Source organism: Schistocerca americana, chromosome 5, assembly GCF_021461395.2.
Source record: "Schistocerca americana isolate TAMUIC-IGC-003095 chromosome 5, iqSchAmer2.1, whole genome shotgun sequence".
Lineage (NCBI taxonomy): Eukaryota > Metazoa > Arthropoda > Insecta > Orthoptera > Acrididae > Schistocerca > Schistocerca americana.
In genome coordinates, this window is record NC_060123.1 from 229602348 (window position 1) to 229746526 (window position 144179).

Here is a 144179-nt window from a genome sequence, read left to right on the forward strand (position 1 = left end):
CTTAGGAGAAACCCCCAGTATAGCAGATACAACTGTCTCCTACTTCTACTACATGTACTCTACAGCTACAGTCTACAAGCCATCTTACGCTTACCAATGTTTCATTGCAGTCTGATTACGTCATATGAACAGATATCTAAAAAAAAGTCCATTGTGCAAATAAACATTTGAAAAGTAACACTTCAAATTCGAAAAAAAGAGAAAGATTTGTGAGAAATATTGTTTGACTTCTAGGAGCTTACAAGCTCTGGAAACTTTAAAGGCAGATATAGAGCAAAATAACGAAAAAAATCGAAGTTTTTTTATTTCTTAATTTATTAGATTGATACTTTAAGAATGACATTTAAAAGTTTCACAATCTAAATATGCCTACAAATAAGTTCTAAGAAATTTCGTTTGGCCGTCTGCGCCTGCCATGCCCCCTTTCTCCGTGCTGTGATCCACATCTAGCCATTTTTCGTGTTAATATTGTGGGGAGCATGCTCAAAAGCGAATGGGAGGCAGCCTCCTCAGTTGGGAGAAAGAAATACAGGGCAAGAAATTAGAAGATCTAAAGACACTGGGACGTGCTAACTGTTTGTGGACAAAGAAACTCACACGTTACAAACATATTATGGTAAAGCCATCAGGGACAATGCACATAGTGAGAAAACAATGCAGCAAACAGTGTGGCCAATATTCTTTCTCGAACTTTGCACAGATGAGAATCCTTATTACTTCCTCTGTGATGTATCGTGGTACAAATATATTGAGGCAGAATCCATAAACATTGTTTCCCCCTTACTGTTTTAAATGTTATGAAACCAACTTTCAGATACCTAGCGAACCACAAACTGCTGAAGAAATATGTAAGTGGGAAAAAGCAAAATACGAATGAGAGCTAAAATGATGTTATATGGATGCTTTGTCCAAAAACAGTATTTGTGTTGTCAAATGTTGAGAAGATAGCTGCATCTGATGCCTATCGACTGTTTAATAAAGGAAATGTAGGTAGGATTAAATCCCTGCGGAGATTAGGCTTCCAGCCAGGTGCATTCACGCTGGGGATAATTAGAAGCATCTAAGCAGAAAGACTTGACAAAGCACAGGCAGCACAGGAAAATATGCAAAAGATCGCTAGGCAAAGCAGGCGGACGAAGAGAGTACTCCAGGAAGATATTAAATAGAATGAAGGTCGTGGATAGGGACATAGTACAGGTATGAGAACATGTTAAAAATTGAAATTAAAACTTTATATGAGATTTGCCGTCCAGTGATTTTTCTGGGATGTAATGTACCTTTTCCAGTATCAATAAAAGTTAACATCCAGAAATTTGGCACAATTCTTAAATACAATTTTGTGAATAATCAGATAAAGCACTTTCTCTTTATCTTGTACCTGAGGAAAGTTCTCCATTACTGTATTGTGAAATAGAGCAGGCTCGGTTAACATAAGACTGAAACATTAATCTGAAAATAACTATGAGTGTAAACGAACATCTGTTGCAAACATTTTACCAGCCTTGTATGCAGATGTAAGCTGTAAAGTTTTATCTACAATGCATGATTGTTTTATGAGAGAAGGTACATTATGTGTACAACGGTAATTAAAAATTCAAATCGTTATAAAATTACTGTCCATGTACATTATCGAACGAAACCTACACAGGTTGTCATGCAGAATGTTCTACATAATAACCTAAAGTTTTACCATTTTAATAGAAGTATTTTAGGAGATACCGATTTTTAAATGTCATTACGCATTTTGGCCCACATCTGCCCTCAACTGTAAACCACAGAATGATGCAGAAGCCATCTTTTGCAGCGTATATCACCAGAGTTGGCTGAGCATCTCCGTGACGTTTTTGCGTATACTAAGTGAACCTGTGCCTAAAAGCGCTGCTCTTCTTTGAATTTTCACTATTTCCTCTGTTAATATTATCTGGTACGGATCCCAAAATGACGAGCAGCCTTCAAGTATTGGTCGAACGAGGGTTCTGTAAGCTATCTCCTTTGTAGGTGGACTACAGTTCCTGAAGATTCTTCTAAGTATTCTTAGTCTGGCACAAAACCTACCTGCGAATTAGTTTTATCTGGTCGCTTAAATACTCTGTACGCGTACTCCTACGTATGTGATGGACATCACTGTTTCAATTGGCAAACGTCTAATCACACAATAACGGGTTTTTCTATCATGCACAATATGTTACATTTGTTTATGCTGGGGGTCAGTTGCCAGTCCCTGCACCAATTGTCGATCTTCTGCTGGTCTTCCAGAATTTCACTTCAGTTTTCCAGAATTTTGACTTCTCTGTGTTTAATAGCATTCTCCACGAAAACCCTCCCGGAACTTCGACGTTTCTCATTAGGTCGTCCATAATGGTCTTTCATAATTACCTCTGCGCTTTCAGAAGACGTTTCCGTGAAAACAGCAAGACATACAGAAAAATGATACATATCAGTGGCTGGAACATCTGCGCCTTCCTCTGCTTCAATCGATTGTGCGCACATGCCCTTCCACAAGTATTGATGTTTTACCACATGACAAACGGCGAGCACCTGTAATTTGAGTTAAAATCTTCATGAGATTCTCTATTTACTGATGTCTGTCATTTTTAGTAAGTCTTCTAGCTTTCACGCAGTCGTCTTCTGAAAGCACAGAGGTACTTGCGAATAACCGTATATATATTATGAAAATTAGTGGTCCTATAATACGCACAACACCATAATTTCTACATAACGTTTGTTGAGCGATGGATGGGAAGAAGAGGTCTATTAGCAAGGGCTCCCTGTTCGGCTGACCTTCATCCCTTAATGGTCTGGCTATCAGGGTGTTCGGAAATTCCCGTTACAAACTTCTAGGATTTGTAGAGGGACGTGGGTATGTAATATTTTGAACAGAAACTCATGTCGCGAAAAGTATCGTTTCGGTTCTACGACGGGTTCATTTCAGATGTGTAATGCGTCCACGTCTGCTGCCAGACGCATAAAAGTCTCAGAGTGGCTTGTCCTAGTATGCTATAGCTTCGTCAAGATGATGTGGACTGTGTTAGATGGTCACCTGATGTCACTTAACGACTGCCTTGTTGCGAGACCTATTCAATGCCTTTGCGACTCCGATACTGTAAATACGGCACGCTACACGTTTCCAGAATGCACAGACATGCTCGTCGTGTATGGCGAAGCTCGAGGTAACGGGAGAGCTGCAAGTCGGCTGTATCACGAACGTAGCATGCCACATCACAACCTTTTTGCCCAAGCTACGCAGCGACTCCGAGAGACAGTCACCTTCACAATGAGGATGCAGGACTGTGGTGCTCCACGGCAACACCGCTCTCCCGAATTTGAAGTAGATATACTGCATCGCGTTGAAGAGAACACGTCAGCAAGTACTCCGACAATTGAGCGTGCAATGGCTGTTAGTCACAGTATCGTCTGGGACGTTCTACCTGAGCAACAATTATACCCGTACCACTTACAGGGTACACGCTATGGGTCCAGCCGATTTTCCACTACGCGTCGCTTACTGCACATGGTTTCTGCACCGCTACATCGACACACCCCTTTTTCCACGTCGAGTTCTGTTCACAGATGAATGCGAGTCCACTAGGGACTGTATTCTGAATTCGCGAAACAGCCATGTCTGGGAAGACTAAAACCCTCTTGCCGATTTGGTATTAACTTGTGAGCACGTATTCTCTAAAGTTATGTGATTGGACTATACCACCTTCCACTCAGGCTAATTGGTCCTGCATACTTTATATTCATACAAAACGTATCGGAGCCGTTCTTGGAACTTGTTAAGTACGATGGTGAACCACATCACTTCTCCTATGCGGTTCGGAGACATCTCAACAGACGACATGGCGAAAGATGGATAGGCCGAGGTGGTCCAATCACGTGGCGCCGCGATCGCCGGATTTAACTCCTATGGACTACTTCTTGTGGGGTTGTATGCAAAGTTAAATTTACGAGACTTCTGTAGAGGCAGAAGAATATCTGCTGGCACGATTTCTGGCCACTGGTGTGACGTCATAAGCGAGTGACTGCGTGTGAGATCGCTCTCTAAGTTTTTATATATTTTTAGGTTTCAGATACATATTTTAACGGTTTTTGTGATAATATTTACTATATAAGCGACTTTTACTAGTTTCTTCATTCACCTCTGCCTTTCTTGTGTTGTGACCTGATATTTCTGAGTGTTTCGTATCGGGCAACTTAACCTCTTACCTGTGTTTACATTCCGCGCTGACCAGTTGCAGCTGTAGCGGCGCATCGAAAGCTAAATACTAATTAATTGTTTGTGTATAGTAGTTTATTTAGGAACTTTAGTAGTCTTCAACCGGTGTTCTTGGTGTTTTCTGGTGAAATAATTTCAGAAGAACTTTTTGGGAGCTGTTTTCAGTTTCGTTACTGTGTCATTAGACGTTTGATTTTCTTTCTGTGTTACTCTTTTGTTATATTCTCATTTGTTTTTGATTAATATTGTTAGTAATAGTAGTTACTTCCCTTGTAGAGTAAGTCTGTGATTATTGTAGTCAGTTTTTTAACATCTTCTTATTGTCGTAGCGGAACTTAGATAAAGTAGTTTTCTTGTTACAATAACTGTAAAATTTTACCATGAGTGAGAAGTGTGGGCTTTGCCGTAGGTTCGTGAGTAGTGGATTGCGGTGTGAAACTTGTACGAAGTATTTTCACTGGGGGGAATGCAGTGGGGAAGCCAGTGGGCATTCTGGTGAGATCCTCCCCTGGAACTGCAGGTTATGTAGCAAGAGTAAGCTGATAGAGGAGCAGGAGGGTAACATCTGTGCCCTTCAGGTGCAGTTGAAAAACGCACAGGAGGAGCTAGATAGGATGAGGAGGGAGAAGGGGATTGGGGAATGGGAACTGGCTGTTGGCAAGTGATCTGCTAGGAGAAGGAGATTTTCAGACAGTTTTACTGTTGGTGTTTGCAATAGATATGACCAGCTGTCAGAGTCTAGTGGAGAGGAATCTCTAGTAGCTGTAGATGTAGGAAGTATGCAGCAGACCTCAGCAGTTACGGTGGCTAGGACAGTTGCAAAGTCGAAGAGAAAGAAGAAGGTACTGCTGTTAGGTAGTTGCTTTCCGTTAGAACGTTCAAAACAGGGTACTAGCACAAACAGGCAGCCTGGGTGGCTGACTAGAGGGATAAGAATATCTTTTAGAACAAAGTGGCAATTATATCAAAACGTTAGAAACAGTCAAAATCTAAATGCAGCAGCCCATTGCAAACAGTATTGAAGGTGCTTAAAAATGTTATTAGGAAGGCAAAAAGTATGTGGTATGCAGATGGAATAGCTAAGTCTCAGGATAAAATTAAAACCATATGGTAAGTCGTAAAGGAAGTGGCTGGTCTGCGGAGACAGGTCGAGGATATAGAATCAGTACGTAGTGGGAATGTCTGTGTTACTGATAAGTCGCAATATGTACAGTATTTAATAATCACTTTCTGAATGTAGCAGGTGAACTAAATAGAAACCTAGTCCCAACAGGGAATCATATAGCGCTCTTAGAAAAAAGTGTTCCGAGACTGTTACCTGAAATGCTCCTCCATGATACTGACAAGAGGGAGATTGAGTTAATAATTAAATCACTTAAGACCAAGATCTCTCATGGATATGACGGGGTATCTAGCAGAATACTGAAGTATTGTTCTATGTATGTTAGCCCAGTACTTAGCCATATCTGTAACTTTCCCTTAGGAGTGGTCAGTTTCCTGACCGATTAAAGTACACGGTAGTGAAGCCACTTTATAAAAATGGAGACAGGGATAATGTTGACAATTTAGACCTATTTCTATGCCATCGGTGTTTGCTAAAGTTATCGAGAAGGTTGTATATACAAGGTTACTGGAGCATTTAAATTCACATAATTTGCTGTCGAATGTACAGTTTGGTTTTGGAAATGGTTTAACAACTGAAAATGCTATATTATCTTTTCTCTGTGAGGTTTTGGACGGATTAAATAAAAGGTTGCACACGCTAGGTGTTTTCTTTGATTTAACGAAGGCTTTTGACTGTGTTGACCACAAAATATTACTGCAGAAGTTGGACCATTATGGAATAAGGGGAGTAGCTTACAACTGGTTCGCCCTTTACTTTAAGAACAGAAAGCAGAAGGTAATTCTCCGAAATATTAAGAGTGGTAGTGATGTTCAGTCTCAATGGGGCACTGTTAAGTGGGGCGTTCCCCAAGGGTCGGTGCTGGGGCCACTGCTGTTTCTTATTTATATAAATGATATGCCTTCTAGTATTAAAGGTGATTCAAAAATATTTCTGTTTGCTGATGACACCAGCTTGGTAGTGAACGATCTTGTGTGTAATACTGAAACAGTATCAAGTAATGTAGTTCATGAAATAAGTTCGTGGGTTGTGGAAAATAATTTGATGCTAAATCACAGTAAGACTCAGTTTTTACAGTTTCTAACTCACAATTCAACAAGAACCGATATTTTGATCAGACAGAATGGGCATATTATAAGCGAGACGGAACAGTTCAAGTCCCTTGTCGTTCGGATAGATAGTAAGCTGTCGTGGAAAGCCCATGTTCAGGATCTTGTTCAGAAACTAAATGCTGCTTTATTTACCATTAGAACAGTATCTGAAATAAGTGACAGTTCAACACGAAAAGTAATCTACTTCGCATATTTTCATACGCTTATGTCGTATGGTATTATCTTTTGGGGTAATTCTTCTGATTCAAAAAGTGTATTTTTGGCTCAAAAACGGGCTGTTCGAGCTATATGTGGTGTAAGTTCGAGGACCTCTTGTCGACCCCTATTCAATAGTCTGGGAATTCTGACATTGCCCTCACAGCATATATTTTCTTTAATGTCGTTTGTTGTTAGCAATATTAGCTTATTTGCAAGAGTTAGCAGCTTTCACTCAGTTAATACTAGGCAGAAATCAAATCTGCATGTGGAATGCACTTCCTTGACTCTTGTGCAGAAAGGAGTGCAGTATTCTGCTGCATCCATTTTCAATAAGCAACCACAAGAGCTTAAAAATCTTATCAGTAGCCCAAACTCTTTTAAGTCCAAACTGAAGAGTTTCCTCATGGCTCACTCCTTCTATTCTGTCGAGGAGCTCCTGGAAGAGCTAAAAAAATTAAGCAAGTTCCAGTGTTACATTGTTGATTTTCTTTATTTAAACTTACGACTTGTCGCCTCAATATGTTTCTTATATTTCATTTTATCTGTTTCTACTATCGTGTTATAATTTCAAGTATTGACTCGTTCCATGACCATGGAGACTTCTCCTTAATTGGGTCCCACGGAACAATAAATAAATAAATAAAAAGACACTGAAGAGACAACATGTGGGATGGAGAGAGTGTACCAGAACATGCTTCGTAGGTACAATGTCCGTAACAACGTTGGTGTTCGCCACATCGAGTCGCTGTTGTAATGCATCAGTACTGTTAATTACCTACAGTATGCTGGGTTCTTTTTTGATTTTGAATAACGTAAGCACGTAATGTTTAAGTGTCAATACAAACAAACTTGCTTAAATGATAAATGGATGCTCCGTTAAGTTTCCGTTCGAATTATACTAAGTCACGCTTAACTCGGTTCCTCGAGCGGAAGTGAATGAGTTAAACCTCTGAACTGAAACCGTTGTGGAACGTATACGGTACGTTTCCGGACATGGGCTCCTATTCAATATATGATGTACTGACTCCCCTCTATAAGTCCTAGAAGTTTTTCGTAGTCGGTATCTCATGACTTTTGTGGCCTCAGTGTATGTGTATCTCAGTTGTCTGTATGTTGTGAAAGTGAAGGAATCGTGTAACTCGATGGAACTTGGTGTCAGTCCCGTATTCATTTAGGGGCATGTGGTAAACCGCCTGAAAGCTAAATCTATGGTGGGCGGCACAACAGCCCCCATTGTTAATCTGGCGGGTGGATTCCATCCGGGGCTGGCGCCTATCCCCGTTAAGGGAGCAGCATTTCAACAGGCACGGCTATTCAGGTGGATGCTGATCTATGGAAGTACATCGTACCTAAATAAATAACCAAAAGTGAGTATCACTTGAATGAATTTAAGATGAGGATGCGAGTTTTACACGGGTCTTTAACGGACAAACCCAAGTTTTAAATGTAATTGCTCACATTTAAATACTTGCTGTTTCTATGAAAGTGTGAAACAGTGTTAATGTAAGAATGGAAATAATCTTTCATGTGAGAATCACTAGCTTTTTTTTGTACGTTGTTATCCTACTTGCATATTTTTATGTTAATGTTCTTATAGTTCTATTAAAATTGTAATGTCTAAGTGACAAGTAAATTCAATTATAAAATTTTATGTACATGTATTTTAAATTGTAATGTTTATTGACAAGTCCTATGTCATTTTGCCCGCATCTCGTGGTCGTGCGGTAGCGTTCTCGCTTCCCACGCCCGGGTTCCCGGGTTCGATTCCCGGCGGGGTCAGGGATTTTCTCTGCCTCGTGATGGCTGGGTGTTGTGTGCTGTCCTTAGGTTAGTTAGGTTTAAGTAGTTCCAAGTTCTAGGGGACTGATGACCATAGATGTTAAATCCCATAGTGCTCAGAGCCATTTGAACCATTTTCCTATGTCATTTTGATGATGTACTACTACAAGGGCGCTATAAACTGAATTGAATTGAATTGAATGTCACCCCGCTTTAATCGATGGCTTTGCTTAGCACCGGCAACACCATCTGGTAGCCTACAACTGTGGCAAAACTGACGATTTGCCATAGGAACGTAAACGAATTCTTGTTACATGAATGGTCGTGTCAGGCGCGAGAAACAGTCATGAAAAGGCCGCACCAACTTTCATGGATCTTCTCTGAGTGAATACGCTGTGTTGAGAATGTATCTGACGCAGTGGAGCGAGACGCGCACATGCTGTACGTAGGTATGACTAATATCGCTGAGTTTGGGCGGCGTTTGAGCAGTTGTGGATAAAAATTGCTACCGGACACTTTCGATGGCTCGTGAGTTCATGGTGTGTAGCTGCTACTGTAGAGTCAGTCAAAATTGATTTTAGAACTTTGGAATGATACAGAAATTTATTGAGCTACCTTTCAGAAGTGGTAGATGTGACATTTTGTAGGAAACAAGCTTAAGTTTCACATGAAAGTTTCAAGTGTCATTTTGATCCGATGTGACTACCATTTGTGATGCGGCAAACATCCCACTTGTAATAAATTTCTTCCCATATTCGTTGCAGCAAATCGGGCGTAACTTGTGCAACAGCAGCGTAGATTCGATTTCTCTAGTCGGTTAAATTGTTTGGTAGGGAGGAACACACATACGGTCCTTAGCGAAACCCCAGAGAAAGAAATCCAGCGGTGTTAAGTCTGGAGATGGAGGTGACCTTGCGGTTAGCCCTTCACGGACAATGCACTAACCTGTGCAGCGAGTGCCCGGGAAACCTCGAACTTCCGTGAGGAAATGAGGTGGTGCACCGCCTTGTTGGTAGTAAACGGTTCCATCTCGGTCATGGTTCAAGTGGCTCTGAGCACTATGCGACTTAACTTCATCTCGGTCATCTTCATCGATCTGTGGAATAAAAAAAAATTTCAAGCATATCCAGATACACAATACCAGTGACAGCACGTTTTCAATTTGCTAAGGGCACAAAACACATTAACTCTGGGGCTGTCACGAACGAGTTCCAGGGTTGCATGTGAATTTTCGCAGGCACATATTCTGCAGTTAGAGGTGTTCACCACGCTACTGACATGAAACGTTGACTCATTGCTGTAGATTACTGTGTTCAGGAATTCTCGTCGTCCTCTGTCCGATGCAACTTTTCTTCACAGAAATCCACTCGAGCAACCTTACCTTCCTCACTAGTGTGCTGTGCCAATTTCAAGACTAAAGAAAAATCAACACATGTTCGTAGGATTTATCGACCTGGAAAAAGCGTTCGACAGTGTAAAATTGTGCAAGATGTTCGAAATTCTGAGAAAAATAAGGGTGAGCTATAGGAAAACACGGGTACAATATGTACAAAAGCCAAGAGGGAATAATAAGAGTGGACGACCAAGGACGAAGTGCTCGGATTAAAAAGGGTGTAAGACAGAGTTGTATTCTTTCCCCCCTACTGTTCAAACTGTACATCCAAGAAGCAATGATGGAAATAAAAGAAAGGTTCAGGAGTGAAATTAATATTCAAGGTGAAAGGATAGCAGTGATACGATTCGCTAACGACATTGCTATCCTGAGTGAAAATGAAGAAGAATTACGTGAGCTGCTAAATTAAATGAATCGAAGAAAGACGAAAGCAATGAGAAGTAGCAGAAATGAGAACAACGAGAAACTTAACATCAGGATTCAAGGTCAAGAAGTAGATGAAGTTAAGGAATTCTACTACCTAGGTATCAAAATAACCAACGACGGACGGAGCAAGGAGGAGATCAAAAGCAGACTAGCACTGGCAAAAAGGGCATTCCAGGCCAAGACAAGTCTACTAGTCAATCAGTGCCTTAATTTGAGGAAGAAATTGGTGTTCATAAATGGCAACACAACAGAATGTACGTTTGGAGCACAGCATTGTTCCGTAATGAAACATGGACTGTGGAAAAACCGGAACAGAAGAGAATCGAAGCCTTTGAGATGTTGTGCTACAGACGAATGTTGAAAATTAGGTGGGCAGTATTTTGTGGAATGCCAGTCTCGTGAGGCGCGCGTCGTGCTGATTTTTGTTGACTGCGGGCACAGCTCTCCGTAACCTGTTCGAAATAATCATCAACACGTGGGCGACCTGGCGATTTATCATATCGCAGTGAACAGTCCTTCTCAACAAAGTTATTGTGCCAAGAGTAAACTGTAGGCCTGCTTGCAGTTTCTTTAGTGTATTCGGAGCGAAATTTACGCCGAACAGTTGTTGCACAGTTCGTTTGATGAAAGCAAAACACACAGCAACAGTGAAAGTAGCCATTTTAACTGTGCACTATGCCCTGGCACTGACGATGGCGCAATGGGGTGCTGATGCACTTCGTGAATCAGACTTGAGGTTGTTTGCTAGAAAATGATACATCCACAGATTCTGTAAGTTATCGTAATAAATTGCTATGTCAATCCAAAGTTGTAAAGTCCTTTTTTTCTCATCCTGTATAGAGCAGACATTGCGTGGATCTCTTACATCAAATCTCTACACGAATATTTGAAAAATATCTTGGTAAATAAATAAAAAAACATATACGGCATTTATTGTAAATGGCAGTATACATATAACACGTAAACAATTAGTAGACAAAACTGATGTCGTTGTCAGTTTCACAGCACAAGGTATTGTCATCTGCAGATCGTGTTCACTGGGCAGTATAAATAAACTTGCACAGTCACTGTGTGACGTGCGCAGCTTGTGGTCTCGAGCACACTGTCTGTGGAAGTGATCAGCATGGAGAGTACGAATGGAAGATGCCGGCGTAGTTGACCAGGAAGAAGGTGACCACGGAAGCGACGGCCGACCCCATCTGCTGAGCGGCGCCGCACCAGAACAGGCTGCGACCGCCCTCCGTGCGGAAGATGGACGCTATCGCCAGCTTCATGTACGAAATGGCTCCCGTGAAGATCACCCACGAAATAACCTGGAAGCAAGCAAATACCGGCATTCGGTAGTTCTTCAAATACACTAACGGAAAAGAATCGCAAGGCAAAGAAATAATTAATGTAGAGTAATGAAATTTCGGGAATACATTTCTCTACGTAACATACTAAAATTTTTAACACTACAAGATCACAGGTTAATGTAAGAGCGAGACAAGCCACTGGAAATGTGAAAAACTGGTACATTAATAACCAGTGTAACCACTAGAATGATGAATACAAGCATGCAAACGTGCATGAATTGTGTCGTACAGGGGCCGGATGTCAGTTTGTGTGATGGTCATTCAGGCCTGGTGCACTTGGTCGCCGGCCGCTGTGATCGAGCGGTTCGAGGCGCTTCAGTCCGGAAGCACGCGGCTGCTACTACTTAAATCCAACTAACCTAAGGACATCACACACATCCATGCCCGAGGCAGGATTCGAACCTGACACCGCAGCAGCAGCGCGGTTCCTGACTGAAGCGCCTAGAACCCCTCGGTCACAGCGGCCGGCCTCGACACAATTCCTGAGTCCCTTTCCTTGACTATAACATACCACACATCTGTACAAAAAATGAACTTTTCCCCAAAGTTGGAAGAAAACACGGGTTACATTCGTCTCCAAGAAAGGCAAGAAAGGTGGTGAAAGTAATCCATAACACTGTTGTCCAATATATATATATATATATATATATATATATATATATATATATATATATATATATATATATATATGCACTATGGGACTCTCTCTCTCTCTCTCTCTCTATATATATATATATATATATACTCCTGGAAATGGAAAAAAGAACACATTGACACCGGTGTGTCAGACCCACCATACTTGCTCCGGACACTGCGAGAGGGCTGTACAAGCAATGATCACACGCACGGCACAGCGGACACACCAGGAACCGCGATGTTGGCCGTCGAATGGCGCTAGCTGCGCAGCATTTGTGCACCGCCGCCGTCAGTGTCAGCCAGTTTCCCGTGGCATACGGAGCTCCATCGCAGTCTTTAACACTGGTAGCATGCCGCGACAGCGTGGACGTGAACTGTATGTGCAGTTGACGGACTTTGAGCGAGGGCGTATAGTGGGCATGCGGGAGGCCGGGTGGACGTACCGCCGAATTGCTCAACACGTGGGGCGTGAGGTCTCCACAGTACATCGATGTTGTCGCCAGTGGTCGGCGGAAGGTGCACGTGCCCGTCGACCTGGGACCGGACCGCAGCGACGCACGGATGCACGCCAAGATCGTAGGATCCTACGCAGTGCCGTAGGGGACCGCACCGCCACTTCCCAGCAAATTAGGGACACTGTTGCTCCTGGGGTATCGGCGAGGACCATTCGCAACCGTCTCCATGAAGCTGGGCTACGGCCCCGCACACCGTTAGGCCGTCTTCCGCTCACGCCCCAACATCGTGCAGCCCGCCTCCAGTGGTGTCGCGACAGGCGTGAATGGAGGGACGAATGGAGACGTGTCGTCTTCAGCGATGAGAGTCACTTCTGCCTTGGTGCCAATGATGGTCGTATGCATGTTTGGCGCCGTGCAGGTGAGCGCCACAATGAGGACTGCATACGACCGAGGCACACAGGACCAACACCCGGCATCATGGTGTGGGGAGCGATCTCCTACACTGGCCGTACACCACTGGTGATCGTCGAGGGGACACTGAATAGTGCACGGTACATCCAAACCGTCATCGAACCCATCGTTCTACCATTCCTAGACCGGCAAGGGAACTTGCTGTTCCAACAGGACAATGCACGTCCGCATGTATCCCGTGCCACCCAACGTGCTCTAGAAGGTGTAAGTCAACTACCCTGGCCAGCAAGATCTCCGGATCTGTCCCTCATTGAGCATGTTTGGGACTGGATGAAGCGTCGTCTCACGCTGTCTGCACGTCCAGCACGAACGCTGGTCCAACTGAGGCGCCAGGTGGAAATGGCATGGCAAGCCGTTCCACAGGACTACATCCAGCATCTCTACGATCGTCTTCATGGGAGAATAGCAGCCTGCATTGCTGCGAAAGGTGGATATACACTGTACTAGTGCCGACATTGTGCATGCTCTGTTGCCTGTGTCTATGTGCCTGTGGGTCTGTCAGTGTGATCATGTGATGTATCTGACCCCAGGAATGTGTCAATAAAGTTTCCCCTTCCTGGGACAATGAATTCACGGTGTTCTTATTTCAATTTCCAGGAGTGTATATATATATATATATATATGCTCACCACGAAGGAATTAAACGAATGGGACGGAAATCGGTGGATCTGATACACATGTACAGACAAACAAATTATTACAGTTTGAGAAAAATTGAATAATTTATTCAAGAGAAAAAACTTGACAAATTGAGCAAGTTAATAAGTCGTTGGCCCACCTGTGGCCCTTGTGAAAGCAGTTATTCGACTTGGCGTTGACTGCCAGACCTCTCCTGAGGGATATTGTGCCAGATTCCGTCCAACTGACGCGCTATATCGCAAAAATCCCGATCTCGTAGTAGGGCCCTGCTCATAGTGCTCCGAACGTTCTCAAATGAGGAGAGATCAGATGACGTTGGTGGCCAAGGTAAGGTTTACCAAACACCAAGGAGAGCAGTACAAATTCTCGCCATGTGTGGGTGGGGAATTATCTTGCTGAAATTTAAGTCCAGCATGGCTTGCCATGAAGAGCAACATACAGGCTAAGGGGTCTTGCTACGAGAAGAAAACTCCTAGCTGTCAGACCAAATGTCAGGCAACAGACAGGTTGTTGTCCTACCGCTGTCCAGGGCGTTTCCAAACACGTCATTGGCCTGGAATCTCTTTGAATAGAGTAGAGTTGTCTTCAGTGATGAGTTAAACTTTGAATTGAGCCTCAATAAACATTCGGGTAAATTCTTCATGGTGCGTCGTTTTTTTGTGTTAGTGAGTGTGTGAGACGTCCATCGGTTGTGGAATTATAGGACATATTCTGAGCTCAGACATAATAAGGAATCGCTTATGTGAAACTCAATTAGAGCATTTCCCAGATGACATTCTAAAAGCTATAGTTGAAAGCAGTCAGGTAGCTGCAATATTTATTGAGTTCCAAAACTCATTTGACTGTGTACCACACCTACGCTTATTAATGAAAGTGCAATAATATGGGGCATCTAATTAAATCTATGACTGGGTTGAGGATTTCTTGGTAGGGACGAAGCAGCATGTTATCTTTTTTGCAGAGCCTCCGACAGATGTAGAAGCAAACTCGGTTGTGTTCCATACTAGTGCCTTACAAACCTTGCTGTTTGTTTTCTGTATTAGTGATCTAACAATAGTAGCCTTGCCTTCTTGCAGATGATGCAGTTTTCTGTAACGAAGTTCAGTCTAAAAAGAGAGGACAAATACTGTCAGACCTTGATAAGTCATCAAAGAAGTAAAATGATTGTCAGCTTGCTTTGAATGTTCATAAATGTAAAATTGTGAGATTCAGAAAACCCAAATAGTGAGAAAATACGATGAGTCTACAAAGCAGATTGCCTATAAAACGCGTGCACGAACCCATCACAGAATATTTCTGGAGTGTGTGGGACCCAAAGCAAATATGAATGAATGACTGACAGAGGATATTGACCGCATACAGAGAAGGGCAGCACGAATGGTGACAGATTTGTTTGACCTATGCGAGAACATCACGTAAATGCTGAAAACGCTGAACTGTCAGGCACTTGAAGACAGACGCGCATTCCTGAAAGCCTACTTGCAAACTTTCAGGAAACAGTAATCAGTGAGGGCACTATAATATACCACAACCCTCTGTACTTAGCTCCATGTGGATCATGAAGAGAGGATTACACAACTTACAGCATACACATAGACATTAAAGCAATCATTCTTCCCATTCTTCACATATGAATGGAACGGGAAGACACCTTAATAGTGGTACATTGGGAAGTTCCCTGTAAAATCTATTTACAGAGGTCTGAAGAATGGCAATATAGATGTAGACGCACTGTTGACCACTGACAACTACGTCATTTGGATACGTTATGGAGGGGTATGTCATCAGCATACAACTCTTGCAGACACTGTTAGCTTCCGAAACACGGGAGCTACTACTTCTTATTCAAGCAGAATTCGACAATGATTGCAAAGGGAAATCACTTGTGGCCTGTTTGGAGGAATTATTTTTGTGCTGGCGTAAACTGTCGCCAGCACACCGGCCAGCAAAGATGTAGCGCGAAGGTCGATAGCAGGCGCTGGATCAAGTGCGCATATCACGAGAGAGGCCAGAGGCAGACGCGCAAACAACACGCCGCCAACGCCCTCTCGACAGCAACTATTTAAATCGCAGCTGCTGACCAGAGGGTCTCACTCACTAGCACAGTCACTGACTCACTGACTCATTCTAGTTTGGCGTTTGTCATTCATTCACAGAGCGGATCACAGGCTATGACAGTACACAGTGACCAGATTTGGACTACAGTGAGTAAAGTTTGGAACAGTAAGATTTCCAATAGTGTCTGCAAGAGGACTATTATTACTGAGCTTGTACCACAACATGTGGACTCTGTTCAAGATACGCAGCTTCCTGTTCTTGTAAACAAAGAACTGCATTGGTCCACATGTGTACTTGTGTCGTAGAGAGAGGATACTGGCCACCCATACCAACATCCTCTCCCTTGCTCCATTGGTAGAACACTCTACAATTTTAAAGCTCATATTTAGTGATTTAGATGATCGACAGTTACACTTGGATTCTAACTCAGTTGCTCCCGAATGCGAGTCCAAAATCATGGGTGTTGCAGGATTTCCTTCAGTGGAACTTCCCAAAATATGTCTTGCTAACATAGCGACGTCACTTTTCCCTGGAATTTACGAGAATAACTGCAGTGGCAACGAGAGAGCAGGAAAGATTAGAAGTCCCAACACGGGACGAGGCAGCTAACTTTGGCGTGTACGCGGACGCGAAAGCTAGCCTCAAGAAAGACATCACTTGAGTCACATGCAACGTTCTAGTTCACGTGATTTGTGATTGTAGCGCATTCCAGCGGCAACTGTCGGCTGTATCTGGTTTGCAGACCACAGTTTCTTTATAAAAATGAACGCGCGTAAAATCCCTACGTCAGGCTTTTTTTTTGGTCAGACTTCTGGTTGGTTCGATGCAGCCTGCCACGAGGTCCTCTCTTGCGCCAGCCTCTTCATCTCCGAGGAGCACGTACACCCACATCCCCATAATGCACGTTTCCTCTCTTGCCATATCATAGTCATGTTGCGCTGTCTGTAGGATGCAGCAATAAAAACTTCAGTGTTCATGAACACGTCACAAAAGACCCATGTCCAGTCAGTAAGGATATAACCTTATGAAACTTTACAAAATCTGACAAAAGCATCTGCTGAGAGAGAGTGCACATATTTTTAAATAAAATCGAGTTTTACAAAAAATATTCCTATTAATTTGATAACAAAACCACACAACCTTTTGAAAATGTGGAGGGAACCAGGCTTCAGGCGCCTGTTATGAATTTTAAACATGAAGTGACTGGTTACCCCCCCTGCTGTAATTATGCCTGGAAGATACGCAAAATCGGGAAACAAGTGCTATGTATTCAATTTTTCTTACTAGGCAAAAGTCATTAATGAAGTATCCCAACATTCAGTCCTAGCTCGACCGTTGTTTCACATGATACATTTAAATGGTCTTCCTTTCAATACACAATAAGAATTGGGAAGCCAAGGCGAAATGGCCGCAGGCAATGCATGAAGAAATCTAAAAAGAGCTGGCCATCTGAAAGATAGATTCAAGAGATAGAAAAGTCAAAATAGCATTTGATAAATTAAAAGTAAAGCCGTCAACATAAATAGTGCACGGGGAATTCCGCTGTTAAACATAGTGAAGAGAGCGGATTGGTGGAAATAATACGCTGGAGGCCTCTGCGAGTGAGTTGAACTGTCTCCTGACGTGATAGAAGAAAGTCACACAACCTTTTAGAAAGTGTGAAGGGAACTAGGCGCCTGTAAAATGCGTGCAGTATTACATGTTCCCTAGGAGCGCAGACAGTGGCCAATCGTAGTGGTGGAGACTCCTGTGGGCATGAGACTGTGCGGTAGGGAAGGTATAGTTCTGCAGCTTAAGCCTTCACACATACGCCATCGCGCAGAACATGTAAGCTATAACTAGCAAGTCGGAAAACGAACGTATTAATGGGTTACGCCAATATGACAAATCGTTCAACAAATCAACCGTTTATTATGAGGAACACAATGGTTTGAGGATGGAGCTGAAATTGCAACAGAAGGAACGATTTATTTTCACCTGTCTTGTACACCATTTTTTTCTTTCCGTTGTTGCCATGTTAAAATTAGCTTTTCTTCCATCACACAGCAGCGTTTACCCAATTTCACATCAAAAACATGCTAATGCAGTTGCATAAAAGAGTCTGCTATTAATCAAACAATTGCGGACAAGTAAGGTCAATAGCTTATGAAAAGCACATGTTCAGAATAAAAATAAAAGTGTGAATCCAAACAATGTAAAATCCAGGATAGAATAATGACAATATTATGAAAAGGTTAGATTGCTACTCACTATATAGCAGAGATGTTGAGTCGCAGACATGCAGAACAAAAAGACTGTCAGACAAGTAAGCTTCCAGCCAAAAAGCCCTTATTCCGAGTTAGATAATGCTCTCTCTCTCTCTCTCTCTCTCTCTCACACACACACACAGGCAAATTCAACTCAATCGCACATGAGCACAGTCTCTGGCAGTTGAGGCCAGACTGTGAGCAGTGCATGATGAGAGAAGAAAGCTGGGTGGTGGGCGCATTGAGACTGGAGTGTGAGGGGGACGGATAGCAGAGTAGGGGTGGGAGGAAGTAAAGTGCTGTTTTTGATCATAGAGGGATGAAGTGGAGAGTGGGTAGGGGAGATAGGTGCAGTCGGGAGGTTAGACGCCGGGCAGGGGATGGATCGGGACAGCGGAAGAAGAGAGAAGACAGTAGGTCAGTTAGTGGAATAGAGGGTTGTGTAGTGCTAGGATGGGAATAGGTTAGGAGATAGGTGGGTGTAGCACAATAGCTAACGAAGTCTGATGCAGGCGGATTATAGGAACGTAGAATATACTGCAGGGAGAGTTTCCACCTGCGCAGTTCAGAAATGCAGGTGTTGGTAGGTACGATCCAGATCTCTCACGCTGTGAAGCAGTCACGAAATGAAGAACGTTATATTGAGCAGTGTGCTTAGCAACTGTGTGGTCCAGCTGTTTCTTGGACACAGTTTGTCAGTGGCCATTCATGCGGACAGGCAGCTTATAGTTTGTCATGCTAACGTAGAATGCAGCAGAGTGGTTGCAGCTTAACTTGTAGATTACAAGACTGGTTTAACAGGTAGCCCTGCCTTTGATGGAATAGGTGATGTTTGTGACTGGACTGGGGTAGGTGGTGGGAAGAATTATGGGACACGACTTGCATCTAGATCTATTACTGGGATATGGGCCATAAAGGCAAGGGGTTAAGGAGTTGGGAGCAGGAGTGGAGTAGGGGTGGACGAGGATATTGTGTACGTTCGGTTGGCGGCGGAGGACCATTGTGGGAGGGGTGGGAAGGATAGTGGGTAGGACATTCCTCATTTCAGGGCAGTTGTTGCCTAAACACATTAATACTTCTCGAATGTAGTTCAAGTCAATTCACTGGAACATTACTTGCTAAACTGTGTATCTCATCAGCAAAACAGAAGTTTAATATCAAAAGTCGACTCACATGGTTAACTTTCTTTACGAATCATACTATTACTGAGTACAGCTTTGCCTAATTAGGCTGGCGACCGTTTCTTTTTACGTAATTACAGTTCGCTTTATTACTTATAGAACACTGGTTCGATTGCCGTTTGTTTTGCTGTTGTTCCACGTCATTTCGGTAGAACTGCCGGACATCACCTGAAGATGGCCAGAAGACCCTGCGCCGAAGTATTGTGGCAGGAAGTTGCAGACATCTAGCAGTTCTCCCGAAATGTTGTGGAACAATATGTACATCGTGAAAGTTTTAATCTGTTCTGGTGTTGTTTCCTCTGAATTAAAAGTCTTTCTACAACAGAAAAAAGACCGATAGGTTTCCATTACCCACAGTCACGGTCACAACAGTCCTTTCACAGACATAACATGGTCGGTATGCTGGAAATTTAGTAGTAGCCGGTAGTGTTACACGTTGCGCTGCATGACAGGACATTCGTTGAGTTCTTACACGGTAAGATTTTTTTTTTTTTTTTTTTCCTTTATTGTATTTCAATTCCCCTATCGGGGCGGGCTGGCAGCAGCATATGCGCTGCTCTTCAGCCGAAAGACATAGAACAAAACAATAGAAGACATTTAAAAACAGCAAAGGAGAGAAGAAGGCGAACATAGATATAAAAAGGGAGAACATCATGGAAGGCAATATACAAAAAACGGGGTGACTGTAAAATGGAGATAAAAAACTGTTTAAAAGTAGCACACACAAAAAGCCACACACTGCGACGATTAAAAGAAACACAAGGCACAGTATGACTGGAGCATAAAGGTGTTGACGGCTGGCATAGCACACAGCGTAGCACTGACGGCGAACCTCAAGGCAGCACACAATTAAAATCACACCTCTTGACGCACACGAGAAAAGCACGAAACACAACACTGACGTGGCACACTGATGTTGATCAATACAGAGGATCTGCCAGGTTCAAGGAGATGAGGGAGACCTGAAGAAGGGAGGGAGGGGAAGAGATGGGGGAGGGGAAATGGGGGGCGCTCGGAAGAGGGCCAGGTAGGGAGGGATGTGGGAAGGAGAGAGGCAAGTATGGGGTGCAGGGTCTCAGGGGAGGGGGGGATGGAGGAAAATCCGCTCTGGGAGAAGGAGGAAAGAGGAGAAGGGGGCCCTGGGGAGGGGGGGGGGAACAAGGCCGGGTTATAGTTGGAAGGAAGGGTATATGTCACGGCGAAGTTCGTCATCCGGGAGGGGGAGGCGTTGGAAATTGCCCTGATGAAGGAGATGGAGGGTGTGGAGGTGGAGAGAGGGAGGGATACAGCGATAGAGGCGCGGCAACGGGCGGGGGGTGGAGAGGAAGGAGGAAACCAGAGGGTGGGGGGGATCAACCCTGCGAACAATGTAAAGGATGCGGAGATGTTGGAGGAACAAGAGGAGGTGGGGGAAGGGGATCAGTTCATACAGGAGCCGTGTGGGGGAAGGAAGGCGGATACGGAAGGCAAGGCGGAGCGCATGGCGTTCAAGGATTTGGAGAGCCTTGTAAAAGCGGGTGGGGGCGGAGATCCAGGCGACGCTGGCATAACAGAGGATAGGACGGATGAGGGATTTGTAGGTGTGGAGGATGGTAGAAGGATGCAATCCCCATGTCCGGCCGGACAGGAGTTTCAGCAGGCGGAGGCGGGAATGGGCTTTCTGCTGGATGGTCAGGAGATGAGGGGTCCAGGTGAGGTGTCGGTCAAGGGTGAGGCCAAGGTATTTCAGGGTGGGGGTGAGTTGGATTGGACGACCATAAAGGGTGAGGTAGAAATCTTGGAGGCGAAAGGAGCGAGTGGTACGGCCTATGATGATTGCCTGGGTTTTGGAGGGGTTGAGACGGAGGAGCCACTGGTTACACCAAGTGGTGAACTGGTTAAGGTGGGTTTGGAGGGTACGTTGAGACCTTTGAAGGGTAGGATAGAGAGCCAGGAAGGCGGTGTCATCAGCATATTGGAGAAGGTGAACTGGTGGGGGTGGCTTGGGCATATCAGCTGTATACAAGAGATAAAGGAGAGGGGAGAGGACAGAACCCTGGGGGACGCCAGCCGTGGGATAAAAGATACGGGAGTTGGTGTTGTGGAGGGCGACATAGGAAGGACGGTGCGAGAGGAAGGAAGCGACCAGACGGACAAAATTGATAGGCAGGGCGTAGGTTTGGAGTTTAAAGAGGAGACCGGGATGCCATACACGGTCATAGGCATTTTGGAGGTCAAGGGAAACAAAAATGGCGGAGCGACGGGAGTTGAGCTGGAGGGACAGAAGGTGAACAAGGTTGAGGAGTTGGTCATCAGCAGAGAAGGAGGGTCGGAAGCCACACTGGGTAAGGGGGAGGAGGTGGTGTTGAGCAAGGTGCCGATGGATACGGTGGGAGAGGATGGATTCAAGGACCTTACTGAAGACGGAGGTGAGGCAGATGGGACGATAGGAAGAGGCGGCAGAAGGGGGTTTGTTGGGTTTGAGGAAGAGGAGGACGCGGGAGGTCTTCCACAGGTCAGGGTAGAAGCCAGTAGAGAGGATGACATTATAGAGATGGGCGAGGACAGTTAGGAAGGAATAGGGGCTTTCTCGAAGGTGACGGTAGGTGACACAGTCGTGACCAGGGGCCGTGTTGCGTTTGGACTGGAGGAGAAGTTTAATGTCTTGTGCTGTGATGGGAGTGTTGACGTCCGAGGGGGGCAACTGCCCCAAGTACTGGAGACTAGGAGCAAGTGGAGCGACTGAGGTATCAGCACGTTCCATGACGGTGGGGAAAAGAGAATAATCAAAGTGGGGATCATCGGGGATGGAGAAGACCTCGGAAAGGTGGGAAGCGAAGTGGTTGGCCTTACTGAGGTTGTCTGGAAGGGGGCGATCGTTATGGAGAAGGGGGTAGTGGGGAGCGGAAAGGGAACCAGTAAGACGATGGAAGGCAGACCAGTACTTGGAGGAGTTGATAGGGAGGGTGGCATTGAGTCGTGTGCAGGTCTGGCGCCAGTCCCGGCGTTTCGTTGCTGTAATAAGGTTCCGTACGTGTCGCTGTATTTGCCGGTGGCGTTGGAGTGTATCCCTGTCACGAGTGCGGAGGAAGGAGCGATAGAGGCGGCGGGATTCACGGAGGAGGAGGACAGCCCGCGGAGGGAGAGTGGGACGGTGTGGGTGGATGGTTTTAGTAGGAACATGGGCCTCCACGGCGTCAGTAATTACCGTCTGAAGGAAGGACGAGGCGCGGATGATGTCGTCAGGATGGCGATAGGTAAGAGGGTGGCTTTCGACCTGGGTGGAGATGGAGTCCCGGTAGGCAGCCCAGTTGGCACGGCGATAGTCATGGACGACCTTGGGAGGGGGTGCAGGTTGCGGAGCTGGATGGGGGCGGTTTGCAGACGTTATGGTGAGAAGGACAGGGAGGTGATCGCTACCTGTGGGGTCAAGGACGGCGACAGTGATACGCCCAAGGAGGTTGGCGGAGGCAATGACAACATCGGGGGTGGTGTTACTTTCGGGTCGGGTGTGCTGGGGAATGGGAACAAGGTCACCCTGGATTGTGGAGAGGAACTGATGCCACCGCCGAAGGGCAGCAGGAGTGCGGCTATGGACGTTGAGGTCGGCGGCAATCACATAGGTGGAGAAGGTGTGATCAATGTGTGAGATGAAGTCATAAGGAAGAGGAGCAGTGGAGCGGACATAGATGGTGGCACAGGTAATGGTGAGGGAGGGGAAGAAGACGCTAAGGATAAGGTGTTCAGTGGGGTCATTGAGGAGAGGTTGTGGCCGGACGGGGATATGCTTAAGGTGGCCAATCGCGACTCCACCCTGCGCACGAGGACCAGGAGCATCAGTGCAGTGGAGGATATAGGGGGAGGAGCGGACAGAATGGTGGGGCTGGAGAAAGGTTTCATTCAGGAGGAAGGTGTCGACCTGGTGGTGGGAGAGGGTGTGCATGAGGAGGTATTTGTTGGAGCGGAAGGAGCGAATGTTCTGGAAGAGGATGCGAGACTCGTGCCGCGCCATGACGGGAAGGAGGGGGGGAAGAGAGGGAAGGGAAGAGACTTAAACTAGGGTGTCGAGGCGGGTGAAGGTGAAGTGGGCTTGGTTGTGGGAGTAAGTGGCGAAGGTGTTCAGGTGGAACACAGAGCGAGCAGCAAGGGATATTTGTTGGAAGGTGTGCGGGCGCTGAAAAGGGTGAATGTTTTGGAGTACAACGGTAATGAACCGGATGATGTCCTCGGTCGTGGGGGGTGGACGGAGGGAATTGTTAGGATGGACAGGAGGATCGACGGGACGAACTGGGACTGTAAGTTCAGGGGTGGCTGGAGGGGGTTTAGCTTTACACTTGTGGGAGTATGTGGGATGGGGGCCATTGCAGGTATTACAGGAAGGAGGAGCAGCGAGGTTGGGGCAGTTCTTGAAAAAGTGGGAGGCCTTGCAATGGGGACAGGTGGGGGGGTTTTTGCAGTTGGGAGTCAGGTGGTCATTGTACATCAGGCACCGTTGGCAACGGTAGGATTGGGGAGGGGATTTGGAGGATTCAACAGGGTGGCGACGGTGGTATATCAGGGCACCCTGGGTGAGGAGATGGTCTATGGACGGGGCGGACTCTGAGAATACCCGCATGAGGTAGGTGGGACCAGAGGCATTGTGGATACGGCGAGCAGAGCGGATTTCCAAGTCCGGGTGGGAGTTCAATTCTACCAACACTTCATCCTCTGTGATCACCGGGCTGAGCTTGGTGATCACAGCGGTGTAGGTGGGGGGGCGACGGGGAGGCTGGGGCTGACGAGGAGTGGAAGCGGAAAGGAAGGGTGTCAGAGAGGCGTGGGGGCCAAACATAACTCGTGGGAGTTTTCGCAGGAGGTCTGTGTGAAATGATGGGGATGGGGACTTGATAAGGACTGAGTCCCTGCGGGGAATGAGTTGGGAGATGGGAGCACCAGGTAAGTACTTTCGTATTTCCTTGGTGAGGGTACGAGCGTCGAGGAACTTAGGATCGGGAGTGGACAGGACAAAGGTGTGGAGGGTGGGGGCCAAGGTAGGGGTGGCAGGAGGAGGGGTGGTGTCCATGGTGACGGCAGGGGGAGGGGGAGGGGGAGGTGGCGTTGATTTTTTGTGGGAAGTGGCGGGAGCAGAGTCGGTAAGGACGCGCTTTTGGGGTTTTTGGAGACTGGAGGCTGGGAGGAGGGGAGAGGGACGGGGAGGAGAGGGAGGTGGCGGGTGGCAGATCCCTGTGGCGTAGTGGAGGCACCGGGAGAAGCAGCTGGTTCAGTGGTGGCGATGGTGGCTCGGCGCAACGTGATGCGTGCGGGAGATGCAGAAGACGAAGCGACGGGGTCGGTGAGAGAGGGGAAGCCAACCACCTGAGGGGCGGCAGCAGAGGCGGCAACAGAGGCGTACGTGAGGGCGGGGGTAGTAGTGGGAGCTGTTGAGGGTGTGGAGGTTGGAGGAAGGGTGTAGAGGTGTGGGTATACAGCAGGGGAGGAGATAGGGGGGTGGGTAAGTGGAGGAAGGGAAGGGGAGGTGGAAGGAGGGAGGCCAGAGGCGGCACTCCAGGAAGTGACTGTGGGAGAGGGGGAGGGGGAGGTGTAGATGACGGTGGAGGTGGGAGTACTCATTGCAGACGAACGGCGACGGACAGACGGACGTGCAGCAGGCGGCGTCGGCGTCGGCGTCGGCGATGGGCAGCGGCGAACAGCAGGCGGCGTCGGCGTCGGCGTCGGCGTCGGCGGCGAACAGGCGGACGAACAGCAGGCGGCGGCGGCGGCGGCGGCGGCAGCGGCAGCGGTTACGACGACGGCGATGGACAGCCAGCAGGCGGACGGACGGACGAACGAACGAACGAACGAACAGCGACAGCAGCGGGCAGACAGACAGACACACACACACAATCTTCGAAGACGGAGATTCCACCCTGAGAGTAGCCCAGGCTTTGCAATCTGACGCTTTCGAAGGAGGGGATCCAACCCTCTAGATGCACGGTAAGATACTGACCATAGCACATGTACCAAGCGCCAAACAAATGTATTACAAGCACTGAATATCCAGCGGCACGAACTTGCAGTAATTGAATAAAACAAATAACAGGAAATATTATGGGAGTTTAGAAAGTAAATTCTAATTCATATTCAATATTAAATGGATACAAAAACAGTAGTAGATCAAAGTGAGCAGAACGTGCAGTACAGGGCATACTGAGAAACATCATGGAGCCCGATAGCAGTTACCGAAATGTGTAGACAGGTAGCGCCACAGAACTGCGGTTGGCTTACGTAGCATACCATACGTATGTAAAGACCAGATTCAGATGATGAGTCTGTCGCAAATAAAACAGAAATCAAAGGACGGAACGAATATGGGGAACATAATGATTACGTAAAAGAATCGACTCATATGTTCAGTACTTCGCAAACAGAGAAAGAACCGATGTAGAATCAGAGCACGAGGTTGGAGTAGAGCAGGATAGCGAAAACCATTAAGCATGAACGACCTATTCAAACTTTTATCTACAAAAATTAATGATCAGAGTAAAGCACAAATTAGTAGCATTAAGAGTCAAATTAAAACACAGTTAGTGGTCTTGAGAATCAACTGAAAACACAGGCAAGTGATATTAGTAGCCTCAATAATCGAATGAAAGCACAGGGTGCAAAGATCGATATAAAGATCGAAAAAGTAGACGAGAAATAGGTGTTTTGAGTACTGCAATGAAAGACATTAAACTTGAAATCAATACCATAAATACCAATGTGGCCACTATGCAGGGACAGATCAATGATATCAACGGACGGTTCGATTTAGAAATCATAAAGATCCAAAAAACTGTAGAATATTTAGAAGTAACGAAAGTGAACGAAAAAGTTTTCGGTCTAAAAACCGAAATTGTTGAAGAATGTAGAACACAATGTCACGTTTCAGAGAGACAACGGTTGTTTCTGGGAAAGAAATAAGGAAACAAGTAAATATTTGCAAACAGAAGTGTAGCCAAAACAGTTCACAAATTCAAGGCATGATGTATGACCTCGAAAAGAATATAAGAGACGAGTCCAGTTGCGTAAATGACAGGATACCTCATAACAAACTATTAGAGGGTGAAGAACGCTTTGATCCTGCCAAAAGACCTACTGGCTGCCACCCGATGGATTTTTTGAAAAATTGAGAAAGGATTCTTCCTGAATATTTGACAGATCAGGAAAAGATTAATGTAGTTGTCAGTGCATTAGCAGGTGAAGCTCAACGATGGGGACTAAATTTGAACACTAATCAGGTTACATTTAACAAATTCAAACAAAAGTTTATCGAGGAATACTGGTCAGAACAAAAACAAGATTGTTTATGGTGGGAATTCATATTGACTAGATTATGACAGTAGGCGCAAAAACTGTATGAAAGATTTCCCTGAATCTTGGTACCAAAAACTGATGCCCTTAAGAAACAGACGAGCCGAATCCGAGATTATATGGGAGGTGCGGAAAAAGCCGCCGGAGAATTCGAAGAGACACGTAGGAAGCAATCATCAAACCTTTTCTCCGTTTTTAGAAAAAAGCAGAGGATGAAGACTATTGACGAAGTAATCGTGACCATCACCGTAATAACTACACTAGAACTAATCACAATGACAATGAACAAAATGACGGTGATAGGTGTCTCGTTAATATTGTTCACGGCGATAGGTGTCTCGTTAATATTGTTCAACAAGGTAGGGGCAGAGGTCGAGGTACTTAAGTCTGTCACAGAAGAGGATTTGCCCCGCGACTTTAGCACAACAACCACCATGCGAAGAACCAAGAACCGCATATGTTGTGTGCCAAACTAATGCGGGCAGACTTTCACTGTCGAAACGTAAGAAACAACACTGGCGTCAAACCAGTGAAACTAATACTTGAGACAGCAATTGCACAGGTCGCTGCAACTAAGGCGACAGGTGCGCTCAGGAATAAGTCACTACAGGCAGGTGATGAAACTAGTGCGCGGACAGAAGCCCTGCCAGTGAAGACTACATCAGTACGATCAGCTGTCTGTATGGAAGATACAAAAAAATGTTCAAATGTGTGTGAATTCCTAAGGGACCAAACTGCTGAGGACATCGGTCACTAGACTTACAGACTACTTGAACTACCTTAAACTAACTCATGCTAAGAACTACACACGCACCCATGCCTGAGGGAGGACTCGAATCTCCGGCGGGAGATGCTGTGCAAGTAAATGCGAACATGTTCGTAGGCGAGGAAAAAGGTGCTGACGACAGTTTGAATAACGACAAAAGTTGCGAAAATGAGTTGTCAGGGATTACCAGTTGCTGTGAACAGACGAATGATCTGTACCAAGGGCTAAAGCAGTACGAGTGGGAGGATTTCAATATGAACTGTGCGACCAAAAGGTTAGGTAATAGTGAAAAGACGAAAAAGGATGTCGAGAATAGGACATGGCCTGATAGTAAGAAAAGAAATACGGCCGCAGTGAGGAGGATGGAAGAAAATGAAATCCTCAGCGTCAGAACGAAGCATTCCTTACTAACGAATCGCCAGCGGAACAAACTATTGTCAGTCAGCCAGCAGAAGTAGATAAAGATGATAGTTTACGAATTACTGACGTTCACGAAGGCTACACAAAATACGAAGTAAAGGTAGACGACTCTAGAGCTGCTGTAAATGACTGTTCTGACGAAAAATCTGTAATGAAAGGGAAAGAACTAATAAGAGTAGGAGGAAACTGTGACCCTACATATTTAAGGGCCGACAAAAGGTCGGATGAAGAAATTAACATGTGTCTATGAAAGGCGTTTCTTTTAGAAGAAGGTCTCTAGAAGAGCGTAGAGTTCCAAAGGATTGGAAAAGGGCACAGGTCATTCCCGTTTTCAAGAACGGACGTCGAACAGATGTGCAGAACTCTAACATCGATCAGTTGTACAATTTTGGAACACGTATTATGTTCGAGTATAACGACTTTTCTGGAGACTAGAAATCTACTCTGTAGGAATCAGCATGGGTTTCGAAAAAGACGATCGTGTGAAACCCAGCTCGCGCTATTCGTCCACGAGATTCAGAGGGCCATAGACGCGGGTTCCCAGGTAGATGCCGTGTTTCTTGACTTCCGCAAGGCGTTCGATACAGTTCCCCACAGTCGTTTAATGAACAAAGTAAGAGTATATGTACCATCAGACCAATTGTGTAATTGGATTGAAGAGTTCCTAGATAACAGAACGCAGCATGTCATTCTCAATGGAGAGAAGTCTTCCGAAGTAAGAGTGATTTCAGGTGTGCCGCAGGGGAGTGTCGTAGGACCGTTACTATTCACAATATACATAAATGACCTTGTGGATGACATCGGAAGTTCACTGAGGCTTTTTGCGGATGATGCTGTGGTATATCGAGAGGTTGTAACAATGGAAAATTGTACTGAAATGCAGGAGGATCTGCAGCGAATTGACGCATGGTGCAGGGAATGGCAATTGAATCTCAATGTAGACAAGTGCAATGTGCTGCGAATACATAGATAGATAGATCCCTTACCATTTAGCTACAAAATAGGTCAGCAACTGGAAGCAGTTAATTCCATAAATTATCTGGGAGTACGCATTAGGTGTGATTTAAAATGGAATGATCATATAAAATTGATCGTCGGTAGAGCAGATGCCAGACTGAGATTCATTGGAAGAATCCTAAGGAAATGCAATCCGAAAACAAAGTAAGTAGGTTACAGTACGCTTGTTCGCCCACTGCTTGAATACTGCTCAACAGTGTGGGACCCGTACCAGATAGAAGAGATAGAGAAGATCCAACGGAGAGCAGCGCGCTTCGTTACAGGATCATTTAATAATCGCGAAAGCGTTACGGAGATGATAGATAAACTGCAGTGGAAGACACTGCAGGAGAGACGCTCAGTAGCCCGGTACGGGCTTTTGTTGAAGTTTCGAGAACATACCTTCACCGAAGAGTCAAGCAGTATATTGCTCCCTCCTACGTATATCTCGCGAAGAGAGCATGAGGATAAAATCAGAGAGATTATAGCCCACACAGAAGCATACCGACAATCCTTCTTTCCACGAACAATACGAGACTGGAATAGAAGGGAGAACCGATAGAGGTACTCAAGGTACCCTCCGCCACACACAGTCAGGTGTCTTACGGAGTATGGATGTAGATGTAGATGAACCGAACAGTGACCCAGAATGGTCAGCTACAGAGGTTAGTTCGGATGAAGAGCATATTGAAGTAACGGAAATGGAGAAAGATGTGACGAAATGTTGTTTTGTACTACCAGACGAAGCAACTTCAAAACAAGAACCGGAAGTAAACACAGAACCACGAAAGAAAGAACCTCCAGACTATATGATACTTAACCAACAACTAACTAATTCAAGTCACCAAAGACTTTGAAATCTGAAAATCGAAAACGTCTCCAGTCGTATGTAATTTGTAGGTAAATAACATGTCTTGGAATGATCTTAAGGTAGGTCAAGATTTGTTATAGGAGGAACAAAAGAACTCTGACAGTAAAACAATTAAAGAAACTATCATCCCTGATGAAATTTGCAACATTAGGCAGCAATTCCTCTTAGACAATAGGTCACAAGTCAGTGCCGTACATTAGTCATTTTTGAGTACATTTCAGATAAACATGGATTAATAATGACTAGAGACCGGGTTATGTGCATTTGCATGTTGCATATGCATTTGCATCTTTGGCTTCTTTTCACCGGTTATTGCATATTTTAACTAAAAAATAGTGACGACGCATATTTTCGCTCCATGTTTACAATATTTAAAAAATTTAGACGGTCTCTAGCTCGATCTAGTTTTGATGTCTCCCAGATTGACCGCGACCTACAACTAAGTGCAGTCGCTAACCGAGAGGCCACTGCCTAGCGAAATCATTGCAGAAGAGGAGCGCCCCCGGTTAATCCCCTCCGCTGTCATACCGTACGCGTCGGCAACAGTTAAATTAAACTACGCAAGCTTTTAGTAACACGTCCGTTGTTCCAGTTTAGCTTTCTATTTACTTGTAGACAGTTGAATGTGTTTACAATGTGTATTGTGTAACGTGTTGTGCGCCATGCGGCCCGAAAAAAGAAACGCCGTTTCGTGGATAGCTGACCAAACTGGAACATTTACATTTGATGGAATTGTTTTATATTGTCGAGTTTGCGAGAAAAACGTTTCGTGCAAAAAAAAAAGGTTTCAAATAGACCAGCATATCAAGACAGGTCTTGGAATGCAAAAGAAAAGACCACGACAACAACTTCTGACAACAGCAAATTGCAGTACCAGGGATTTGTTCAAAGTTAGCCAAAAAAGAAGGTTTTACATGGATCTATGTGAAGCATTCATTGCAAGCAATATTTCTCTTCACAAACTTACAAACCCCATTCTCAAAGGCTTTCTACGCAAATATTGCTTAAATCAAAATACACCAGATGAATAAACATTGCGAAAAGATTACATACCGACAATTTACGTAAGTGTTCTGGAAGAATTACGCAGTGAACTCAAGAACAGCGTTATCTGGATTTCAGTTGACGAAACTACAGACACTTGTGGCCATTACATTGCAAATTTAATTGTTGGTGCTTTAAAAGAAGAGCCTTCTTCTTCCTATTTAGCGGCCTGCAAATAACTTGAAAAAGTAAATCATTCTATGGTCGCCAGATTTGTGAATGAGGGTATTAGAAAAATATTTCCTGAATCTTCTGCATATGAAAGGGAGTTTGTGTTTATTTCAGATGCTGCTCTCTGTATGATCAAAGCAGAAAAAGCCCTCCGAGTATTTTACCCCAATTTGTGATTCATGTGACGTTGTTTGCTCATGGAGTAAATCGCCTTGCTGAAGAAGTACGTTCCACGTTTGTGAATGTAAATAAACTGATTTTATCCACAAAGGAACTGTTTCTAAAGGTTCCTGCTCGCATCGAGACCTACAAAGAAAAACTACTAAATGTGCCTTTCCCTCCCGAACCAGTAGTAATTCGTTGGGGTACGTGGGTCGAAGCTGTGTTTTACAATGAACATTTCGAGACCATTAGAGGGGTAGTAAACGACTTCGATGGTACAGAGGCTTTGGTAGTTTGCTAGTGCAAGGAAGCTTTTAATGATTCCGGTATTAAAAATACATTGCTGTGATAAGCACTCAGTTTTCCAAAATACTTGCAAATATTCAAAAGCAAGAAACTGGAGGTTTGGCGTTGAATAAATCTAGTCAGTTAATGAATAAAATTATTCTAGTGAACTCCTCATTGCCGGAGGTATTCCCAAGAAAACTTAAAGAAAAGTTTGAAAATATTTTAAACAATAACATCGGGTTTGAACCCTTGTGCCAAATTGACAGTTTTATTAATGGGACAGGGGAAGTTTTACCAGAAACAGTAAGTGCCAACATAGCATCCAAATTCAAATACTGCCCAGTTACCTCAGTTGAGGCAGAACGGTCCTTTTCTGCTTATAAAAATGTTTCGCCTGATCGAAGACACAATCTTGTTGTTGTTGTTGTGGTCTTCAGTCCTGAGACTGGTTTGATGCAGCTCTCCATGCTACTCTATCCTGTGCAAGCTTTTTCATCTCCCAGTACCTACTGCAACCTACATCCTTGTGAATCTGCTTAGTGTATTCATCTCTTGGTCTCCCTCTACGATTTTTACCCTCCACGCTGCCCTCCAATACTAAATTGGTGATCCCTTGATGCCTCAGAAGATGTCCTACCAACCGATCCCTTCTTCTGGTCAAGTTGTGCCACAAACTTCTCTTCTTCCCAATCCTATTCAATACTTCCTCATTAGTTATGTGATCTACCCATCTAATCTTCAGCATTCTTCTGTAGCACCACATTTCGAAAGCTTCTATTCTCTTCTTGTCCAAACTATTTATCGTCCATGTTTCACTTTCATACATGGCTACACTCCATACAAATACTTTCAGAAATGACTTCCTGACACTTAAATCTACACTCGATGTTAACAAATTTCTCTTCTTCAGAAACGCTTTCCTTGCCATTGCTAGTCTACATTTTATATCCTCTCTACTTCGACCATCATCAGTTATTTTGCTCCCCAAACAGCAAAACTCCTTTACTATTTTAAGTGTCTCATTTCCTAATCTAATTCCCTCAGCATCACCCGACTTAATTCGACTACATTCCATTATCCTTATTTTTCTTTTGTTGATGTTCATCTTATATCCTCCTTTCAAGACACTGTCCATTCCATTCAACTGCTCTTCGAAGTCCTTTGCTGTCTCTGACAGAATTACAATGTCATCGGCGAACCTCAAAGTTTTTATTTCTTCTCCATGAATTTTAATACCTACTCCGAATTTTTCTTTTGTTTCCTTTACTGCTTGCTCAATATACAGATTGAACAACATCGGGGAGAGACTACAACCCTGTCTTACTCCCTTCCCAACCTCTGCTTCCCTTTCATGTCCCTCGACTCTTATAACTGCCATCTGGTTTCTGTACAAATTGTAAATAGCCTTTCGCTCCCTGTATTTTACCACTGCCACCTTTAGAATTTGAAAGAGAGTATTCCAGTCAACATTGTCAAAAGCTTTCTCTAAGTCTACAAATGTTAGAAGCGTAGGTTTGCCTTTCCTTAATCTTTCTTCTAAGATAAGTCGTATGGTCAGTATTGCCTCACGTGTTCCAGTGTTTCTACGGAATCCAAACTGATCTTCCCCGAGGTTGGCTTCTACTAGTTTTTCCATTCGTCTGTAAAGAATTCGTGTTAGTATTTTGCAGCTGTGACTTATTAAACTGATAGTTCGGTAATTTTCACATCTGTCAACACCTGCTTCCTTTTCTTCTCGAAGTCTGAGGGTAATTCGCCTGTTTCATACATCTTGCTCACCAGATGGTAGAGTTTTGTCAGTACTGGCTCTCCCAAGCCCGTCAGTACTTCCAATGGAATGTTGTCTACTGCGGGGGCCTTGTTTCGACTCAGGTCTTTCAGTACTCTGTCAAACTCTTCACGCAGTATCATATCTCCCATTTCATCTTCATCTACATCCTCTACCATTTCCATAATATTGTCCTCAAGTACGTCGCCCTTGTATAGACCCTCTATATACTCCTTCCACCTTTCTGCTTCTTACTATCCAACATTTCGAACAGTACTTGATCGCTTGTGTCTAAAACAGTACAAAAATGTAAAATAAATTGTAAATGATGCGTTGGTCCAATATTATTAATTAGAAGTTAATGATGTTCAAAATAATTCATAATCGTGTGTTGTTTCTTAAATACAATATTATAGAGTTTTTGAGCGTGGCCCTCTGTGTAGGATATATCTCGAAGTTGGTCTTGTACATATCGATTGTTTCGCTGCGACTCACTCACGTCACAACTGCTTGTTACCGTCAACAATAGCAAAGAAGGAACAACTTCCGAAACACGGTTTGCAAATTTTTAGAAAATAACCCCAGAAAGGCTCCCTTCCTAACTTCTACCAGAAAGAATTCAGAAAATGATTTCAACATTCTAAATGTACCGATTTTTCGTGTGACCTGGGGCTCCCCTTCGTAACTGATATGCACAGATTCAACTTAGAGATGTAATGCACACAGTAACTACCACGTTTTTTTCATTTTTTTTTTACTATGTCTTCTGAGTGCCATTAAATCACGTGGACGTTGCGGGAAAATTTTTTCCTTTAGGTATCCCCAAAGAAAAAGGTCACATGAATTGAGGTCTGGACTATTGGGGGGCCAATTTTGTCCGTCATTGAAGCGACCTGGAAACCTAAGTGAAATGATCCGCATGTCGAAATGCTCGTGTAAAAACTCCAACACAGTGTTTGCAGTATGTGGCCTTGCTCCATCTTGCATGAACCACTGCGTGTTGAAGGGCAAGCCAGTAGCAAGAAGCTGTGGAATTTAATAGAGCTCAGAAGACTTTTTCTTCAAGCTTGCAGTGAAATTACGGAAGACATGTGCCGTAGGGTAATCACTAACTTCAGTGTTCGTTTGAAGGAAGTTAGGAAACGAAATGGTGGACATATTGAGCATGTGCTGAGTTATAACAAATCTCTATGGACGGCTCTTCATTTTAGTGTATGTTCCTTTCAGAATGTATTGACAATGAAGTTTATACTCAAAAACAAAATGGTAACACATTTCGTGCGCCACCCTGTAGCTTCAGTCAGTAATATGATCAAGAAAGTAACTTATCGTATAAAGTCGTGTGACATTTGCTAAATAGCGAAGGTAGCGAATCGAAATAATCAAGGTCCTGTGCAAAACAACACACTGGAAAATACGATGTATCTACTGTCCATGGATTTGTACAGCTACATTCCGAAATCTTCTGGAAATTGGACATATATTTTATTAATATTAGAAGTATTTTCAAAGTTTATAAAACTTTTCCCTGTTAAGAAGGCAGAAGTTAAAGCAACATTGAATAGGATGTTAGAATACTCCAATATCACAGGAAAACCTAAATCAGTGTTGTCAGACAATGCGCCACAGTTTATTTCAAAGCTTTGGAAACAGGGTATGGAGCAGTACAATTTCCATGTAAAATATATTTCAGCCTACCACCCAGCAAGTAGCCCTGTTGTAAGGTATATGCATGTACTAGGTGGATTATGTAGAACTTACTGCCACCACAGCCATAGGGCGTGGGGCAGATTTGTGTCAGAATGTGAAGTTGTCATGAATGCCCTACACCACGAGTCGAAGGGCTGAACTCCAGAAGAAATTTTGCTAAATAGTAAAAGTATAATAGAAGAGACCTTAGAATTTCCATCACGTGTAAACTCAGGACTTACCATAAAAAAGGAATTAGTGAGCGAAAGAAAGAAGCAAAAATTGGAAGCCAGATCTAAGTCGCATGATAAACACCTCAAAGTTACCAAGTTCAGAAATGAAGAGTTTGTTCTCGTTGAAACTCATGAGAAATCTAATGAATTGAATCATGACATTTCCAAATTTAAATATATTTACAATGGCCCATTTGAATTGCAAGGAACTCCTCACACTAACACATACTATCTGCTGTACCCAAAATAAAAGAACCCCTCAGGTGTTCGTAACATAGTGAACTTGAAACTTTATGTCCAGAGCACTGTTTGAGAATGTGTCCTGAATAATATGAAATGTATTATAACATTTTATTTTTTTACAATATATGTTTTATAACAGATATTATAATAGTGTGAAGACATGATGTTATAATTTTGCTAGTATATATTTATAAGTTCCAGATTCTTAACGATGTAACTGTGTGTAGATTGAAATGGACTTTCCAAAACAGTGAAATAACATGCTAAAAGGCTGTCTTGCGTAATGAATTGCAATTTGGCAAAATGGACTGCCAATATGTGAAAAAGGCATCAAAATTTCTTGTTAACTGAATAAAGCATGGAAATATGTTTCAAAAGGACTGCCAAATATCTCAGTGAGCAGCCAACTGATTCCTAGGTAAAGCAAGGTTTGCAAAGAAAGGCATTGGCGTGGATGGACTACCTGAAGTTATGGAGGGGCAGTGCGAAAATTTATGCTTATTGTGAACATAGTTATGCTGAACTGAATATAAATTAACGCAACCAAAAACACATACCTGGTGAAAGTAACAATTTTTCCTAATTGCTTTTCATGCACACAAACTGAAAGTATAATCTTCAATAGTATTTTTCAAAATGATAAAAAATTTGAAGAACAGCTGCCTATATTGCCTTGAAGGCAAAATAAATGAATTACTTAAAGTTCCTAGTAAACAACTATAAATACTGAAAAAATTTAAATAATGTTTATGAAAAAGCCTGTATCATATTTTCTCTCTTGTATTTATGTATTAAGTGTTATCTTATTCATGTGTCATTATAATGTTGGTGTAACCATTGCTGTTCAGTGCTCTATGTAACGAAGAATTTCTTCCTCACAGTGAAATATTATATCAAATGTAACTAATGTTGTTCTTATGTGAATGAGGTGAAATGATGCTTTTTGTTCTTCTGTAGCCATTTGTATGAAGTGAATACTGTTGTCTTTTGTTTGCAATTTTTTTCTTTCTCCCTACACTGTTTGAGGTGTTATAGATGTTTCATTGATGTATCCCTAATAGGAAACATCATTGGAACATGGGGCATGTGTAACATAATTATCTATATTACCTGTACTAGTTTTATCTAGATTATTTTTCTGTTTTTATCTAATGTGACTTCTGTATTACTATGCTCTTTGATACAACATCGATGTTAATGTTTTATTCTTTATTTATGATAATTTTATGTTATTGTAATTAGTCTATGAATACAAATCCAAAAGTAATGTGCTGTAAAAAAATGAAAAAGCTAAAAATTTAATTGTAATACTGGTTCATGTATAGCGAAAGGAAGTTTGTAATCAAGTAAAACTTGGAGGGGAGTCCTTCCGCAACGGAAATGGCTAGGTGGGAATAGAAAAGATGGATCTGGGTATCGAACTGCAAGGCTCATGTGTGGTATGAGTCAGTCGAGGGCTAGCAGGTAACGGATGCAACTTCTTGTGATCTGAAAGAGGCGAGAAGAACTGTAAGACAGTATAATATAGCCACGGATGTGGAAGTAATGCGGCTTATTATTCATGGCATACTTTGGTTAGCTCTGTACTATGAAAATCCGACGTTAAGAAGCGAATTTCCAGAGCTCGCCACACAGAAAGAGCCATGGATACTTTTGCCATCCTGTTTTGAATAGCACAGAAGATCGACGCTGCCACAACCTCTATCTCAAGTTAGCAGTTGAGTACTGTACGAGTATAACTGCGTGGGCAGTTATATGGTTTCGTTTTCAATAATAATTATTTTGTGTTGTGTAAATATCGTGTTGAGCCATCGTATTTGATCCTTGCTCATTTACCAAGACAGGGTCCTATCCCAAGTGCTACGATTAATCCGATAATCATGTTTTACTGAACTGGAAAGCAATTATTTTCCTTAACAAAAGTTAACAGACTTTGTGGAGTTGTAAAGTACATACTTATTTAGTGAGCATAAGTTTTAAAATACTCTATGTAGTCTTCATGAATGGACAGTTAAAGCACTCAGTTCAAAGATTCTTTTACTTTAAATAATAGTAAACACAGTTTCATGTGTAATTTAGTTAACAGTGTTTCCCGTTTTGTGTTGTGACTTAAGAGTACAGCCACGATCTGAATCTACCGATAAATTAGATTATGGGTTCCCATGCTGGTTGTTGAGACAAGTTTAAATGTCATATTGCAATAACAGAAACCAAAAATAAGTATCTGGCTACAATTATTCAAACTGTACTAGATACAGGTGCCGGCCGCTTTGGTCGAGCAGTTCTGGGCGCTTCAGTCCGGAACCACGCGGCTGCTACGGTCGTAGGTTCGAATCCTGCCTCGGGCATGGATGTGTGTGATGTCCTTAGGTTAGTTAGGTTTATGTAGTTCTAAGTCTAGGGGACTGATGACCCCAAATGTTAAGTCCCATAGTGCTTAGAGCCATTTGAACTAGATCCATTGAACAAAATAATATAAGGTAGTGAGTGTTCCTTGAAAATGCAAAACATAATCAGTACAAAAGATTAATTCATAGCTATTTCAATAGTAATAATTTTGTAGAATTAAACTGACAAAAGAACCCCTTTTCATGTCAATACTGCTCCTCCATAAGTAATTGTTTACTTATAATTATCATCATCCTTCTACTGTAATTTACAGATAGTTATGTTTTGTTGAGAGCCGGTTGTTGCCTAAACACATTAAACCTTCCCAAGTGTAGTTCAAGTCAATTCACTGGAATATTACTTGCTGAATTGTACTTCTGTCCTCTACCTTATCAGCAAATCAGAGGTTTAGTATCAAGTAAAGTCGCCTCACATAGTTAACTTTCGTTGCGAATCACACTAGTACTGATTACAACTTTGCCCAATTAGGCTCGTGATCATCCCTTTTACGTAATTACAGATTGATTGATTACTAATTGAACCTTGGCTCGATTCCCTCTTGTTTTGCTATCGTTTCCTCTTAATAAAAATCTTTGTAGAACCGAAAAATAGTCCGATACGTTTCCATTACACACGTTCACGGTCACAAAAGTCCTTTCACAGAAATAACTTTATAGGTAAACTGCAAATTTAGTAGCAGCCAGTAGTGTTACACACAACGTCTTCATCTCAGAGTGGCAGCTGCACCCCACATCCCTATAATGCCCGTTCCCTCTCTTGGCCATAGCCTAGTCATGTTGTTCTGTCTGTAGCATGCAAAAATAAACACTACAGTATTCAAGAACGTGTTACAACAGGAAAACAAAATCTCCATGTACCGTCAGTAAGGACATAAGCTTATAAAACTTCACAAAATCGGACTAAAGCACTGATGAGAGAGAACGTACATATTTTTGAATAAAATCGAGTGTTACAGATAATATTCCAATTACTCTGATAACAAAACCACACAACCTTTTGAAAACGTGAAGGGAACTAGGCTTCAGGGGCTTGTCATGGACTTTAAACATGATGAAGTGACTGGTTACCCCCACTGCTGTAATTATGTCTGGGAGAAACGCAAAAATCGGGAAACAGTGCTATGCATTCAAGAAACCACAAATTTTTCTTACTAGGCAAAAGTCATTAATGAAGTATCCCAACATTCTGTCCTAGCTCGATCGTTGTTTCGTATGGTACACGTAAATGGTCTTCCTTTCATTACATGACAAGAATAGGGAAGCTAAGGTGAAATTGCTGCAGGAAATGTGTAAACAAATCTAAAAAGAATTGGCCATCGGAAAGATAGATTCAAGAGATAGAAAAGTCAAAACAGAATTTGATAAATTGGAAGTAAATGTGTCAATATAAATAGTGCAGGAGGAATTCCACTGTTAAACATAGTGGAGAAGGGGGATTGATGGCAATAATACACTGGAGGCCTCTGCGAGTGAGTGGAACTGTCTCCTGACGTGACAGAAGAAAGGGACCTAGGCTTTTGTAGAGTGTGTGCAGTATTACATGTTCCCTAGGTGTGCAGACCGTACGGTAGGGGTGCGGACAATCGTAGTGGTGGGGCCTCCTCTGGGCATGAGACTGTGCGGTAGGGGAGGGGTAGTTCTGCAGCTTAAGCCTTCACACACACACCATCTCGCAGAACATGTAAGCTGTAGCTAGCAAGTCGGAAAACAAACGTATTAATGTGTTACGACAGTATGACAAATCGTTCAACAAGTCAACCGTTTATTATTAAAAACACAATGGTTTCAGGATGGTGCTGAAATTACAACAGAGGGAGCTATTTGTTTTCGCCTGTCTTGTACACCATTTTTTCTTTCAGTTGTTGCCATGTTAAAATCTGCTGCTTTCCCAAAACATAGCGGAGTTTTACACAACTTGACACCAATAACATGCTAATACAGTTGCAATTGCAGTAGAACTCTGAAAGAGTCTGTCGTTAATTACACAACTGAGGTCAAGTAATGTCAATAGCTTATGAAAATCTCATGCACGGAATAAAAATAAAAGGATGATTTCAAACAATGGAAAATTCAGACTGGAGTATGACAGTATTATGAATAGGATAGATTGCAACTCACAATACAGCAGAGATGTAGAGTCGCATATAGGCACAACAAAAAGACCGTCAAAAAAGTAAGCTTTCAGATAAAAAGGCCTTTACCCGAATTAGACAAAACACACACACACACACACACACACACACACACACACACACACATATGGCGCGCGCGCTCCCACGCACGCGCACATGTCTGCAAATGCAACTTACACGCAGATGACCACAGTCTTTGGCAGTTGAGGCCAGACTGTGAGCAGCGCATGATGGGAGAAGAAATCTGGGTGGTAGGGGTACAGAAGCTGGCGTATGACGGAGAGGTATAGTAGAATAGGGGTGGGGGAAAGTAATGTGATGCTTATGGGATCATAGAGGGATGAGATGGATTGTGGATAGGGCAGCTAGGTGTAATAGAGAGGTTAGATAGCTGGTAGGGAAGGGGGTGGGACAGAGAGAAGTAAAAAGACTGTGCGTCCACTAGCGGGATAGAGGACTGTGTAGTTCTGGGGTGGGAACAGATAAGGGGACAGGTAGGTGTAGACTGGTAACTAGTGAAGGTTGAGACCAGTTGGGTGTGGGAACGTAAGATATACTGCAGGGAGAGTTCACACCTGTGCAGTTCAGAAAAGCTGGTGTTGGTATCAAGGATCCAGATGGCACAGGTTGTGAAGCAGTCATTAAAATGAAGAACGATGTGTTGGGCAGTGCATTTAGCAACTGGGTGGTTCAGCTTTTTCTTGGCCACATTTCGTCAGTTGAAATTCATGTGGACAGATAGCTTGTTGGTTGTCATGCTAATGTAGAATGTAGCAGAGTGGTTGCAGCTTAGCTTGTAGATTACATGACTGATTTAACAGATAGACCTGCCTTTAATAGGGTATGTGATGTCTGCGACCGCACTGGAGAAGTGTGGGACAAGTTTTGAGTCTAGATCTATTACAGGGATATGAGCTATGAGGCAGGGAATAAGAGGTTGAGAGCAGGGTGAGGTAGGGATGGACGAGGATATTGTGTAGGTGGGAAGCGGAATACCATTGTTGGAGGGGTGGGAAGGATAGTGGGTAGGACATTCTTCATTTCAGGACACGACGAGTTGTAGCCGAAACATTGGAGGAGAATGTGATTCAGTTGCTCCAGTCCTGGGCAGTACAGAGTCACAAGCGGAATGCTCACCTGTGGCCGGACGCTGGGAGGTGAGGGGTGACTGGAGAGATAAGGTATGGAAGATGTGTTTCTGTACAACTGTGGGGTAAAAGTGATTTCTTCATTTACTTTTCTAGATACTAATTTTCGTATTTTCTTCATAAAATTACGTTATTTAATTGAAAAATTTGTAGTCACTTGTACACCACAGTATATTAGAAAGTTTCGCATGTAAGTTATGTCGGGAAATATTCTCTTCTTTTCACGCAACCATTTGCCAAAACTTCGTTTCGGTATCTCGAACTGTTTGTGAGATATGAGGACTATTGTGAATATTTCACTTCAGCTCTGTTGTTTATGCACAAGATGGGAAGTGAGTGCACGACATACAATTCATTTTCCCAAGGCAGGCGACAGATACTGATATTGTCTCAAGTTTAAATAAAAGTTCAATATGTTACCTCCATTTTGTATGCAGTAATATGGGATCCAACGTGCACCAAACGCAAACACTTAGCGACCCCATTTTTCATTGCAAACCATTCGAATCGCAGTGCTTACTAAATATAGAAATATCAAAGTAATTATGACCTTTAATAAAATGGTAGACAGTTCATCACAAAGCTCTCGAATGGAGTACGTGGCTCTCATTTTTTTATCAGAGTTTCTTTAATGTCGTTTGAGAAAGGTTGCAGTGCAACCGGCGTGCACACGCATCCATTCCCGCAGTGTAGTCGAGGCGGGCAGGGACCATTTCATTCGTAACGGACGAAGCTCGCACCTCAGTAGGCTACAGGCAGTTTAGGCGGTCGTTCCTTCGGAACAGAGGCCTAGACTCGCCCGGCGCTGAGAATTGGAATGCGCTCCTGCACGCTTGCCAAGTCACACTGTGCGAGCTGTACCGACTACACTACGCTGAACTCCTACAGCAAATAACTTCATATTTTATGTTACGATCTTGTGAAGGCTTTACTCACCGATATTTGGTTACTTAACATTTAATTATGTCAAATCCTATCAAGAGTGATGCATTTTTGATGAATCTTTAATGTGCATTACTATTAAAGCAGCTTACCTACATAACACGAAAATAACTAAATACGGAAATTCTTTGACCAGCAATATAACGTTTCCCGTCATTTTATTACAATAAATCCTTCTAAAACGATGCAGTTTCGAAAGATCCTCTAAGTACTGATGCTTAGAAACAGCGTATATCCATAAGATGGGCTTCAGATGAGAACGTCAAGTACAATATGGCGCATCGCAAGTTCTGTTTGTAGTGTAGAGAGTATTCTTGCTTCTTATTGATTCAGTCCTGCGTACCACGTTGCTGATATATCGCAGAACCTATTTCGTGTTTCATGCGAGTGAACGTAAAGTAACAGGAAGTGCCGTCACAAAATTTGTACAGTTGCACGTCAAGGTTAGCTAACCCGTCGTAAGCGTGGCTTTAATGACCTGCCACGGACTTCAGAAATGGCGAGGTGACTGGTTAACACGACTGCTATAATTACATCTGGCAGATACGCAAAAATTGGAAGACTGTGCTATGCAACTAAAGAAAATCAGAAAAATTTCATACTAGGGAAAAGTCATTAATGAAATATCCCAGCGTTCAATCTTAGCTCGACCGCTCTTTAGTGTGGCACATGTAAATGGTCTTCCTTTCAATACGCTATGAAGTCGAAATGGCTGCGGGAAAAGTGTGAACAAATCGAAAAAGAAATGATCGTTGGAAAGACAGGTTCAGCATACGGAAAAGTCAGAACAACGTTCGGTGAAATTAAAAGTAAAGGTGTCAACATAAATAGTGCAGGAGGAATTGCGCTGTTAGATGTAGAGGAGAGAGCGGATTGCTGGAGGGAATACAATGAATGCCTCTGTGAGAGGGAGGAACTGTCTCCTGACGCGACTGAAGAAGAAATGGAAGTCAATTTGGGAGACACAGGACATCCAGGATTACTATCACAGTTTGACAGAGCTTTGGAGGACTTACGATATAATAAGGTAGAAGGCAGAGATAACATTCTTTCGGGATTTCTAAAATCATTTGGGGAAATGGCAACCAAAAGACTATCTATGAGATAGGATACATACCATCAGCCTATCAGAAAAAGTTATCTATCAGTTCCGAAGACAACAACGGCAGAAAAGAACAGGAATTATTGCACAAGCAACTTAACGGCTAACACACCGAAGTTTCTGACAAGAGTAACATTCAGAAGTAATAAGAGGAAAATTGAGGACCTGCTAGATGACGATCAGTTTGCGTTTACAAAAGATAAAGCCGCCAAAGATGCACTTCCTAAGTTGCGATCAGAACCCTTCGAAATCAAAACTGGAGTCCGACAGGGGGACGGATTATCTCCAATGCTTTCCAATATTGCTCTGGAAAAAATCATCGGGGAATGGGAATCTCATGTAAAGGGCATCCAAATTGGTATAAAAAAAGACAACCGAATAAAAGTCAAGTTCCATGCTTACGCTGATGATATTGCAATTATCACCAATAACAGAACAGAAGCGATTCACGCAGTGGAAAAACTACATGAAATTTCAGGAAAAACCGGACTACAGATATCTTATAAAAAACCAAATATATGGAAAGACAACCAGAAAATAGATCCCCTTTAATCAGAAGACATGGTAAAACTGCACAAGTCTGCCATTTTAAATACCTCGGAGGAATTATTCAGTCCTCAGGATTAAACCGAATCGCCAATGAACAGAGAATCACCAAGCTCCAGAAGGCCTCCAAGATAACATGGAAGCATCACAACAAGAAGTGCATTTCGACTGACGCAAAATTAAGGCACTATAGAACAGTGATTCTTCCAGAAGAAATCTGCGCAGCTGAAACGATGGTGATTGATGGTCATTCAAAAATTAGGGAAATAGAAAAGCAGGAAAGAAAGATTCTCAGGAAGATTTACGGGGCAATCAACAAAAACGGCATTTGGATGAAGAGACCACAAAACGAGCTCTTTGTAAATACCAACTGAGTAACAGACGAAAACAGAAAACGCCGAGCCAAATTTAATACACATGTCTACACAGGATGGAAGACTTCAGAGAAGCAAGGAAACTTTTCAATATAACAACAAAGAGTGAATGCGGCACAGAATGGCTGAAAGGAGTCCAGAGGGATCTGCAGCAGATCAACATAAAAAATCTCGAAGACCGCACTGAGTGCTGGAATAAAATCACAAGCGTGAAGTTTGAGGAAAGAACATGGCGCTAGCCTGTTAAAAAATGGATAGAAGAACGGAAGAAGGAGCATTCTGGGGAGACGAAGAGTTTTTGGGAAGCAAGGAATAAAAACGTCCGGAGTTGAAATTATGAATTAAATTCAAACGCTCTCCTAAAGGAGAACAATCGTCACAATAGTAAATAATAATAATAATAATATATACACTTACTTAATTGTTGACAAGATGCTGTAGTTAACATTCCAAACTCCTTAATCAATTCTCTACTAGCCGATCGTGGACGATAACCGCAAATGTTTCCTACGGAAAGTTTTTGTGCAACGGAAGTATTCGGTGTTAGAGATAGATGGCCGTAAAATATAATATCATAGTATATTACTGAAAAAAGCAAAGTAAATTAATTTACCATTCTGTTTTTTCCAAAACATGCAGTGATACAAGTACGAAAGTGGTCAAATTCAGCTGCTTAGTAAGCTTCAGAAAGCGTTTTCGAGTACTTAATTTCCCATACTTTTTTTAAGATGTCGTCTTAGTTGTAACCTTTGATGTTCAAAGCTGAATATACTGTTATCGTGCGTTTTGTGGGTTTCTTTTATGTGGTTAACAGAGAGAGACATCTGTAGAAAATCAGAAAATAATTATTTTAGAGACATAATTCACAATTTCTTAATTTAGCGTACAAGTACGGGGATTGATTTTAATACTTGTGCTATCTTCAAAATGACCACTCGTGGTTGCTTCATCCCTATGAATTTGACCCCATTGCTGCACAATGGCCTCCTCCAGGTTTTTCACTGCATTCTGGTCTTCAGCAACTCGCACCCAAGCTCCTTCATGCTCTCTAATGGCATCTGCCCAGCTTTCTTTACGTTATAGTCTCAAGCTTTCCTCGTCCCTTGGAATTTAACAAAGAATTACCTTGGCCCATCTGCAATCTTGTCACATGGCTGTGTATCCTTCTTATCTCCAACCAAGTCATAACTATGTCTTCCACTGCACATCTTTCTTATCGTAGTCCACTTATTTGATTTCTTGTGTCTCGTGGTAATTCGCAACTTACTTCCCTTCCTTGTTCACTGAGCAACACTCAGTATGACTTCACAAATAATTCTTAGCACTTCATTCTAGCTGTTTAAACAAGCTGATGAGTCTTTGTATTTGTGGGAAATGAAGACGATGACTCGGTAAACAGGAAAGGAATTTGTTGAGTAAAAATGATCTGCAGTGCTTTTGGTAAACTAAATAGAATAAGCAAAACAAAGACTTCAATGTGTCAGAAATCTAGAGCTGACAAGCAATGTGTGAAACTAATTTTCATTTGTAGCAGTGAGAGATGGAATTCTAACTAACCATCTTGTCAACAATTAAGTAAGTGTATATATTATTATTATTAGTAGTATTATTATTATAACGATTGCTCCCCTTTAGGAGAGCATTTGAAGTTGAATTCATAATTTCAACTCCGGGCGTTTTTCTTCTTTGCTTCCCAAAAACTCTTCATCTTCCCAGAATGCTCCTTCTTCCGTTCTTCTATCCACTCCTTAACAGGCTGGCGCCATGTTCTTTCCTCAAACTTCACGCTTGTAATTTTATTCCAGCACTCAGTGCGGTCTTCGAGATTTTTTATGTTGATCTGCTGCAGATCCCTCTGGACTCCTTTCAGCCATTCTGTGCCGCATTCACTCTTTGTTGTTATATTGAAAAGTTTCCTTGCTGCTCTGAAGTCTTCCATCCTGTGTAGACATGTGTATAAAATTTGGCTCGGCGTTTTCTGTTTTCGTCTGTTACTCAGTTGGTATTTACAAAGAGCTCGTTTTGTGGTCTCTTCATCCAAATGCCGTTTTTGTTGATTGCCCCGTAAATCTTCCTGAGAATCTTTCTTTCCTGCTTTTCTATTTCCCTAATTTTTGAATGACCATCAATCACCATCGTTTCAGCTGCGCAGATTTCTTCTGGAAGAATCACTGTTCTATAGTGCCTTAATTTTGCGTCAGTCGAAATGCACTTCTTGTTGTGATGCTTCCATGTTATCTTGGAGGCCTTCTGGAGCTTGGTGATTCTCTGTTCATTGGCGATTCGGTTTAATCCTGAGGACTGAATAATTCCTCCGAGGTATTTAAAATGGCAGACTTGTGCGGTTTTACCATGTCTTCTGATTAAAGAGGATCTATTTTCTGGCTGTCTTTCCATATATTTGATTTTTTCATAAGATATCTGTAGTCCGGTTTTTCCTGAAATTTCATGTAGTTTTCCCACGGCGCGAATCGCTTCTGTTCTGTTATTGGTGATATTTGCAATGTCGTCAGCGAAAGCATGGAACTTGACTTTTATTCGGTTGTCTTTTTTGATACCAATTTGGATGACCTTTACATGAGATTCCAATTCCCTGATGATCTTTTCCAGAGCAATATTGGAAAGCATTGGAGATAAATTAACAATTTTTTGAAGCAATATTTGAACGCATTGGAGATAAATTAGCAATTTTTTGAACTGTTTTTCCTTTGCTTGCACTCTGAGTCCTTTCACCTTGCCAAATTTAATTATTCTAGACCAAAGAGAAGTACCCTATAGGTTTTAATGAGTGAACTGCGAGTCTCAAAATGTGTGACATAAATGGCTGCAGCTTTATATTGCTTTGACTCAGAAGTTAATTTTTTACACCACCAAAGAATTATAGACCTCAGTATCTGATATAAATTTCAGCTTGATGCGTCTACCCGTCACTGAGGAAAAGGGGTCTTAACAGGAGGACGGAGAGAAAGACAGTCGGATAATAAACGGAAAAAAATTCTTCATGTGATATAATGAAAAAATTAACAATTTAGGATTTTTCCCTTTACTTGTACTGCGGAACCTTTCTTCTTACCAAATTTCATGATTCTAACCCAGTGAGAAGAAACCTATAGGTTTTTATGAGTGAGTTCGCGAACGTCAAAATATGTGGCATTTTAACTGCATTGATTTAGAAGAAGCTAACGTTTGTTATACCGCGAAAGGCCATAGACCTTAGTATGTAACATAAATTTGAACTGATACGTCTACCCATTCCTGAGGAAAAAGAGTCGTAACACACATGCGGACAGAGAGACAGTCAACGAATGACAAAAGAAATTTCGTGTGTTATAATAAATTACACATTAACAATATTCGAATTTTTTTGTTTGGCTGTACTGTGAAACCTTGCTTCGTAACAAATTTCATGAAAATGGGTGAACGAGAAGTACCATGTAGGTTTTGATGATGAATTCGCGAGTATCAAACCATGTGAAACAAAAAGCCGTATGACTTAGTCGCATTGGCTTAGAACCTTACATTTATTACACCGCCAAGTTACTATAGATCTTAATATGTGACATAAATTTCAACTTTATACGTCTACCATTTCCTTAGAAAAATGGTTCTCAACAGTTGCTCGGAAAGACATTTGCCGACTGGGGTACGAAACCATAAAAACGAGCTCAAAGACTTTCTGCTGGAAAACTCCGTCGATTTTTACTTTTTTAAAACTGAAAGATTTTCTACTATTGTGTTAATTCAGTTGTAAATGGACAGTATTGAGCCATACAAGATTATTCGCAAGTATTTTCGGGGTCTCAGAAGACGACTGTACGAAAACTACAAGACTTATGGAAAAGCGACACTCATCAGTGGATAAAGCATGAGGTATAGTTGCACTGCGGGGCAGGCGTATCGTACGATCTGTATTGTCGCATAAAATTTGTGCACGCACGCTGATAGGCGACTCAATGAATGGATTTCCACAACGGGTTGCTGTCGCACCTTCCCAGCAAATTCGTGTCAGTAAACTGCACACACGCGTTGACGTTTGCCGCGTCACAAACGGTGCCCCCATTGATAACCTGTAATGTGAGTTAAGATCTTGGAGAGAGGCTCGATCCACTGATGTGTGTCTGCTTCCTGTACTTCTTGTAGTTTTCGTGCATTCGTCTTCTGAAAACCCAGAAGTACTTATGAGTAACCCTGCATACATAGCTTAAATGAGTTGAACACATAAAATCAGTTGTGCAGTGGTATGAAGTCTCGTACAAGAGTCTTGTAGGATGCTGAGATCCGCATCAGCCCAAAATAAGTGATGAAGTGGAAGGAATTCGAAGGGATAGTGCCATATTTGTGACTGGCCAGGTAGGCCAGTGAGAAAGTGTTATGTATAAGCTCAGCTATCTTACATGGGAATTTCTGCAAGAAATTATTTTTCGAAAATACGTTATGTAAGTGTGGACAATTGACAACAGAGGCAGAGCATGGAACGATTACAGTTCAAAAATGGTTCAAATGGCTCTGAGCACTATGGGACTCAACTGCTGAGGTCATTAGTCCCCTAGAACTTAGAACTAGTTAAACCTAACTAACCTAAGGACATCACAAACATCCATGCCCGAGGCAGGATTCGAACCTGCGACCGTAGCGGTCTTGCGGTTCCAGACTGCAGCGCCTTTAACCGCACGGCCACTTCGGCCGGCAACGATTACAGTACCTGTCGCATAGCTCACGCTTAGATTACGACAACTTAGGGTAATTAGGGACCTCAAGGAGATTTTCAACATTTTCAACATTTCGCGGCCCTGTCAGCAACTGTATAAATATTAATTTTAATTTTAAAAATCAACAGGCTCAGTTGCACAGATTAGCTAGATTTACCCAACCTTCTTCAGAATAAAAGTAACTACCGTTTGTCCATAATGGACATCGTCAAGCTAAAACTACAAATATATAAATTATCGTCAGACTGTAAAAACTTACCTGAAACTGCCTCGGCCCCATTTCGCGACCGCGATGCGGCAGCCACGACTGCTGTACTGGAACTAATTTATGGATTTGTAGTTTTAGCTTGACATTGTCCATCATGGACGTACGGTAGTTACTTTTATTCTGAAGAAGGTTGGGTAACTGAGGCTGTTGATTTTTAAAATTAAAATTAACCTTAAGGAGACATGCAGACAATAATACTTTACTCGCACCATACACAAAAGGAAGTAGGTAATAACGGGACAAACTACATTACAGTGTTGCATGTATTACAGAGTATGCATGTAGATGTAGATGAAAGTAGAATGTTCCAAGCACACTGGATTTAAACAATTCTTGTCTACTGGTGTGTCCCTGTGTAACTTTTATACCAGTTTGTAGGAAATACATCGTTTGGATATTTCTCATTGTATGACCAGTAAATTACAAGGTTCCTGTCAGAGATTTCTTTGCACAAAACTGTTATCGCCTCTAAATCAGTTTTCGGTGCACACATAGAACATACTCCCGGTAAATCACGAAATTACCTATATGCGCAGCGGCTTTAACGTTATAGTCACAACAAATTATCGTTTTGATATGTCCTTAGGATCAGGAGGCAGCAGCTATAAGAAGTATTCGTCTGTACAACGATGCGCTTCCGTTTTTCGTCATCTTGTCGTCGACGGCACGTTATACTCTTTTTCTGCCATATTAGATTAGACACAATGTTTCCGACATAAATTTACTGTATAGTGAGTGTATCCCATAGGATATAGAATATGTCAATAAACAAGACCACACGATATGTGTTTACAGAAAACGGTTATGCTAATGTTCTTTCCTCAGATCCTGTGTGAAATGGTCTTCACGGATGTAGACTAAACATGTATCATCAAACATAGCAGTTTCCAACACTTGTCTGCATTTGTCACATTACTGCACTGTAGTCGTGCAGAAGACTTCTTTTACGCAGCATACACGTTATTTGAAATTATTACACGGCCCAGTCACATTAATGTTCGACGTCAACGTGCAATAACGGCATAACGCCAGTGGACGCTACGTAAACCGTATGGCGTGAGGGGGGGGGGGGGGGGGGGCGGAAAACAGTGCTCTTGTTGACTGCAGAGACGGAGCGATTTAACTGCGTCGAATAGGGCATGTTCATTGGCTTTGGGACAAGGGTGGAAGCATTTCCGAAACGACTAAACTTGTAAACCGTTCGGGTGTCGCCTTGGTTAAAGTATATCGAGCATTGCAAAATGGCACTCTCAAAAACCAGCGGCAAGGCAACTATGGTGCACGACGGGCCATATATGACGTGAAATGATAATTAAATCAAGACCCTAAGCTGTCGACAGCCGTTCATATACATTAACGGGGGCAGTTAAAAATGTGTGCCCCGACCGGGACTCGAACCCGAGATCTCCTGCTTGCATGGCAGACGCTCTGGCAAATGGCACTGAGCACTATGGGACTTAACATCTGAGGTCATCAGTCCCCTAGAACTTAGAACTACTTGAACCTAGCTAACCAAAGGACATCACACACATCTATGCCCGAGGCAGGATTCGAACCTGCGACCGTAGCGGTCGCACGGTTCCAGAGTGAAGCGCCTAGAACCGCTAGGCAACACCGGCCGGCGGCAGATGCTGTATCCATCTGAGCCACCGACAGCATAGGCCATAGAGGATAGTGCGACTGTAGGGATTTATCCCTTTCACGCTCCCCGTGAGACCCACATTCCCAACTTAATTTCCAAACGCTACATTCGTTGTGCCCCTGCCCATTACATTCATTACTCGCGGCAGACAATCTTACCCAGCCTCGTAAGAGTTCGGGCAATGCGTGTGCATCCAGCACAGAAGAAGACGGTCAATGGCCGGTTAGCCTTAACTATATGACGATGGTATCTGTTCTTTCGGACATGTCCGAAAGAACAGATACCATCTTCATATATATGACGTGGGTGAACGATGGCTGCGAAGATGTGTACGGGCGAACAGACTTACGAGTGTTGAACAAATGGCCGCCCAGATGAATCAAGGTACTGACAACAGTGCGTCTTCATCGACCGTTCAGCAAACGTTGCTCTGCAGCAGCCACCTACTTCATGCACCCACGCTGACAGCTATTCATGGGTGAAGAAGATTGGAATTTGCACGCCTGTACCGCACCTGGACTTCCACTGATTGGCGACAGGTGGTCTTTTCACGTCACGTTTTATGCTCCATCGGACAGGCAGCCGTTCGCGTGTGCCGCGTGAAACGGTTGAAAGCGAAGGACCACGACGGACGGGGCCGCGTTATAGTTTGGGGAACGTTTCGTGTCATTCCCTGGGCGATCTCGTCATTCTGGAAGGCACAACGGATCAACACAAGTATTTATTTATCCTTAGAGACCGTTTCCACCCCGACATGCAACTCGTTTTTCCTCAGCACGATGTCATCTGCCAACAGGTGCCTCACAGCTCACGGTGTACGCGTGAGGCTTGAAGAGCAGCAGGATCAGTTTGCCATACTCCCCTGGCTATTTAAACTCCCCGGATTTAAACCCAATCTACAATCTGTGGGACCATGTCGGTCGTATTCTTCGCGTCATGAACCCTCAACCGAGAAACCTAGCGCAGCTAGCTGGCCGCGGCACTGGAGTCGGCATGGCTCCACACTCCGTCGATACCGTCCAGAATCTCACGGACTCTGTTCCTGCACGTCTCACAGTGGTCCATGCTGCAAAATGTGATTATTCAGGCTTTTAACAGGTGTTCACATTTATGTTACTGAACAGTGTGATAAAACACTACTAGCCATTAAAATTGCTACACCCCGAAGATGTCGTGCTACAGACGCGAAATTTAACCGACAGGAAGAAGATCCTGTGATATGCAAATGATTAGCTTTTCAGAGCATTCACACAAGGCTGGCGCCGGTGGCGACACCTACAACGTGCCGACATGAGGAAAGTTTCCAATCGATTTCTCATACACAAACAGCAGTTGACCGGCGTTGCCTGGTGGAGCGTTGTTGGGATGCCTCGTATAAGGAGGAGAAGTGCGTACCTTCACGTTTCTGACTTTGATAAAGGTCGGATTGTACTCTATCGTGGTTGCAGTTTATCGTATCGCGGCATTGCTGCTCGCGTTGGTCGAGATCCAATGACTGTCAGCAGAATATGGAATCGGTGGGTTCAGGGGGGTAATACGGAACGCCGTGCTGGATCCCAACGGCCTTGTATCACTAGCAATCGAGATGACAGGCATCTTATCCGCATGGCTGTAATGGATCGTGCAGCCACGTCTCGATCCCTGAGTCAACAGATGGCGACGTTTGCAAGACAACAACCACGTGGATGAACAGTTCGACGACGTTTGTAGCAGCATGGACTATCAGCTCGGAGACCATGGCTGCGGTTACCCTTGACGCTGCATCACAGACAGTAGCGCCTGCGATGGTGTACTCAACGACAAACCTGGGTACACGAATGGCAAAACGTCATTTTTTCGGATGAATCCAGGTTCTGTTTACAGCATCATGATGGTGGCATCCGTGTTCGGCGACATCGCGGTGAACGCACATTGGAAGCGCGTATTCGTCATCGCTATACTGGCGTATCACCCTGCGTGATGGTATGGGGTGCCATTGGTTACACGTCTTGGTCACCTCTTGTTCGCATTGACGGCACTTTGAACAGTGGACGTTACATTTCAGATGTGTTACGACCCGTGGCTCTACCCTTCGTTCGGACCCTGCGAAACCCTAAATTTCAGCTGGATAATGCACGACCGCATGTTGCAGGTTCTGTACGGGCCTTTCTGGATACAGAAAATGTTCGACTGCTGCCCTGGCCAGCACATTCTCCAGATCTCTCACCAACTGCAAACGTCTGGTCAATGGTGGCCGAGCAACTGGCTCGTCACAATACGCCAGTCACTATTGATGAACTGTGGTATCGTGTTGAAGCTACATGGACAGGTGTACCTGTACACACCATCCAAGCTCTGTTTGACTCAATGCCCAGGTGTATCAAGGCCGTTATTACGGCCGGAGGAGGTTGTTCTGGGTACTGATTTATCAGGATCTATGCACCGAAATTGCGTGAAAATGTAATCACATGTCAGTTCTAATATAATATATTTGTCCAATGAATACACGTTTATCATCTGCATTTCTTCTTAGTGTAGCAATTTTAATGGCCAGTAGTGTATGTACATCAAATGGTTCTACTAAGGAATTCGTCAATGTAATAGGAGGAGTTGGCCTTTAAGAAACCATTCAGGCTCCTCTTGAACTCAAATTTATTACCAGCGAAACTTTTAATGTTTGCTGGCAGATTACTGAAAATATGTTTCCCTGAATAATCAACATTTTTTTGGATAAAAATAAGTGACTTAAATCTTACTTCTAGTATTGATTCCATGAACTGAGCTCTTGGTTTAAGAAAGAGACACGTCATTTCTGATAAACTTAATCAAGAAGTAAATATATTGGCAAACATAGTTACTACCCCCAGTTTCTTGAACAGGCATCTGAAGGATGTCCTTGACTTCAAACAGCAAATAATTCGCATTACACGCGTTTTGACTCGGAGAAATTTTGCCTGAATTGATAGTTACCCCAAAAAATGATCCCGTGTGACGTTATGAAATGGAAGTACGCAAAGTCTGATTTTTTAAATTTTTTTACAGTAACTCTGTGTTACAACGTCCACAGTCGAAATGATAGGCATACACACCAACTCATGGCCTTTGCTGCCCTGCTGTTATCTGAAAATTCGCTGTAGTCGGTTCTTCCTCGATCGTAAATCTCGAGTAGGGATCATGAGACCATGATAAGATGGATTAACGTGCGTAATGAGGCAGACATATTTGCTCTGCTTCATATCTGAATACAACAGGACAGCAAGAAGTTAATATTCGTCTGATGCACCATTTACCAACCCTTGTATACTGGCTTGCAGAGTATGTATGTACTTGTATAGAGTAGAGATGGAATAATTCGTTCATGGTCGGGACTAGTTCACTAGTGGCCGGTCCCCTTTTCGACTCACTCCTGTTTACTTGTTCACCATAACTTTATTTATTTTTGTTGCTTTGTTCTGCGTTAACAAACTGATGTCCAACCACAGATCTGCAAACTCTATCACTGTGTAGCAGATCTTAGAGGGCAGGGCAGTCCGCAAGGTCTCCTTGTCATTTAAATATCTTATATACATCAAACGCAAGTAGTTTCAGATAGTTTCGAAATTCCAACTAAAATTGTTGGTGACACGAGCAAGGGAAACAGATTGGCATGGGCTCCAGGTTGTTCGCCTACTCTGACTCAAACGCTGCAATTTGAAAATGGTATCAGGAACTGTTCTGATAAATTCAGTTGATTCCATTTCAAAATTTAATTCTTTTAGCAACTCGTGGAAATTATAGATATAGTAACTGATATATTACCATTGCTAGATGTTATTTTTAAAGGCTAAACTTCGGTTACACGATAAATCGGTCTAATCTAAAATCCGTAAATTCAACTAAATACCTAGGTATTACAATGACGAACAACTTAAATTGGGAGGAACACGTAGAAAATGTTGTGGGGAAGGCTAACCAAAGACTGCGTTTTATTGACCGGACACTTGGAAAATGTAACAGACCTAATAAGGAGACTGCCTACACTACGCTTGTCCGTCCTCCTTTAGAATACTGCTAAGTGGTGTGGGATCCTTACCAGATAGGACTGACGGGGTACATCGAAAAAGTTCAAAGACAGGCAGCACGTTCTGTATTATCGCGAAATATGGGATAGAGTGTCACAGAAATGATGCAGTATTTGGGCTGGAAATCATTAAAAGAAAGGCGTTTTTCGTTGCGACGGAATCTTCTCACGAAATTCCAATCACCAACTTTCTCCTCTGAATGCGAAAATATTTTGCTGACACCGAACTACATAGAGAGGAACGCTCACCACGAGAAAAGAAGGGGAATCAGAGCTCGTACGGAAAGATATAGGTGTTCATTCTTTCCGCGCGCTATACGAGATTGGAATAATAGAGGATTGTGAGGGTGGTTCGATGAACCCTCTGCCAGGCACTTGAATGTGATTTGCAGAGTATCGATGTAGATGTAGAGTTTTATGGGCACTGTGTTTTCGAAATTGTACGCTAGTATATCTAGCAAACAATTTCTAGCAAATCGGAAATTCTTGTTAATTTTAACATACAATTACAACAGAGCTATAAATTACCGATCGTAGATGCTGGACAGCGTTCACGAAGAACTAAGTCTCGAAATTTATTGAAGGGTTTGAAACTGAACGAAAATGGGTGAACACAATGAACGAAAGGAACTATAACTGAAAGGAGAATGGTGGAAATGGAACGAGGAACAAGTGAGCACCCAAGGAGGACGAGACGGTCTGAACGAAACCGAGATGGGAAGGAGGAACGGCAAACTGGACCTAGGGAGGAGATGGAAGCTATCAGAATACACTGTCAGTTGGGAATGAGATCTGGTGGAAATTGAATGAGGAACGAGACCGAGACGGGAATAAGAAATGGCGGAATTGGTACTGGGAATAAGGCCACAGTAGGAATGTGGAGCAGCAGAACAGCAACTAGGAATGAAACTGAGGTTATTAGGATCAGCAATGGACTGGGAACGAGAAATGGCGGGATTGAAACGAGGGAAGAGACCAAGGTGGGAATGAGGAACGGTGGAATTGGAACTAGGAATGTGATCAAGGCTGCCAGAATCCGGAGGTGGTGTGCAACAAGGAACAGTGGAAGTGGAATGAGGAACGAGACTGAATGGGATCGAGGAATGGGGAAACTGGTATGAGGAACGACACTGAGGTGGGAACGAGGAACATCAGAAGTGGAACGAGGAACGGGACTGAGGCTGAGTGAGACTAACCTGAAGGGAATGGTGAACGACTGTTCCTCAGAAGTCGTTCCTCCGTCCTACCAAACAGTTTAGCGAACGGTTAATTTCGACCTGTTGCCATCTCGAGAAGGAAGCTCCACCTCTAGTACAGATGTACTGCTGCCCAGTTTCCTGTATTTCACTGTGCATGAATATGGGGCGTACAGCTGTAGAAGGCCGTAATAAAAGATTTAAAATTTACTTACAAACGTCTTTTTAAAACGAAACTCAACGCAATCACCCTTGGAAACAAACGAGTGCTGGCTTAGGGTATTTTATTTATAAAAGACCAATGTTAAATGCATAATTTGTAGCAATTTCTAACTGGTTTCGCCTGCGCTTTAACACTCACAGCTATCCAGGGCGGATAGACTAGCACTGGTACAGTATAAAATAAAGCATTTCTGAAAAAAGAGAAGCACGGTCTGTCTGAAAATATATGACTGGAGTGTAGCTTTATATGGAGCTTTTGAAATTTGATGTTACTTGATAATGCTGACGATCAGAAAGGATAACTAAAGAAGAGGTACTGAATTAAGCTGGAGAGAAATAAAATTTATGGTACAGATTAACTAAAAGAATGACTAGGTTGTTGGACACCTCCTGAAGTGTCAGGAAATAGTTAATTTAGTAATGGAGTGGCAGTGGCATCTGGGGGTTACAAAAGTAGAGTGATTTTGGTTGGTTGGGAGAGGAGATCAAACTGCGAGGTCATCGGTCTCATAGGATTAGGGAAGGAAGTCGGCCGTGCCCTTTTCAAAGGAACCATCCCGGCATTTGCCTGAAGAGATTTAGGGAAATCACGGAAAACCTAAATCAGGATGGCCGGAAGCGGGATTGAACCGTCGTCCTTCCGAATAAGTAGAGTGAGACTGAGTCTTGGTTACTGTAAGCAGATTCAAGTGAATGTACGTTAGAGTAGTTTTGCTGCGATGAAGAGACTTGCCAGTATAGATTAGCGTGCAGAGTGCATCTGATGTCTTTGGACTGAAGATGACAACAACAACAATAACTTCATCAGGCCGTAAGTACCGTGTAAGAAAGCATTTTGTACTCCAGACGTTGCTATATTTCACCAAATAATAAATACTCGAATTTTTAATGTAGTTGGTTATGAAGCAATGGCAAACAAAAGAGCCAAGGGAGGCAGAGTCAACCCCCTTAAAGAAGGAGCCCAATTACTCATGAGAAAAGTATTGCCGTGTGGCAGAAGTATAACAATACGTCTTCAAAATCACGTTTCCTACAACTGAGGTAGTCCTCTACGGCTGCGTTGCAGAAGCTGTATGTGAAGCTGCAGTTTAAAAAAAATGTGTCCTCCAGTTCGTAAGAGAGAAAGCCATTCACAGAATACCATTTCACTCGTTTACGTAATCTATACTGCAGATCCGATCAGCTAAAGCCTAATTATCAAAATTCAACGTTTCAAAGTAAAGTTACTATCTTAAAGCAGCCTGCCAGCCCTGCGTTATTCAAAATTTTGCGCTGGCCGTAGGGCTCCATTCAGTCCACTAAGCCGGAATCAACGACTTGCCCCGCGCAGCTTTCATGCTACGTAGCTGAGACCGCGGCCCATGCAACACTATCTGGAGATGGGTCCTCGTGGGGATGTTTCGTCCTCTTTCTTTCTGTACACAACGGCAGTATTACACTTATGAAACCACCATACATAACATTTGAAATAGGAAATTATAAAAGAAAAAGTCAACAGAAACGTAACTCAAGTCAATATTATATGAAAGTCAATGCCGAAGTCGAACGGCAACTTAATTTACAGCTGGACAGCTATTTAACGCCGGAATTCTTCCTGAAGACAATATAACTCTTTCTGAATTCAGTTATAATGGAAAATACTCGTATTACAAATTATACAAATTAGGAAAACAAAACTTCATTCAGAATGCTATTTTAAAATTAGTCCCCGGGTATCAATGAGCTCTCGATTCTGTTCTACGTTTCTCTTTCTGATCTAACTGGAGTTGAGCTCAGGAAGATATATGATAAATTATGGAAAAATAACAGATTTCCGCTGAGATTCGCAGAACTATTATTACTGTTCTGATTCTAAGAAATCAAATTCTCGAGGTTTACAGAACTGTATAAATATAACAATTGTAAATGCAGACTTCAAATCCCTGACGCGACTCATGAACAGCGTGAACATCAACGGACAGCTGTCGGTTCCAGAGCCACCCGAGAAGGCCGTTCGCCAGAGCTGTCCAGTGTCCACAACGCTGTGTGATCTTGTTGTACAAGCTCTTAATGTGTTGGCCGGAGAGAAACTCAAGCTGCATGGAACAGGACAGAGGCAATAAGAAAGCTGTCACACAATGACATTGGAACGAAAACTCCAAGCACCATTTTATGTCCGAGTGGGACGGATAGGCACACAGCGCATGTTTTCGTCTGAAGGTGTGCAACAGAGAGACATGATAAAATGAAGACTCGACAGAATTTGAAGTTCCCCGGATTTCAGCAAACGACACGTTTCTCAGTATTTTGCAAAAACGGCTTTAGAGAGGAACATTATTGGCAAATGTGTGTACTTCTTTCAGTGTAGGGAAAGAAGGTGTTAAACAACAGCAACGGAAGTTTCTAACAAACAATTAGATTGCAGAGCTAAGAATGTCAACTGGCGAATCAAATGTAAGGACGTACCCAGAGCAAATGTTGCAGAATGCTATGGAGGAATTGTAGTGTGAACACATCACTGCTAGGCCAGATGTAAGGTACTTCACCTACTTCTCAGAGCTTGCTTAGTACTTTCATTCTCATTGCAATAACTATCAGTTGGAGCCTTTGTCGGTAGGTACGTGCCCAGCCGGTCGGCGCAGTTCAACCACCACCTTCACGCAGGTTCCGCAGCGGCACTGCTCGAGTTACTCGACGCTTCCTACGGACCTGTCAGCACTTGATGACAACATGCGCTGCAGCAGTCCGGTAAAAGTCTGTCCCTCAATATTTCATTTCTCAATGAGCAACAAATAACAATAACATCTAGGAAAGTTACCGTAAGAATTTCATTTAAAGAGTAGAGATATTGCTGAGGTTGTGGTCTTCAGTCCAAAGACTGGTCTGATGGAGCTCTCCATCCTACTCTATCCTGTGCAAGTCTCTTCATCTCTGAGTAACTACTGCAGCCTACATCCTTCTGAATCTGCTCAGTATATTCATCTCTTGGTCTCCCTCTACGCATCCCTCCAATACTAAAATTGGTAACCCCTTGATGCCTCAGAACGTGTCCTACCAAACGATCCCCTCTTCTAGTCGAGCTGTGCCACAAATTCCTCTTCTTTCGAATTCTATTCAGTACCTCCTCATTAGTTACGTAATCTACCTATCTAATCTTCAGCATTCTTCTGTAGCACCACATTTCTAAAGCTTCTATTCTCTTCTTGTCTAAACTATTTATCGTCCATATTTCACTTCCATGCCGGGCTACACTCCCATACAAATACTTTCAGAAAAGACTTCGGGACACTTAAATCCATACTCGATGCTAACAAATTTCTCTTCTTCAGAAACGCTTTTCTTGCCATGGCCAGTCTACATTTTATATCCTCTCTACTTCGACCATCATCAGTTGTTTTGCTCCCCAAATAGCAAAACACATTTACTACTTTAAGTGTCTCAGTTTCTAATATAATTCCCTCAGCATCACTTGATTTAATTCGACTACATTCCATTATCCTTGTTTTGCTTCTGTTGTTGTTAATCTTATATCCTCCTTTAAAGACACTTTCCATTCTGTTCAACTGCTCTTCCAAGTCATTTGCGGCCTCTGACAGAATAACAATATCATTGGCAAACCTCAACTTTTTTATTTCTTCTACCTGGATTTTAATTCTTACTTCAAACTTTTCTTTTGTTTCCTTTATTGCTCGCTCAATATACAGATTGAAGGACATCGGGGATACACAACAACCCTGTCTCACTCCCTTTCCAACCACTGCTTCCCTCTCGAGCCCTTCGACTCTTATAACTGCCATCTGGTTTCTGTACAAAGTATAAATACCCTTTCGCTCCCTATATTTCACCACTGCCACCTTCAAAATTTGAAAGAAACATTCCCGTCAAAATTTGGTTATAGTGGGACACGGACCACCAACACTTCAAAACCTCACTATTAGTCTTTTACGCTATTCTCTGTGCTACCGCAGGTATTACTGTTATTAATTATGGGTGATGGATAAGCATTAATTGCGTCGGAATAGATTTATAAAGTTTTACTGCAATCAGCCTAGTTGTGGTCTAAATAATATTTTTTTGGAAATCAAATTATTTTAACGTGCCCTATTTACATTTTGCAATAATCGTTTCACTTCTTATTAATTTATTTGTATTAATTTGTTATTAATTTCTTATAATTAAAATTAATTAGCTTCATAATGTGCACACAACAACCTCTACACAGGAAGTTCTCTAAGACCTTAGAAGGACTACAGGAATTTAAATGTAGAAACAGTTTGCCATAGATAAACTGGTGACATCAGCCTTTTACTTCATAATGAGGAAGAGCAGAAAATCGCAAGCTTGTACGCAAATTTGGGAATAAAAGTGGGACCAGTCTTAAATTGTCTAAATCAGGAATGATATCTTAACGGACACAGAGAAGTGATTGCAACCAAGCTACCATCTTTAAGGTTTCCTTGGCACTCAACTCTAGCTTATGTTAAGAGATGCTAGTAGCAAGGTAAACATGCACAGACTATGAAGCTACTTTTCTCATGCATACCCGGAAGGTTATACAAAGCAACCTTCTCAGCATGACCAAACACCTGTTTCAATTTCTACAGCCAAGTGAAAGAAACCCAGCTATTAAATAATTGTCGTGTGACTAGGGCCTCGCGTCGGGTAGACCGTTCGCCGGGTGCAAATCTGTCGATTTGACGCCACTTCGGTGACTTGCGCGTCGAACCCAGCTATTAATGTGGCATCTATTAGCCCACACCACAGTTTGTCAGTATAATTTTTGTTCAGGCAAGTTACGTATAAGTCGATATCCTAACCGCAAATCTGACAAAGACACACAAAGCCCGAACGCATACAATATTCACAATAAGATTGATTAAACTATACTGTCAACAGATTGTCTAGAATATGGACAAAGAGAGACAATACTGTCCTATAATTAAGAATCTGGTTGGTATTTTATGACGTTATGAGTGAGATGATACCTACAGCAGAGTGTCTACATAAACTCCGACACAGCCCTTACTGCGAACACTACTTGCTTGTTCACACGTTCGTTTGTAAAAGTCAGTAGGAGATGTAGAACTGAACGAAAAACACAGTATTATCCAAAACATCATAGAGTTGGAATCCTTACCCACATCTGAAAAATCTGGCCCACCGAGTAATTAATGTGTTATGCAATTACTAAGAAAAGATCTTACTTAAGAAGATAGTCCTCTTTAAAAATACAAAAAATCAATTTTTTAGGCTTAAAATGTTCTCTTGGCTGTCTACGTTACTGTAGTGCTCATCCCTAGATCACCAGAAAATCCGTTATCAACTACAAGGCGATTTGCGTAAAAGTGTATCCCTAGAGCATTTACAGCGGGAAAAAGATAGTCCACATCGCGGCCAGTATGGCAGCATGTGATTTCAACGATTGCCTAACACGCATTATGGAAATTATGAACGTGCTTGCACTTGAGACTGGACCAGCCTGTTACAACTTCAGCACAAAAGCGGACAAAAAGCGTATCGAGCGAGCAGTGCAGCGGATGACATAGGCTGCCAAAGAGGCCCGCAGGACCACCATGGCCACGAAGAAGATTGAGAAGGACCTCGTCTTGGATCTGGAAGGACTGCTGAATGGTCCATGGACGCTGACTAGAGGTATGTTTAACCCAACTACAAAAAACGTAACCCAAAACTTTAAACGCGTTTTTCTAGAATCGGTATTTTTCAAATTGTCTGGAAACATAACCTGAGAACGGACACACGATTTTGATCGGAATTTGATGCTAGAATTCTAAATTAAATTCCCATCTTCAAAAGTCTATTTACAATTCACGCCATTATTTATTGCTTGCGAGAAGAAAATGAAACTGGTTTCAACACGTCACCGTTTCGTTGAAACTTACTATTTCTCAGTTATCCTATGTATGCTGATAGAAAGTATATCTACAAGACTTAGGAATAATTATTTTGTTACATGTACAACAGGGCTGCTACGGGAATTCCAGTCGAAGACCGATGTTCCGGCTGCAAGGGGTCCTTCCACTTCGTGCAGCTGCAACAGGGAGCGTCCGATGTGGACATAGAAATGATTTCTTGATGAAGTAAGTGCAAGGAATAAAACTATGACGACAAATTTGATATTACCTATTATTTTATTTGAAAAGAAATCACGGAAATCAACTATTTTTCCTGTGTTCAAAGACGGCTACCCCCCTAGGTGACTATAAACTGTATTTGGTGGAGGAGCGCTACTACCAATACAAGAACTAAGTCAGCACCAATTACAACAAATATTTGCAAATTTTGCTTAATACTGGACTTTCCCAAGACCATGACTATGCCCGTCCTTGGAAACCAAACTGATTCATCCATTTTCCCTAAAATGGGAGCAGGGTCCAGATTTTGCTTAATTTAATTTTGGTTTCACTTTCCCGTGTATGTACTACAAGGTTTAGTTACGTTTAGAGGATTGTCTCTTCCAAATCAGCTAGAAGCAGCTGTTTATGGTCGACGACTCATGCACTGGCGACAAGCAGTTGACTCTGGACACAAAGGAATCACAGACATTGGTTGGAAGCAGGCATTGATTGGAATCAATTGTGAAAGTTGAAAATTTGTGCCGGACCGGTAATCGAACCCGGGTTTCCTGCTTACTAGGCAGATGTTCTGACCACTTCTTTTAAATGTATTCGGTAGCGAGACATTTTTCCATTTTGTTCGTTATTGTTCGTTGCATTTCGTCGGAGCGGACATCACACGACATCCGTTCAAGTTCATCTTTGACCCTTCACTCGATTTTTTTTTTTTTTGTTACATGGGTATGCTGAGCTACTGTGCAGGTATCGAGTCCTCCGAACACAGTGGTTATTGGAACCACACAGACTACCCTAGTATGCCTCCCATTAGAACCAAACCTTCAACTTATTCACACACTGCTAATATAGTACTCCTTGCCGATTATCCTCATTACTAGCAGCATTTCGCTGATTCGCGTAATAGTTCGAGCCTGATGTGTATCGGCACTATTAGAGATTATTGGCCGTCTCATATATATATGGTGTCTGCTCATCCGAACCTGTCTGCAAGAGCAGACACCACATATACGAGGCTTGCCCAGAAAATAATGCACCGCATTTCTTTTCTTAGGTGAAATCAATGCTACGAATGCGAAACGTTACATATGTATTATCTGAATCCTCCAGAGTGAGCGCGCTAAGTTTCCGTCACTTCCGACAGATAGCGTACCTGCAGGACAGTTTCAAAATGGAGTCTGTAGGTGATGTACGTTCCAAGCAACGCGCCATCATTGAATTTCTCACTGCAGAAAAAGAAACTGTGGGGAATGTTCAAAAACGCTTCTGCAAAGTCTATGGGGCATCTGCTGTCGACAGAAGTACAGTTAGTCGCTGGGCAGGGAGGGTGAGGTCATCAGAAGGCGTTCGGCGGAGCTCCACAATTTGAAGCAGTCTGGGAGACCATCCACGGCTGTCACCCCTGACCTAGGCCCCTCGTACTTCCATTTGTTAGCGACATCAAGGGATGCCATTTGTGGAAGAGATTTTGAGGACGATGAGGAGGTAATTCACATAGTGAAGCACTGGCGGAGCCACCAGGACAAGTATTGGTACCGACAGGGGATACACGCCCTTGTTTAGCGCTGGAGAAAGGTCATAGAACGGGATGAGATTACGTGGAAAAATAGGGTGTGTAGATAAAACACCATTCTTTCGTGTGTGTAATTCTCATTACGTTCAATAAAGAATTGTTGAAGAAAAAAATGCGGTGCAGCACTTTCTGGGAAACTCTCGTATAAGCAGTTGACTGTTTCGTAGGGCGTTTTTTCCAGCGAAAGGAGCCACTTTTGGGGAGGATAGAGGCTCGATAACAGAAGAAAAATGTAGCTGAGGTCACTAACCTGCTCCTGCGGTAGTGGTCTGCTCGGTGGTAGAACAGAGAATATATTTGATGTTACGAGTAGAAGAATGATAAACATTAGATGGGTAGATAGAACAACTAATGAAGGAACACTAAACAGTATCTGGAAGTAGTGAATCATTAAGACACCTCTTGACTTACAGAAGGTATCAGTTGACAGTGCACAGCGTGAGGCATCAAGGAAGTGAGAGGGTCATGTAGTGTAGAAGAGTTGGTGGGGAATGGGAGGGATAAAACCGTACAGTAAGATCAAGGGTTCACTAGAGTATGTAGATTCATTTGCCAGAATGATATTTTCACTCTGCAGCGGAGTGTGCACTGATATGAAACTTCCCGGCAGATTAAAACCGTGTGCCGGACCGCGACTCGAACTCGGGACCTTTGCCTTTGGCGGGCAAGGGTCTACCAACTGAGCTACCCAAGCACGACTCACGCCCCGTCCTCACAGCTTTACTTCTGCCTGTACCTCGTCTCCAACCTTCCAAACTTTACAGAAGCTCTCCCGCGAACCTTGCAGAACTAGCACTCCTGGAAGAAAGGATATTGTGGAGACATGGCTTAGCCACAACCTGGGGGCTGTTTCCAGAATGAGATTTTCACTCTACAGCGGAGTGTGCGCTGATATGAAACTTCCTGGCAGATTAAAACTGTGTGCCGGACCGAGACTCGAACTCGGGACCATTGCCTTTGGCGGGCAAGGGCTCTACCAATTGAGCTACCCAAGCACGACTCACGCCCCGTCCTCACAGCTTTATTTCTGCCACTACCTCGTCTCCTACCTCCCAAACTTTACAAAAGCTCTTCTGCGAACCTTGCAGAACAGGTCCCGAGTTCGAGTCGCGGTCCGGCACACAGTTTTAATCTGCCAGGAAGTTTTAGATTCATATGGCTGTGCAAGAAGTGGAGAGGCTTGCACACGGCAGATGAACGTATAATGCTACAGCAAACAAGCCTTGGGACCCAAAACTACAACAATTCTAAATTATCTTACTGAATCCGGATATCAACTTACAATACGTCCGTTACAGCAAGTTCATTGTCATGGGCTGATTTTACGCCACACTCCCTGCTTGCCTGAAACGTTACATGTATTTTGTACTTTATGACGTGCTTTCAGTACAGTGCAAGATTATTAAACACTGAAACTTCCTGGCAGATTAAAGCTCAGTACCGGACCGAGACTCTAACTCGGGACCTTTACCTTTCGCGGGCAAGTGCTCTACCGACTGAGCAACCCAAGCACGACTCACGACCCGTCCTCACAGCTTCAGTTCTGCCAGTACCTCGTCTCCCACCTTCCAAACTCCACAGGTGTTATTGAACTCTGTTTATAGTGGTAGTGGCGCTGCGTTGTAGAGGCTAGTGCTTACCACGAGGAACTCTCCACCCGCGTGGCCGACCAAAGGCGGTGACGGGCTCATGAGCGCGGTGACGGCGATGTAGACGGTGAAGGCGGCGCTGACCACTGACAGCGCGGATATTGTCCTCACTGACGTCTTCGGCAGGAAGAACTGCAGGAAACATGCCAGAGGGTTCGCCATGGCGGAGAGGCTGACCGCCAGGTGGTAGGCGACGTTCCCGTACGGCAGGCACGAGTAGGACTGGATGCTGGGGAACGCGCCGTTCCCGAAAGCCGCCACCAGCGACACCAGCACCATCAAGTAGACGTACGTGCGGCGTGGAAGTCGAGTCACTTCTTGCAAGTCTGACCGCTGGCTAGCTGGCGGTCCAGCGCTGCCCTCTCCGCTGCCATCTTTAACGGACTTTTCCGCCTTCTGCTCTCTTTGCGATCTGACTCTCTCACCTTTGCACACTTTCAAATTATTTAGAAGCACGAAAGAAATTGTGCTAATGGCGAGGACTGCGAAAAGAATGAAGATAAAAACGGTAGTCGAGAAGTTCGGAGGAGGCGTGTAGGGGGCGACTACCGTATAAGACTCGTCTGGGTTGGTGGCATTCACGACAGTTTGGTTGACACAGGTCGGGTTGCCTCCGACACCTTGTATAAGTGCGAACACACTCGGCAAGAAACCACTGAGGCCCTCGCCGACGAAATAGGAGGTGAGGTACGTCTCTCTGTAGTTCCTCATGAAGGGCATGAAGAGCACAGAGCTGGTGCAGCCGACGAGCGCAATGAAGAACGTCAGCACCAGTAGAGACGTACTGCGCTTCTCACCTCCGATGTACGTCGTCTCCTGGTACAGCAGAGCCATGAGCAAGAGAGCGATGGTCCCCATTATCAGTAATCCGTAAATAATGAAACTGTCCCGCAGTTTGCCTGGGAGGAACTTCTGCGTCAAGCCGTACAGGATGGGCCCGATGTTGGCAATTTGTACGATGATGGAAATAAACGAGGGCAGGTTCCACCCTTCTGGCTGCGTCTGGACGAGCAGTGGTAACTGGACGTACATCCCGTTGATCGCCAACCATGTTCCGATCCCGAAGAGAACAGCCAGGACGTCCACCACTACTTTCCGGTCTGACAGTCCTTTGATGTGGAACTTCATGTTGATCTGGTGCCGAAAGGTACGTGGGACTGCAGGCAACAGAAGTGGAGTGCCTTCGTCGGTTTCAGGCAACCTGCGAAAGATTAAAAACTTCATTAAAATCTATAATCAGAGCCGGTTTAAGGCACAAGCGGCCTCCTGAGGCGTCAAACTGAGCTGAGAGGGGCGTCAGAGGCGCTCAAGTACAAAATCTGTACGCAGGCTGTATAATTATTAATGGCGAAAATGGACAAGCGTGGAAGCATACTATAATGTAAGCAAAAACATGTGGGTGTCCGCAAACCAGAAGTAATGTGTGGTTAAGAGCCGCCACTGACTTCAGTATCAAATATTGTCCTGAAACGTAAAATTTTCCTTTCCGTCCCGATTTGTTATCACAGCGCCCATTCTTTTTGATGGAAGTTTTCCACGAAGCTCATTATCTGATATTACACTGAAGCGCCAAAGAAACTGGTATAGGCTTGCGTATTGAAATAAGGAGATATGTAAACAGGCAGAATACGGCACTAGGGTCGGCAACACCTATACAAGACAGTGTCCGGTGCAGTTGTTAGATCGGTTACTGCTGCTACAGTGGCAGGTTGTCAGGGTTTAAGTGGGTTTGAAGGTGCTGTTATAGTCGGCGCACGAGCGATGGGACACAGCACCTCCTAGGTAGTGATGAAGTGGGGAATTTCCTGTACGACCGTTAACGAGTGTACCATGAAAATTAAGAACCCGGTAAATCATCAAATCTCCGATATCGCTGCAGCCGGAAAAAGATCCTGCAAGGACGGGACCAACGACGACTGAAGAGAATCGTTCAACGTGACAGAAGTACAAACCCTTCCGCAAATTTCTGCAGGTATCAATGCTGGGCCATCAAAAAGTGTCAGCGTGCGAACCTTTCAACGAATCATCATCGATGGGCTTTCGGAGCCGAAAGCCCACTCGTTTACCATTGCTGACTACACGACACAAAGCTTTACGCCTCGTCTGGGCCCGTCAGCACCGACATTTGACTCGATGACTGGAAACATGTTGCCTGGTCGGACGAGTCTCGTTTCACATTGTATCGGGTGGATGGCCGTGAACGGGTATGGAGACAATCTCATGAATCCATGGACCCATCAGGGGACTGTTCAAGCTGGTGAAGGCTCTGTAATGATGTGGGGCGTGTGCAATTGGAGTGATAAGGAACTCCTGATACGGTTAGATTATACTCTGACAGCTGACACGTACGTAAGCACCCTGTCTGATCACCTGCATCCATTCATGTCCAACGTGCATTCCGACAGACTTGGGCAATTCCAGCAGGAGAATGCGACACCTCACACGTCCAGAATTGCTACAGAGTAGTTCCAGGAACACTCTTTTGAGTTTAAACACTTCCGCTGGCCACCAAAGTCCCCAGATATGAACATTATTGAGCATATCTGCTATGCTTTGCAACGTGGTGTTCAAAATAGATCTCCACCCCCCCCCCCCTCCCCGTACTCTTATGGATTTATGATGGATAGCCCTGCAGGATTAATGGTGTCAATTCCCTCGAGCACTACTTCAGACAGTTTAGTCCATACCGCGTCGTGTTGCGGCACTTCTGTACGCTCGCGGGAGCCCTACACGGTATTGGTCAGGTGTACCAGTTTCTTTGGCTCTGCAGTTCACAAAGCCATCACTAACATATTTTCCTCTCCCACATCAAATGGCATGTAGATGACTAATGAGATTGCCCCACGCTGGGCGCCAAAATGTAATGAATCGAGAATTCTTAGCGAGCTCTTCTACGAGGGTAACCACAAAAATATGGTCTCCTATTTTTTTACAAGTACATAGATCTATTTATTTCTACAATGGCTTACATCATTTTACAGCTTGAACATTTAGCTATTTTTCGCCTTACCTCCATTTCTGTCGATGCATTTTTGTAGACGCTATGGCAGTTTTTGTATGCGCATGTCATACCAGCTCGCCGCGATGCTGTTCAGAAAGTTATGAACCTCTTCTTTCACCTCGTCGCCGGAGCTGAATCGCTTTCCGGCCATATGGTCTTTTAACCTGGGGAACAGGTGATAGTCACTGGGCGCCAAGTCAGAACTATAGGGTGGGTGGGTGGTTATGTTCCACTGAAACTCTTGCAGGAGAGCAACGGTTTGCTGAGCGATGTGTGGGCGAGCTTTGTCGTGCAGAATGTGTACGCCCTTGCTCAACGTTCCTCTTCTCCGGTTCTGAATTGACCGTTTGAGTTTTTCAAAGTCTCACAGTACCTGTCAGCGTTAATTGTGGTCCCAGCGATTCAGCTTCGACGACAAGGTGAAGGTTCATAACTTTCTGAACAGCAAGGCGGCGAGCTGGTATGACATGGGCATACAAAAAGTGCCGCAGCGTCTACAAAAATGCATCGACAGAAACGGTGATTATGTCGAAAAATAGCTAAATGTTCAAGCTATAAACTGATGTAAACCATTGTAGAAATAAACGGGTCTATGCACTTATAAAAAAAAAAGAGACCTTACTTTTGGGATTACCCTCGTATTAACTGACCTACAGATCAGTAATTACCTTGTCTCCTACTGGGTGGTGATGTGTGACTTCAATAAACAAGGAAACTCAAATAACAAAAGGTTATAAGATTAAGGGATTGATAAATAAATGGAAGCCATTGCTTGAATGAATAAAACATGAAATGACTGTACTTTCAGTAACTTTTACATACATTTAGAAAAATTACATATCTCAGGGCCGATTTGACTGGGCGTGGACACTACTGGCTATTAAAGGAAAGGAGGGGGAGGGGGATGAATCATCTAATCATTCTTCATGGGCGTTATTTTTTGGTGTCGACGGCGGCAGGCGCTCTGTCGGTACGGCGTGTCACCTCGTAGTTGTGTGGCGTGAGTCAGCCGCTCTCATCAGTGTGAAGCGAGGACCCTGAGGGTCTCAATTGCCAAGTCACCGTGTGTTGCCGTAGCCAAAGCAGCGTTATCGTGGGGTCAGAAGGCGGATGTTGGAGATCCAAGGAGTAGTCTTCGTGTCCTCTTGCTTCCGCGCTGTCTCACCGACTCTCCCTTTTCCAGCTTCACTCCTCATCCATCTCTAAGCTCAACGACTCCTCGAAATTTTCCTTCTTCCTCGACATTGTCATTGGCGGATTAAATTTGCAGTGCCGCCCAGTGAATGATGGCAGTTTCATGACTAGGTCTCCCAGCGCAGGATGGAAATCGTCTATCTTGGTTGGGCTGTAGTGTGACTCGAGAATTAGCGTCTTTCTCACGATTTCACAGTCAAGGCTGTTCCCAGCGTTGGTCGCTTGTTTCGATCTGTTTTGGCTTTCCTAAGTTGTTGTGAAAGCAACCACACAACACTTCTTTGTAACGGTTTCCTCTGCTCTGGCCAGTCTCATGTTTGTGTATCGTCTCAGAATCTGCTGGTGTTCGTGATTTATAAGGGACGTCCCTGCTGCCTAAAAAAAAAAACATTTTTTCAAGCTGACTGATTTTTTATCGCAGTTCTTTAGTTTCACACGACTCCCTGTGCGATTTCTTGGTGTTTTGTGTTTTTTCCTTCCCAGTGCCTGTGCGATGCTGGAATTCTCGACGTGTTCTTGCTTTCTAAGGCAGGAAAAAACAGCTGCTGCGAACCAGAAGATTCTGACGCCTCCGCTTGTGCATTCTTGACGCTTTATCTTCGCTCTGTCTTAGTGGCTGCAGGGGTCCATCAGTTTTCGGCACGCTTCTGTTTGTCCGCCAGCTCTTCGTGCGTTGTCCATTCTTCAGCGAGGCGAGGGTATCCTCCAGCCTAGCCCCTGTGTGGTTGCAGAATGGCTCTAGCGTCCAGTCTCGGGTTCTCGCTTCATGGAATCCGCCTCTCTCCTCGTCGTGGGCCGCTGGGGCTTCGAGTCGGCAAAAGTGGCCCTCAGTGGAGGTAGCATTGTAAGCTACAAATCATCTTGACTTTACATACAGGGTGTCCCAGGAGCAGGTCAGTACTCAGGGATATGACAGGAACAATCATTCGAAACAAAAAAATTAATAAACACGGGTTTAAAAACGCTGATGTTAAGAGCTATGAGCTCTTCTTTATCTTTGATACTACGAAACAAATTTCTGCTACTGCCAAGTCTTTGCTTTCCATATTTTCAAGAAGTGGCAGTATGAACTAAGATAAGAAAATAATGTACAGTAAACACCGGCTCTAAAGTGCATACCTTAAGACCTATGAGCCCTTTTCTCTTCCTACTGTGAAGCACGTCTCGTCTACTGAACAAATACTCATAGCTCTTAACGTAAGCATTTTAGAGTCCATGTTTACTAGACAATCTTTCATTGTTTTGATCCGTACTATCTCCTTTCAAAATATGTGAAACGAAGAGCTTGCAGTACCAGAGATTTGTTTCATACTATCGATATGAAGAGATGCTCATAACTCCTAAGGTAGGCACTTTAGCATCCATGTTTACTCGACGTTTTTTGCTTCGAATAATCGTTCCTATCGTATTCCTGCATATTGATCATTCATCCTGTGACGCACTGTGTAGCTGCAGTTAGTGGTCAAAGGAGCCTTTATCAACACAGAACGTATTTTAAGCCAACAGTTTCTCTAGTACCCTTGATTGGACAGCCAAATTTAATCACTGATTAGATTAGATTCAGTTTTCGTTCCGTAGACCCAAAAATGAAATGATTCTTGTGGGTGTGGAACATGTCAGAAATTATAACAAAAAAACAGAACATAGAACATTTGAATATAATACTCACTTTCCTGATAATTTGTCAGCAGCTTTTCAAGATATATGAATACATTGCAGTAAACTGGAACTGCTAATATTTACAGAATTAATACACTTTTAATAAATATATCGTACACAAAATACTTAATCTTGAGTGTTGTGACCAAGTGCAGTCAAAACTGAAAGCTAATAGACATTTTTACTTAAGCTGGACAACAGTTTCTCTTAAGACATTGATATATGGAGTAGGCGTTACCTACCAAAAAGTCTTTCAAATTCTGTTTAAACTGTGCTTTATCTGAAATCAAGTTTTCAATGGTCTCTGGCAATTTATTGGAAATAAGTGATCCTGAATATTGGACCCCTTTTTGGACTAAGGTATGCGGTTTTCATGTATTGTTCTTATTTCTAGTATTGATACTCTATATTGAGCTGTTGGCTAGAAATAGAGATGTATTAATTGCAACAAATTTCTATACGGAATAAAGATACTAAGAAACAGTGGTTAGAATACCCAGTTCCTTGGACAGGTTTCTACATGATGTTTTTGACTTAATTCCACAAATGAGTTTCATTACACGTTTTTGCCCTCTAAATAGTATTGCGCAGTGACGAGAGACCAAAGAATATGAACCCATGTGACATAACATAATGAAAGTAAGCAAAGTATGCAAGTTTTTTATATTTATATTTCCTACACCTGACATTAATCGCATTGCAAATACAGACTTGTTTAGGCGCTTCAGAAATTCTGTGGTATTCCCTTCCCAACTGAATTTATTATCGAGTTGTGATCCCAGAAATTTAACACTGACAGCCATTTCTATCAGCATGTCTTTATACGTTAGATACATGCTGGAAGAAAATCTCTTACAGGTTCTGAACTCCATGTAGTGGGTGCTTCAGAGCTTAATGACAGTGAATTAGCTTTAAACCATTTATTAATGTAAGTGCAAATTTGATTAGCAGCCATTTCTAAATCTGCACTTGACTTGCTATTTATTGCAATGTTTGTATTGCCCGTAATCAAAACAAACTTAGTATCTGGCAATGTAACAGACGAAAGGTCATTAAAGAACACAGTGAAAAGCAACGGACCCAAGATGAAATCTTGAGGAGCAACAAATGTAAATAATTTCCAGTCAAATGGAGGCTGATTTCTTACTCCATAGGTATTTCGCAACGACATCCTCTGCTTGCTGTTAGTTTTGTAAGACTCGAATCATTTTGCAGCACTGACAGTGACACCGTAATATTCTAATTTAGTTAAGAGAACGTGATTAGCACAGTCAAAGGCTTTTAACAGGTTACATAAAATGGCAGTAGCCCCTAATTTGTTATCTAGTGAATGAAGTATATTCACACTCTACATGTAATGACTTAGTCTCAATAGATTCTGTTCCTATTTTGAAAGATTTTTCTGAGTTAAAGAGTAGAAAAATGTGATCATGTTTCTTATCCTAGGGAAAATTATAAGTATGTGTACTGAAGAATAGGAATTATACGTGATATTATTAATATAATATTTCTCTTTTGTATCACACACAAATTTTTATTTTTCTTGTAAGTTGCATACATAAAAATTCTGAACACCTTTTTAGTTTTCAGCTACTTTCATGGAATATTTTCTAAAATGTATTTACTTACCGATAAGCTTTCTTTACGTATCACATACAATCTACCCAGTTAAGCAGTGTCTTATGTTTTGCACGTCAAAACAAAATTAGATGGTATTTTGGTATTCGTCCTGCTTTTCCCGACGAAAAGTGAATAATTGTTAAATTACAGAATTAAAAAAAGTTCCTTTAGTTAACTAAAAATGTCAGAACTTTTATATTTTCATTCTTCTATTCGATTTAATAAATAGCCTCTAAAGATCTCAGGAATTATCTTAAATGCTAATGAATTGCTTCTTCTTTTAATTTTTACCATGCTGTTAACATTCATAATTTTTTTCTACCACAAACGAATGTATATGTAGCACTTATTTGAAAAGAGAAAAAGGACATGTCAGAGAAGGACTCACGCTCTGAGTGTTCAATGCGAACACAGTAACGTATTATGTAATGTGTTCATCTACAGGTTTTGATGAGTTAATTCGCGAGTATCAAAATATATGGCATAAATGGCCGTACCTTTCTACTGTATTGACGGAGAAGCTTAAATTTTTTACTCCGCCAAGGGACGATAGACCTGCGTATTTGACACAAATTTCAACTTGATACCTCTTCCCATTACTGAGAAAAATGAGTATTAACAAACGGAGAGACGGACAACACAGTGATCCTATAACTGCTCCATTTTTACCGAGTGAGGTACGCAACCCTAAAAACAACCTATTTCCACGATCACTAGATTTAGATTTGTTTGTAAAGACCTTATCAAGAGCCCAAGAAAAGGCAGGTAATGACTGTGGATAGGGGAGGACATTGTTGAAAATTTTTATCGAATCGCCCCTGCAGGCTGGTTGCAGTACAAGTTATCTTATCCCTGATAACTTCACTGATCCAAAGAGTGTGTTATTCACGCAATCCAAGCTGACACTCGGCTATTGGGAGCGACTGTAAATGGTAAATGCCTTTATTATCGCTCCCATTAGCCACCGCGGTGAATGTCAGCTTGGACTGCGCGAATAGTATTCCTGTCAGCGTTGCCAATTACCTGCCATACGTCTAACGCACGACACTGGTAGATATTTAGAAAATACGTCAACCTCTTGTGAAGTAGCAGTAAGACGTAATCCGAACCACAGCATTCACACGATTCATCAACAGAGCTTACCTGACTGTTTTCTGGCTGTTATATTCCGAAACGGAGAGTTGATCGTCAGTGACGTGCCATGACAGAACACCGCCTGTGCACCAAATCGTTTGCAGCGAGCCGTATCGCCATTCCGCACTTGCCGGTTTTGCAACCGTCAGCAGATCGCTGCGATCTTTAGTGTCTCGGAATTAAAGGCGAGGATAAAGTAATCCTTGCGTTATCTTGCACTGCAGGAGAACAATGCTCGCTGACTTGAGAATACCACTGACACGCATTATCAGTCACGTAGGGGCCAGCTTAGCATTCGCTGAGACGGGTTCCATCTGTTCCCGTGATAAAAGCACCGCCAAGTTCACAACGAGCATACTCTGTCTTCTCAGGAAGCACCAGTTCTCAACCCGAGTTCAAAAGTTCAACCAATACGAGGTGCGACAATAAAGTAATGAGACTGATGTGAAAAAAACGTTGCTTACCGTTTTAGTCAAGTTTAGTGTTGTCTCCTTCAAATTAGCTCCCTTCTGAGTGCACACACTTTTTTCAGTGCTTCTGTCATTGATGGTAACATTTCTGGAACTCATCTTCTGTGATATCCACCAGGACCCTCGTCACCGCTTTTGCGACATCTTGTGTTGTATGAAAATGGTGTCCCTTGACCGCCGTTTTGACTCTCGGAAATAGAAAAAAGTCGCACGGAGCTATATCTGGTGAATAATGTGGCTGTGGTAGTACTGAAAGTTGTTTTGAGGTTAAAAATTGCTGATGCTGAATCCAATTATCAGCAGTGTTGGCACCGACACGAACTCTTTTACGAAGTCTTTCTAAAATTTCTTTACAGTAGTATTGGTTAACCGTTTGTCCACGAGGCACCCACTCTTTATGAACAGTTACCTTGGAATCAAAGAAGTACACAACCATGAATTTCACTTTTGACTTTGACATGCGAGCTTCTTTTGGTCTGGGTGATCCCTTTGAGCACCATTGCGAACTTTGGTGTTTTGTCTCTGGATCGTACTGAAAGAACCAACTTTCATCACCAGTCATAACACCGCTCAACAATTCTGGATTGATTTCCGTTTGCTCTAACAGATCGGCTGCCACATTTTTCCGTGTCTTCGCAGTTGTGGTGTAAGCCGGCCGGTGTGGCCGTGCGGTTCTAAGCGCGTCAGTTTGGAACCGCGTTACCGCTACGGTCGCAGGTTCGAATCCTGCCTCGGGCATGGATGTGTGTGATGTCCTTAGGTTAGTTAGGTTTAAGTAGTTCTAAGTTCTAGGGGACTGATGACCTCAGTAGTTAAGTCCCATAGTGCTCAGAGCCATTTGAACCATTTTTGTGGTGTAAGATTTTTGGGGACCATTTTTGCACAAATCTTTCTCATACCAAGATCTTCAGTTATTATTAGACGAACCGTTTTTCGACCGATGTTCAGTAATTCTGCAATCATTTTCACAGATAATCTTCGATCAGATCTCACGAGTTCACGTACCCTGGCCAAGTTGACATTTGTCTGTGAGGTTGATGTCCACTGTGGTCTTCATCTTCAACATTCGTTCTGCCTCCACTAAACATTTTATACCAACGAAAAACTTGAGCTCTTGACATAACCTCCTCTCCAAAAGCCTTCTGAAGCTTATCGTAAGTTGTCGTCGCGTTTCCACCCAATTTAACGCAAAAAGAAATGACATACCGTTGCGCAATATTATGCGGTCTGATTTCTGTGACGAGAGACACAAACATGTGTTAACTTATTATAGCACAACTCACGACTGAGCACTTGCATCGATGTGCCGCTTGGACTAGAAGCAGCTTATAGACCAAGGTCAAAGAAATTGTGCCTACGCAAGCCTGCAGGATTGCCACATCTTGCAAAGAAAATCAGTCTCATTACTTTATTGTCGCACCTCGTACACATGGAGAGACATCGATTTGCTGTTTTTATTTTTATTTTTTTAAATTTTATTTACTTTTTTTTTTGAATCGTCAGTCGTCTGACTGGTTTGATACAGCCCGCTTCTAATTTCTCTCCTGTGCCAACCTCTTCATATCAGAATAGCACTTGCAACCTACGTCCTCAATGTATTCCAGTCTCTGTCTATCACTAAAGTTTTTACCTTCTACAGTTTCCTTTAGTAGCATGGAAGTTATTCCCTGATGTCTTAACACATGTCCTATCACCCTGTCCCTTCATCTTGCCAGTGTATTTCTTATATTCCTTTCCTCTCAGATTCTGTCCGGATCTCCTCATTCCTTAACTTATCAGCCCACCTAATTTTCAACATTCTTGTGTACCATCACATCTCAAATGCTTCATTCTCTTCAGTTCTGGTTTTCTCACAGTCCATGTTTCACTACCATACACTGCTGTGCTTCAAACGTAGGGTCTCAGAAATTAATTCCTCAAATTAAGGCCTATATTTTCTACAGATGGACTTCTCTTGGCCAGGAATGTCCTTTTTGTCAGTGCTAGTATGCTTTTGATGTCCTTCTTGTTCCGTTCGTCATGGATTATTTTGCTGCTTAGTTAGCAGAATTCCTTAACTTCATCTACTTTGTGACCATTAATCATGACGTAAAGTTTCTTGCAGTTCTCATTTCTGCCACTGCTCACTACCTTCGTCTTTCTTCTATTTACTCCCAATACATATTCTGTACTCATTACATTGTTCGTTCCATTCAACAGATCCTGTGATTTTTCTTCACTTTTACTGAGGATAGCAATGTCATCAGCAAATCTTACCGCTGATATCCTTTCATCTTGAATTTTAATTCCAATCTTGAACCTTTCTTTTATTTCCACCATTGCTTCTTCGACGTATAGACCGAACAGCAGGGGCGACAGACTACATAGTTATCTTACATCTTTTTTAATCCGATATGTTTAAGACTCCCGTATTCCGAAAATAATCTGAGTTTAAACGTATTAAACTACCATTAAATGAAGGGCATTCTCATGGAAACTAGCATGGGTTCTGAAAACATTCTACGCCTACTAATGAAAGTTCTTTCGTATAAGATATGTGGCTTAGGCTATGCTGAGGATTTCCTGAGAGGCAGGATGCACCATTCGATTCCGGATGTAGAGTTGTTCCCAGAATCAGTGTTACTGTTAAAGGACATAAATTCCTTGACTGAGTCTGCGATACTTATGAAACTTCTATGGGAAGAATACCGTCTACATTTCTTAACGTATTTGTCTATTAGATAAACGACATATTTACCCCAATGCAAACATCTAATCCAAAAAGTGAAAGTTTCTTTCACAAATTAAATTACAAGAAAAGAACTTTAAGCTACGAGGGGCGTCCAATAAGTAATGCAGCACTTTTTTCTGTAAGAAGGTTGGTTTTATTCATGATTCCAATGTACCATATTGTTCCCCACTCTTTTCTACATCTACATCTATACTCCGCGAGCCACCTTACGGTGTGTGGCGGAGGGTACTTATTGTACCACTATCTGATCCCCCCTTCCCTGTTCCATTCACGAATTGTGCGTGGGAAGAACGACTGCTTGTAAGTCTCCGTATTTGCTCTAATTTCTCGGATCTTTTCGTTGTGATCATTACGCGAGATATATGTGGGCGGTAGTAATATGTTGCCCATCTCTTCCCGGAATGTGCTCTCTCGTAATTTCGATAATAAACCTCTCCGTATTGCGTAACGCCTTTCTTGAAGTGTCCGCCACTGGAGCTTGTTCAGCATCTCCGTAACGCTCTCGCGCTGACTAAATGTCCCCATGACGAATCGCGCTGCTTTTCGCTGGATCATGTCTATCTCTTCTATTAATCCAACCTGGTAAGGGTCCCATACTGATGAGCAATACTCAAGAATCGGACGAACAAGCGTTTTGTAAGCTACTTCTTTCGTCGATGAGTCACATTTTCTTAGAATTCTTCCTATGAATCTCAACCTGGCGCCTGCTTTTCCCACTATTTGTTTTATGTGATCATTCCACTTCAGATCGCTCCGGATAGTAACTCCTAAGTATTTTACGGTCGTTACCGCTTCCAATGATTTACCACCTATGGCATAATCGTACTGGAATGGATTTCTGCCCCTATGTATGCGCATTATATTACATTTATCTACGTTTAGGGAAAGCTGCCAGCTGTCGCACCATGCATTAATCCTCTGCAGGTCCTCCTGGAGTACGTACGAGTCTTCTGATGTTGCTACTTTCTTGTAGACAACCGTGTCATCTGCAAATAGCCTCACGGAGCTACCGATGTTGTCAACTAAGTCATTTATGTATATTGTAAACAATAAAGGTCCTATCACGCTTCCCTGCGGTACTCCCGAAATTACCTCTACATCTGCAGATTTTGAACCGTTAAGAATGACATGTTGTGTTCTTTCTTCTAGGAAATCCTGAATCCAATCACAAACCTGGTCCGATATTCCGTAAGCTCGTATTTTTTTCACTAAACGTAAGTGCGGAACCGTATCAAATGCCTTCCTGAAGTCCAGGAATACGGCATCAATCTGCTCGCCAGTGTCTACGGCACTGTGAATTTCTTGGGCAAATAGGGCGAGCTGAGTTTCACATGATCTCTGTTTGCGGAATCCATGTTGGTTATGATGAAGGAGATTTGTATTATCTAAGAACGTCATAATACGAGAACACAAAACATGTTCCATTATTCTACAACAGATTGACGTAAGCGAAATAGGCCTATAATTATTCGCATCTGATTTATGACCCTTCTTGAAAATGGGAACGACCTGCGCTTTCTTCCAGTCGCTAGGTACTTTACGTTCTTCCAGCGATCTACGATAAATTGCTGATAGAAAGGGGGCAAGTTCTTTAGCATAATCACTGTAGAATCTTAAGGGTATCTCGTCTGGTCCGGATGCTTTTCCGCTACTAAGTGATAGCAGTTGTTTTTCAATTCCGATATCGTTCATTTCAATATTTTCCATTTTGGCGTCCGTGCGACGGCTGAAGTCAGGGACCGTGTTACGATTTTCCGCAGTGAAACAGTTTCGGAACACTGAATTCAGTATTTCTGCCTTTCTTCGGTCGTCCTCTGTTTCGGTGCCATCGTGGTCAACGAGTGACTGAATTGGGGATTTAGATCCGCTTACCGATTTTACATATGACCAAAACTTTTTAGGGTTCTTGTTTAGATTGTTTGCCAATGTTTTATGTTCGAATTCGTTGAATGCTTCTCTCATTGCTCTCTTTACGCTCTTTTTCGCTTCGTTCAGCTTTTCCTTATCAGCTATGATTCGACTACTCTTAAACCTATGAAGCTTTCTTTGTTTCCGTAGTTCCTTTCGTACATGATTGTTATACCACGGTGGATCTTTCCCCTCGCTTTGGACCTTAGTCGGTACGAACTTATCTAAGGCGTACTGGACGATGTTTCTGAATTTTTTCCATTTTTGTTCCACATCCTCTTCCTCAGAAATGAACGTTTGATGGTGGTCACTCAGATATTCTGCGATTTGTGCCCTATCACTCTTGTTAAGCAAATATATTTTCCTTCCTTTCTTGGCATTTCATATTACACTTGTAGTCATTGATGCAACCACTGACTTATGATCACTGATACCCTCTTCTACATTCACGGAGTCGAAAAGTTCCGGTCTATTTGTTGCTATGAGGTCTAAAACGTTAGCTTCACGAGTTGGTTCTCTAACTATCTGCTCGAAGTAATTCTCGGACAAGGCAGTCAGGATAATGTCACAAGAGTCTCTGTCCCTGGCTCCAGTTCTGATTGTGTGACTATCCCATTCTATACCTGGTAGATTGAAGTCTCCCCCTATTACAATAGTATGATCACGAAACTTCTTCACGACGTTCTGCAGGTTCTCTCTGAGGCGCTCAACTACTACGGTTGCTGATGCAGGTGGTCTATAGAAGCATCCGACTATCATATCTGACCCACCTTTGATACTTAACTTAACCCAGATTATTTCACATTTGGTTCTAAACCCTATATTTCAACATAATTTCCTTTAAATGCGACGGCTTACGGCTACCTTACTAGGAGTGCTACACTATGTGATCAAAAGTATCCGGACACCTAGCTGAAAATGACTTACTAATTCGTGGTGCCCTCTATCGGTAATGCTGGAATTCAGTATGGTGTTGGTTCACCCTTAGCCTTGATGACAGCTTCCACTCTCGCAGGCATACGTTCAATTAGACGCTGGGAGGCAGCTTGGGGAATGGCAGCCCAGTCTTCACGGAGTGCTGCACTGAGGAGAGGTATCGATGTCTGTCGGTGAGGCCTGGCACGAAGGCTGCGTTCAAAACATCCTGAAGGTGTTCTGTGGGATTCAGGTCAGGACTCTGTGCAGGCCAGTCCATTACAGGGATGTTATTGTCGTGTAACCACTCCGTCACAGGCCGCGCTTTATGAACAGGCGTTAGATCGTGTAGAGAGATGCTGTCGCCATTCCCGAATTTCTCTTGAACAGTGGGAAACAAGAAGGTGCTTAAAAAAATCAATGTAGGTCTGTGCTGTGATAGTGCCACGCAAAACAACAAGGGGTGCAAGCCCCCTCCATGAGAAACACGTTCACACCGTAACACCACCGGCTCCGAATTTTACTGTTGGCACTGCACACTCTGGCAGGTGACGTTCACCGGGCATTCGCCATACCCACACCCTGCCATCGGATCGCCACCTTGTGTACCGTGATTCATCACTCCACCCAACGTTTTTCCACTGTTCAATCGTCCAATGTGTACGCTCCTTATACCAAGCGAGGCGTCGTTTGGCATTTACCGGCGTAATGTGTGGCTTATGAGCAGCCGCTCGATGATGAAATCCAAGTTTTCTCACCTCCCGCCCAAATGTCATAGTACCTGCAGTGAATCCTGATGCAGTCTGTAATTCCTGTGGGATGGTCTGGATAGTTGTCTGCCTATTACAGATTACGACCTCTTCAACTGTCGGCGGTCTCTGTCAGTCGACAGACGAGGTCGGCCTGTACGCTTTTGAGCTGTACGTGTCCCTTCACGTTTCCATTTCACTATGACATTGAAATAATGTACCTAGGGATGTTTAGGAGAGTGGAAATCTCGCGTACAGACGTATGACACAAGTGACAGCCAATTACCTGACCACGTTCGATGTCCGTGCATTGCGCGGAGCGCCCCATTCTGCTCTCTCTCTATGTCTAATGACTACTGAGGTCACTAATATGGAGTACCTGGCAGCAGGTGGCAGCACAATGCACCTAATTTGAAAAAGTATATTTTTTGGGGGCGTCCGGATACTTTTGATCACATAGTGTATATGGCCTCATGGTAGCATTCTACAGGTCGACGTCGGAGCCAACGTCTTGTTTCATCAATAACTCCCCCATCAACTACGTACTGTTTCCCGAAGAGTGCATTCTTCATTGGGCCTAATATATGGACCTCGAAAGGTACGCCCTGCAGGGTGTATGAGAAGGACAATCCAATAAAGTTTTGAGAGCTCTTCTCAGGTGCGCGGACTTGTGTGAGGCCGTACGTTATCATAGAGAGGGAGAAGTTCGTTTGCACGCTGAAGTTGTTTATTGTGTTTCCTGTGGGTAGCATAATACACCCGTATACTACTCCTGTAGACATGAAATACCGCATAAAACGGGCGTGTTCTACGACAAGTTCTAATGGAGTTCAACGCGGAGTATTATTGGAAGATGCCAAATCAAACACCTTTCAGCCGTCTAGTTTTCAAACTTATTTTATTTTTCCACCAGTTTTGGGGATTTACTACGCCATCTTCAGGCCCCTGACCGCCGTGTAGGAAGATTCCACATCGGTTTTGGTCAAAACAGGGGCCAGAAATACTGGTATTAGTAGATTTCTGCTTGCTATAGCGGTCACTTCCAATAAAATAAGTCTGAAAACTAGAGGGCTGAAAGGTGTTTGATTTGACATCCTGTATCGAACAGCTGAGTCCTGCAACCATCTCTGAAAAAGTGGGCATCAAGAGATGGGGTATTATTTGTCCGGAATCACATTATAGCATGCGTAAACACTCAGCGTCAAAATTCGAATTCTTGATATGATAGTCATAATAATAAACATACGAAACGTACCTGAATTGCGAGTTTGTTTACATTTAGTAAAGTAGGACAGACAAGTGTGGGGTGTCTTCTCCTAATGGTAGGACTGTTGTTTGCAGTGTTACTATCTTGTTTCTGCAATGGGGTGCAAAGCTTAAGGACGAAAGTAACTCTCGCATGATGCGTCACTGCTAACGAACAAAGCTCGACGAGATTTGGACCACGCAAGGGAAAAACTGCTACAGTAGAGCACAGAAAGTAACTGGAAGCAACACACAATGAGATGAAAAGAAATGATACTATATGAAACTTCCTGGCAGATTAAAACTGTGTGCCAGACCGAGACTCGAACTCGGGTCTCGTTCGAGTCTCCGTCCGGCACACAATTTTAATCTGACAGGAAGTTTCATATGAGCGCACACTCCGCTGCAGAGTGAAAATCTGATTCTGGAAACATCCCCCAGGATTTGGCTAATCCATGTCTGCGCAATATCCTTTCTTCCAGGAGTGCTAGTTCTGCGCCGGCCGGTGTGGCCGTGCGATTCTAGGCGCTTCAGCCTGGAACCGCATGACTGCTACGGTCGCAGGTTCGAATCCTGCCTCGGGCATGGATGTGTGTGCAGTCCTTAGGTTAGCTCACTTTAAGTAGTTCTAAGTTCTAGGGGACTGATGAACTCAGACGTTAAGTCCCATAGTGCTCGGAGCCACTTGAACTTGCTCGTTCTGCAAGGTATGCGGGAGAGCTTCTGCGAAATTTGGAAGGTAGGAGACGAGGTACTGGCGGAATTAAAGCTGTGAGAACGTGGCGTAAGTCGTGCTTGGGTAGCTCAGTTGGTAGAGCACTTGCCCGCGAAAGGCAAAGGTCCCGAGTTCGAGTCTCGGTCCGGCACACAGTTTTAATCTGACAGGAAGTTTCTTATCAGCGCATACTCCGCTGCAGAGTGAAAATCTCATTCTAAATGATACTTTGTTTCAAAGCAATAACTACACTGAAATCACCGCGATTCATGATAGTTCCGGACATTACAAACGGCAGGACAGGGCTCTTAATGTGGTGTCATCACCATGGACGACATTACATGGTCTGCAACGTGACACAAGATTGGATATGAGTTGTTGGGGTAGGCGATCCATTGCTACACCAGCGCCGTTGAAAACTGCTGGATGGTCCTTCCTGGATGTGGAGTTGGTACAATGCCTCGCTCCAATGGATCCCGCACGTGCTCAATGCCATTTAAGTGGGAGGAACTGACAGGCCAGTCCCTTCGCCGATTGTCCTCTCGTTCCATGAACTCCTCCACCCGCGCCGTTCGATGCGGTCGCGCATTGTCATCCATAAAAATGTCCCTGGGCGAGTGACGTGTTCCCACCTCTCTCGTTATGAGGGTGTGTACAAGCACTGGTGATGCGAATGTTATGATATGGTGACGCATAATGTTGCATGGGCGTACTGACGTCCACATCTTTGAACACGGTACACTCACCAATAACGCTATTGTTGACGGAATGAGATTTTCACTTTGCAGTAGAGTGTGCGCTGATATAAAACTTCCTGGCAGATTAAAACTGTGTGCCGGACCGAGACTCGAACTCGGGACCTTTGCGTTTCGCGGACGAATCCTCTACCATCTGAGCTACTCAAGGACGACTCACGCCCCATCCTCACAGCTTTACTTCTGCCAGCACCTCGCCTCCTACCTTCCAAACTTTGCAGAAGCTCTCCTGCGAACCTAGCAGAACTAGCACTCCTGAAAGAAAGGATATTGCGGAGACATGGCTTAACCACAGCCTGGGGGATGTTTCCAAAATCAAATTTCACTCTGCAGCGGAGTGTTAGCTGATATGAAACTTCCTGACAAATTAAAAACGTGTGCCGGGCCGAGACTCGAACTCGGGACCTTTGCCTTTCGCGGGCAAGTGCTCTACCAACGGAGCTACCCAAGCACGACTCACGCCCCGTCCTCAAAGCTTTAATTCCGCCAGTACCTCGCCTCCTACTATCCAAACTTCGCAGGAGCTCTCCTGAATGCCCTGCAGAACTAGCACTTCTGGAAGAAAGATATAATGCAGGAGAGCAACTGCGAAGTTTGGAAGGTAGGAGACGAGGTACTGGCGGAATTAAGGCTGTGCAGAGGGGGCGTGAGTCGTGCTTGTGTAGGTCAGTTGGTAGAGCTCTTGCCCGCGAAAGGCAAAGGTCCCGAGTACGAGTCTCGGTTCGGCACACAGTTTTAATCTGCCAGGAAGTTTCAACGCTATTGTTGCACTGTACTCTTTCCCCTTTGTGTCTTTTCAGGGGTGCAAGCGGCTCTGGCTTCTTTTTTATGCAAGACAATGCGTGACCGCTTCGAACAGCGCAAATGGAGTAGCTCTTGGAACGAGAGGATATTCGGCGAATGCACTGGCCTGCTTGTTCCCCCTACTTAAATCACATCCAACGCGTGTGGGATGCGTTGGATAGATGTATGGCAGCATGCCCACATACAGCAACGCCCATGCAGCTGTCGTCACCCGCGCTGGTGGAGGAACGAAACACCCTACCACCAGCACTCCTTACCAAACTTGTGCTCATACACCCTATTAAGCAGCATGTCCCGCCGTTTGTAATGTCTAGGGGACTATCATGTATCGCGCTGACTTTACGTAATTATTGTTTTTGAAGCAAGGTGTCATTTTTTTCGTCTCCTTGCGTATTTCTTTCAGTTACCTTCTGCACTACATTGTAGCAGATGTTTCAGTATATGGCCCAAGTTTCATCCAGCTATGTTAGTTGGTAGTGACAAATCATGCGAAAGTTACTTTTGCCTTTAAGTTTTACACACCAGTGCATTTAGTTTCACGCAAGGGAACTACACAGCGTCAAACCGCACTGCTTACACGAGCGGTTGACCTTGTATACGGCAGCCGTTCTGGAAAATAAGGTATGTAGCCTCGTGTCCTTGGAGTCTTTCGCGACGGCATACATGAGTAAAACGTTCTCGGTTTTCCAGCCGCGTCAATTCGAATAAAATCCTCAAGTTTTCGATGGCCATCTCCGCCATCGTCGTCAGGAGTTCACTGACTGCCGGGGCTTTCTTGCTTGCTTCACAATTCACGGAGTTTCATACTCCAGTGATATGTAGGGTGGGCGGATCACACATTTCCTATTTCTTCCTGGGGGGTGTCAGATGTTGTCTTCTCGTCTGAATCGTCCTTACGGTTGCGTTGCTGCTAGCAGTTCTTCTGGCTCATTTTGCGGCGTTTCTTTACACCAGCATCAGGTCTGGCCACCTTGTGGTCGGGCGCCAGTGCACTTGGTTGCCCAAGTTGCGTACGAGGTCGTCCTCCGACGTCCGGTGTTCGACCATGGGGCTGCTATATTTTTTTTTTAATTGTGATTTTGCACCTCATACAAGGTGGGCTGGCAGCGTAAAAATTTTACTGCGCTCTTCAGCCACAAGCAGTACAATAAAATAGAAAACCAATGAAGACAGAAAAGTAACATAATGGTGATTAAAAAACAGTAGATACAATAATTAAAAAAACACGAAGCCGTTCACACTCGACGAAAAACAAGAAAACTGTCGGCACTGTACACAAACACTGATGATTTAGACGACACATGTGAACGAAGGAGCGTGGGCGGGGAAAAACACTGAATCACAAACACGACGGCACATACACTAAGCCGATGGCGATGATCTCTGGCGCGCGAATGTCCACTTAACGTGTGCGAGACCAAGGCCCTGCCAAGAGGGGAAGAAGGTGGTGAGGGAGGGAGAGGGGAGAGCAGAGATGCCAATGGATGGGGAGATGGAGGGAGGAATGAAGGTATGGGGGGTAGGGGAAGCCCGGGGGAGGAAGGGAGGAGGGAGGGAAGGGAGAGAGAAGGGAGAGAGGGTGCCCTGAGAAAAAAACACAGGAAGTGGGAGGGGAGGATCAAAGTTGATAGGAGGGGTAGGTAGAGGGGAGGAGGGCATCATCAGGAGGGGGAGCTGGCGGAAGCCACCTTGGGAGATGGTATGGAGAGTGGATAGATGGAGAGCAGGTGGGATGTGGAAATACAGGCACGACAGCGGATGGGGGTGGGAGAGGATGTGAGAGACAAGCGGGTGAGGAGGATCTAGTTTACGGGAGGTGTAGAGGATCCGTATCCGCTCAAGGAAAAGGAGGAGATGGGGGAACGGAATAAGGTCGTACAGGATCCGCATGGGGGAAGGGAGATGGATGCGATAGGCTAGGCGAAGAGCATGGCATTCTAGGATTGAAGGGATTTGTAAAAGGTAGGAGGGGCGGAGATCCAGGCAGGGTGGGCGTAGCAGAGGATAGGGCAGATGAGGGATTCATAGGTGTGGAGGATGGTGGAGGGGTTCAGACCCATGTACAGCCAGAAAGGAGCTTGAGGAGACGGAGTTGGGAGCATGCCTTGGCTTGGATTGTCCAGAGATTGGGGGTCCAGGAGAGGCGGCGGTCAAGGGTGACGCCAAGGTACTTAAGGGTGGGGGTGAGGGCGATAGGACGGCCAAAGATGGTGACATTGAAGTCGAGGAGGTTGAAGGAAGGGGTGGTTTTGCCTACAATGATCGCCTGGGTTTTGGAAGGATTGACCTTGAGCAACCACTGGTTGCACCAAGTGGTGAACTGGTCAAGATGGGACTGGAGAAGGTGTTGGGAGCGCTGCAGGGTGGGGGTGAGGGCAAGGAAGGCGGTGTCATCGACGTACTGGAGAATGTGGATGGGGGATGAAAGCGGCGGCATGTCCGCCGTATACAGAAGGTACAGAAGAGGGAAGAGGACGGAACCTTGGGGCACACCGGCAGAGGGGAAAAAGGTGTAGGAATCCGTGTTATGGATGGTGACGTACATGGGGCTGCTACGGTTTCTTTCTTATATAGGCATGATGACATCATAAGGAGCCAATCAGATCGACCCAATGTGGCGCGCGTGCGTAAGTCGAGCCGGGCAGCTAGCGGAGCTATTGCCCGTGGCAGCACCGGCGACGTCAGGTGGCGCCAGGGGTAGGCGCCACGTTCGAAACTGCCGCTCCCGCGTCGCGCATCTGTCTTTGCTTTCTTTCGATGTCCAACGCCCGCTCCCATGCCCTGCTGAGTGTGTATTCCTGGTCTTTGTTGAAATTGTTGTTGTTTAAACGAATCTCGGCCGCTTCCCTTATAACGGAGTCCCAATATGTATACGCATGAGCCAACACTTTTGTATTTTCGAACTTTATTTTATGTCCGTTTTCTTGGCAATGCTCCGTTATGGCCGACTTGTCAAGCTCCCTTTGTTTTATATGGCGCTTGTGCTCAGTACAACGCTCTGCAACCGTGCAAATTGTTTGTCGAATATACATGGTGCCGCATTCACAGGGTACACCATACACTCCGGGCACTCGAAGAGCAAGTCGTCTTTAACAGGGCGCAACATATTTTGTATCTTGGGGGCGGGCCAGAACACTGGTCTTAGCCCATATTTCTGCAGCAGACGTCCTAAATCAGATTAAACGGCACTATGGGACTTAAAATCTGAGGTCCCCTAGAACTTAGAACTACTTAAACCTAACTAACCTAAGGACATCATCAACATCCATGCCTGTGGCTGCATTCGAACCTGCGACCGTAGAAGTCACGCGGTTCCGGACTGAAGCCCCTAGAACCGCTCTGCCACCGCGGCTGGCCAGACGTCCTAACTTGCTGCTAGTTGCTCCACAATATGGCGGGAATACAGTCCGTTTGGTCTCTTCTACTGATTCACAAGGTGTCTTTCGTCAGCGGGCCTTGAAAGCGTTTTCGATGTCTCTTTTGCTGTATCCATTTCCCCCGAAAACACGTTTTAAGTTCTGCAATTCAGACTGTAAGTGGTCGTCGTCAGAGATAATCTTGGCTCTATGAGCCAAGCTCGAGGATTTTATTCGAATTGACGCGGCTGGAAAACGGAGAACGTTTCATTCATGTATGTAGCCTCATTTAAAAAAATCCGTGTCGTAATTCAGCAGCTATGAACGTTGGCAATTACTGGCGTATGTTGGAAAATGCGTCGTAGGACCTGTAATCGTATCTTGATATACAATGACGGAAAAAAATTGCAACGTAAACGAAAGTTGGTTGTTTCTTCATCTGAAAGACGATGTCTATTCAAATTTCACTCCAGTTGCAAAAGAGTGGCGCTACTAGCGCCACTATGAGGACGCAAATCAGGTTTGCTTTAAATACACGCTGTAACGGTAATGAGCCTTAGTTACCATTGAGACTGGCGTGGTGAGTTGAAGTTAGTTAAGAATGCCTTTAAGGCGACGAAGACGCCACTATCAGCAACTCACTGAGGTACAAGGTCGTGTAAAGGATTGGCAGGAATGTAGCATCCGTACATGATTGCTGGCAGTGGTGGTCCCGAGAATGGACGGTCATTAGAAGCCTGGGCTCCGGACGGGCACGTAGCGCTATCGACAGGAGAGACCATTGTGTTCGGCGTATGGCTCTGGCGCATCATGCTGCCTCTGCGGCAGCAGTTTGGGTAGCAGTTGGCGCCACAGTGACACAATGAAGTCTTACAAATCACTTTCTTCAAAGACAGCTCCGAGCCAAACGCCCTGTAGCGTCCATTCCACTGACCTCAAACCACCTCCATTTCCGACTTTAGTGACGTCAGGCGAAAGCTCATTGGAGGGCAGCGTGGAGGTCTACTGCGTTTTCTGATGAAAGCTGGCTCTGCCTCTGTGCCAGTGATGGCCGTGTGTTGGTTAGGAGCAGGCCAGTTGAGTACCAGCAACCAACCTGTTTGTGTGCTAGACACACTGGTCCTAAACCTGGAGCTATGCTCGGGGGTGCGATTTCGTGTGACAGCAGGAGCACTGTCATCGTTATCCCACGCATCCTGACTGCAAATTTGTACTTTTGTCTGGTGAGTCGACCTCTTGTGCTGCCATTCATGAACAGCATTCCAGGGGGTGTTTTCCAACAGGATAACGCTCGCCCAGAGGGGTTGTTTTCCAACAGGATAACACTCGCCCAGATACCACTTTTGTAATCCAACTCGCTCTACAGAGTGTCAACATATTATCTTGGCCTGCTGTATCACCTGATTTGTCTCCGATTGAGCACACATGGAACATCAGCGGGCGACAACTCAAGCACCATCCACAAACAGCATTAACCGTCCCTGTATTGACCGACTTCGTCCCACAAACTGACATCCGGCACCTGTACAACGCAATGCATGCCCGTTTGCGTGCTTGCAGTCAACATTTCGGCGGTTACACCGGTCATTAATGTACCGGCATTTCACATTTACAATGTCTTATCTCGCTCTTAGTTAACCTGTGACCTTGTAATGTTAATCACTTATCTGTGTTATCTATACCAATGTATTCCCGAAATTTCATTATTCTACATTAATAACAGGCTGGCGCACGAAATGTGTTACCAATTGTTTCTTCCACAATTTACGACGCACATTAGATATCCGTCTGGAATCTCTACAGCAGTACCATCAGAGCTTGGAAAAAACAAATGAGTTACGAAATGATGTGTAATTCACGATACTGTGGCTAGGAGACTAGTAAGCAGCAATGGCTGACAATGGAAGACTGACGACACAGCAACGATCGGCAATTGTGTTACTTTTTCATGAAACGAAAAGCCTTGTTGTGACTCAGAGGCGTTTTCGACAACAGTTTGGCATACGATGGGTCCCTTGCAAGAAGACCATCCACAGGTTGTACGATAAATTTGTACGGGAAGGAACAGTATTGGAAGCGAAGCGACCTCGGCCTAAGCCTGTTTGTTCGCCGGAGAATATTGAAGCGGTACGAGTTACTGTACAGACAAGTCCCGAGAAATCGTGTAGAAAGGCAGCAGTGCAACTGGGAATATCCAAACGCTCCATTCAACGCATTCTTAAAAGTGACCTCCATATGTACCCAAACAAGATGGCCTATGCACAGAAGCTCACTGAAGAACACAAGCAGCAGAGACTACTGTTTGCTCAGTGGGCGGAGAATAGGGAAGAAACTCTCAACAACGTTTGGTTTTGAGACGAGGCGCATTTTCATTTAGACGGTGTGGTTAACAAACAAAATGTATGCTTTTCGGCCACTGAAAACCCACAAGTGCTTCATGAACGACAACATTATGCTCCGAGGATTACAGCGTGGGCAGCAATTTCCAGTCACAGACTTATTGGACCCTTTTTCTTTGAAGAAACTGTGGACATATTGAGCATGTGCTGAATTAGAACAAATCTCCATGGACGGGTCTTCATTGTAGTGTATTTTCCTTTCAGATTGTATTGACAATAAAGTTTATATTCAAAAACAATATGGTAACACATTTCGTGCGCCACTCTGTATATTTTGGTGCTACGAGTTTTTCCGTCAGTGTATTTCCTTATTTTGGATATGTTTGGAGTGACCTGTCTTAACAGTCTCGATATGCGCAGAATGATTTGGAAGCTAATGTAGAAATGGAGGCGTGTGTGTTCCCAAGGTATTCGCTTAGTCTGTAAGGAAACTACACAGCGCTGCAGAGACCAAACCGCACTGCTTACACGAGCGGTTGACCTTGTATACGGCAGCCGTGGCGGAACAGCTGCCAGGAATGGCCGCAAGGCTAGACCTGCCTGATAAACGCACCAGACCGGCAGGAGCCTCGCTAGTTTCTAGCGCACAACACGTTGCGGAATCGAGTGACGTAACGCACTGGTTGCGGCACTGGATTCACACAAGCAAAATCAGAGTCCAAACGCGCGTGTAACGAGCCTCACGTAAGCTCACTGCCGTTTCGGTAAAGGAGTCCAGGCGAATGCTGGTGTTGTCCTTTGAACATAGCCGATTTACTTTACTTTCCATGTCCAAATCAGCTAGCAGAAATAACGGAAGGAGGGAAGGAAGATTACTATTAACACCCCTCTGCCAATTAACTCGTTAGGAACGGAGCACAAGCTCGGATTATGGACGGAAATCGGACGAGTCATTCTGAAAGGAACCATTGCGGCATTTGCACAGGACCATTTAGGAAAATCACAGAAAACTGAAATCTGAATGGTCGGGCGGAGAACTGAACGTTTGTCGGGGGAACTGAACCGTTGTCCTCCCGAATGCGATTCCAGTGTGCTAACCACTGCCGTCACCTCACTCGGTAGGAAGAATGGGACGCATAATACAATCTGTTTTAAGAATAATGGTATATCGTGCAAGGTAGACTGCGTGGCGATGGCCAGCTCCCAATAACAAGTAAATTAAGTGAAACTATGGCAGCAAAACGAGGATAATGGAATGCAGACGAATTAAGTCGGGCGATGCTGAGGGAAGTAGATTAGGAAATGATACACTGAAAGCAGTAAAGGAATTTTGCTATTTGGGGAGCAAAATAACTGATGATGGTCGTAGTAGAGAGGATATAAAATGTAGAGTGGCAATGGCAAGGAAAGCGTTTCTGAAGAAGAGAAATTTGTTAACATCGAGTATAGATTGATGTGTCAGGAAGTCGTTTCTCAAAATATTTGTATGGAGTGTAGCCATGTATGGAAGTGAAACATGGACGATAAATAGTTTAGACAAGAAGAGAATAGAAGCTTTCCAAATGTGGTGCTACGGAAGAATGCTGAAGATTATATGGGTGGATCACATAACTAATGGGTGGATCATATAACTAATGAGGAGGTACTGAACAGAACTGGGGAGAACAGAAATTTGTGGTACAACTGGACTAGAAGAAGGGATCGGTTGATAGGATATGTTCTGAGGCATCAAGGGATCACTAGTTTAGTATTGGAGGGCAGCGTGGAGGGTAAAAATCGTAGAGGGAGACCAAGAGATGAATACACTAAGCAGATTGAGAAGGATGTAGGTTGCAGTAGGTACTGGGAGATGAAGAAGCTTGCACAGGATAGAGTAGCATGGAGAGCTGCATCAAACCGGTCTCAGGACTGAAGACCACACCAGCAAAGGCAGCAGAGCGAAGTCAGATTAAATCAGGCTTTGCCGAGGGAGTTACGTTAGCAAATGAAACACCAAAACTGTATGTGATTTTTGCTATTTGGGCGACAAAAGAACTAACGATGACCGAAGTAGAGGGGCAATAGGAAAAAAAGAGTTTCGGATGAGAGAAATGTACTGACACCGACTATAAACTGAAGTATAAGGGAATCCCTTCAGAAAGTACTTGTCAGCTGTGTAGCCTTATTACAGGTGTGAAACATGGAAGACAAATAGTAGAGGCAAGAAGAGAATACGAGCTTTTGAAATGCGTTACTACATAAGAATACTGAAGATTAGATGTTCAATATGGACAACTCATGAAGAGGTACTGAATCTAAACAACAGGGTCCAGAGGGAGGGGGGAAATTTTTGCACATCTTGACGAAAAAAGGGACAGGTACATAGAGCACATCCTGAGACATCAAAGAATAGTTAGTTTGACAACGGAGGGGAGACTGAAGAATAAAAATTAAACAGGAGGCTAAAGTTTAAATACAACAAGCAATTTCTAGTGGATGTAGGTTAGCTATATGAGTTATGCAGAGGTGAAAAGAGTTCCACTATATGGATTGACGTGGAGAGCTGAATCAACCCAGTATTCAGACTAGAGATCCAAACAACAAGGAAATACATCTAATTGAGAAATGAGGTGTTTGTTTGAGGTGAAGATATTCAACACAGGAATTACAACGTGTAGGCTTTCGCTCTTATTCAAAGCTGAGATGCCGTTTTCTTTGACTCACAAGGGGAAGCCCTCAGACACAGCCAACCGATTCCGTCATACCTGACAGGTCACTTGTGTACAACCTAAAACGAAAAACGCTTTGGCTCAGCTTTCCTCCGGTTTGAGAAAACCAACCCTAATTTCATGATGCGCAGTCGACTCGAAACTTGCAGGATCAAGAGATAATTGAAAAGTGAGCATTTTTCATCATCATATGGTGGGTCTACAAACATATATTTTCCTAGAAATCGATGAAAGAAACTGTTACCACTGTCGCTTATGTACTCTTAAGGACAGCGCCGCATAACGAAAGCGTCTCTGGTGTAGCGACCAAGGCATGTGACTGGGGAACAGGGAATCAGTGTTCGATTCTCAAAAGCATTCTGCAGTTATTTTTAATTTCTATTTTGTGCGTCTCGAAATAGGTAGGAACAGGAGGGTTAATAGAGTAATCAGTGGGGAATAATAACAAGTAGATAAATAAATTTCTCGAACGACTAGGATTGATAAATTAGTAAAATTTCAAGCTATGATTTCCTATGCGTGGTATGCACTAAAATTATTTTCCGAAAACGAAATATTTAAAAATGTAAATCAGGTCAGTTTTCTGCCAAATCTTCGAAGGAACGATGTAGTCGCGCGAGGATTGCCTTTCATTAGATTTTTAAAGATTTTTGAAGATCCGTATGCAAAGGCGAGAAAGTTGCACATATCACATAAGTATTCAAGAAAGATAGTGGGAGTAATGCACTTAATTACAGGCCCATATCATTAACGTCGATATGCAGAAGGATTTTGGAACATATATTGTGTTTGAACATTATGACTTTTTTTATTCCGAAGGGATCAAACTGCTTAGGTCATCAGTCCCTAGACTTACACACAGCTTAAACTAATTTAAACTAACTTATGCTAAGAACAACACACACACACACACACACACACACACACACACACACACACTTGCCCGAGGGAGGACTCGAACCTCCGGCGGGAGGGGCCGTATTATGAATTACCTCGAAGAAAACGGTCTATTGACACACAGTCAACATTGATTTAGAAAACAACAAGCATGAAGTGTTGAGTGCTATTGACAAGGGATTTCAGATTGATTCCGTATTTCTGAATTTCCGGAACGCTTTTTACACTGAACTACACACGCGGCTTGTAGTTAAGTTGCGTGCTTATGGAATATCGTCTCAGTTATGTGACTGGAATCGTGATTTCCTGTCAGAGAGGTCACAGTTCGTAGTAACTGACAGAAAGTCATCGAGTAAAACAGAAGTGATTTATGTTGTTCCCCGAGATAGTGTTATAGGTCCTTTGCTGTTCCTTATCTAAATAAACGGTTTGGGAGACAATCTGAGCAGCCGTCTTAGGTTGTTTGCAGTTGACGCTGTCGTTTATCAGTTATCAGTCATCAAAAGATCAAAACAAATTGCAAAACGATTTAAAAAAGATATAAACGGGGAGAGGCAAACAATCGCAGAATAACGTACTGCTAAAGGAGGGGAATAAGGTAATAAATGATCCACAACACTTAGCAAACTCTGTAAACAAGTATTTTTTGAGTATTGCAGAGAAGTTACAGCAAAAATTCCCCGAAACAAATATAACACCCGTAAATAATATTGCACTAAATAAAATGATGTTACTTCCAACCACAGAGAATGGAGTCAATAAAACTGTTAAAAAACTAAAAAATAAAAAGTCAATAGGCTTAGATGAAGTACCAATGTGTGTACTGAAATAATGCGTAGGGATTATACAAGGCCCCTTAACAAATATGATAAATGAATCCTTCACATCAGGGACATTTCCAGAGCAGTTAAAACAGGCAAGAGTTGTACCTTCGCTTAAGAAAGGTATTGCAGAAGACATAGAAAATTACCGACCAATTTCCTTGCTGTCAGCATTCTCAAAAATAATAGGAGCAATTATGAAAGACAGATTAATGAATTACCTGAATAAGTACAATCTTTTAAGCGAATCACAGTTTGGTTTCCAAAGTGGCAAGAATACGGAGTCAGCCATAGTAGAATTCACAAAGTTGTACTTAATGCTCTTGATAAAGATGAGTGTGTCACAGGCATTTTTTTGGATCTTTCTAAGGCGTTTGATACAGTCGACAACAAGATTCTATTAAATAAATTAGAAGCATTAGGAATAAGAGGGGTAGCTAATGACTGATTTCGATCATACCTAGCAGATAGGGTACAAAGAGTAGAGATAACACGTACTTCAAATAGATCCAAACATTTAGTAGAACAATTATCACAACCAAAATACATTAATATAGGGGTTCCGCAAGGTAGCATATTAGGACCAATACTGTTCCTGATATACATCAATGACGTTCCCACTAGTGTTATTCATGGTGAAAAAATTCTCTTCGCTGATGACAGCAATCTTATACTCACTGAGAAAACAAGGGAACTCCTTGCTGAGAAAGCAAATGAAACTCACAAGGAAGTTTATGATTGGTCAATAAGCAATTAAGTGACATTGAACACAAAGAAAACTAATGCCATGACTTTCAGTTTGAAGAGGAAATATGTTAATGTTAAATTAAATGTAGATGGCACCTCTATAAACTGTGTAACAAATACAAAATTTCTAGATATGAACATTGATTCTCAGTTGAAGTGGTGTGAACACACAAAGGTACTTGCAAACAGAATGTCATCAGCATGTTATGCCCTTAGAATCCTATCATCAGTGTGTAACATGCAGTGTCTTTTAGTTACATATTATTCATATGTACACTCAATTCTTAGCTATGGCATTCCTTTTTGGGGAACAAACGCCGAAAATATGAACACAATTTCCAAACTCCAGAAAACAGCCATAAGAATAATAGCCAAAAATACTAGTCGAGCTCATTGTAAAGATCTGTTCAAAACATTGGGGATTTTGACTGCGCCATGTGAATACATTTACCAGTCAGTTGTACACACCAATAATAACATTGGTAGTTACTGCACAAACAGCTCCGTCCATGACCATGCAACAAGAGATAGACTCAACTTACATTTACTAAGAAAAAAATAAGCATACAACTCAAAACAGCATTTTCTACCAAGGAATAAAACTGTACAATAAATTACCAAAAGAGATTAAAGAAATTGAAAAAATACACTTATTTATAGAGGCAGCTAAAAAGTACCTGTTATGCAATGCATTTTGTACATTGAAGGATTACTTAGATAAAACAGAGTAGGGGTTTGATAAAAAAAAGTGTTGTGCAAATAAATAATAATAATGATTATAAAAATTCTACATTCTACATAACACCTTCACTTCATGTTATTTTCCTTCTTTTTTCCTTCCTAGAAATACTTACCCTCAAGCTATGCATAGCACAATACTAACACCTTTTCCTGTTTCTGAGCTCAACATCTCACTCATTACGGGGGGTGGGGAGGGGTGCTGACTCTAATGATTATGTCTAACTAGAAGCCTGTAAATATATGTGTATACGAATTTGGTTATTTTAAATTGGTCTAAACTTGTAAATACTTTGACATTTCCTATATCCTTGTAAAAAGAGAACTACGGATGAATAAAGCTACTACCACTACTACTACTACTACTATATGTATGGTGCGAAAATTGGCAATTGACTCTAAATAACGAAAAGCGTTAGGTCATCCACATGAGTGCTAAAAGGAATCAGTTACTCGATAAATCAGTCAAATCTAAAGGCCATAAATTCAGCTAAATACTTAGGAATTACAATTACGAACAACTTAAATTGGAAGGAACTCATAGAGAATGTTGTGGGGGAAGGCTAATCAAAGACTGCGTTTTATTGGCAGGACACTTAGAAAATATAACAGATCTACTAAGGAGACTGCCTACACTATGCTTGTCAGTCCTGTTTTAGAATAGTGCTGCGCGGTGTGGGATCCTTACCAGATAGCAGTGACGGAGTACATCGAAAAAGTTCAAAGAAGGACAGCACGTTTTGTATTATCGTGAAATAAGGGAGAGAGTGCCACTGAAATGATACAGGATTTGGGTTGGACATCATTAAAACAAAGGCGTTTTTCGTTGCGGTGGAATCTTCTCACGAGATTTCAATCACCAACTTTCTCCTACGAATGCCAAAATATTTTGTTGACACGAAGCTACTTAGGGAGAAACGATCATCATGATAAAATAAGGGAAATCAGAGCTCCTACGGAAAAATGTGGGTGTTCGTTCTTTCCGCGCGCTGTACGAGATTGGAATAATAGACAAGTGTGAAGGCACTTAAATGTGATTTACAGAGCATTCATGTAGATGTAGATGCAGATGAGAGCTAGATCTGCAAATGATCTTCTATTTCACATCGATGTTCGGGATGACTCTCACCGTGGGATAATCTTTGACAGCTATTCGGGAGTATTGTTAGTAGTCTCACAGAGGACTGCTCATTGTCGGTGCTGCCACCACTGTAATACAGATAAGCTTCTGGTGCTAGAATAGTACGAGCTTCGACCTTTTTCTAGTAGGATTTCTTTACTTCCACGTTCTGTAATCCAGGAATTAATTCACGTCATGGTAATCAAATTGACATCCACGAAGCTGCATAACTCACAGAGGAGAAATATTACCTACAAGCAATCTTCACTACGGTTCATTTTATACACTTCGAATTAAAATTATGGTAAACCATTTGTATACAGAACTCACCTTTAATCGAGACTTCTAATGATTAACTGCAATATTCACCACTTAGCGTGGAGAACAGGGTTCGAAAGGAAGTATCAGATGCGCGTATTCACAGACATTCGACTAATGATGTACATACTCTTAACATATATCAATATCCTTTTTTGAACGAAATAGTATCGCTGGATCTGAGAGTTTATTTAATTTTTGTGTCCTCTTCCGTGTTTATAATTTAACCAAAATCGGAGAGAAGTTTTTGTCTGTGTATTTAGCAATAAAACAAATCAGGAAAATCTGTTATTAAGTATAATGTACGAATGTACGTACACACAGATGTTCTGCTTCTTCTTCAATGTTAAGGAGGTTATAATCTCTCAAATGGTATTAGTGTACCCGAGAAGAAGCACCCCACAGCAAAATAAATTTTGAACTTGTACTGTTAATTACAACGCACATACTGACATAAATTTTTTGAATGGTATTCTTTTTAATGCTACATTTAAATATCAGCCCTTCCATGTACCCATTTAAACGCGTTATACTCCAGGATTGGCTGTGTGCAACGAATACGTTTGAGAAAGTCATTATCTACCCAAGGACCAGAGATTAAATGTGCCAATGCAACAATCTGTGAGATTAAGCTTGCCAGAGAGAAAAACTGTCCATTGAAGAGAATAACTTGACACTGCTGGAAGGGAGATAACTAACAGATGCAAATCAGGTCACTTCTTTGCAATATATCGATTTTTTGGGATTTATTTTCGATTGGCGTCACACGTATAGCTTTTCATTTCTGTGATGCTTCTTACTGGCGCCTTTACACCGATCAGTGAGAACATTACGATCACCTACCTAATAGCCTGTATGTCCATCTTTGGCACGGATAACAGTGGCGACACGACATGGCATGCAAGCAATGAGGCCTTGGTAGGTGGCTTGAGGAAGCTGGAGCTGCATCTGCATACGCCAAGTGACCTAATTCCCGTAAATGATGAGCTCTGACGCCAAGTTCAATCACATCTTAGTTTGGTCGGGTTCAGATCTACCGAGTAGGGGAGGAGGAGGGGGGGGGGCAGGATGTCAATTGAAAGTCGCTGCTGTGTTCCTTGAACCACTCTATCACACCGCTGGCCTTGTGACGTGACTCATCATCTTGTTGCAAAATACTACTGTTGTCGGGAAACTTGGTCGTCAGGAAGGGGTGTACGTGGTCTGCTACCAGTGTGCGATACTCCTTGGCCGTCATGGGCGTTGCGCGAGCTCCACTGGACCCATCGACGCCCATCTGAAAATTCCCCAGAGCATAATGAAGCCGCCGCTAGCTTGCCCCCGATCCGCACCACGTGACTCCTGGTCATACTGTTCTGGCTGTTCACCTGGAAGATGACGGATTCGCGCCCTCCACCGGCCGCTGTGGTCTAGTGGTTCTAGGTGCTTCAGTCCGGCACCGCACTGCTGCTACGGTCGCAGGTTCGAATCCCACCTCGGGCAGGGATGTGTGTGATGTCCTTAGGTTAGTTAGGTTTAAGTAGTTCTGGGTCTAGGGGACTGATGACCTCAGATGTGAAGTCCCATAGTGCTTAGAGCCGCCCATCGACGTGATGAAGAAGGCATCGGGACTCATGAGACCATGCAATGCTCTGCCACTGCGCCAGCGTCCAGTGCCGACGGCCACTTGCCCATTTCAGCCGTAGTTGCTGATGTCCTGGTATTAACATTGGCACATGTATAGCCGTCGGCTGCGGAGACCCATCGTTAGGAATGTTCGGTGCGCTGTGTGTTCAGACATACTTGCACTCTACCCAGCATTAAAGTCTGATGTTAGTTCCGCCACAGTTCGCCTACTGTCCTGTTTTACCAGTCTGCCCGGCCTACGACGTTCGACATCTGTAGTGGGGGGTGATCGCACAGCCCCAAGACGTCTGAACTGTGGTTTCGCCACGTGTTGAAGACACTCACCACAGCAGTCCTCGAACACCCGACAAGTCGAGCAGTTCCCGAAATGCTCGTGCCGAGTCTCCGGGCCATCATAGTTTGCCCCCGGTCGAACTCTGACAGAACGCGCACCTTCCCCATTCTACACACTGATACTGCATGCATCGTGCGTATGTCTGACTAGCATTCATTCCTCGCCATGTGATGCTGCTATCGCCACGACGTGTCTATATCTATGGTAGGTCGGAGGTCTTAATGTTCAGGCTGAACAGTGTATAATGGTGGTGGTACGATTTCTAGAACCTGATACGATCTTGTTACATATGCAATCCTGTCATTTTACGAAATCGTAGCTTAGCGGTGGAAAAAATTGACTTCCAAGACGTGAATGGGATAACGATATAGCGAGATATTTACGCTACTGTCCATTGAAACTTAAAGACTATTAAGGATAACAAATAACGAAATCGGCCTGACTGTGTGGATACATGCCTTACTGAAAAATACCAGTTTATGACTCAAAATATGTGACTTAGCTGAGATATCCTAAACAGCTTAGCGAACAATGTCTGCCCTTCCAGGTAGTAATACGAGGGTCGTCCACGAAGTAACTTCCGTTTCTATTTCCATCCGCGGCAGCGCTACGATCGCAGTTCCGAGCATGCGCGGCAGTTACTCTGACCCAAGGAGAAGACACGTACGCCATTTTCAGATCCCTGCTGCAGACGCGTGCTTTGTAGTGCTTCCTTATAATGTCAGCCGTAATTGAAAATGCCGCCCCGTGTGAAATCAGATCTGTGATTCGTTTTCTAAATGCAAAGAAAGTTAAACCAAAGGAAATTCAACGGCAAATCTGCGAGGTTTACGGACAAAATGCTATGAGTGATACAATGGTTAGAAGATGGGTCAGACTGTTCAATGAAGGACGTGATCAAGCGCACGATGAAGAACGAAGTTACTGATGAACTTGTTCACACAAATGAAGAGAAGATTATGCACAACCGTAAATTTACACTTAGTGACCTTGCTATGGAAGTTTCGCAAATCTCACGATCACTAATTCATGAAACTGTTACTGAAAAACTGAAATTTCGAAAACTGCTCACGCGAATGTGACCAAACCTTACGGGAATTTCACTGGGACGTGTTTGATCATCCTCCGTACAGCCCGGACCTCGCTCCTAGCGACTTTTATGTCTTCTTACACCTAAATTCTGTCCTTGGTGGACAACACTTCAACGATGATGACGAGATGAAGGAACATGTTACCACATGGTTGAATACACAGGCGGCAACCTTCAATGAAGAAGGCATACAAAAACTTGTGCCACGCTATGACAAGTGCCTACAAAATTTCGGAAGCTATGTAGAAAAGTATTTTAACAGTTGTAGATTTTTGTACAATAAATATCTTTTCTATATCTGTACACGTTTGTTTCATGTAACCAAACGGAACTTACTTTGTGGACATACCTCGTATGTGAGACCATAGACATCAACTGAACGGTGTGCGTACTTATTAGGTTGGTGCATAATTTCGTGTCTTTATTCTATAAGTTGAATAAACTCAACAGATACGCATAACAAAGATTTTACTGATCAATAATACATTCTCCTTCACTGTTTACAACTTTCTGTCAATACTGGGGTAACTTTTCGGTTCTGCGAAGACTAGTTGAGCCATGTTCGGAGCCCATTTTCATCCGGAAAGGAAATTCTTTGAAGGCTATTCGATAGAGAGCGGAAAAAGTGAAAAACTGAGGGCGCAAGATCAGGTGACTTGGCAACCCATCTCCTGTATAGCGTTTTTTGTCAGTCTAGTGGAATGCGAGCGGGCGTTATCGTGGAGTAGCGTCACATCACGCTGTCTTCCTCGTTGTTGTTCTTGGATGATGTCTGCAAGACATCTCAGTTGTTGACAATAACTCTCAGCAGTGACGGTTACCTTGGAGATGCGTTTCGTATTATACCATACCGTCGCTGTTCCGCAGTCTTTTGTGGATACGTGCAGGTCGTTATAGAGGGCACTGTTGCTCTGTTAGGCTCAACCATTCCGTTCTTTTCCTTCTGATAGCATAAAGACACCGTTTCTCATCACCAGTAACGATACAGGATAGGAATGGTCGCTGTTATTCATGAGACAACTAATGACGAACAAGCAGAGATGCACATTTGCCCACTCACAGATTTTTGTGATTTTGGTTTAGACCATGCGATTTTTTAACCTTTTCCATTGCATGCAAATGTCGTACGATGGTGGAATGGTCACAGTTCATCACACTGACTAGTTATCCAGTACACCGACGTGGATCATTGTGGATTAATGCGTTTACACGATCTTCGTAAAACTCGGTAGGTCTTGCGGCGGCGCGGTTCCTTCCGACCCTTGACGACGAACCTGCACCTATCTGTGAACATTGTCTCAGCAGATCATCAGTAGGGATGCCGAGCGAAATCTACTGTACTTCGACGTGAACCAGGCTGCAATTAAAGTTACTAATCTACGTTTCGGGAGAAAGTTTTCACTCGAAATGAAAGGTTGGAAATTTTATCCTCTATCGAATAGCCTTCAAAGAATTTCCTTTCCGGATGAAAATGGGCTCCGAACATGGCTCAACTAGTTCTTCGCAGAACCGAAAAGTTACCCCAGTATTGACAGAAAGTTGTAAACAGTGAAGGAGAATGTATTATTGATCAGTAAAATCTTTGTTATGCGTATCCTTAATTAATATATTTTGAAACTTAGGTGAACAAGTATCACTGCCAAGCCCGTGCTAGTCTTAACACAGTCACTCACCATCCCTTTCACTCATGTTAGCAAGTTTGTGGTGCTGCATTTACCGAAAACGTAATGGCTACAAAAATACTGATTGTTTTTGATTGAGAAAGCTCGCCAAATCTCAAGTCCGTCGTTACCTAATGCAGTCACAATTTTTAGCCACCGACCTGCTCAATACGCCACGCGGAATTTATGTCTTTTCTCGTCACAAAATTCACTTAAAAATTCCGAAATTTCTACACACCCATCGGAATAATTACGCCGTCACTTTACAACACTTTTGATGTATGAAACACTGCTAGATCCGGCAACTTATCATTTACATCCGAACTACTACTACACACGTCCGAACTGTTTCATGGCTAGGCTCCGACTCCTCTCTAGAATACTCTGTCTTCTTTACCAGCAGAGAAAGGCGCGCGAAGAATATTGCTTTACTATTGGTCAGTTTACTCAACAGCCAATAACAAAACAACATTCTCCCGCGTCAGTCTGCGTTTTTCATCAATAACCAATCGCAAAATAGTAAACCTAACGACTGCACTTCTTACCGACGTAATTATCTAATATGCTGAAGTTTTGTTTACGCATAAAGTTATTTACTATTGTTATTTATACCTGAATTAACTTTCCCTTTACCATAAACTTACTTTACAAATCTATTCTACAAAAATCCCCTTTGTCCACATCCACACTTCTTCGAAATGTTCCCACACAAAATCCCATTAACTAACTCGTTTAACAATTATCTTCATATTAACCTTAAACCACACTCACACATCATACATACTGCTAAAACACATTTATAACATTTTACATACACAAAAAGGCGTAATAACACTTTGTGAAAATACTAGAACAGTTTATGAAAAATATTCTATCACTTTAGTGCACTCTAGTTGGCACAATCGAAACTAAATCACAGTCCCCTATCTAATACAATCCTCTATCGGCTGATACATAAACTACGTGCGTGTCCAGTCTCGAGTCCCCATCTGTCACTATCCAGCTCTGAGACGCATCTCCCACTTAACCGCCTCGGTATACGGCGGTACGCCTCAGTCTTCCTGATTGCTGTGGGTCACTGAAGTCAAAACGATCCTCCTTAAAACGAGAAAACCATTTTCTTGCCGCGCTCTGTCCGATGACATTATCCCCATACAAGGTGCAAATGGTTCTGGCTGCCTCCGCTGCTTCCAACCCTCTGTTGTCCACAGACAGAAGAAAGTGTAGGAAATGTTCCGATGTTGGGACGCCATTTTCTGGTGTCCATAGCTCCGCTCACTGTGTCTAGACAAAATGACAGAATGTAAACTCAAGTAACAACAGTGAACTACAAGTAAAAAAATAACAATCGATAAATAAACTCATAGCAATCGGAATGCGAATATACAAAACAAAAACGCTGCGAACTTATGCACCAACCTAATACTTCGAGGCTGAACATGAACAGGACGCGAGCAGTTCCGTATCACAGCTAGTAAAGAGAACTTTTTAATATCTCGGGATTTGGGAAAGTAGAGTGAAGCGAATTGTAGAGAAAAACGTCATGTCCCGTATCACAAAAAGGGTCTGGCAGGGACAGGATTTTGCACTGGACAAGTTTAGAAAGGGAGTCCTCAGGCGGAAAATCTATAGTTTCCAATAGTACGGGTGTATTTGGGAAGTTGAAGACTGAAGTGGAAGACTTTCCTAATATGAGTGAAACAACCCATTGGCGTGCTATTCGGAAATGGGGCTTCAAGTACAAAAAGTTCAACAAAAGAAACCAGTTCTGATGGAAAGTAACCGAGTGGTAGGAAAAAGAGACGAGGTCTTGCGTGAAATAAGACAAAAAATGGCTCTGAGCACTATGGGACTTAACATCGATGGTCATCAGTCCCCTAGAGCTTAGAACTACTTAAACCTAACTAACCTAAGGACATCACACAACGCCCAGCCATCACGAGGCAGAGAAAATCCCTGACCCCGCCGGGAATCGAACCCGGGAACCCAGGCGTGGAAATAAGACACTAGCGAAACACTGGATGAACTGTTTATTACAATGATGAGAGTTACTATGGTGTAAACCATTACAGAAAGTTTGTATGGCAGGGTAAAAAATACCTTATGCGTCAGAAAACTTATACGAGTACGGTTCTCGCAGATGAAGTGTTTCAAAAGTGGAGTGACTGGAAAGGGAGTATTAAAACACCGACCGGGTCTGGAAAAAGGATTATAATGCGCCACATTGGGAACGAAGACGGATTCATACAAAATGATGAGTTATGTTTCACTGGGCAAATAGGAGGTGCAGATTATCGTTCTGAGATGAATGCCAGACACTACGAAGGGTAGTTTAGGAGCATTCTTGAAACATTTCTAAACAGACCTACGATTATTATAGACCAGGGCAAATGCCACAAGCTGATAAAATCCCTCCGTCCAAACAGAACTCGGATGACCCAACAATACCAACCGATCGCCCTCTCATCCTCAGCCAACAGGCGTCACTGGATGCGGATATGGAGGGCCATGTGGTCAGCACACCGCTCTCCCCACCTTATGTCAGTTTCGTTACCGGAGCCGCTACTTCTCATTCAAGTAGCTTCTCAATTGGCCTCACAAGGGTTGAGTGCATTCCGCTTACAGCAGCATTCGGAACACCCAGACGGTCACCCATCCAAGTGGTGGCCAAGTCCAGCAGAGCTTAATTTCGGTGATCTGACGCGAATCGGTGCCCGGAGGAATTACGTGTCATGTGAACAAACGCCAGAACAGATACGCAAAAAAAAAAAAGTTCACCGTCTTGGCATTGCAATAAAACTACTGTTGATCCAAGTAGATGACTGCAGTAGTAGCAGCAAGACCTCAGACAGCAGCGAAAGCGATTAAGGTAGGTTTCATTTCATTCATCATTCTTCTCTGCAAAATTTTATTCGGGCTAATCGATTTTTATTTCACTGTTAAAATGTACAGTACTTTTCATTGTTCATTTAATGTCAGCCACAGAGTGTACTGGAATGCGAGTAAGATGTTGCTATTCTTCGCTGGTGAATAGGCGCTCATAATAATGGCAGCGCATCGGCATGATAACTAGCTCCATTACAGCCCCGCAGGCTTTACAGTCACTTAAGTGACAAACGTGAGGATTAATGATTAGTAATGACATGCGATGTAACCACCAGAAGTTCAGGCTTTACGTCCGTGCTTTCTCCGCTACGATAGCTACAACGGTACGCTCAATCGCAGCGTCTTGCGTTTGATATAGGGTTAATATCGGAAAATAACGAAAATACACTTGCAAACAGAAAAGGGTTGTATCTTCAAACTGTGCAAAGAAAATTTCTTCCCTAATTATTGTCTGCTTTCTATAACTCCTCGAATCTGACCTTCATCAAAACATGTTTGAAAAGTATGCATTCCCTTAAACATTACCACTTTTGTCGCCCTCTTTTCATCTAAAATGTAATGTTCATTCATCAAATAAAAGCAGATAGTCCCACAATTCCGACAAAGTACAACACATCGATGTTCCTCGTTCTGTGTAACCAAAATATGAGCTTGAAGGCAGGGGTCAATCACTATGAAATGAATAACAGGATAGGGCATAGTAGGTTGCGGCTGTTAAGGAGGGCATATGCCAGGGACGAAGTTCGTGGTTTAAGAACAGAAGGAAGAACGGAGGCGTATGGAGGGTAAATTTGGATGTAGTGGCGGACCAGGGGACCTAAATGGGTGATTAGTGGCTTGACTTAGGAAGCTGGGACTGGGTTTTTCGGCTGCTGTACTGGATTCGAAAGTATTATACAGACGGAAAGAGATGTGCAAAATGGATGACATGGTTAAGGATGCCAGTGGGTGAAGGTAGGCTAATGGGGAACGTGAGTTGGAGTACATGTCTTTCTGGTATATCAAGGGAATTTTATCATTTAGAAAGAATTTTCCTTGGCAATAAACGATCCACAGGATAGAGTTTCATGACACCGTGGTATACCGGTTTATTAATTTGAATGAAACAAACTCAATACGAGTAGTTTTGAGAAGCGCATATCGAGACTACTGCGTGATGAAGTTGACAATCGTGCAACATAAAACTAAATTTTTTTGTCACAACAAATGCGTAAAGATAGTCCAATTCTACAAACTTGTGGGTCCTGAAAAGGAACTTACTACTTGTTATATGACCTTTATATGTTCTTTTCAGCCAGTTCGGTCTCATCTTATCACCATCTGAGAATCACGTGTAGGATAATTAAAGGTTATTCCATGTCGCAAGCTTACGGACCTCCTTAACAACACGTTAAGCAATAGATACTAGTACTTTCAGAGATATTCTGACAGTGACAGAAGCAGAGTATTTAAACTAAATGATGGTTTGCCTCAAGGATCTGTTCCGGCTCGCTTTTCAGTTCGTACACACACGTCTTACCGAAAACATGTTCATGGAAATTCATTTATGCTGTGACTTTTTTTGGTGTCTCAGACCTCCAACACTTTATCCACAGATATGGAAGCCTTTGATGTTTGCTTTAAGATATGGTGTCTCTGTCTAAAACTTCAGAAAACAGGTACAACTGCATTTCACCTAGCCAACAGACAGGCAAATTACAAACCTAAGAAGCCATATCTTGTCGTACTGCAGTACACCAAAATACCTAGGGATAAAGTAGATAGAACTCTGACTTACAAGCTGATCTTGGAAATGTAACAAATTCTTCAAAAACTTGCTGGTACCTCATGGGGAGCTAATGCTCAAATTTTAAGATCCACAGTCTTAGCCCTGTCATTCTGTTGGTGAATACTCCTGTTCGATCTGGTTTAATAGTGCTCTCACTAAGAAGATCGACATGGAACTCAATATGGCAGTGCGAATAATTACGAGGTGTATTCAGAATACAAACACCCTATGGTTACCTGTTCTCAGCAGTATCACACCTCCTGCTCTAAGAAGATCAGAAGATTGTTCTGGAACAATATTCAGATGAATCCTCAGCTATCCATTCATCGAGATATTGCACAAGCAGAACGCCAGCACTTGAAATCAAGCAAACCGTAGCGGCGCAGAGCAATTTAAACGCGATCGGACAAACACTGACGACGAAGCGAGCTACAGACCTTTCAGCTCAGTTCATCAAAAAGTAAACCATTGATAAAATCCATGATATGATAACGCAGGGCCAACGAATTAAAATTCGTGAGACAGCTGACACTTTAGGCATCTCAACTGAGCGAGTGCATAGCATCTAGCACCGAGAATTGGCTATGAAGAAGCTGTGTGTAAGGTGGGTGCCACGATTACTCACAATCAACCAAAAGCGCATCCCGCACAACACTTCGATAGAATCGCTTGTGATGGTTAATCGCAATCCGCGAGACTTCTTGCGCCTTTATGTGACTTGATGAAACCTGGATCCATCATTACACACCAGAGTCTGATCGTGCAACGAAGAAGACAAATATCATTTTGTCAGCTGATAACGTGGTGACCACTATGTTTTTGGGATTCTCAAGGAATAATCCCCATAGATTACTCGAAAAAAGTCAGAACCATAACTGGATCCTGTTTAGCTTCATTGTTGGATCGTTTGAAACTTGAGTTGGCTCAAAAAAGACCAAGTTCGGCACACAAAAAAGTGCTCTTTCACCAGGATAATGCACCATCCCGCACATCAGTGGAAGTGCATGAATTGGGCTTTGAATTGGTTTCTCATCGACCCTATTCCCCAGACTTAGCACTATGTGACTTCTTACTGTTCTCTAACTCGAAACTCTGCCTTTCTGGGACGAAATTGTCATCAAATCAGGAAGTGATAATTGCAGTTAATGATTATTTCGCAGAGTCTGACAGAACCTTTTTTACGACGGAATGAAAAAGCTGGAGGATAGCTGGGCTAAGTGTATATCCCTCAAAGGAGGCTATTCAAGAAGTATGGTGAGTTGTTTACCCAACAAACATTATTTCTTGCTTTTTTACCAGATTTATCAAACAGCCCTCGTATATTGCCGGCGCATTGGTGGGGACACGACGACTATCATGCGAAATGGGAATCAATGGGTTCAGGAGGGCCATACTCAACCTATACAGGATCTCAACGTTCTCACGTGACTAACGTCTAAGAGGACACACGTATCGTTAACTCCTCTGTGCAGGATCATATAGATAATTCACGTACCTTGAGTTAGGAACTGGAATTGTTTGTTACAAGACAAGTACCAACATGGACAGAGCGACGACGTGTGGATCATCACGTGTTGCCACTATAGCAAACTTTGTTCCAGCTTCCTGTCACACGGCAGAAAACAAACACGCTGGTAGCGCTACACTCGATAAAACTGGCTCAAGAAGTGGCACCACGTCCTCTGTTCAGATGAGTACAGGTTATACTTACAGCATCGAGTTGGACGTGTCCGTGTGTGGAGACTCCTTGGTGAACGTACATTGCCAGTGCATTTGCCCTCGTCTTCCGGGACCAGCACTTGGTGTGATAGTATGGGGTGCCACTGGGTACACTTCTAGTTTGCATAGCCGTAAACTGAACAGCGGCTGTTAAATTTCTGACATGTTAAGTCCAATGGCTGTGGTCTGTTTTAGAGGTCTCCGTGACGCCATCTTTCAGCAACGTAGCCAAAGGTGACAATACTGTCCATGCTGTCCTAATCTGACTCGATACAGAGGGTGTTCGACTGTGACACTGGCCTGCACGTTCACCCATTGAAGCCACGCGGTCACGGGTTGATGAGCAACTGGCACACTACTCGCCAGCCATTACGACTGGTCAACTCTGCAGTTGAAGCAGCATGGAATGAAGTACTCGTATCTGTCATCCAAGCTCAATTCGACTCGATGCCCAGACGAATTGGAGCAATTGTTGCTGTCAGGGTATCAGCCCAACTAATGAACGCTGTACATTTCAGATACACATTTCATCGTGCATTCTTTCCACTTTACTGTTTTCACACTGTTGTGGTTGGCAGGAGAGCCAACACCGTGTTACTAGAGGAGGCCGAAAGGCACGCGTTTTAGCTCACGGAGGCTGGCGTGAGGTCTGGAACAGGACAAGGAAATTAGAATTTAGAAAAACGGACTTAGCTGGTGGAATACTTAACTTTCATCCATTGATGATGAACGTCGCTCTTGACGGTACATGATTCACACTATCAATAGTAACTGAATATGGCGCCTTGCTAGGTCGTAGCAAATGACGTAGCTGAAGGCTATGCTAAACTATCGTCTCGGCAAATGAGAGCGTATTTTGTCAGTGAACCATCGCTAGCAAAGTCGCTTGTACAACTGGGGCGAGTGCTAGGAAGTCTCTCTAGAGCTGCTGTGTGGTGGCGCTCGGTCTGCAATCACTGATAGTGGCGACACGCGGGTCCGACGTATACTAACGTACCACGGCCGATTTAAAGGCTACCACCTAGCAAGTGTGGTGTCTGGCGGTGACACCACACACACAATAACTAAAATTACTATGCTCTATGCTCCATAGTGTTGCCATTTTAATAGCCAGCAGTGCAAATGCCTCCTGTAATTCTCCACAATCTATTCTATCACTTGCGCCTTGTTCCTGCAGTGTGCACAGGGTTGGCGTGGTTAATTCGGATTTGGCATGTTAATGCGAAGGGGTGGCCGGATGCCCTTCCTGCCGCCACCCCGTACCCCCCGGGATGGAATCAGAGTACCCCATCTGTCTGCGTCTAGTGTAAATCATCGAAAAGTGCAGATGTGTTTCAAATGTCTGAGAGTCGTTTAACTGATGCGGCACGTGGGGACCACCCCAGTATTCACCTAGAGGGATGTGGAAAACCGCCTAAAAACCACATCCAGGCTGGCCGGCACACCGGCCCTCGTCGTTGATTCGATCCGAGGCCAACGCGCCTACTCGAGTCCAGGAAGCAGCGCATTATCGCTCTCGGCTAAACTGACGGGTCTAATTCTCCGCAATCCCCTTGCTACAACAATCTTTTCATCTCCATTGCGAATTTGATCCTTCTTCTGACATCACCAACACCACCATTAAATCATAGCAGTATTAACAACATTATCGCTACGTACACTCTAATACAAACGAAACGACGCACCACGAAGGAGTTATGCAGATTGGTCACAAATTCATATTAGTACAGACATCAATGGAGAATCAAAATAGTGGATTTTGACGGCCGATGGATGAATGTGTGACGCTGCAGCGCAGTTTCACCGCACAGCTGGCTAGGATTGTAAACAGAGGACATGCTGATACCAAGACATAAAGTCTTTGCGAATTCGATTCTGTTGTTCAGTTGAGTTGGACGGCAACTATGCACTGCAGATTGGTGCGTTAACATTATAATCAAATTTCAGCGTTTGAGAGGGGACGGGTATTTGGGCCCAGAGACGCCGGCTGGAGTAACTGGCGAATCACTCGATATTTGAATAGGAGCGATGCCACAGTTCGACGATGTTGGCAGGAATAGGTGGAACATGGCCGAACACAACGCCGAGAAGAAAGCAACCAACCTAGGGAGAGCCCTAGGCAGAGCCCTTACAGCACAGCCCTTCATAGCAAGCCGTCTTGGTCTTACACTTCAGCAAGGTAATGCCCATCCCGCACACGGCAACAGTTACTACTGCTTGTCTTAGTGCTTACTAAACCTCACCTCGGCCAGCAAAGTCGCCGGATCTCCCACCAGTTGAGAACGTTTGAAGCATTATGGACACAGCCCTCCAAACAAATCGAGATTTTGATTATCTGAAGCGCCATTTGGATAAAACTTGGCACGACACCCCTCAGGAGCTACATCCAAAAAGTCTATCAACCGATGCCGAGCCGAATAACTGATTGCATAAAGGCCAGAGGTAGACCACAGCGTCATCGACTTGTTCGGTTTGTGGAAACCTTTCTCTGAATAAATAATCTAATTATTCTGAGACTGTAATCTATTGTTTGTCTGTACATGTGCAGCACTTCAGATTTTCGTCCCATTCGGATAATTCCTTCATGGTGCGTCTTTTTTTGTCTTAGAATTCTTAGAATGTATTTATAACTGGCATTTAAATTGCACGTCAGTGTTTAAAATTTGTAAAAGTGTCATTTGTGCTTAGTGTTAAAGCCAAAATTATAGCCTCATCTTATCTAATACAACATCTGTAAATCATGTTTGAGTAACTATACGGAATTTAAGACGAAAACGTTATTGTAGCGATTTTTTCACTGAATCAATAAGTAATGCTGCTGCACAAAAGGAAATCATGTAAAATAAATTATAGAGTAATCTCCTTAGCTATTACTTATGGGACTAAACTGCTAAATATACGACTACTTAAATAGTAACTTGGAGGCCAGAAAACATTCCACAGAAAATACTGGCAGCTATTATATTTTAATCATGAATTTGGAAAATGACTTAAGCCCGTAGAGGTAAATTTTCAGGAACAACAAAGAACGGTTTATTATCTTACTGAAGCGAAAACCGGTTTATATTGTCGTACAGTATGATACGTAAAAATAAATGACATAAAACTGTTATTAAAAGAATGAGATAAAACTGGTGCCATTATATTGTCGTACGGTATGATACGTAAAAATAAATGACATAAAAGTGTTATTAAAAGAATGAGATAAAACTGGTGCCATTTTCATGTTAAACTTCCTTTCTTCTATTTTCTTTCCTAAAAAAAAAAAAAAGGTGGAACTTATGTCGTTTTTCAAATGAACTTCTGTTGCGTTCCTCACGCAATTAAAGTCTGATATATAAACACATATGTATTTTGTTAATTGAAAATTCAGAATACAGAGAACAGTAAATCATCAAGGGGAATGAAACATATAGAAAAAACTTTCCAAAATGGAACTACGATTTTACTCATCTAACTTTGTTTCCCAAGCCACAATTTTTTTTTTTTTAAATGCTTTGGACTCATCACTGTCGGGTTGTACTTGAGGATTCTGCGTGTATCTTGAATTTTGATTTCACTGACTGGACACGCATCATTTGGATAAGCATGTCTAGTTGCTAGTCCCAGAAGATAATAGATATGTTGGACAGAGGATGAAAGAATGTTCAACTTTTCCGGCTCTGAATGGTATTGCCAAAATTATTCCGCTCCATTTCACAGAACAGCAGAACTCCATAAAGTTGGAATAGTAAACAATACATTTTTTTCTCTAGGAACGTCCTTAAAAGAAGTCACTATGGAATTGACATTTATTTTTTTAGTAATGTGGCCGCCAGTTGTTGACCTACGTTTCCACATGTCATCGTGTAGTGTGTTTTTATAACTTGAAGTCCCCTCCTGCTAGTAGAAATAATTGTCCTCAGATAGGGAAAAGGAGTCTGATGTTCAAAAAAATGCATCTGGGCACTTACAGGCATTAAAAACCTGGTGAGAGTATTGTTCTTATTCTGGCGGGTATTGAAATAATGGAGGAGGAAAGTGCATGCCTGATAAACGAAACATCTAATGTCCTAGAATAAGGCTGTTTTGCTGGCAAACACGAGTATTCTGTTACAGGAAATAATTAATGTACAAAAAATGCGGACTAAAGTCATTTTGGTCTAAGCTAGGCGAGTTAGACATCGGAACGTGGCTGTATTCATAACGCAAAACCATGAAAATGTGGACTTTAGTCGTTTTGCAACTTCACTATTCATTTGGATGAACTGTGTATTTATTTTCAACACGAATTCGGTCTGCAGTCCTAGATGAAACCGAATGAAGTACTGCCGTGAAGTGCACCCCTACCACCGAGAGGAGACGAGTTCACGTATCAGTGCGGTCATCCAGAATTTGTCGCGCTCAGTTTTGCCGTACTCCACTTCCGCCGAGTAAAACTTTCTCAGCTGATCTATCCCAAGTTCGTGACACTGCTTCTGTTGTGTCCACTCAATCCCGCTGTCACAACGCTGACGTAATATTCGTATACCACTCAGACCAACTTTGATAACACATTGCAACGCCAAGGAGCCCTGTTCCTGAACCGGAATCGACGAAATGTGTATTGGCCACTCGCAGCTAACGTAGAGAATGTTAATCGCAGGTTTTTGAAAACTGAACTTGTTTCATAGCAACGAAGGCGAACATAAGGTGAAACAATATTGAAAAGTTTCTCACCCGATCACCGTCGACTTGCTCGTACTGTCACGGACTACGCTTCCTGATGGGGTCGTGGCTAAGCGTGTTTAGGAGATGACGCGCTAGTGGGTGCGTCACTTAACCACAGCTTATTCGGGAAGTTACGGTGTGTTAGTGTGTAGTGCGACGATAGAACGGCACTTCAGCATGCGAGAAACGCTTTTTCTAATGGCTAAATCGATTAGTAAGTATTAGCAATAACATACATGGAGACGACTGCATCCAGAAGACTTGTTTACAGCGCTGATCTTCAAAGGTTGAAACACTTCTTGTAGAGCGAGTATGTAAACACAAACTCATTTAGTCCTGAGACATGTTTTCAGTTTCAGAGACTCCGAGCCGCTAGCAGCTACTGACTGGCAGGAAGGCAACCTTCGTGTAGTTAAACACGACGCCGCTAGATGTCGGGAACGTTCAGGAACCACGCGTGACCCCGCCTCACGCGATAAGGAAGTGACAGTTCTTCACAACAGCCCAGCTGTAGCGGAAGGGTCACGGCGGAAGTACGAATATGAGTTCCAATGAAAAGACAGCCGTAGAACAGTTAGACGAGTGTAGTTTTATGTGTTATAAAAATGCGACTATCAATTTTTAAGAAAACATTTTCTTTCTCAAAATGTTCCCGTTTGACAACTATACCAGGTTCACTAGACCTGCTGTATAAACGTCCAGGCTTTTCGACTGATACGCTTCCTGTGCAAACCTAAAAGGACGAATTTAATAGTGAGTAGCACATTGCGTACTATCTGCAGAAAACTGTGAGAAGTGAAATCGCAACGATTCGGTAACACCAAAAAATGATTCATGGCATTAGTGAACTGAAGGGCGTTTTAAAAAAACGACTACCGATATAAATAAACGTTGTAGCGAGGAAAATTGTTTGTTTCAGTGGCTCAGTCGTATGTTTTACCCGTTCGAACAACAATCATAGAAAGAATATTAGCGGCTGCTTGTTGGTTTATTTGGCGAAGGAATATTTTTGAAATTTCCTTTCAGACGTTAGCTTTGCATCCACTTCCAGGATGCTTAAATATTGAAGGTTTACAACAAAAATGCAGGGACATCATTTTACATCGTCTTTTTAAAATAATGAGGAGTCCTTTAAAAAACTTTTTCTTTACTGTTCTAGACCCAGGAGTCTTGAGAGTACCGATTAAATAAACCACATAAATAAAGACCTACATATGAAAGCAGATATTAATATTGAACTTAACTACATTCGCAATGATTCCCAAACCTGAACCGGGAGCAAATTATACGGACTGCATTTTTTCTTTCCCTTTGTGTTTATTTCTATGGATAACCCTTTCTCTATGTAAAATAAGCCAAATGGAATACCCATTCCTAAGGGTATGAAGACAGTTGCTCATCCCACCGATGTGCAACTATAGAACATAGCTTAAAGACATAAGCAACAGTTTCATTATAATTATTTTGTAACATAAATGTATCGTACAACGGGAAAGAAGAAACCAAGAAAATAATCAATTTTATGGGCACTTAAATAATTAATTTTCAGTTAAAGCTATACAAATGAGAGAACAAAAGTAATAAAAATAACAACACAGCAAAAGATAAAATGAAACGACAGCCGTGTGTTAACAGAAAAAAAATCATCCTTATTTGCAAGAAAAGAAAGAGTTTATATAAGCAATAAAAAATATCCACACATCTTACACGATGAACAGACATACGCAATGTTAATGTTTTGAACATGGCTGTGATCAGCAACCGTAATTAATTACATACAATGTCACAAATTTCCAGCCAACCGGTTGCAAACAGAATTTAAAATTCTTTAACTAGTTTCCAATGCCAACTAGGGGCGCCTTCTTCAGAAGAAAGTGTTACGTTATATCTGGTTAAAAGGAAATTTGAGCGACATTGCTCTAGTCAAAACATTAAAACCACAATTAAAACATTTTCCACCTGAATACATAACAGGTATAGTCAAAATTTTAAAACTCCGGAGTGGCTGTTACTCACTCGTGTCCTATACCACTATAGTGCCCTTAGTGGCACATTTATATATTGTTTTAAAATTTTGACTATACCTGTTATGTATTCAGGTGGAAAATGTTTTAATTGTGGTTTTAATGTTTTGACTAGAGCGATGTCGCTCAAATTTCCTTTTAATGACATGTTAGGTAACAGTTTCTTCTGAAATAATTAATTTTCAGTTAAAGCTATACAAATGAGAGAACAAAAGTAATAAAAATAACAACACAGCAAAAGATAAAATGAAACGACAGCCGTGTGTTAACAGAAAAAAAATCATCCTTATTTGCAAGAAAAGAAAGAGTTTATATAAGCAATAAAAAATATCCACACATCTTACACGATGAACAGACATACGCAATGTTAATGTTTTGAACATGGCTGTGATCAGCAACCGTAATTAATTACATACAATGTCACAAATTTCCAGCCAACCGGTTGGAAATAGAATTAAACATTCTTTAACTAGTTTTCAGCGCCAACTAGGGCGCCTTCTTCAGAAGAAACTGTTACCTAACATGTCATTAAAAGGAAATTTGAGAGACATCGCTCTAGTCAAAACATTAAAACCACAATTAAAACATTTTCCACCTGAATACATAACAGGTATAGTCAAAATTTTAAAACAATATATAAATGTGCCACTAAGGGCACTATAGTGGTATAGGACACGAGTGAGTAACAGCCACTCCGGAGTTTTAAAATTTTGACTATACCTGTTATGTATTCAGGTGGAAAATGTTTTAATTGTGGTTTTAATGTTTTGACTAGAGCAATGTCGCTCAAATTTCCTTTTAACCAGATATAACGTAACACTTTCTTCTGAAGAAGGCGCCCCTAGTTGGCATTGGAAACTAGTTAAAGAATTTTAAATTCTGTTTGCAACCGGTTGGCTGGAAATTTGTGACATTGCATACGCAATGTCATAGACGCCAGTCCGAAGACAGTGGGTGACAGATGAAATGCCGAAGCTACGATCTCCAGTCACCATTAGGAGTCTAATCTGTAACGTATAACCTCTTTCATCTCTGGCAGTGGTTGATAGCTGAAGAATGCCGAAATGCACAGTGGTTCCTTGTCCACATTAAACTGTAAGTCCCTTCAAGTAGTGGATACATCAGCTCAAAGTTCAGAGGAAGACAACAGCATTCTCTTTCCAATGGGACAATGCCTACTAAAGCGCTGTGCTGTTGAAACCATAAAGCATTGCAAACTATCATTCCTGGCTGTTAAGCCATATGGCGGGCGAGAGTCCTTGGCATCCCGACACTTCTTCATTGATGATAGGGCCTCGATATCAAGAGGAACTCAGCATGGAAGACAGTTCTACTCCAGTCAATGAGATTCCAGGTCGAAGATGTGTCTGGAGACGCCCCGGAGAGCGGTGTGATACCAAACCTGACAGTCTCCCGCCGTACGGCCCACAAGCAGAAATGACGATCTAGGGTGCCATGTCTTTTCATAACAGTACCCCTTTGCTTATCATCCGCGGCACCTTTACAGCAGAGCGGTAAGTCGATAATATTTTACGCCCTGCTTTGTTGCCCTTCATGGCAAGCTACCCAGGCTGACATTTCTGAAAAATTAAGCCTGCCTGCACACAGTGAGAGTTTGTGCTGTTTGTCTTCGTACTTGCCAAGCCCTGCCTTGGCCAGCGAAGTCACTGAATCACTCCGCAGCTGAGAAAGTTTGGAGCATTATGGGCAGCGCTCAACAATCGTCTCGGGCTTATGACGATCTAAATCGCGATAAGGACAGAATTTGGGACGATATCCCTCAGGAGACATTGTCACTCTCTGAATCAATGCCAAGCCGACTAACTGCTTGCATAAGGGCCAGAGGTGGGCCAACGCTTTATTGACTTGCTCAGCTGGTGAAGCTCTTACTATGAAATAAATGATCTAACTTTTCTGAAATTGTAATCATTTTATGAAGATAGTAACTGTTCTCGAAAGAACATTTACCTTTGATGACCGTGCAGTTTCTCTAGAATAAATGATAACTAATCGAAACCCTCAGCTGCCGACAGGTGTTGTTGATATACCTTAATAGAGACAGCTGAAATTGTGTGCCCCGACCGGGACTCGAACCCGGGATCTCCTGCTTACATGGCAGACGCTCTACCCATCTTTTTTTATCTCATTTTGTTTTATTTCGTTCGTTGTATATGTTCGGGGCGGACGTCTCATGACACCCGTTCAGGTTGATTGTTGATCCGTTCACTCAGTTTTTTTTATTTCAAAGGGTAGCTAACCCTCTGACCGAACGCGCTGAGCTACCGTGCCGGCAAACAGTGTACTGGACCGAGACTCGAACTCGGGACCTTTGCATTTCGCGTGATAGTGCTCTACCAACTGAGCTACCCAAGCACGACTCACGCCCCAATCTGAGCCACTGAGGACACAGCTAAATAGCGCGACTGCACGGACTTATCCCTTGCTCGCCTCCCGTGAGACCCACATTCCCAACTGTCCACAGTCTACATTCGTAATGTTCCTAACAGATTTTTACCCATCTACTCATTACTCACGCCAACTAAGGTGACGATTCCCGTAAGAGTTAGGCCAACCTGTGCGCATTCGCACACACGAAGGTCAGTGGAAGGGTAGCCTTTAACTATATATGAAGATAGTAACTGTTCTCGAAAGAACAGATACCTTTGATGGCCGTGCAGCTTCTCTAGAATAAATGATAATTAATCAGAACCCTCAGCTGCCAACAGGTGTTGTTGATATACCTCGATGGGGATAGCTGAAAATGTGTGCCCCGGTCGGGACTCGAACCCGGGATCTGCTGCTTATATGGCAGACGCTCTATCCATCAGTTACTATCTTCATATATAGTTAAAGGTTACACGGCCATTGACCTTTGTCTGTGCGAATGCGCACAGGTTGCCCAAACTCTTACAGAAATCGTCACCTTAGTTGGCGCGAGTAATGAGTAGATGGGCAACTATCTAATAGGAACATTACGAATGTAGATTGTGGACAGTTGGGAATGTGGGTGTCACGGGAGGCGAGCAAGGGATAAGTCCCAGCAGTCGCGCTATTCATCTGTGTCCTCGATGGCTCAGATGGATAGAGCGTCTGCCATGTGAGCAGCCGATCCGGGGTTCGAGTCCCGGTCGGGGCACACAGTTTCAGCTGTCCCCATTGAGGTATATTAACAATACCTGTCGGCAGCTGAGGGTTCCGATTAATTATCATGTAATCATTTTGTTTGTCTGCACATATACCTTACATCTATCGATTTCCAGCCTATTCAGATAATTCCTTCATGGTGCGTCGTTTTTCTTGTCTTATGCTGTACGTGTCCCATAGTTTTTGGTGTTTCAACCTATTGGATAAGAACAGGGTTATTCATAATCATCTACGTGATTTCAAAAGACAACTGCTCGGAAACTACGAGACATATCGGTGGATGAGGATCTCTGCAAATTTCGACTCGTCTTACGCCGTGGCGCAGTTGCAGAGCGCATCATTAGTGGACAAACGTGTCAGAACATGTAGATGAATTATTCACTCTGTGTTGTCACATCGAATCCGTTCGCACCTGCAGACAGGCAACGCAGTGAACGAATTTCCGAAGGAAGCTGCTGTCTTATCATTTTCCCGGGAAGCCTTAGCAGTGACTTGAATGAATTGCAAGTACCTACGACGCGAATTGCTCTGTCCACTCACATTTTTGTTAATTTATAGTCGTGTGATTCCAGTTGAAGGTTTGGAAACTGGGCCCTGTATCTGACATATGTTAACTGAACACCTTCCAAAATAATGAATTAGCAATTAAATGACTTTTAAAAGAAACCAGAATCACAACTCGATTTATTCCGTCAAAGAAAACATTTGATAAGCAATGATAATATTATTCTAGGTAAACCTTGGGCCGTCTAATAAAAGGGTCTGGGGCGAGATTCTAATAATCACATGACTGAAAAATTGGAACCGTTATCTTGTACCGTGATGTCTTGAAGTTAGTAGAAAAGGCACATAGTACTAAAGAAGGGCATGCATCGAACCTGTGGTCGGAGCTGAAAGATAGTTGAAATTGAGTCTGAATGGAAAACTTCAAAGTGAAGTTTGAAGTTATGAAATTATATGAAATGGCTTTAATGTCCCTAGGCATCGTCTCGTAGTTGCAGCTCAGTCTCACCATAGCACTAGTAAATTGTAGGTGGATTATGAAATGGCTGCAGCATCAGTCACTGGCACCACACCAGCGACCGACGCCAACGGCTAAATGCAAATCAGCCCGAAATTTCTCTAAGTGCCTCAATACATATGTTCAAAATTCTCTCCAAAGAAGTCCCTAGAACAAGCCTTGAGAAAAAGTAATCGTGTACCGAGTGGTTGTTAAAAGGAAAACTCTATTCGGATTGTTTGGGGTATAGATCGTCTGAGTGTCGACCGGTAAAAATGTTCCTCAGAAAACGCTGCTTCCCTTTCCTGGGCTCTTCCTTAGGCGGTTAACCAATAACGCGCGTCCTACCAATTAACACCAAAAAAGATATCCCACTTTCTTTCCATCTTTCACGTGGCCAGTGAGGTGGGTCCTCGTCGGCAAAGTCGAATTTCTCTGTGTAACTTCAACTTAAGCGGTTTCCAACCCTCGGGCCACAGCGCACTTGTGGCACTTGGTCGTGAACGCTGAACGAAAGTCAAAGACAGGATAAAATTATCAGGAGCTTCAGCGTTTCATTCGTCACTCGTCTAGGTAAGCGAGTATAGAATGAGAGTTGAAATAACCTATTGCTATCTTATATCACTCACAGCCGAATAATCCACTCTGTTACTTCGAAAGAAAGACTCGCCTGAATTTGCTCATTTAAAATACAGACACAACAAAAAGAAAGGGAGGAACTAAGAAGAGTACTGGAGACGGAGCTTTGCTCGGATTTCTTACCACTGGAGGGGGCGGAAGCGGCCATGGGCCTTTTAATGAACTATCACTGCATTTGCACTGAATGATCCGGGTGATCGCAGGAAATACACTCCTGGAAATGGTAAAAAGAACACATTGACACCGGTGTGTCAGACCCACCATACTTGCTCCGGACACTGCGAGAGGGCTGTACAAGCAATGATCACACGCACGTCACAGCGGACACACCAGGAACCGCGGTGTTGGCCGTCGAATGGCGCTAGCTGCGCAGCATTTGTGCACCGCCGCCGTCAGTGTCAGCCAGTTTGCCGTGGCATACGGAGCTCCATCGCAGTCTTTAACACTGGTAGCATGCCGCGACAGCGTGGACGTGAACCGTATGTGCAGTTGACGGACTTTGAGCGAGGGCGTATAGTGGGCATGCGGGAGGCCGGGTGGACGTACCGCCGAATTGCTCAACACGTGGGGCGTGAGGTCTCCACAGTACATCGATGTTGTCGCCAGTGGTCGGCGGAAGGTGCACGTGCCCGTCGACCTGGGACCGGACCGCAGCGACGCACGGATGCATGCCAAGATTGTAGGATCCTACGCAGTGCCGTAGGGGACCGCACCGCCACTTCCCAGCAAATTAGGGACACTGTTGCTCCTGGGGTATCGGCGAGGACCATTCGCAACCGTCTCCATGAAGCTGGGCTACGGTCCCGCACACCGTTAGGCCGTCTTCCGCTCACGCCCCAACATCGTGCAGCCCGCCTCCAGTGGTGTCGCGACAGGCGTGAATGGAGGGATGAATGGAGACGTGTCGTCTTCAGCGATGAGAGTCGCTTCTGCCTTGGTGCCAATGATGGTCGTATGCGTGTTTGGCGCCGTGCAGGTGAGCGCCACAATCAGGACTGCATACGACCGAGGCACAAAGGGCCAACACCCGGCATCATGGTGTGGGGAGCGATCTCCTACACTGGCCGTACACCACTGGTGATCGTCGAGGGGACATTGAATAGTGCACGGTACATCCAAACCGTCATCGAACCCATCGTTCTACCATTCCTAGACCGGCAAGGGAACTTGCTGTTCCAACAGGACAATGCATGTCCGCATGTATTCCGTGCCACCCAACGTGCTCTAGAAGGTGTAAGTCAACTACCCTGGTCAGCAAGATCTCCGGATCTGTCCCCCATTGAGCATGTTTGGGACTGGATGAAGCGTCGTCTCACGTGGTCTGCACGTCCAGCACGAACGCTGGTCCAACTGAGGCGCCAGGTGGAAATGGCATGGCAAGCTGTTCCACAGGACTACATCCAGCATCTCTACGATTTTCTCCATGGGAGAATAGCAGCCTGCATTGCTGCGAAAGGTGGATATACACTGTACTAGTGCCGACATTGTGCATGCTCTGTTGCCTGTGTCTATGTGCCTGTGGTTCTGTCAGTGTGATCATGTGATGTATCTGACCCCAGGAATGTGTCAATAAAGTTTCCCCTTCCTGGGACAATGAATTCACGGTGTTCTTATTTCAATTTCCAGGAGTGTAGATATCTAGATGGCTGACCCGAGTAATGAACCCGGATCTGTCGAATGCGAGTTGAGGGAGTTCGCCGGTACACCGCCTCGCTCAGTCACTGTGGAGATAATGCTGAATTAGTACTCACTGAGATTCCTTCATTTCTGGCTGATAACAGAGTTTTTATTTGTGTAGGCCTGTAGAACTGATACTGAGTGTCAGCATTTCAGCATATACAATAATTTTTATGAAACTGCAATGAAATGCAGACCTTTACATCTACATCTACATCCATACTCCGCAAGCCACCTGACGGTGTGTGGCGGAGGGTACCTTGAGTACCCCTTTCGGTTCTACCTTCTATTCCAGTCTCGTATTGTTCGTGGAAAGAAGGATTGTCGGTATGCCTCTGTGTGGGCTCTAATCTCTCTGATTTTATACTCATGGTCTCTTCGTGAGATATACGTAGAAGGGAGCAATATACTGCTTGACTCCTCGGTGAAGGTATGTTCTCGAAACTTCAACAAAAGCCCGTACCTAGCTACTGAGCGTCTCTCCTGCAGAGTCTTCCACTGGAGTTTATCTGTCATCTCCGTAACGCTTTCGCGATTACTAAATGATCCTGTAACGATGCGCGCTGCTCTCCGTTGGATCTTCTCTATCTCTTCTATCAACCCTATCTGGTATGGATCCCACACTGCTGAGAAGTATTCAAGCAGTGGGCCAACAAGTGTACTGTAACCTACTTCCTTTGTTTTCGGATTGCATTTCCTTAGGATTCTTCCAATGAATCTCAGTCTGGCATCTGCTTTACAAACGATCAACTTTATATGATCATTCCATTTTAAATCACTCCTAATGCCTACTCCCAGATAATTCACGGAATTAACTGCTTCCAGTTGCTGACCTGCTATGTTGTAGCTAAATGATAAGGGATCTTTCTTTCTATGTATTCGCAGCACATTACACTTGTCTATATTGAGATTCAATTGCCATTCCCTGCACCATGTGTCAATTCGCTGCAGATCCTCCTGCATTTCAGTACAATTTTCCGTTGTTACAACCTCTCGATATACCACAGCATCATCCGCAAAGAGCCTCAGTGAACTTCCGATGTCATCCACAAGGTCATTTATGTATATTGTGAATAGCAACGGTCCTACGACACTCCCCTGTTTACAGGCGTTGATAAATATGAACGGGTACAGTTGAAAATGTGTGCCCCGACCGGGACTCGAACCTGGGATCTCCTGGTTATGTGGCAGATGCTCTATCCATCTGAGCCACCGAAAACATAGAAGATAATGAGACTGCAGGGACTTACCTCTGGCACACCCCACATGAGATCCGTTAGGAATGTGGGTCCCACGGTGAGCATGCCAGAGACAAGTCCCTGCAGTCGCACTATCCTCTGTGTCGTCTGTGGCTCAGCCGGCTAGAGCGTCTGCCACGTAAGCAGGGGATCCCGGGTTCGAGTCCTGGTCAGGGCACACATTTTCAACTCTCCCCGTTGATATTTATCATAGCCTGTAAGCAGCTAAAGGTCTGGATTCCATTGTAATTTCATTCTTTGAGAGCTGCTAGATCGGACATGTCCGAAAGAACAGATACCATCTTCAAATAGGTAAGGCTAACCGTCCAGTGATCTTCTTCAGTGCGGATGCACTCATATTGCCCGAACTTTTATGGGACTCCATAGATTGACTGCCGCGAGTAATTAGTATAGTGGGCAGGGGCACTACAAATGTAGTGTGTGGACAGTAAATTGGAAATGTGGGTGTCACGGGGAGTGTGCCAGAGATAAGTTCCCGCAGTCGTACTATCCTCTGTGTTTTCGGTGGCTCAGATGGGGGCCGGCCCGGTAGCTCAGCGTGTTTGGTCAGACGGTTAGCTGCCCTCTGTAATAAAAAAAAATGTGTTAATGTATCAACGATGAACTTCAACAAGTGTTATAGGGCGTCCGCCCTGAACAAATACAATGATCAGTTACGAACAAAATGAGATTAACAAAAAAAGTGATAAAAAAAGAAAAAAAAAGACGGGTAGAGCATCTGCCATTAAAGCTGGAGCTCCTGGGTTCGAGTTCTGGTCGTGGCACACATTTTCAACTGTCCCTGTTGATATTCATAACGCCTGTAAGCAGCTAAAGGTCTGTATTCCATCGTAATTTCTTTCTTCGATAGCTGCAAGATCACCAATGGCATCTGTTCTTTCGGTCATGCACTTCATATCATTAATTTTTACAGCCGTCGTTTGAAAATAAAGACAGAGAGAGAGAAAAGAGGAAATTGTTAATGAATATTGCCTGTAATTTCACAGGTAAAATTCCAAAATGCATCTATAAGTTACTCTGTATATTACTTATGCACTAAGTCGATTGTTGACTGTCTTCGAGCGTTTTACACTAAACTGTAACAGAGGAAGCGCTAACTCCGGCATATTTCGAATTCATACACGGATTTGACAGGGTTCGTAAACTATAAAGACATAATAGGAAGTGTATGACTGCAATGACTGAAGTTGAAGTGATTTGTAAATACAATTTTCTCTCTTAATTTCGTCAAATAAGCTTAACTCCGACGGGTAAATCACTGACAATGGAAGCAGCAAAAAATCTCTATCACCTCAGACATATTTGTACAATTTTCCTTTAACATTACAGTTTCCCTTTGTGTCGAAATTCTCTTAACAATGACACAGAGTAACGAAAGTTATTAAAGATGGGGTGTGTTAAAATGAAAGCGACGATAGATACGGCGACGGCGAGAGTACGGTTTGCATTATCACGGTCATGCACCAGACGAGTATGAACAACAATACTTCCAACAATGTCAGTGGAGCCAAGGGCCAGTCACAGCACTGTTCCGTCACTTATGCATGTAAATTCACCTTTAGTCACTGATAGTGGGGGGGGGGGGGGTGTTTTTTAGTTGGGTTGCCTCTGCTGATAGATACTGCCAGTTCACGTCAGTATGGATGCTTGGTTTTGCACGGTGTCTTAATTTAAGATGAAGCACTCAAGTGACAAAGGAAAGTACACCTCGGATTCTGCAAGTAGTGAGACTGTCAGTAAGCCAATGTCAAGTCCACGTAGTCGCAAAAAGCAAAGTAGACTAAAAATATTCTCATAAGCATAAGCTCGTTTAAAATCGGGAAATGCACCCTATGCTTTGAGAAAATGATCTGGAGGATTAACATTCCACAGCGCCTGTGGAAAAATTTCGTTTCTTCCATTTTTCAAATACATATTCCGTAATTTAACTTGATCAAATAATGATGAATCAATTAACTGATTATTTTTACGATTCGTCTGAAATGTAACAACTGCGAAATATCCAGCACCTTCTATAGTTTGTAGTTCACAAAATGATATCGGAATTTTTGGATTTTTCAGAATATTTTCTCGTTGTTCTAATTCGTAATTTGGTTCATATTTAACAATTGACACACGAATTTCAATCCATTCTATAACAATTTTTTCATCTTTTGGAAGAGTGTTCTTTATTTCATTTCTAGTGTCATTATAATCAACCCATCAAAGAATTACATTTTCAGAACTTGAACTCCTAGTAAAATTTATAGTTAAGTCTCCTTCCCACATCATTTCCTTATCTTTAAGAAATCCACCAAGCATTGATAATAGATAAAGTACTTCATTTCTCTTACTCTTGAATTTTCTATTATTAGGAATATGCCCTTCTAAGCTTATTTCATCAGTAACATATGAAGTCAAATGCAGTGAAACTGATGAAGAAAATGTTCGATTCTAGATAAAATATTATTTCCTTTCTTTACAGTTATGAAGACAAACAGTTTTCCCATATCATTATCAATTACTTTTTATTGGATTTTATATCATATGTTGGATAATAATCGGTTCCATCAGTTCCAGTAACACTGAAATCCATGTCAAGTTGTGAATTATTCAGATGAAGCCATCTATTGCCAATATTTATTTCAATTTCTGTATCTGTATTTGGCATATTTACATTATTTTTAGTTTTCTCTTACACAGGGAATGAGTAGAAATTGATTTATTAAGGAAAAAATTTGTTATAGCTAAGACATTTCAAAAGTAACTGTCACAATAGCTCCATTAAAGTCAAGAAAATTATCACTTTCGTCAGTTATAGTAATTTCTAAATCATGAATTGGATCAAAAGTTGAAATATCAACAAGAAAATGTGTTTCATGAATTATTGATCCATCAAATTCTGCATTATGTTTCAATGAAGCAATAATAATAGTTTCTCTGAGAAAATGCCCATTATATTTCACAAACATTCCATAAGCCAAATTAAAATTTATATTTATTAATTCAAATGGAATAATTTTAGGAACATCTTTAGCAACAGTCTTTACATTAGCTTCAATAATCTGATTATTAAATCCTAGCATAATTGCAATATTATCTTCTTTTATATCTCTATATAATTTAACATCACTCTCAATAGAATCTCTGTTTAAGATTTCGTCTGCTCGAATCTGAATAAATTTTCCTGAATTTTCCAATGTGTATTGACCTTTTGGAATTTCTATCGTTTCTCCATCGGTGTATAATTTATTATGTTTAGCTGTTATATTGGGAGTAAAAAAAGTTGAATAAAAACCAACAAGTGAAACACTTTTATAATTTTCACGTATAGGTACAGTCAATCCTTTTTTAAGAACAGATGATTTACTACTCAATTGAAAAATTGAACCATTTATTAATAAATTTTTTAAGTAAATGAACAAAACTGACTGGGAAACAAAAATAAGAGTTCTGGAACAGAAATAAAAGAATAAACACGGTAAACGTTTACCAAATTCTATTCCACATGCAATTCCAGGATCAAGTGGTTGTGGAAAAACTACATTAATGATTGACAGTCATATTCTAGCTCTAGGATACTTAAATTGGAATAAAATTTATGACTTGTATTTATACTCCAAAGATTAGATGAGCCAAAATAATCTGAATTTATAAAAAGATGTAAAAAATTGAAAAGAAGAATAAGGAGAAAAATACAACATTTACTGAAAATAATGATGATGGTCGAAGTAGAGCAGATATAAAACGTAGACTGGCAATGGCAAGGAAAGCGTTTCTGAAGATGACAAATTTGTTAACATCAAGTATAGATTTAAGTGTCAGGAAGTCGTTTCTGAAAGTATTTGTATGGAGTGTAGCCATGTATGGAAGTGAAACATGGACGATAAATAGTTTGGACAAGAAGAGAATAGATTCTTTCGAAATGTGGTGCTACAGAAGAATGCTGAAGATTAGATGGGTTGATCATATAACTAATGAGGAGGTATTGAATAGAATTGGGGAGAAGAGGAGTTTGTGGCACAACTAGACAAGAAGAAGGGACCGGTTGATAGATGTAAATTTGTTGGATGCTTTGCTTTTGGTTTCAATGGTGATAAATTAACAATTGGAGGAAAAGAATATGAAGGCACAGATGGATTAATGAATCTTTTAATGAAAAAAACAAATTACTATAGGTGATTTGAATGATAAATATGACGCTGAAGATTTATCAAATTATGCATATATATTATATCATTCAGTGCATTATATCCTGAAAATAATCCAAATAAAATAAAATCAAGTAGAGGTAAAAAATACAGATACAAGAAATTGTTAATGTCTGTTTTCCAAAAGCTTCTATGTGGCAAAAATAACCAAAGTTAAATGAACTTAATGAAGATCAATTAAATGCCATTGAACCATTTTTGACTAATGTTTAAAAAAGAATGAAAGAGCAAAAACAGGCCAAAATTTGCTTCTTTCTTTAACTATTCCTGCTGTGAAAAAAGAAAGAAAGTGCTGGACTAATAAAACACTAAGGTGGATTTCTTCCTTTATTATTAGCATCTTTGCCATATCTCGCAACAGTTGGTTCACTTGCTGGTGGATCTGCAACAATCGCAAATGCAGGTATACATAATAAGAAAGCAGATAAGAACTTGGAAGAACAGAAAAGATGTAATTTAAAATATAAAAGAAAGCTGGCACCGGATGTCGAAAGAAAATTTCGAAAAATTATTAAAAAATATAACAATCCTTTATCTAATTTTGACACAGAAAATATAGTTAAAAATTAAACATTAAATGCTTTCGTGGTGTATTCACGATTGATGAATTGGCAAATGAGCGGAAAAATTTAGAATGTGGAATAGTGAATTTAGATACTTCTGATCATGTTGGTACTCATTGAACTTGCTATTGTTAGAATAGTGATAAAAAATTGGTTTTTGGGTCATTTGTGGAAATATTTCTGAAGAATTGGGTAAATATCTTGGTTCAAATAAGCTGTATTATAATGGATAACGAATTCAAAATTTTGATGAAATAATTTGTGGTCATTTCTGTCTCTTTGTTTTAAAACTATAGTGTGATAAGTATAATTTTCATTATATTTTGAATCTAATAAATTCACAAATTTGAAAATAAACTACTGTCAAAAGGTGGATTAAATAATGGGAAATTAAAGAATGGAGACCTAGAAAAAATCAAAAGTAAAATTGATCCAAAAATAGAACGTTTAATCAGACAGTTTCATAAAGAACTTCACACCATTTTTAGAACTTCTAAAAGTTATATTGATTTTAAAGGTACAAGAAACATAGATGTAGAAGGTCCGGTAAATGGTTATGATGGAGTTACTAAACAATAGATAGAAAAAGATTATGTTACAAAACCTAAATAGATATGTATTTTAACACAGTTCAATAACTTTGTCACTGCTGCCAAGCTTAATGAAAAAATTAATCATACACATAAATATAACTACAGCTCTATAACAAATTTCCTTAGCAAAAATGAAGTAGAAAAAGTTCTTACAGATTATTTTTCAAAATCAGATTTAACAACATATCTAATTTAAATAAGTGATTTTCAGAAAAAAATGTGTGACAAACATAAACTGAAATTTGATTTTATGCTGGTACAGAAATATTGAAATAGACATTTGCGTATGATGTAAAAATCAAGAAATTATTTTATTTGGAGCCAATGTAAATCGTGATCTGTCACCTACTGATTTTAAAATAGAGATAAAAAGATTCAATGTTAATGAAGTGCAAATTTTATATCCAACACAATTCAATAATCCATCACTTGAAGTGAAAAAGAAAGACAAAACATTTACATCTCACAAATGAATCTGTTAAAACTGTACCTTTTTTAGGAGAATTAATCATGTTTGGTGAATTACTTTTGGAATACAATGATGATGACAGAATAGAAGCATAATAAATTTTATTATAAAATTTTTAATCTATATAAATAAACAATCACAATCACATGTATTGTTTAAAGAGTAAAAATTTTTTTGAAACATATAATGCTCACAGAGTAACAACTGAAAATGGCAGACAAAAATTCAAAGGTCTTTGTTGAACTTGTAAAACTAAAATTAGTAAATTTGTTAAAAAATTTGTAGGCTAACGTAGTTCAAGACTGCTTGAGCAGTTGGTGAAGGTGTAAAAAATATTCGTGAACAAATTATTGATGAATTACATAAGCCAGTGAGGAATATTTGGTATAGAAGATCTATTGCAAGCTGACTTATTCAAAGTGGATTCAGGTAATCTGGAAGGATATAAATATCTATTAACTATTATAGATATTTTTTCAAAACTTTCATATGCTATTCCAGATAAAGATAAAACAGGCAAGACTGTAGTTGATACTTTTGAAAAAGTATTTGAGTCGAGAAGTCCAAAACATTTGCAAACAGATAATGGTAAAGAACTTTATAATGAAGGTTTTCAAGAATCAATGAAAATATAACATTAATCATAATTCATCTTTTATAGTACTAAAACCATCTGTTGTTTATAGGTTTAACAGAACCTTGAAAAAAAAAAGATCTGGAAAATATTTCCTCTTTAAAGAAAATACAAATGGGTTGACTTAGTTTCGTAATTAGTAAATGAATACAGTAACACAAGACATTCAACTATAAAAATGAAACCAATAGATGTTAATAAAAATAATTACAAGGTAGGCACCATTGTAGCTAGTCAAGAAGCAAAAGTTAAAAAAGGGTGATAAAGTTAGGATTAGTAAATTAAAGGAAATATTTGCAAAAGGATGTAAAGCCATTTGTTCAAAGACATTTCTGAAGCTGAATCTGTTGTTCATTCCAATCCAATCACATACAAATTTAAAGCTTTAGATGGTGAAGAAGTAAAAAGAAATTTTGATCAGTGTAAACTACAGAAGAAAAATATCCACATGTGTATCTCTTCAAAAAAGTATTGAGAAAGAAAGAAAATAGGGTCTTTGTTAAATGGTTGGGTTCCCATAATTCACACAACACTCGGATAAATGAAGATAATGTCGTCATAGACTAAAGTCTGGTACATCAGATGCTGATTTTATGAAAATCTTCATGGGAATAATCAGATATCCCTAGAGGGCAAAAAATTATCCTCTGGTATTCTATAATGAATGAAATATTTTGACCCAGATGGGGGTATAAAATTAATATATAATCCAGCGACAGCTGAAGCAGTCTTAGACTGTGTCAGTTTGATGATTGACAAGAGTATTAATGTCATTAATCAATTGTATTGTGTATAGTTATTTAAAATATTGCAGTAACTGGGCCGACAAATAATTCTTAAGGTTTATTTCATTCTTGTTATAGTTTTATTGAGTTAGGATTATAATTCAGTCTTAATATTTCTAACAAATTGGATGCCTTTCTTCGAGTCTATATAGCTGTTTCAACAAATTTTTTCGTTGTGTTCTAATGACATAGTAAGTATAATCACAGAGACAAATAACTTCAAAAGAATAAAAGCTGGTTTGAAATTGTCATAAATTATTTCTGGAAAGAGGTGAGTTAATAATATATTTAATTTCTTTTGCATAAAGGTTCTACAGATCTATCATGTATATCATCTGATTTTTTTATATAGTTACCCTTAATCTCATTCAGCTTATTTGTCCTTCATTAAGTTGTATTACAATAATTTTTATTTTGTATTCTCTATGTTTTCGAATGGATGGTGAAACTTCTTCGTAAACCTAATCTTGAAAATCTTCTGCAAAAGGCATTTTGGATTTCATAACTAAAGAATATAAACCAGGTTCATTGATAAATTCGGTTGAATTTTGTATATGTTTAGGTAGCACCAATTCAGTGCTACCAAAATTTTCTAAGGATTTACAGTATTTAAGATTATCATGGTCTTTAATCGCATTCCTAGGACATTCATATACTGAAAGATCAGTTACTGATTTGCATAAAACCACAGATTATAATTTTTATCAATAATCATTAATACTTGCTTATTATTATGTGTAAGCTTGTTGTTGATGAGGTCTACAATCGATTCCATAGAAGAGAAGTTTTTTTCATTAGTATTGTAAAAAATATTTAAAATATACAACTTGGAATTATTTAGCTTCTTTTTTACAGAGCTGATTCATTGATAAAATAAGGTGTTTGGGTGTATTTTCTCAAATGTAAGTGATAGATTACATTTAAGTTGTGGTATATTTTTGTGTCTTTATCTCGTATTTCAATATTGCAGACATTGCTCCGAACGACATCCAAAAATCGCTAAAATTTCGCTTACCTCCTGTATCGACATTTTTTAAATTGCATCTCAACATTATGTCCTTGTATTGAAGGTAATAATTATGTAAATGTTTAATTAAATCTCGTTTGATATTCTTTAATATTTCTGAAATTTTATAATGAATAAAGCATAAAATGCCATTTGTGATTTAACAATGGAATCCAAATGTCCTTAAACCATGTTCCCAAATTTAATTCATACTTCTTCTCTTGAATGAATTCAAAAATATTCAGCATGGATGTTTCTCAACTTACACCAACAGAAGATGATGTGTTTGCAATAGCTGCCATTTATTACAAATAATTTCTATTAGTTTTGTAAAAAATAAAAAATGAAAACTTGTTCATAGTTTATCTCATTCTCTTTTAAGAAGTCTACAAGTTGTTTCTTTCTCTTTGGAAATCCAGCAGCTGTAAAATCAGTCTGCTGACTTTCGTTAAGAAATCCTATAAAATTCTGTAATTATTCAGCAATATTTTCAGAGGACACGCTCAGATCCATAATGAACAAAATATTATGACCCATCTGTGGTCAAAAGATTATATAAATTCAGTCTGATGCATTCAAAGACTGCCTTATCTGTCGCTGATGAAGGGTAATTATATCATTAATCAATTGTTCTTGTGTATAGCTGTTCAAAGTATTGAAATAGTTGGGATGACAGACAATACTCAAATTTTCCGTCTTTCTTTGGTATAAATTTAGTGAGCTAGGGTCATATTCAGTGATAGCTAAAGCAGTCAATGGCTGCGTCAAGCCTCAATATTTCTTCACAATTTGGATGTCCATCTACAATTCCATATAACTGTAATTGTAAATTTCTATGTATTGCAATAAGATAATAATCATATTCACAATCATCATCAAATAATTTTAGAAGAATGAAGATACGCTTCAAATTAGTATCTTCAGTTGGTGTACATATGCTTGTATTTATCTAATTATTTCATCTTCCTCATTAATTTGTTGTCTTCAGTTTTGAATATCTTCTCTTTTTTCTTTAGAACATACTTAGCCATTTCTATCAATTTGTAAATCTTCAATTTGTTTTTGTAAATTTCCAATTGTTGATTGCAGTTTATGTTGATCTTGTTTTCTGACTGATGGTAGAACTTCTTTTGTTACTGAATCTATAAATTTCTCAGATGTGGGCACTTTAAGTCTGAATATAAGTTTGTATAAAGCAGATTCATTGATAAAAACACTGTCTGGATGCTTTTTTCATAACGTTGGTAAATGCCCAATGTCAAATTATTTATATTTTTTTGTATTTTTTTGTCTACAATATCATACATTGCTCCTCTAGGCCTTTTATATTCTAAAATTCTAGCGATGCCTGTTTCTTTAAACCATGCATTATTGTCTTTATCAATTATCACAGAAACGTCTTTACTGTCATATGTAAGCTTCTTGTTGATGAGATCTACAATCCACAGCAAATAAGATAAATAGTTTTTAATAGTTTTGTAAAAAATGAAAAAAGAAAAATTGTTCATAGTCTATCTCATTCTTTTTTAAAAATTCGACAAAGTTACCTTTTCTCTTTCTTATTTCTGCATCTGTAAAAGTCAGATATCGACTTTCGTCAATACGTCCGATAAAATTATTTAAACATTTAGTTATATCTGCAAATGGGAAATCTTTCCTGTCTCAAAATTCGAAAACAAGTAAAACACAAAATATCGTTCATGATATACACATTTTTTGATTTCCCTTTTATTTGTAAATCTATTAAAAGTTATTTCTAATAAATGGCAAGCCTAAACAATGTGAAAGTCAGTGAACTGCGAACTAGAGCAAAAAAACATTAGAAATTAGAAGTATTTCTAAAATGAGAAAACAAGGGCTTATTAAATTCAATATTAACAGTGAGATGAATATATTACAAGCTAGAGAAGAGCAACTAATATAAGTGATTCATTCTGTGTGTAAAAATTTACCTTTTGATAAATTATATGACTTGTATATAACAAATGAAATGCATGGAAAGATAGTTGTTGATTACACTAAAAAGGAAAATACATTTTGTGAATTTACATGGAAGCAAGTAATTTCGACATGTTTTAAACTACTAGAACAATTTATGGTAGAATATTATGAATAATTAGATTTTGTTTATATACTAAGAGAGTGTCAGATATTTGAAGATTTTTTAAAAGAAACTCAGGATAAATTAGATTTGAATGATATTTCAAAATATCAAGAAATGAGTCAAGGTTTTATTCAAGAATTTCAAGATAAATGGAATTTATATCTCCTTTCCAAAAAAAATTATCTCTAGATTTTGTAAGAGAGTTTCAGGATAATTAAATTGGAATGTTGTCAAGAACTGAGTGAAGATTTTATGAGTGAAATTATAGCTAAATTGAATTGGATTGCTATTGCACCTCTTCAAGAATTGTCTGAATATTTTATGAGAGAATTTCAAGATTAATTAGATTTGGAATGAATATCATATGATCAAACATTGTCTGAAGATCTTATAAAAGAATGTCAAGGTAAATTAGATTGGAATGATATTTTAAGGTATCAAGAAATGGGTGGAGTTTGTATGAGAGAATTTCAAGACAAATTTGATTGGGGAAGAATATCATACAGTCAGATATTATCTGAAGATTTTATAAGAGAATTTCAACATAAATTAGATTGGGAAGTTACATCATATGGACATAAATTGTCTGAAGATTTTATAGGATAAGTTCAAGCTAAATTGAATTGGGATCGAATATGAATTGCTCAAAAACTGACTGAGTATTTTTTAATAGACTTTAAATATAAAGAGAATTGGGGATTAATTTTAGAATATAAATATCCATCAAAAGCATTATTAGCCAAAGTATTTAAACCTTCAAAGTAATTGAACACTCTGTAGGTATGGTATGTGATATACACTTAACTAATAAAAATCACCAATTTGTGAAAACTAGCTGTAATAATATTTTGCATAAAGAGTTTTTTGATAAATGGCTGAAAGAACAAGAAACTTGTCCATATGGTAGAAAACGAATTAAAGTAAATGTTCCAAGTGAAACAGATGAAAATGAATTTGATTTTTATTTTGTGGATTAACCAATTCTTCTAGGGGATATTTTAATTATATATAAAGAAGATACTTCTCCTATTGTTATTTGCAAAAAGTGTGGTTGCTGATGAAGAGAGCAAAGCAGCTAAATATTTATCTGGTTTTGAATACCTGGATAGTCCCTCAAAAACAGAAAATACTCAAGTTAGTGAAGATCTACTAACACAATCATTAACGTTATTTCAACTAACATCTGATCTTGAAACAACTGGCGAGTTAAACGAAGATACTTTAAATTTTATGAATCGACCTAGATGTGGTGTAAAAGCTCCTTTTGGGAGTTACAGAACTAGTATGCACAAATGGAATAAAAAGAATCTGAAATGGATCTAAAAAGGAGCAACTAAGGAAGTATTAGAAATAGCAGAAAAAGCATTTCATTTATGGCAAAAATATACTGATAGTAAATTTCAACTCACCAACGATAATTCTATCATTTTAATTTCAAATAAAATAAGATTACATAAAAATGAAATATTTGATCATCAATGTCTAAAGGATCTAGATGGAAAAGGAAAGTGGTAGGTCATGCACTTTTTCATATAAGAATAATGATCCAATAGAGATACATATGGATGATGATGTCTTGGTACTTGACAAAAAACACCCAAACATCTGACAAATTTATTTGAAATTTTAGTTCTCGAAATTGGTCACTCATTAGGTTTATATCATTCAGATGTTTATGAATCAATAATGTATAATATAATGGTTCACATTTTGAATTGTTTCAAGATGATATTGATGCCATTTAGAGCTTGTATGGTAAAAAATAATAACACAACCAACTATACTGGTTCAGCCATCATCAACACAACCTTCTCTACCAAATGATCCAATTGAGTCATTATGTCAAATGAAAAACTTCGATCACTTAGTTTTTGTAAATGGCGTTCATACATTTTTCATTAGAATTGGGTTTCGATAGGTGATAATAAGTCACAATTGATAATGAATTGGTTAACAATGTGGCCTCCAAATTTCCAAAAAATAGATGGAATATATGAAAGACCATGCGCCAAAGTTGTATTATTTGTTGACAGTATGATGTATATGGTAAGTTTACAAGCATTCCGATTAGTTTCAGGACATCCAAAACCATGTTCTGCTACAGGATTACATGTGTTTGTGTTAAATGGTGTAGTCAACACTTATTGAGGAAGAACGTTTTTATTCTTTAATGAACTTTTGTATGTGGAATTAGATAGTGCAATTTTACATAAAAATCACGAAGAACTATAACAAGAGAATTTCCGCAATTGCCAACTAAAATGAATTCTCCATTTAGGTACACTAATGGATTGTATTTTTTCTAGGATGATACTTTTTACGAAAACAATGAATTCATAAAAAGTAGTAATAGCTGGTAAAAGTCATATATCTTTATTTGGTATTAATTGCACAACACTAGTGGTTGGACCAACAAATATATTAAAAGATACATCTAAAAAGAAAATAATTTACATTTCTGCAAAACTAAGAAATTTTTTCTAGGTAAATGGAGCAACCAATCCAATCCAAATTTTGTAAATATTGCAATTGTGAGAAGCCAATTGATCATTTTACTTTTCAGAAATATACAGAAGATGATTATAGAACGATGTATAGATAATGTGTAAATAAATATCATGTAAAAAATTATAATAAAAATAGAATTCCTTGTGCATCTGGAAAAAATATTGCTAAATATTATTATTAAGATTATTTGCATCGAATTCCGACTAAGGAACACTCGAAAATATTGTTATCAATGAATAATGATGAAGCTGTCGCTGATCCATCTACCAAAAAATGTAAGTACTGTCAAAAAATTAAGGATTTAACTTCTTTTTGTGTAAATCATTCACATGAAGATAAACATGACAGTAAATGTAATAATTGTACTTTAGAATATATGAAAAGTAAGAAATTAGAAAACTCTTGTACTAAACTTTTAAATATCTATTGAATAAGCAATCAGAATTCTTGAACTTTTGAGACCTTAATTTATAAAAATTAATATTCTTTTATTTTCTATAAATAGAAGAACTAAATGGAGCAGATGCAGTCTGAAGACTACTTTCACAGTTGTTCAACTTCGTGATTACTGTAAAAAAATAATCTGTGAGGGTATAGTTTATTAAATAAAGCTGATCTAATTAGATTTATTAAAAGACTTAAAATCACAGAATGGCTAAATCTTTGAAAACAGTTACCTTATCATAAAATTAAAAATGATGATGTTTTCGAAGGTAAAGAAGATAAGCATTGAAAAAAATATTTTCATTCTCTACCAAAGTGTTTGAGAAACAAAACACTTGAACCAATAATGAAGTATTATTTCCTTTTTACACTAATTTATTTCAGAAATTGGGAGACAGAAGAACAGTTAGAGATTATATAGTTGATACTGCATTTGCAAACAGTTGCAAAATATAAATTTTGAGAATAAAATAGATTCATTTGAACCTAATGACTTCTTGAGTGTAGTAAAACCGAAAATTATGTAAATTGTGAAAGATAATCTAAAAATATGTTCCAGATTCAATATACCTTTTAAACTTTTTTGTGAGTACCAAAAGCAGACAAGGGACTGCTTAAGCAGTCCACAGACTGTCTATGATATAAATATCATGGAATGTCAGGTCCAGACACAGACATATTTGATTACAAATGAAAGAGAAATAATTTGAAAAATTATGGTAGGAAAATGAAACATTTTACCAAGAATGGGTGGTTTTCAAGCTCGTGGTTCAGGATGGATATAAAACAGAATTTTTGGGCTTCAGTTAGGAATTAACAGATATGTTCCATTGGGGATGAAATTACATTGAATTACCAGAAAAGCCTGTATTAATGTAAAAAATAAAGATAAAAAATATTACGGTGGGCAGTAAAATCTGCATTGTATCCTGTAGAAAAATCTCAGAAAGAGTAACTAAATATAAAAATGTTGGTCTTGATCTTGATCAGATACTTGAAAATTTTGAATATCCTGTATTGGTTGATCATATTCCAAAAATTGAGAGTAGAATGAATATCTGTTAATATTTATTCATTTGATGAAAAATATCAAGTGTATCCACTAACAATTACGAAATGTAAGAAAGAGAAATACGTAAATTTATTGTATTTTAAAAATGGTGTAAATTCACACTATTGTTGGCATAAGATTTATCTAGACGTGTTTCAACTCAAATTACGTAACAAATTTAGATAATCATATAAAAATTTCCTAATTAACACACCATTAAAAGTAGAGATGCCAAAAAACGTTTATATGTTCTTTTTAAAAAATTATCAACATAGACAGGAAGTATGTTTTGTTATTTATGCTGATTTTGAAAGTTTATCATTGGTGTTGGGCAACTATCAACCAAATCCAGAAAGTTCATATGTGAAGAAATATTAAACACATGAACCAAGTGGATTCTGTTACTATATTACATATATAAATAGACATCATAAAGATCCTGTTGTTTATAGAGGACCAAATTACCATAAAATTTATTGAATGTATAAAAAAGAAGTTGAAGAAATTTGAAGAATTTATTCTTAGATTGAAGAAATGAGTCCTCTAACTTCTGAAGAACAATAAAGACATACTAAATCTACAGTTTGTGCACTGTGTGGGTGTCATTATAGAATAAATAATTAAAAGGTTCGTCATTATGATTATTTGATTGGAAAATACATCAATCCATTGTATAACATTTTTAATTTACAGTTAAAACATCCTTGTACCAATTTATTTACTTAATTTATCTGGATATGATTCTCATTTGTTTGTGAAAGAAGTTGGTTATGATATAAAGATGTAGTTTGAATACCAAACAATGAAGGTAGATATATTAGTTTTAGAAAGAACACATAATAATTGAGATGAGATTTATTGGTACATTTAAATTTATGGCTTCTTCCCTTGAAATACTTTCGTGAAATCTGAAAAAGGATCAAATGAAAAACATCAGAAAAATATACTCTGATGAGTTATTCAAGCTAGTGATCAGAAAAGATGTTTATCCATATGATTACATGGATTCTTGGGAAAAATCTGAAGAAACACAATTACCATTAGAAAAAGAATTCTATGATAAACTGAGTGACTGTGAAATAAGTGATGAAGATTATAAACATCCAAAAAGAGTTGGGAAAAATTTAATTTGAAAGATGTTGGTGAATATCATGATTTATATCTTAAAAGTGATGTACTGTTTTTGTCTGATCTGTTTGAAAATGTTAAAAAAACGTGTATAAAAGCATATGATTTAGACCCATGTTGGTATGTTACTGCACCTGGTTTATCTTTTGATGCATTGTTGAAAATGACTATGGTTGAAAAAGAAATAAGAGGAGGAATATCCCAATGTTGTAAAAAAATATGTAAAAGCAAATAATCAATACTTGAAAGATTTTGATGATGATAGATATCGAATCATTTAGTATATTTAGATACAAACAATTTCTGTGGTTATGCTATGATCCAATATTTACCACATTCTGGATTTGACTGGGATGCACCAAATAATTTTGATTGGTCTGAAGACCTGCATACAATGTCTGATTGTAAAAAGTAATTGAAATATCTGATACTGCTAAAATTGGATGTGTTTATGAAGTACATTTAGAACATCCAAAAGAGTTACATGATTTACATTAAGATTTACCATTAGATTCTGAAAATAAAATTGTGCCGGGCACTAAAGAAATCATGTTGTTGACTACTCTGAAACACAAACATAAGTAAAATGTCTAGTTCACTACAGAAGTCTTAAACAGTACTATCTCTAGGAACAAAATTAACAAAAATACACTGAGTTTTAAAATTTAATCAATCAGATTGGTTTAAGAAATATACAGATTTAAATACTGAAATGAGCACCAAGGCTGGAAATGACTTTCAGAATGATTTCCATAAATTGATGAATAACTCGGTCTTTGGTAAGACAATAGAAAATATTAGAAACGGAGTTGAAATAAAATTATTATCACATGGAGAAAAATGTGATGAATTAACATCAAAGCCAAACTTTAAAGGAAGAACTATATTTAATGAAAATGTTTTTGCCATCCATATGAATAAGACAAAAATCACATTGAATAAGCCTATCTATGTTGGAATGGACGTACTCGATTTATCTAAAGAACTGATGTCTGATTTTCATTATAGAGTAATGAAAACGAAATATGGAAAAAATACTAAAATTACATATATAGATGCTGATGCATTCATATACAATATAGAAACTGAAGATATATATGAAGACATGAAACCAATGATTAATTACTTTGTATAATTGATTATCCAGCAAATAATATACATGGAGTCCACAAGTAAACAAGAAAGTTTTTGGATAAATAAAAGATGAATGCAATGGCAAAATAATGGACAGATTCTGTGGTATAGGAGTAAAAATGTATTCTTATAAAGTAGGTGGCAAAATAGAGAAAAAATCTAAAGGAATTGAGAAATGTATTGTTAAATGTAGAATAAGTTTAGAAAATAATGAAGATTGTTCATTTAACAATCGAGAACAGTACAGAAGAATTAACATGATTCGAAGTGAAAAGCATGAAATATACACAGTTGAAATAAATAAGAAAGCATTGAGCCCTCATGATAATAGAAGATATGTTTTCTGGAAATAAAATAGACACATTACCTTATGGACATTACTCATAATTGTAATCTTCATAATCATCTTCTTCTCCAAAAAGTAAAGAAATTAGTTCAGATGTATTGTGTATCATTTCTGCTATGTCCTCAATGGTATAAACCATCATAGGTTTATTGCTGTTGTTGTATGAGTCCATTTATAAAGTATCAAATTTAATAGTAAAAAATAAAAGTAATTATTTCTCTATTAAAATTTTTCCTAAATGGAGATTCGAATCAAGAAACTCATCAACGTAAGTGTCTCAAAAAGAATCAAAAAATAAGTTAGCTAGAGGTAAATGTTTTATATATTGTTACTGCATGCGAATATTTAAATACTAGATACAGAGAAAAACTTGTATGGAGCTTAATGATGAGTTTAAGATTATTTTACCAGATAAGTTGTCTAAATTAATTACTAGTTATGATTTAGAATTGATTGAAAAGGAACAGATGTAACTGAGATATAATGGGATGAAGATATTTAAAATTAAAATAATGAATTTCATGATATATTTTCTTCATGCTGTGAATTTTTAAATTTTTATTTAATTCATAATCTTTAAATGGACAATACCGCAATGTAGCCAATGTATGGATGAAAAAAATTACTGAATTAAATAAAGATATACATCGAAAAGATAGACATCGAAATATATGTAGAGAATGTATAACTTATTACCAAAAAATTAAAGTTACATGTGAAAGTGGTAAAACTGTAAACAGACCTTATTTAAAAAGACATTTACAAACTGCTCTTCATGAAAATCTCATTGCTGCTAGTAAATTATTTTGTTATGGTACCCTTGTAAGAAACTATATAAAATTTATTTTCTTATATTCACCTTTTATAAGATATTATATTAAATTTATTTTCTTACATTCGCCTTTTAAAAATATAGTGAATTTGAGCTGAAAAATATATATTTGGTAAATAGCAAACGAATTTGTGAGTGAGCCAATGAGCGAAAAATAAGGGAGAATATACAGAATGTAGCTACTGCTACATCAGATGCCACCAGGTGCCACTTATCATCTGCCTTACAAAGTTTAATTTACGAATTCACGAATTCGTGTAGAGACAGGGTAAGATCTGCTGGCACGAGTTCTGGGCGCTGCACTAGACATTAAAGAGACTCCAGGCGGGATGTAGAGTGTGTACCAGAACATATTATGTAGTACAATCTCTGTAACAACGTTAATGGTCGCCAGTTCGAACTGCTGTTGTAAAGCGTTATTACTGTTCTGTATGTACGACGTGTTGGCTTCCTTTTTGTTTTAGGATAACGTAAACACATAACGCTAATGTGTTAATACAAAAAATATTCTTAAGTGATAAATGGATGGTACGTTATGGTTCCTTTCGAATTGTTATCCATTAGTTTTACTATGTCATGCCTAATTCAGTTCCTCAAGCAAAAGTGGATGAGTTAAATATTTGAATTGAAACTGCTGTTCGTTCCCTGACGTGGGTTCCTAGTTTGTACTTGCTCCCCTTTACAAGTCCTAGAAGGTTGTAATGGTAGTGTCTGAACGCACTGTATCGTCTTAATCTTCCTCTTCTCATGAAATTCTTCCAAAACTTAGATCTGAACTGTGACCCATTGTCTGATAAATTTTTTTCACCTTTCTTACCATGTTTATGAATGGTCTTGTCACTGTCCTGCCTGTGGCGTTCCCTAATGATGTAAATGTCACAAATTTAGAGATCAGCTCCAGTGTTACTAGATGTATCAATATTCTCTGTGTGAGATCGGAATAGGTCAGAGAAGACCAGTAGCCATGATGTCTCTCAATCCTATCCAGGACTATTGGAAATATCGGGCTTCATCCATGACAGTTGTTAGTTTAGCTTTCTGACATGGTGCACATTCGCTCACTGCCTTCCTTAAGCATCTGTTGATGTTCCTGAAGGGTAACGACTCTCTCATCTTAGTATATTAGAGTAAAATTTAGAGGGTCCAAAGTGCTTGTCACTAAAGTGTGCATACCAAATAAGCTTGATTGTGAGTTTCTCTGAGGTATGCAGTAGTCAGTGACTTCTCACTAAGTTAGTGCGCCTAAACAAAACGCCGTTCCTGATCAAGTAAAACTGTATAATGTATACAGAAGATCGATATTGCCATTTATTCTTTACTGTGCGTCTCTGTCTGTGGGTTTCTATCTTGTTCCTTCAAACATTTTTCCCACAAAATTTTCAAACGTCGCATTTTTCAGCTATAGCACATTAAAACGCTTTCTTAGTCTGGATATCACTCTGACCTATCAGCTCCATGCTTTCCCAAGACGATGTATCTGCTGCTATGGTCTCTCTCCCAGAAATGTGCACTTCATAAAATCGAAAGTCCTGCAGATAAATTGTCCATCGCGAGAGTCGTCTGTACGTCTGTTTGGCTGTCATTAGAAATTCTAAATCTTTATCGTCGGTGCACACTTTCGTCACTCGTCTCGTTAAAATATCTTGGTTTACTAAAACATCAGCAACAGCTTGTGCTTCTAACTCAGTCACAGAGTAATTCATACCTGCTTTACTTAGGATGTGGCTTCCAAAACGATGGCTCTCTTTTCTGTCTCTCCATCATGTTTGATCTCCTGAAATAGATGCAAGCCGAGACTTGATCATGACACATCAGAGCACGTACAGCATGCCTTGCTCAGGTTGAGCTGATAGGAAATTGGCGATGTCAGTAACTCAGAAGTCAGGGAGAGAGTGTCACAGACATGGTACGTGAACTGGGGTGATAGTCATTAAAACAAATGCGGTTTTCGTTGTGGTAGGATCTTCTCATGAAATTTCTGTCATCAACTTTCTCCTCAGAGTGTGAAAATATTTTTTTGGCGCCGACCAACGTAGGAAGAAACGATCGTTACAATAAGATAAGAGAAATCAGAGCTCACACAGAGAGATTCGTTTTTCCCACACGCTGTTCGAGAATGGAACAGTAGACAAATAGTTTGAAGGTGGTTAGATGAACCCTCGTTCAGGCACTTAATTGTAAATTGCAGAGTAATCATGTAGATGTTGATGTAATCATTTGTTTGTGCTTTGGACATTACTTACTGCTTTAGTTATGGCGGTGGCTCTTCCTGCTAACTTTATGGCAGGATTAGAAATGGAATTATTCCACCATATATGTTAGGTATTTGGAGATCCATAGACATTTTAACACGTATTTTTCTTCCTCCTGAAAGTAATTTCAGCACCCAATTTAAGTTTGGCACGCATTGCAGGACTGATCTCAAATGCAGCATTAGATTGTCCTATACCAATGTCCTTTCTTCAATGTACCCTGACTAGTTTTATTGGCTAATATTCGTCCACAGTGTGACGAACTTTATTTCTGGCATAAGCAATATAGTACTCCTTACATGCGTTGTCTAGTATATGAATTCCCTTACTGCCATGACTAGGCCCTTTTTCAACTACATCCCAGGTCCATAAAAATTGTTCCAGGTATACGAAGGCAACTAGAAGATTATCAGCAATACCAACCTCACCTCTGCTGATGCATTTCCTAGAGCTCACGTCATTCTACTGCGTGATTTGAGGTTTGTGTGTCCTATTATATAGCAAGCTGCAAACATTCACTGAACTGTTGTGCTTCGATGGGAAGCCGAACCATTTCACTAGTGCCTTGCTCCCTCGATATCTTATGACTGACTCTAGGAGGAACACGTCTAGTTCCTAGCTTTTCTGTAATTTGTATGTGTAAAAACTCCCTGTAGTTTCATCACCGTCACTGTCCTTTAAAATGTAAGTTCTCGAGTTTGTGTACAGCAGTTTGTAAAACTGAAAACATCTTTGTTGACCATTTCAGTAAGTAGGGCTTCTCCACAATAGTTTTGTGTTTCGAAATATCTACCAAATCACTTACGTTGAACTTCTCCTTGCTTGGATCCACCTTCAAATACGATTTTATATTGTATTTAAAAACTCATTGTCATAAACATCACTAGGTCTCAACTGTGTGATGGGTAATGCGATTATGCCGAACAGTGATTCATGGTAGAATTTCCAGCCATTTTTATGACTCTTGAAGATTAAATTGCATCCACATCCGGATTTTGATCATCCATTTCAACCGTTCATAAATAATATCTTTCAAATGAGAGAATGTCGAATAGTGCTTTATTCCATATCATTCATTTACCATCTGAAACACGGATTGTAAAATTTTCTTCTGAGGTCAGTTTGAAGGATGAAAGGGTACTGATTCGTTCCAGTCTGGAGCAATGTCTGTGGCTATAAGAATGAACCTCCAACCATAAGTATTTTCGCATATCCGTAAGACCAGCCTGCTGTAAATCATCCAGTATTAGCACATATCTGCACAGGAATGTTTTGCATGTTGACATTTGGAGATCATGAACAACCATCTCGGTAATTACTCTATCATGCATTTTTCTCGAAGCTCTGGAATGATTGGTATGGTTGAAATGGCTCTGAGCACTAAGGGACTTAATTGCTGAGGTCATCAG

The 144179-nt window shown here is 41.6% G+C and overlaps 1 protein-coding gene across 1 annotated transcript; it reads right to left on the bottom strand.

Moving 5' to 3' along the window:
* Positions 1 to 11156: 11156 nt before the first annotated feature.
* Positions 11157 to 113379, bottom strand: LOC124615775 (solute carrier family 52, riboflavin transporter, member 3-A-like). The gene is made up of 3 exons (XM_047143874.1): positions 113225 to 113379; positions 65263 to 66472; positions 11157 to 11563 (listed from the first exon to the last, which is right to left on the bottom strand). Coding segments are annotated over exons 1-3 (1407 nt in total). The 5' UTR covers positions 113227 to 113379; the 3' UTR covers positions 11157 to 11368.
* Positions 113380 to 144179: the final 30800 nt, after the last annotated feature.

Excerpts from the sequence above, each read along its gene's own strand:
- LOC124615775 (XM_047143874.1), bottom strand. Across the intron at positions 11,564-65,262 it reads CGGGTGGAGAGTTCCTCGTG|GTTATTTCGTGGGTGATCTT; the intron begins GTAAGCACTAGC and ends GCTTGCTTCCAG.